Source organism: Rhipicephalus sanguineus, chromosome 3, assembly GCF_013339695.2.
Source record: "Rhipicephalus sanguineus isolate Rsan-2018 chromosome 3, BIME_Rsan_1.4, whole genome shotgun sequence".
In the NCBI taxonomy this organism is placed as follows: Eukaryota; Metazoa; Arthropoda; class Arachnida; order Ixodida; family Ixodidae; genus Rhipicephalus; species Rhipicephalus sanguineus.
In genome coordinates this window covers 33,449,867-33,567,989 of record NC_051178.1, presented here as the reverse complement: position 1 = coordinate 33,567,989, position 118,123 = coordinate 33,449,867, and the positions used below count along the sequence as shown (strand labels likewise).

The 118,123-nt window shown below is 48.0% G+C and overlaps 1 protein-coding gene across 1 annotated transcript; it reads right to left on the bottom strand.

The window, feature by feature from the left end:
* Positions 1–25,161: 25,161 nt before the first annotated feature.
* LOC119385373 (monocarboxylate transporter 13) lies at positions 25,162–102,554 on the bottom strand. The gene is made up of 9 exons (XM_049413969.1): positions 102,316–102,554; positions 93,513–93,656; positions 91,980–92,179; positions 80,211–80,447; positions 64,369–64,532; positions 52,890–53,070; positions 35,254–35,458; positions 35,073–35,198; positions 25,162–25,310 (listed from the first exon to the last, which is right to left on the bottom strand). The coding sequence occupies exons 1-9, from the start codon at positions 102,548–102,550 to the stop codon at positions 25,162–25,164; spliced, it is 1,641 nt and encodes a 546-aa protein (XP_049269926.1). The 5' UTR covers positions 102,551–102,554.
* Positions 102,555–118,123: the final 15,569 nt, after the last annotated feature.

Genomic DNA, 118,123 nt, shown 5'->3' with positions numbered 1-118,123 from the left:
TCTGCTCAAACTGCAAAGGCCTCTGCGACAATCCTTGTTGAAGGATTCATTGAATTACAAGACGCAATACACCAAAAAAGGACAGGCGAAAAGAAAGTGCGTATGTCCTTTCCTTGGAAGATTGCGTCTTGTTATTCCATGAAGCACGCACCAACCAGGCAAACAAGGTTTGCTTGTTGAATGAGCTCGCATGTTCACATGAGTAACTTGTTTAACGGTAACTGTTACTTTGAAGAAGTAGCGTTCTTGTTTTTCAGTGGGTCTCATGAACACTAAATAGACGTGTCTGCCAGTTGGGCACCTTGGTATACGCTCATGATGGTGAAGTGCTACAAAAATTACACCATCTCCCGCTAAAGGGGACCATGAGGCGATGCGAAGCCGGAGCACTTGCACGATCGCGTTCCGTTGGCGTTCGTTGGGCATGCTACCGACCTCGCGTCGTGGAACGCGAAGAGGAACGCTACGCGCGTCGTATCCTCCATCTAGCCTGGCCGTTATTCTCACAGGACGAGCGGGGAACGCGGTCGACAGGCGGGCAAGAGGGGGGCAGCCTAGGAGAGGAGAGAGAAGGGGAGGGGACGCGCATGCGCTCGAGCTCATCGCGGCGTTGCGCAGGAGAGAATTTCGGCATGTCTAGCCCGCGTTTCAGAGGAAGAGTGGAAAGGCAGAGGGGAGAGGGGTAGGGGAGAGGGGAGGGAGAGGGAAAGTGGAAAGAGGGAAAGGGGAGAGGGGAAGGGGAGAGGGTGAGTGGAGAGGAGGTGTGTGGAGAGGATATGCGCATGCGCAGTAAGGGTGGTCACGCCGCACACCACCACCACCGGATTGAGCTCGGCCTTAAGATACTTCGCATCTAAAAACGGATACTTTTGAAGGACCCAGGACCAGGCGCTACTAGCAACCGAAAGTTTCCTTCAGAAACAATGACGTACTATCGCGCTCAGTATGAGCTACATCACGCGAGCGCGTGGCCGAGTGCTCTGCAAGGTTGTACAGTTGCGCCGATATTGGCATATTTTCGAGTTATCGGGAGAGAGTTTGGCTGCTCGTATGAGCGCGTATCGCCCCCACTTCCTTGCTTTCGTCCGCGAAGTTATCATTTCCTAAGCTGATATCACCGCAGGGCAAAACGAGGGCGAGGGAGAACGCAAGTGGAAGCGATGCGCGCCCGCAGGAACAGCCAAACTCTCTCCCAATAAATCGAAATTTTGCCAAGATCGGCGTCACTGTACAACCTTGCAGAGCGCTCGGCCACGCGCTCGCGGGATGTAGCTCATACTGAGCGCGATAGTACATTTATTTTACATATATGAGGGCGTTATTTCTAAATGAAACTTTTAGTTTCTAATACGGTAATGCCGCTTTGTCCTGTGTTCTTCAAAAGCCTCCGTCCTTCCTAGCGCTTCACCATCGTAAACAGACATTTTATTAATGTGAGAAATGTGTTCACTTCTTAGAAGTACTTGTTGCTGGGCTAGTTGGTTCATCGTAATGAGAGAAAAAACTAGACGCCTATTTAGTGTTCACTTCTGATGATAATACCGGCTATGTTTCTCTGTGAAGACGCGTTGTTCGTATTTTACACAGAAATACATAAAGTTTTAGCCGAAGTAGTTGTTCACGTTTTTAACGGGAAGAAAAGGATAAATAATTGACCAGAGAGTCCTTGCACACTTGATGACAAAGTAGCAGTTTGGGCAGCAGCCATTACAAAACGAATAATCTACCACTGGTATGAAAACGTGGATCAAGCACACGTGAGAGGTGTGCTTTGTTCCAGGTTTTATTATTTTACATGTAAACCGCACGAGAACATAAGGCACAACCCCACTGCACAACCCCAATACTTTGATCACAAAGATAACGTAATAAAAAGGGTAATTTACCCGTTCCATGGTAACAGCTAGAACGAAAACCCACACCGCTTTCGCAAGTGAACCTTGCTGCGCTCAGGGCTTGGTCAGCGCGGTGTGCGCTGAACGTTGCTGACAGTCTTTGTGGGTGAAAACCGAATACAGCAAAAGTGATAAGAAACGCACGTGTCAATGCACCCCTCTGAAAAAGCATCGTCCCGATGCTTAAAGAAGAACACGGAGGGGGCGGGGGGTGGCCTACGCATGCAACAACAAATAACAACAAAGCAAGGAAGTACAATAAACAATAAGCACAAGCAAAATAGTACAATAAACAATGAGCACAAGCACGAAATTACAATAATAAAGCAAAAGTACAGTCCTCAGATTGACTAGCGCGCGCAATATGGCTTAAGGCGCACGACATGGACTTCAGGTCGCGCACGGCGCCGCTGAGAGTTCGTAATGCCGTCAGTGACAACCTCGTAGTCGAGTGCGCCGACGCGTCGAAGTATCCTGTACGGTCCGAAGTATCGTCGCAGAAGCTTCTCACTAAGTCCCCCTCGGCGTATTGGCGTCCATACCCATACACGGTCACCGGGTTGGTATTCCATGTGGCGTCGTCGAAGGTTGTAGCGGCGGCTGTCAGTCGTCTGCTGGTTCCTAATCCGTAGGCGGGCGAGCTGTCGTGCTTCTTCGGCGCGCTGTAGGTAGGTGGTCACGTCGATGTTTTCCTCGTCGGTCACATTTGGTAACATGACGTCGAGCGTCGTTGCCGGGCTCCGTCCGTAGACCAACTTGTATGGCGTCATCTGCGTCGTTTCCTGTACGGCCGTGTTGTACGCGAAGGTCACGTACGGAAGGATGGCGTCCCACGTCCTGTGTTCGACGTCGACGTACATGGCCAGCATGTCGGCGATGGTCTTATTTAGACGCTCGGTGAGGCCGTTGGTCTGTGGGTGGTACGCGGTGGTGCGGCGATGGCTTGTGTGGCTGTATTCCAAGATCGCCTGAGTTAGGTCAGCCGTGAACGCCGTACCTCTGTCGGTGATGAGAACCTCTGGGGCGCCGTGTCGAAGGACGATGCTCTCAACGAAGAACTTGGCTACCTCAGCGGCACTGCCTTTGGGCAGGGCTTTTGTTTCGGCGTAGCGGGTGAAGTAGTCGGTAGCCACGACGATCCATTTATTTCCGCAAGTCGACGTTGGGAACGGCCCCAGGAGGTCCATCCCGATCTGCTGGAATGGTCGCCGAGGAGGCTCGATCGGCTGAAGGAAGCCTGCTGGTCTTGTGGGCGGGGTCTTCCGTCGCTGACAGTCTCGGCACGTCCTTACGTAGCGAGTGACGTCGGCGGCAAGGCGCGGCCAGTAGTACTTTCCGTGTACTCGTGCGAGCGTTCGGGAAAGTCCGAGGTGTCCAGCCGTCGGGTCGTCGTGCAGGGCCTGGAAGACTTCTGGTCGCAATTCTGAAGGCACCACGAGAGGGTACTTGGCTCGAAGTGGTGAGAAGTTCTTCTTTTGGAAAACGCCGTTGCGTAAGAAAAACGACGCCAGTGCTCGCTTGAATACTTTCGGAACGACGGCGGTCTTTCCCTCGAGGTATTACACTACACCCTTCTGTTCAGGGTCGGCTCGCTGTCGTTCGGCGAAGTCGTCGGCACTTATGGTTCCCAAGAAGCTGTCATCATTCTGGTCGTCGGGCAGTGGTGGGTCGATGGGGGCACGAGACAAGCAGTCGGCGTCGGAGTGTTTCCTTCCGGACTTGTACACGACGGTAATGTCGAATTCTTGAAGTCTTAGGCTCCATCGTGCGAGACGACCTGAAGGGTCCTTCAAGTTAGCTAGCCAACATAAGGCGTGATGGTCGCTCACAACTTTGAAGGGCCTATCGTAGAGGTAGGGGCGAAACTTTGACGTAGCCCAGATGATGGCGAGGTACTCCATTTCTGTTGTGGAATAGTTGGCCTCTGCCTTAGACAGCGACCGGCTAGCATAACTGATAACCCTTTCCAGTCCGTCCGTCCGCTGCACAAGGACGGCGCCGAGTCCTACGCTGCTTGCATCGGTGTGAATCTCCCTATCGGCGTATTCGTCGAAATGCGCAAGTATCGGAGGCGTCTGCAGGCGTCGTTTCAGTTCATGTAATACTTCGACTTGCGCTGTTTGCCACCTGAATTCGACGTCGGTCTTCGTGAGCTGCGTTAGTGGCTCGGCGATCCGTGAAAAGTCTTTGACAAAGCGTCTGTAATAGGCGCACAAGCCGAGAAATCGGCGCATGGTCTTCTTGTCGGCGGCTGACGGGAAAGCGGCGATGGCAGCTGTTTTCTGCGGGTCTGGGCGCACTCCAGTATTGCTGATCACGTGACCGAAACACAAGAGCTCCTCGTACGCGAAGAGGCACTTTTCTGGCTTCGGGGTGAGCCCGGAGTTCTTGATTGCTTGAAGTGCGGATTCAAGGCGCTGGAGGTGTTCGTGGAAGTTTGAGGAACACACAACGACGTCGACCAAGTAAACAAAGCAAGTTTGCCACTTCAAGACAGCTAATACTGTATCCATGACTCGTTGGAAACTCGCAGGTGGCGAGCAAAGACCGAAGGGCATGACCTTGAACTCAAAGAGGCCGTCCCGTGTAATCAAGGCAGTCTCTTCTCGGTGTCTCTCAGCGACTTCGATTTGCCAGTAGCCGGTCTTGAGGTCCATAGAAGAAAAGTAGTTCACGTTGTGGAGTCGATCTAGGGCGTCGTCTATACGTGGAAGTGGGTAGACGTCCTTTTTCGTGATTTTGTTCTGGCGACGATAATCGACGCAGAAACGTAGGGTCCCATCCTTCTTCCTCACTAACGCCACGGACTCTTGGACGGCTGGATGATGTCGTGGCGTAGCATTTCGCCGACCTGTTTCTTGACGGCCTCGCGTTCTCGCGTCGAAAATCGGTACGGGTTCTGACGGATTGGTCAGGCGCTTTCTTCTGTTATGATACGATGTTTCGCGACTGGGGTCTGTCGAATTCTTGACGATGGTGAGAAGCAGTCCTTGTGCTGCAGGAGTAGGGTGTTGAGCTGGTCTTGCTTGACCTTCGGAAAGCTCGGGTTGACGTCGAAATCTGTTTCTAGACCTCGATTCGTCGAAGCAGATTCGGCAGCATCGAAGAGGGCGAAGGCATGGCTGGCGGCCACACATTCGTGAATGTAGGCGACCGTCGTACCAATGTTGAGGTGCCTATATTCGTGGCTGAAGTTTGTCAGCACTACCTTTGCTTTACCGTCACGCAGCTCGGCTATACCTCGTGCGACGCAGATTTGACGGTTCACGAGTAGGTGCTGATCGCCCTCGATGACGCCTTCAAGATACGCAGGTTTTTCGGTGCCGACGGAAATAATGACGCTGGAACGCGGCGGAATGGTCACCTGCTCTTCTATCACATTCAATGCATGGTTCCCTGGCGTCGCGCGGGGCGGGAGCGCTTTATCTGAGGTTAGTTTTATCGACTCAGAGCTCAGGTCGATGACGGCGCCGTGTTCACTTAGGAAGTCCATTCCAAGTATTACATCCCTGGAGCAGTTTTGTAAGATTACGGAGCTCGCAGGATAAGTCCGGTTATTGATGGTGACTCTCGCCGTGCAGACACCAATCGGCGTTATCAGGTGGCCTCCAGCTGTCTGGATTTCGGGTCCACTCCAAGCGCTCTTTACTTTCTTCAGCTTGGTGGCGAATGGACCACTGACGACGGAATAGTCGGCCCCAGTGTCGACAAGAGCGGTGACGTTGTGGCCGTCGATGAGAACGTCGAAGTCGCTAGTCCGTCGCCTTGCGTTGCGGTTACGTCGCGGCGTAGGATCACGGCGGCATCGATTTGTTGCGGTGCTTCCATGCTGCGTCGTTAGATCTTTTTCGGTCCGCGAGGTTTGCAGGGCTTCGTCCGCTTCGCGTCATGTTCTGGAGGTCTCGTCGCGTTGTCGTCGTTGGCGGCCGCGGAGGACCTTCGGTATTTCGTCGTACAGCAACCGCACCTCCATCGGTTTCTGCCCTTAGTTTCCCGGATACGGGCTAGGCGACCGGCCGCGGTTTGGGCCAGTGTACTGCCGGCGGTGTGGTGACATATAGCGCCCGGGCGGCGGCGAGCGGGAAGGTCATCGTTCTTGCCACTGTGTTCCGGTGAGGTAGTCGTCGATGTCGCGAGGCCGTTCGCCTGGCCGCGGGCGCGGCGCGTTGACGGCGAATCCGCGTAGCCCCATCTGACGGTACTGGCAGCGGCGGTATGTAAGGCCGGCCTCCCCGCAGTGGTAACAGAGCGGGCGGTTGTCAGGGGCGCGCCAAACGTCTGTCTTCCTCGGCATGTATCGCTGGCCGGCTGCCGGGCGATATGACGTTGGTGGTGGCGGCAGTAGTGCCTCGCGGCGGAACTGCTGGGTCGGCGCGGCGTCTTGACGTGGGCGAGGAGGGGGGCGTTACGTCGGGCTGCAGCAGCATAGCTCATTGCTTGCAGCTGCGGCTGCGCTGACTCAGGGACGCCCAGCGACTGCTGGATTTCCTGTCGGACAATGTCTGCGATCGAGGCATCTTGAGGCTGGCACGACGGGAACATTCGACGAAGTTCTTCGCGCACTACGGCCCTTATGCTCTCGCGCAAGTCGTCGGAGCCGATAGCTCGAACCGCTGCGTTGTCTGGGATCAAGCGGCGGTTGTATTGCCGGGAGCACATTTCCAACGTGCTCTCGATTGCTCGATTGTTGTGGCCTCGGAGAGAAATTCCTGGACTGTCTTGGATGGGTTTCGCATTAGCCCAGCGAAGAGCTCTTGCCTTACTCCTCGCATGAGGAAACGGACCTTCTTCTCCTCGGTCATGTTAGGGTCGGTGTGGCGGAAGAGTCTGGCCATTTCTTCCGCGAAGATTGTCACTTTTTCATTCGGGAGCTGGACCCGTGTCTCCAGTAAAGCGGCGGCTCTTTCTTTTTGCACGACGCTTGTGAAAGCTGCGAGGAAGCTGGTCCGGAAGATGTCCCACGTTGTCAGGGTAGACTCCCTGTTCTCGAACCACGTCCTGGCGCTGTCTTCCAAAGCGAAGTACACATTCAAGGCGGTGATGCGGGCTAGTTGGTTTGAATCACTAGTAACCATATTTGTAGCGCAAAAAAACCAGACGTAGACACAAGTAAGGAACACATACACAGGACGGGCGCTAGACATCAACTGATTTATTACTACGGACAACATAAAAAGCCAAAAAACCGTCGGACATGAGCGCTGCGCACCATCACACTCCGAGGTGCTTCCTTATACCTGCGTCACCACGTTTTGCCACCTTACATGCGCAAGATTTCCTTTCAGATATTCAAGCTCTTGTGTCTACGTCTGGTTTTTTTGCACGACAAATATGGTTACTAGTGATTCAAACCAACTAGCCCGCATCACCGCCTTGACTGCTCTACTTTCAAGTACAAAGGGCCCTGTTCTCCCTTCTTTTCTGTGTGCCAATCCGTCGGTGGCCTTGTTCAACCTTCTTGCTATCACCACGTGCCGAGCGAGAGTGTGCACGTTCTGCTTGAACAACAGACTCGTACCACTGGAGGTGCAGGCTGTCTTCGCTCCGTTCCAGGCGTCTGAAAGATATTCCAGGAGAATCACCAAGATGTTGCGCTCCGAACTGTGGCGACAGGTCAGGTTTCTTCAAGTGTGCTTACGCGTGTCCGTTTCTTCGGGTGGTACTGGTGGACGAGAAAGAGACTTTGCGTTTGGTGTTCTTTCTCGCGAAGCTGCTTATGGGACCGAACTTCTCTGGAAGGCGTATCTACCGGTGTTATGTGCGTGGAAAATGTCGCGCCAGAAAGGGAGGACAACCATGGGAAAAGTAGAATACCTTGATGTAGAGCCACTCTCCCAGGATGTGGAATCTGTACTCAAACATGGTCCGAAATTCGCGAGTGAGCCAAACGAATCACCTGTAGAAGTGCTGTCGCTAGTCAGGAAGGTAGCCGTTAGTGCAAATGAGCAAGATAAGGGTAGGTGTATAGCTGAGGGTGTGGATTGTTTGAATTCTAGGCCTGAAGGCAAGAACAGAAAGCGGCTTCCGGTGCGTAGGTGTGTTGATTATTTGCGAGAAAGTAATCTTGCGCTGTTGATAAGCGATAAAGAGGGAGCGTTCGTTGTTACTTCTATGTCAATGTACGGTAAAAAGGCACAAGAAGCGATCACAAAGAACTTCAAAGCTGCAAAAGTTGTTCCAGCTAAAGCTAAGAGACAGGCGCTAGCACTATGCGAAAAGTTGAATTTGTGTCGCCTACGAAAGAGTGTACTTGCGGCTAAGAAAGGGTCACTTGAGATTTTTTTTTTCACGGCAAAGACTCATAAAGATGGTGTTCCCTTTCGCGCAATAATCACAGAGAAGGGCACGTGGCAGGTTGAGATTTCGAAGTACCTCCAGCGAAATCTGTCGGGTCTGAAGGTCACAGATCCCTTTTTGGTAAAGAATTCGGATGAAGTGATAGAATTTTTCCGGAAATTAGAAAGTCCTTCGGAGGAAGTTTTTGCCTTTTCCGTCGATGCCGAGGATCTTTTTTATTCTATTCCTCAGCAAGAAATTCTCAGGGTGGTAAGAGATGCCATCGAGGAGTCGGACCCTTTGAGCTTTCACAGCTCCTCCGGGCTATCGACTGAGAGTTTTTTAGATTTACTATCCTTTTATCTTGCGAACACATATGTATCTTTTAATGACCGGGTTTTTATACAGAGGGAGGGTGTTTGTATTGGATCGAGCATAGCTCCAATTTTAAGTACGTTGTTTTTAGCCGATTGTGACAGACGCATTGCTGCGCACATTGACCAGGCTCCCAGAGCAGTAATTTTTAGATATGTTGACGATTACCTGGTGGTGATAAGGGGGGTAGAACCTGTTGCACGAGAAAAATGTGTCCAAAGTATTCTAAATGTGTTTAGTGCATGTGCAAAAGGCCTCAAGTTTACGCATGAAATGCCGGAAGGGGGTGTATACAATTCCTCGATGTGTGTTTTGAGATGCTTGAGAAGCACGTGTGCTGGAGCTACAAACCACGTTCAAAAAAGGAAATGCTCAGGTATGATTCGGCACATTCGAAACTGATAAAAAGGGGAATTGCTGTCAGCTGCCTTAGGGCGGCCCTCGCAAAGTCATGTGACCACCGTGTTGGTCAAAGTTTGCAGCGCCAAGTGGAACGCCTCGAGAGGGCGGGTTTTTCCAGGGAAATCATCAGTTCTGTGGCAGAAGTCCTCCTAAATGAGGCGAAGACTGAAGGGCAGGCTCGATCCAGGCCCTCTGGCAAGCCAAGTGCGTGGCCTGCAGCCTTGCCATACATTCACCGCTTCTCCCATCGGCTAAAGAAGGTGGCAGCAAAATGCGGTGTGTCGGTGGTTTTCTCTGCTCCAGAGAAGCTGGGCCGTATGTGCCCTGTGGTGAATGGTCGCAAAGAAAAAAGTGCGTGCTCCAAAAAGCACGCGACACCGTTTGTACCTTGCGAGACGGGTGTCGTGTACAAGATACCCCTTACTTGTGGCAGATGCTACATAGGACAAACCGGGCGCTGTCTTAATGACAGATTGCGAGAGCACCGTGCGGCAGTTGATGCGCAGGCAGCGGGGGGACATTTGGCGGACCATTGCCGCCGGTGTGGCTGTGCTCCAGAACTCACCACTACAAGTGTGCTTAAGAAAGGCAAGGACCAGGCAACGCGAGAAATTATAGAAGCGTTTGCTATAAGTGAGAATGACAGAAAATGTGTCAGTGTTGCGTCGATAGCCTTGTCTCGTAAAGAGCTTGAATATCTGAAAGGAAATCTTGCGCATGTAAGGTGGTAAAACGTGGTGACGCAGGTATAAGGAAGCACCTCGGAGTGTGATGGTGCGCATGCGCTCATGTCCGACGGTTTTTTGGCTTTTTATGTTGTCCGTAGTAATAAATCAGTTGATGTCTAGCGCCCGTCCTGTGTTCCTTACTTGTGTCTATGTCTGGTTTTTTTGCGCTACAAATATGGTTACTAGTGAAGTACACATAGCGTAACTTCTCGCTGATGTCCCAGTTGTTGAAGGCCGCAGTCCTCTCGTACGACTCGAGCCAGGTCTCTGGGTCCTCACATGATGATCCCCGAAAGACGGCGGCTCCCTTGACTGCTGCATCACCATCGCGGGCGGTGGCGCAGTGGCTGTCATCGTTGCCGCAGTCGTGGTCCTGGCCTTGGTCTTCCGAGTCTTTTCGGGTAGAGGCCCGTACTTCGGTGGTAGACCTTGTTGCCTACGGCTAGTTCGCTGGTCGTGGTTGTCGTCGATTTGGCCGAACTTGTGGCCGGGAAATGAAAACTCAAACTACAGCAATAGACGCTGTACACTGATAGCCGCAAACTGGCTGTCGGCCGTCGAAAAACTGACTAGCGGTGAAGCGCGTCGGTATTTATACATGTGTCGTCGAATCTTCCAGCGTTATCGCTGGTTGCCGCGCAAACTCTGGAATAAGCTCGAGTGTTCGCTTCTTGCGCGCAATCTTAACAAAACGATCTACAGTAATCGGGAAGCTTCTCGAACAATCAGGCGCGGTTTGCGCTGAGCGTTGCTGACAGTCTTTGTGGGCGAAAACCGAATACAGCAAAAGTGATAAGAAACACAAGTGTCAATATATATATAGACATATACATATACGGTGCATGACGGCGGCGACGGCAAAAATCAGCCGAGACTGTCCATATAATTGCTGTCGCAATAAAAAGTAGAGCGATAACGCTACGCGGGTTATTTCAAACGTGTGTGCAAAAATAGCTTTTACGAATTCGACGCTTAGGCTGATCGTCATGTTGACCATGGCCGATGGCTCTGTTCGCTGTTTAGTTCGTGACCAAATGGGCGTGTTTCCCTTGTCTGCCTCGCATGATTATTTTTCATTCTGTTACAAGCATTTTACTTCGGCGCAACTCCCAAAACTTCTAATGCTTGAGGATGAGTAAAAAATAACGGTCTGAGTCCTTTTTCCCCCTTCGGCGCGGGTTCGCATTTCGAGTTTCGGTGGTAAAAAGACATGTCAATTGCTAAAAAGGCCCATACTGGCTAAGTTGTGTTTACAGTATAGCTTGCAAAAACACGCCCTCCGAGATCTGTATCTTCTCTTCTTTATTTATTCTATTTATTCTTTTCGTTTTTCTGTGAGCGGGTTCCCATAATGTTCCGGATGGTGCGAGAGTATTAGGGAGAAAGGAGAAAAGGAGAGCAGAGCGACGATCTGAGTAAATGAAAGTAATGGAAACGAAAGGAAGAAACGGGCACTCGCGGTTCGGCACCGACCGCGCTCCTGCGTCTCCGGGATGTCCCGTAGACTTGTCTACGGCCGCAGGGGTGCAACACCGTAATCGCTCGACGCCCTAGTTGTAGGAAAACTAAGAGCTACAAGCCATAACAACGCAAGTAGATTAGCCAATGCAGGTGAGGTTACTGCATAATTTTACACAAAACATTTTATTGAAAATAGCACATATCACAAACATGAGCAAAAAGATATAATGACAAACACTTATGCTCTATTAAGAACAGTGCAAGTCAAAATAATTAGAAGTATGCCAGAACTCAATCAACAGATCAAGAGTGCACTGTGCAACATACAGCCGAAAAATGTCCAACAGCAACACAGGAGAATGCAGTTGACGTAACTCACTAAGCAGATGCAATCATCCAGACAAAAATTTAAAAAGGCTTAAATTAAATGCAGCCACCACGAAGGTGGGGGAACGAAATGTTTTTCGTTTCGGTTTTAGTTTCGTTCCACCGCATAAAATTCCGTTCCGTTTCTGTTCCGAAACGAAAAAAGAAATGTTCCGTAACGGTTCGTAACGGTTTTTCTTCTATGCAAAAATTTGAAGTTAGGGTAATCATAGAAAACATTGGATTTGTGATGTAGTTACTTGCCCTCCTTTTTAGAAAGCGGGACAAGGGTAAAACACGTTCTTCAGAGGAGCGGAATTTACTGTACCACGAATTCCTACCAAAACTAGCACAAACGAGTATTAATTTCAAAGTCATAGGATTTATTTTCTGAAAAGACAAATACGAATTTTTTTTAGTGGGCTCAATGCTTTTTGTCAAGAGAGTGAGCACGATCTCAGAAGCAGCACGTCATTGAGTGTACTCTCTGATGTGTGAGACCGCTGTTCTGATAAAAAGATCGCCATGCAGGCCTGCGCGGAACACGCAGCACAGTCACAGCGAAAGCTGGAAGAGCGGACTTTGTAGAGTCAGCTGCAGAGTCTCTTGGGGCAACTAATGCAATTACACATGCAAGGTGCCCAGTACGCCATAAATCATCATAATTTTTCTGAAGTAGCGAAGTTCTCACTGTGCCATTTTTCGTCCTTTTTCGGAAAATCGTGGTACCCGCTACACATCTGTAAGGCATTATGTACAGTACGGTCCACCATTCAAGGGAACACTCGAATGAGCACCCTTCATATTGCTCCCCCCTAACGGCCAGTGCATGGGGAAACTTCGTTCGTGCATGTCACTGTTCTGTCAAAAGGAGTCGCGACTGTCAACCACCAGTAGTCTTATGCCGATCTAAGCCACTATATATGCTTTTGCAAGAGAACGAAATCCGAATATGCCCTGCACACAAGTGTTCCCTTTAACAGTGGACCCGTCTGTACGCTTTGTGTTGTAGCTGATGATGATGAAAAATTATGGCTGAGCACTTTGCAGTGGGTGGGAAGCATTGCTACGGAATGGGTGCGTCCATTCCATTCCAATTATATTAAGGGGAATTAGAACTTGCCGCAATTCCATTCCTTTCAATTCCTCGGAATGAAAAAAAAAAACTTAACCCATTCCCTCTTCGGGATAGGCTGGGCAGTTCAATTCCCATGCTGTAATTCCTCGACGTAGGAAAGGCATATTGATAGTTTTATCAGGTTAAGAATGAACGCCCCATAAAGCTGATGTCAACACATGCATTGAGAACTGCAAAAGTACGCAAGACACGTTACCAAAGTCGATGGATAATAGCTTGGTGACATATTTCGTGCAGTACAACCACCTTACTAATTCCCATAGGGGCAGTTCTCCCGCTACATATAGTATTTGCAGGGTGAAGATGTTTGAACGAATGGTGATGTGTTAATATTGTTTAAGCCTAAATGTGTTAATGCTAAAATAAAATGACGATATAGCTTATTTTTATGCTGGCGAAAGTAGTATTCAAGAAGCCTAAGCAGTTTGGCCACGCTTCTGAAGCGGTCGTGAATATATGGAAAGCTAAGATTTAGTTAATGCGGAAAAAAAACCTCTAGATCTGCTGGTATTAGTTGGAACAGAGCACCGCTCGGGCACTTTGTGCCTACGCATCGAATGCGGAACACTGGGCCGCACTGCTCGTCAGCACTCACGCTTGTCAAGCGCTCCTCGCAAGCTTGGATGGGGTGAGGAGAACTTTCCGTGTTCGCCTCTGCGCAGGTATGCAACGTCTTCCTTGTCGCAAGGGTTATTTACGTGTGTCAGGTACTAAACTGCTCGTTAGAGAAAGATCAGGCTGTGCATAGAGTATTCGCCTCTTTCGTGGGGGTATCAATGGGAACCAACAGACAGGAGTAATTTGTTTCTCCCTTCAGTGTCTGCTGGGATAATGCATTTGTTTGTATGCTAACTTATGCCTCGGTTTGCAGTAGGCCCGTTGCTTATAAATGTACCGTGCTTGTAATCAGCCAAGCCATTTTAAAAAATACTGCTCTATTGTTAAATTCGAGGCCGTGGCTCACTAATGTTTGCAGTTTGAAAAACAGCACGTAGACAAAAACGTGCTCCCTTTTGAAAAACAAAAACAAAAACATAATTCCATTCCTATTTCATTCTGGGGTCGCGAAAACGTGGTATGATTCCGGAGTCATTCCAATTCTGGAGTGACAACTCCGCAACACTGGTGGGAAGCCACTGGGCACGGCGAAAGGCCTACGGACAACATGCCTAAACCGGCAATACTGTTTTTGCAGGTTCATTACCATTACAGTAGTGCATGCTTACGAACGGACAACCGATTTTTGTTAGTATTGCCGTGCCCGGCTACTTGTGTTGCTTGTATGATTGATTGTTGGTCTTTGGCATTGATGCTCTTGACGTCAGGTGATGTCGAGGAAAATCCCGGACCAAGCACAGCACATATGCTAGAGAAAATCCTAGAAAATCAGGCGGCATCAGATGCTAGTATAGGTGCTATGAGGCAGGATATTTCGGACTTGACTTCTAAAAGCGACAAGCTTGCGGGTTACTTAGAGGTCATCGAAGAAATGAGCAAACGTATCAGTAGCCTGGAATCTCTTGTTCGCCAGCAAGCAGACAAATTAACTGAATACCAGAACAGGAGCAGGCGAAATAATTTGTTGGTTTTCGGCATTCCTGAAACGCCTAGTGAATCTGTATCAGATTTGGAGAAAGCCGTTTTTGATAACCTGTTTCACGACACTCTGGGCATCACCGTAAAAGCGGTTGATCGAATACACCGCTTGGGTAGACAAAGACTAAACAGCACGAGACCTGTAATCATGAATTTTTTCGATCATCGCGAAAAGGAAAGTATACTAAGGAACGCTAGCAAATTGAAGGGTAGCTCTATTAGGATAAGTCATGATTACGCTAAAGAAACAGTCATGCGCAGAAAGATGTTGTGGCAAAGTAACGAAACAGAAAGAGCAAACGGAGCGAAAGTAAAAGTGATACACGATAAGCTTAAGGTAAATAGTGACTTCTATGAATGGGATATCGAACGGAACATCCGCTGCCCATGTACACGAAATCAAGATAAAACGCCCCGCAAAGATAATCCGGAGGACTCGGACCTGCGCAGTTCAGCGGTAGCATGATCATCAGTCAGAATGTTTGGAAAGCGAGTTGCACCGTTGCAATCGTAGCTCAGATTGCTTGCGCTAAACGCAAGGAGCATCGTTAACAAAGTAGCAGAGCTCGAATATTTATTACTTTCATATAGCCCGCATGTAGTTATAATAACTGAGACATGATTGAATAAGACTATCGAAGACAGTTGGATTGTACCTGCGGGTTATAAGATCTTCAGGTGGGACAGGGATTGCCGGAGTTGGTGGTGCTGCATTGGTGATCAAAAGTGCGATAGTCGCATGAAAAATAAATTGTACCTTATCAGAAATGGTCTGGTGTAAGGTGAATTATGCTAACGCAGTGTATGTTATTGGAGCCGTGTACGGACCGCCTTACACTCCACCTGAGTTCTTGGAGGACTTGAACATGTTTTTGTGTTGCAATGTAAATGAAAATAGAAGGCTAATAATGGCTGGTGACTTCAACTTGCCTCACATTATTTGGGAAAAACGTTTCACGGGGCCTGTAGAGACTGCTAGTGCTGACATGTTACTTGAAGTCATGCTTTCTCATAACCTGAGCCAAGTAGTAAAAGATTATACGAGGGTTACCATTACGTCGCAGTCATTGTTGGACTTGGTTTTCTTCTCTGGTAAAGTGTGTGATTATGACATAACAGTCGAAGGTGGCATATGTGATCATAGATTGATTTCTATGAATGTGATGTGTGGCCCCAGCGCTCGAACAAGACCCTGTGTGTATGTTCATGTTAAAGCTTATTGCCCCGCAGATGATACATCTATCCTTGATTATCAGGAGCTATCACTTGATTATTTTCAAACCGCCTCAGAGACGGGATCAATCGAAAATTTGTGGAGACGTTTTAAAGAAATAGTACAGCACTGCATAGACAACTTTATACCTACACGCACAAAAAGAACAAAACAACGCAATCCATGGATAAATAGAAGTATCATTCACATGAAACGCAAGATAAAAAGACTGCGCAAAGGAAAGGTGGCAGTAGCTGAAATGAATGTTGTATGTATCAATTTCGCAAAGGCATTTGATAAAGTATCGCACCATAAACTTCTTTCTAAATTCCGCAGTGTACGAATCAGTACGCAGTTGCTTGATTGGATTGGTGCATACTTGTCACACCGTCAGCAAGCTGTAAAATGTAAAAACTGTGTATCGAGCAATTTAGAGGTTTATTCAGGAGTACCACAGGGCTCTGTGCTAGGGCCCCTCTTGTTCCTGATATATATAGACGACGTTGCTTCAGTTGTCGAATCACCTGTTAAAATTAAGCTTTTTGCAGACGAGTGTCTAATTTATTGCCAAGTTACATGCAGAGACGACCAGCTTAAAATCAGCCGCTGTCTTCAATCACTAAGTTCGTGGTGCAGAAAATGGGGGATGGACATTAATTACAAAAAGTCCACTTACACTCACATAACTTAAAAGAAAGCTATGCTTTTGTTTGAATATATGATTGAGGACAGAACTCTGGATATTGTGACTAGCTTCAAGTACTTGAGTGTAACAATTACGGATAAGTTAAATTGGACTCATCATGTAGACAGCATACGATCGTCAGCATATCAAAAATTATGTTTTTGAGGGAAAAATACCGAAAGCGACGAGAGGGGTGAAATTATTGGCATATAACACTCATATACGGCCTATTCTAGAATATGCTACGCAGTTTGGAGTCCGCATCAGAAGGTTTTTAAGACAAAATTGGAGCGTATAGACCCTTTTCGAAAAAGGGCGCCCCTAGCGCCGCGCACGTAAACTACAGGCTGCCGCCATTGTGAGGGCACCGCAGCAGACGACGCAGGCTTCGGCAACGTGCCAGTGCGTGACATTTCAGCACCGCCGAATCGTGAACTGTCAAACGTTTTTCGTAGAGACGGCGTGCTGCAATGGTGCAGACGTGCTGCGTTCCCATGTGCCACCATCGAGGATATCGCGACGAGAACAGCGATAAGGTACGCGATAAAACTTGAAGAACAAACGCACGTGCTCTCTTTCCGTACGTGATGTCAAACGAACGGGCGGAAGGTCGCCGTTTTGTAAACGCGCTACAGAAACGGACGTGCTTATTTCACAGCGCCATGTGGCCTTGCTTTTACGAATGAATAGTCTTCTCCCGAGTGCCTGCATGCGGTGCATTGCGATAGATTGTTTGTACAGAAGTACTGCGAGGGTTCGTCAGGCGAGCCAGAAAAATAAAAATGAAGTTGCGTACCGTTCATTTAGTACATACAAACAGGGGCGTAGGCAGAAATTTTTTCCGGGGGGGGGGGGGGGGCACCACCTTGATCTGAAGTGAGGGCTGGGCAGGCAGATGTGGTCGAGTGTCATTTTGTGCTCTGTGTGCCATGGCAAAAAAACTTTCGGGGGGAGGGGGGCGCACGGGCCCGGTGTGACCCCCCCCCCCCCCCCCTGGCTACGCCACTGCGTACAAATATAGCCAACGCGTGGCGTTCGGAAAATAGTTGCGTGGTGTGGCTTGCGGCAGACAGGATTTTCACCGGTTGCGGCGGTCGCATAGTTCCGCGACAGTGACGTCTTTCCTTTCCTTCGGTGAGAAGTTTGTAGTTTGTAGCTTTCGGCGAGCAGTTTGTAGCTTCGGCGAGCCTTTTTTCCCGGTCCGGGCGCGCACGCGAGTTGGCTGTGGTCACGGTCCCGCAACCGCGGCAGTCGAGCCAAACTGCTCGTCCAACCCGTTGAAGGGTACAAAATGTTGCTCATTGTGCATCCGAAGCACCTCAGAAATACCAACGGAGAGTACTAAGAGCTCGTTCAAGCACGCAAACGGTGAGATTTCAGCGGGTGACACGGACAACTAGCCGCCAACACAAACTTCACAGCACTCACACATTTGACTGCTCGCTTTCCATGCCCTCACGATGGCGCGGGCTATCCCACGCTCCTTTGCGAAGCGAAACTGACGAAAAGCTCACCGTCAGGTGGCGTATTTATGAAAAGGGTCTATTGAGAGAATCTCAGCACGTTTTATGTGTTCAAAATACAGGCGAACAGACTCGGTAACAGACATGCTAAAGGCAGGCGATTTGGAACTGTTAGAAGTAAGAAGACAGAAGTGTCAGTAGAAATTATTGTTTCAGATATTACACGAAAAGGTAAAAATAAATAAAGATACATATATAAAGCAGCAGCTTGAGAAACAGCCTCTGCGAACAACTCATCCCCTCATTGTGCAACCAATGCGAACGCGTACTGATATGTGTTGTTTTTCTTTTTTTCCTGATGCTATAAACTTGTGGGACAGTTTGCCAGAGAAGCTGTACAAACAAATGATGTATCTGATTGTCAGGTATTCTTAGATAGATATTTGTGATAGCAATGATGTTTCTCGTTAGTTGGCCGTTCTTAAATGTATATATGTGAAGCGTTTTCATTGTGCCCGCCCTGCAACAACCCTCAACAGAGGGTTAACAAAATAAATAAATAAATAAATAAATAAATAAATAAATAAATAAATAAATAAATAAATAAATAAATAAATAAATAAATAAATAAATAAATAAATAAAAACATTGTGTGATGACTGATTCTTATTTTTCCTCTTCTGTCACACTACATTACATATGTTAACACGATTCCTTGCCTGACATGACGCCTGTATAGAGTACATTTGTGAAGGAGTTACAAGCACCAGCGTGGCACTGTGGTGGAAGACCCGACCGCCGCGCAGAGGGCGCGGGTTAAAATCGCATCCGATCCTAGAAATTTGTTTCTCATTTAATTTTTTCTTATTTCACGCGATAGCGGTCACGGAAACTGGCGGTGGCGAGCAACTATGGCGCCAAAATCAGCTGTTGAGATCTCATAACAGATTTCGCTGTAAGAAACTTCAGCGCCGGCAATGCCCTCTCCACTTCGACCTGCGTGACAGGCACGCATAAGTCCACTTGCGTTAATATAAGCATCTCTGGTTGCCACTGTTTTCGTTTTTCGCACAATTTCAACCTATCTTTACTTTGGAATTCCTGCCTGAGGCACGCCCTAATACTGTACCCTGAGATATGCTCACACTGCATGAGCTCAGTTGTTCTGGATTGCGAAGTTTTCTCGTGAAACGGAAAACGAAAACGATTGAAAAAAATTCGGTTTCACTCCGGAACGAAATAATAAATAAAGTTTCGGTTACGTTTTCGTTCCGGTTAAAAATATTGGTGTTTTTCGTTTTTAGTTTTCGGTTTTCCTTCCGTTCCGACACACTGGCCACTACTAAACATGTAGCGCACTTCACACGCAAGAGTAAAACGTGTCGAAGAACCCCCGAGGGAAGAAGTCTATATCAAGAGAGATTGAAAGCGTAAGAAAAAAATTAAAGGGAATGAACTCACTGATGAATCTGAATGAAGAGCATGCATGAATGGTTGTGTTTAACACAAAGGACCGTAGCACTGCATGACCGGGAGCACCTTTCCGTAGTTTCCAGAAGGTTTCATTGTATTTCTTTTGTAATTTTTGGCCGTGTTGGGCAAAACCCAGGAGTCTCTGCATTATTGCGCATAAAATGTTTCTAATACTTCAAACAAAAGCAGCTTCCATAACGTCGCGATAAATTTCGCGGTTTTCTTGAAACAGAAAATTTTTCCTGGGTGTTACGCGCATATTGCTTATAAAATTACGACAATTTTTTACAGTGTAGCGTGCATTTTGTTTCGATAACACGGACGTATGTGCTCTAACATGAGTGCTGATGCTACGTTAGACCATAGGTTGCGATTTAAACGTCAGTGCAGTCGGCGTACCTCGTAAGCGTACGATGTGCGCGCAACTCCTCTATTTACAAAAACCCGTCGATTCAACTCGTAACGTTTCGCTCAAGGCCAATAAATGCAGCATAAAACCACATGCTGCCTGCTTCGCACGAAACCGATTCCCACAAGGCATGGGATCTGTTTTCTTTTTTTTATTAGAATTTCATGATTAACTAAGTAGAATGCCTTAATGTCATCAACAAACACCCCAACTGTGATGAGTTTCTTTTTGAACTGCGTTAAAATATGTTCTTTTCGTTGAAGTAATGCCAACTCTGTAGATTTGTTTTGAACAAAACCGAATCGGCACTCGGTGAGCAATTTCATTTTATTGTGATAGTACTTATATGGACATTCCCGCTGGATTTTCGCCGTTGCCGTCAGCGTCGCCGTCCTGTCTATATTATATATATATATATATATATATATATATATATATATATATATATATATATATATATATATATATATATATATATAAACAAAGCACAAAGAAACACAAATCAGAAGAAGAAAATTCTGAAGCGCCCGACTCGGCATTTTAACCAGGGACCCCTCGCTCCACTTTAGCGAACTCTACCATGCGCCATGCGTACGCCCGCATAATAACGGCGAGCCCTTTATGTACACCATTTACCGCTGGCGGTGCGCAGATCTTGGAGGAGCTTGACCGCGTTCTCTATCACAAAACGCTCCTACATTTCCTTTCAATTTGAAAACTGCTCTCCAGATGCGCACGAAAAAGTGGCCCTTTTCTGTACCCACTCGGAGGAAAGAAAGAATGCCGGGCACACCTTGCGTCAGACGCCACCCCGTGGCAATAGTCGCAGCGGGGTCACTCTACGCGCCGCAGTTTAATAGAATAAGAAATATCTATTTAGGAACAGAACTTCAGCGCAAATGAAGACAAACCACGAAGACAAGAAAGACAAGGACTGGCGCTTCCTTGTCTTTCTTGTCTTCGTGGTCTGTCTTCATTTGCGCGGAAGTTCTGTTCCTAAATGCTATGTACCAACTAGGCCCAACAAAAGTTTTACTGAAGAAATATCTAAGAACGTTGGGTTCTCCAAGCAGCTCACTTGCAGCGCACTGCTCAAACACAGAGACGTAACAACTGTGACATTTGTTAGCTTGGTACGCAATTGGGCTGGTTGGTTCATGGTTAACAGTAGAAAACAGCGCTAAAAGGCGGGACGAAGAAAGGACACAAACCACGGCGCTGACTAACAACCAAATGTGTTTTATTCTGCCAATCCGCATATATATACTCCAACACAATCTCAAGGAAATAGAAAAGCAAGAAAATGATGATTAGCCTGCGCAGAGGCCAAACAAAATTCCACAGCATATCCACGGGGTGAATGATGATGAGTGGGGCGAAGCTCTCGTACGGCAGGATCTTGGCGGCGGCGTCGCGCAGCTTCACGCCTAGTACATCATCAATGACGCGAGATTGAGCCGGTTTATACTAAAGGGTCGATGAGAGTCATGGCGACTTGCAGCTCACTTTAATTTTACATGTACGCTGTGAATTTTTATTGTTTAATCACGCACAGGAGAAATCTCACCAGGCACTACCTTGGAGGTAAACAATGGCTGCTAATGGGGAATGAGAGACAGAAGAAGTCGGCTCTTAGCTAACACTTACACTTCTACTTCTACTAACGTTTCCTACTGGAACATGCCAATGGCTGCTAATGGGGAATGAGAGACAGAAGAAGTCGGCTTTTAGTTAACGCGCACGCTGCGAATTTTTTATTGTTCAACAACGCACAGGAGAAATCTCCCACCAGCACCACCTTGGAGGTCAAGATCTGGTACTAACGCTAAGACTGGTTACACACTACATACAGGGGACGAACGGGTGCCGCTATAAGGAGCTTCGCCCCTAAAAATGCTCAATCGGACAAAAAAGTTAACTCCTTCGGAAGGAGGGAGATTGAGGGGAGCCTGACTCCTTCCTCTGCGCTGTTATAGATATGATACGCTTCAGAAATGACTCGCGCGCTTTCATCATGGTACTTTGACAGGAAAATCGAATCTTTAAAAGATGGCTGGGAACCACATTCATTACAGTGAAGAGACAGTTGACTATCTCTGGCTTGTTTACGGACGTTGTTCGCACGTTCGCGCATGCGGTTATTAGTGCACCGCCCCGTTTGACCCATATAATAATGCCCGCAAGAAAGAGGTATCTTATACACAGAAATTGTCAATGCGCGGCATTAAAAACTGTCAAGCGCGGAATTGCAAGGGCTTGCATGAAGCCGGCACTTGAGAGGTCCTGTGACCACCAAGTTGAAGCGAGTTTTTGTTCTCAAGTAGCACACCTGAAACTTGCAGGTTTCCCAAGAACGCTTTCGACCAGCATCGCACAAAGCCTCGTATCTGGTTTTAAAAGCAAGTGCTCATCAGATGTTCAATCAGCGACACACCCGCAGCAAACAGTAGTGGTCATTCCTTATGCGCACAAGGTGGCGCATAATCTTAAGAAAGTTGTCAGCAGAGCAGGCGTTAGGTTGTTGTTTTCTGCCAGAAATAAGCTTGGTAGCCTGTGTCAGCAAGTAAATCGAGAGATCAAGACGAAAAGATGTAACCAGAAGAATCGCTAGAAGTATGTTGAATGTTGTGATAGTGTTGTGTATAAGACACCTCGTTCTTGCGGGCGTTACTATGTGGGTGAAACGTGACGGTGCGCAAATGACCGCATGCGCGAGCATGCGAACAACGTCCGTAAACAACACAGAAATAGTCAACTGTCTTTTTACTGAAATTAATGTGATTGCCAGCCATCTTTTAGAGACTCGATTTTTCTTCGAAAGTGCCATGATGAACGCGCGCGTGTCATTTCTGAGGCGTATCATATCTATAACGGCGGAGAGGCACATCTCAGCCTCTCCTCGACCTCCCTCCTTCCGAAGGAGTTAACTTTTCTGTCCGATTGAGTATTTTTGGCCTCTGCGCAGGCTAATTTTTTTTTGCTTTTATGTTTCCTTGAGATTGTGGTGTAGTATATATATGCGGACTGGCAGAATAAAACACATTTGGTTGTTAGTCAGCGCCGTGGTTTGTGTCCTTTCTTTGTCCCGTCTTTTAGCGCTGTTTTCTACTGTTAAGAAGTTAGTTTGCGCTTGTCCTCCGTACATCTGTGTGTTCTTTTCAAACGTCCTTCTTCATGCTTCAGCGGCAGGCTATAAATTTTGAGCTGCGTGTTGTTCTTCGTGTGACATTCCAATTTATTGCTATCGCATTCATTGTTTCACCCTTGCGGCGAAACTGTGACTTTTTGAATAAAATTTATGATCCTCTTATGTATTAACTTTTCAAAGGCTTTTGAAAAATAATTGGCAAAACAGATATGTCTGTAATTTTCTAATTCATTAGAAACCCTTCTTCTACAACAATACTACTTTTGCAATCTGCATTTTATTTGAAAACATGCAAGTAGCCAAACAAAGTATATCTGAACAAGAAGAGGCACTAAGATATCAGCAACAAATTTCACAAGTCGTATCTGGCTACTCTCTATATCGCTACTACTACTATTATTGAAGCTTACCCATATATGCCCAGTATCCTACACGCGGGACGCTTCTTTATGTGCTTTAAAATCGCTGCTTCTTTAGGTGAAGAATGGAGCCATTTATAGCAAATGAAGCAGGTGTCTGCCGAAACATGTGCTATAGCCTACACACTGCTTGCCCTTAACATTAGCACGCACGGACTAGTACATCTGAGCGAACGTTTACTTTGTACGGGAGAGGCCCTGGAGCGGAGGATAGCCTAAGTTATATGACGCTTTCGTTTTCTTCAAATATTTGCAAAAATCCCGCCATTACATCATTCGTGCTAACAGTAGTTTGGTAGCAGTGACCATACTACTTCCCGTAATTGCAAACACACAACTTGAGCTCAGTGCCACGAGAAAAAAACTCGGTGGAAGAAGTGCTGCAAAACTGTGTTGCACTTACCTGACAGTAAATAAATGTTTTGTACGTTTTGTTGAGGGCACAAATCCCTTATTCGTGAACAAAACTATTTGTTTGCTCAATTTTTCCGAGTATGGGCATATATGGGTTCATAATAGTTAGGACCTCACTTGATGTAACCGGACGGAATAACAGGGATTTCTCAGTTTGTTGTTTTAAATAAACAGGTACATCAGACGATATTGGGTAAATGACTACATTAGTTAGAAAATTATTGAATGCGTCGGCCAATTTAGCACCGGAAGCTCCTGGCCACTGACTTTCAGACTTAATGTGTCACACTGTGCTTGGTCTCGATTCACTAATGCATTCAACCTATTCCAAAACATCTCGCGTCTTTCCGTTTCTATATACAAACCAGATGCGCAGCGCTCTTTTCTTGATAATCGAAGCTTCTTAGTTAATTTCTTTCTGTATTGTTTAAGCGCAACCAGATCCTATGGACGACGAGAAGCTATGCAATTCCGATATAACTGGTCTTTCTTTTTAATCTCGTTGCGCAGCTCTGGCCTCATCCATGGATTACGTATTTTCCTATTTTTAATGCGCACTTTCACAGGAAAGTTTATTGCATACATTTGTTTCAATGCTTCAAAGAATGAATCATATGGTTGTTCAGCGTTACTAGCTCTGTGAATTACGTACCAGTTATTTCTGCTTAGCGTTTCGCGAAAGAAGCTGATTGCGGACTCTGTAAATGACTGATGAGAAATTATCTTAGATACACGCGTGCGCGAGCGTTTCCTTGAACACGGGTAATATGGGTAAATGGTCGCTGATACCACATGACAAAGCGCCTGACTTCATGCGTGATTGTGAGCAGTTTGTAATGAATAGATTCAACACAGACTGGGACTCGTTTGTTATACGCGTTGGTTGATTAATGACTTAATGTGCATATCTTCAGAGATAGGCACATGCTTCACTTTTTTGCAAATCGACATCCCACAACTGCAAGAAAGAAACCGAGGAATGCAGAGATTGCAGGGTACACAAGAATATTTCCGCGTATTATTAGTAACAATACTGTCGCAAGAACCAAACAACGCGAAAATGCAGAAATTGAGAGAGAGTCTATTAAGAAGTATGAAAATACTGGTTTCGCACGCGAAATGATTAAACTGAGAATTACTTCATCTTAATGAAATGCACACAAGGTATCGCAGCCACCATCGGTTCAAATCGCTTGTCCAGGCGGAGCCGCGCAAGCGCTAAGCGATCGTTCACATGCTTAGCATCACTGCGAAAAATGTCTCCCATCAACGTGTGGCCTCGTTTCGTCGCCTTACTGTGCCCTCTTCGACGGAAGTACACGTCCCGTTGGCGAACGAAGGCAGGCTGAAATCACTTGCGCGGAGAATTCTGAATATGTTGGCAATAAGAGTTCATAATAAAGAAATTTTGTCACCGATTTGTTCACAGGTCGAGATGACATCGTCGCATGGAATAGCTTAAAGGTACGGCGAAAATACCCCAAATATAGCAACTATTTTAATGAAATTTACTTGTCAATGCGATCACATGGTTTTAAAGTTTGCCTAACGAAGTATTCATAGCGCACGCTGACACAGGGGTGCGTTACATTTTGGGACGTTCGCAGCTTATCGAATGTATTATAGTCACAAGAGTATCACATGAAGCTCTTTTTTTACACTGCACTCATCCAAAGTTCTTGCATATAGCGAGACAAGAGTCAGGCCGTTGCGGTGTGCGAGAGGCGGCGCCTTGACTTCTTGCTCTGAAGATAGGGCACCGCGATAAGCACTACGCCAGCAGCGTACATGGAAACACCGGCCAGGATGAAGCCCGGTGCATACGAGCCGCTCACGTCGTGTACCCAACCTGCGAAGAGACAAGCTTGCTCCCTCACTGCAGCAACGACAGAAAAGCGTCAGGATTGCGTGACTGCTAGTGGAAATCCGTGGCTTAATGCATCAAAGAAACTATCGTAAGTAGCGCAACTAGACAGCACACACAGCAAGGAACAGACGAGCACAGTCGCACACTAACAACGCGGTGTACGAGATTTCCCTGCCCTGCAGCAAAGTCTGCATCGGCCAGACGGGGCGCTGCCTCAATGACCGACTCGGGGAACACGAAAGAAATCTGATTAATAAGAAGAGAAGTCACCTCGTTGACCATTGCATGGCGTGCTCGCATTGTGAACCATGATTCTGATGTGCAAAAATCCTAGGCAGAAGTAGTCAAAAAACGGCTCGCGAAACATTAGAAGCGTTTTTTATCAGGAAAGCAGGTTAGGAGTGTGTGACATTTTCATTGCGCTGTACAGTGCTGAAATTCAATTTCTTTCATACCTTGTTTGAATTTTCTTTTTATCGCACCTTGCTTGGTTGTTGGTTGTTGTGACGGTGCGCCTGCGCAGCTTGTTCACGTATAAAGGTGTGGATCCGCCCTCAGTAATGTCAGTTAGTGCGCGCCTGTGCTCGTCTGTTAGTGTGCGCTTGTGCTCGTCTGGGAGGTCTGCTGCTGCAGGAGGATGAAGAGCGCCGCTACCGTCCTGTACTATACTTAAGTAGGCCGCCCAAAGGTACAGAGCTGAGTTATTCTTCGACGGAACTGGAAGCTCTCGCAGTGAAATGGGCATCAAGAGAGTTACGACCATACCTGATAGGCCGAAAATTTCAAGTTGTCAGCGACCACCACGCACTTTGTTGGGTTTTATACGCTACAAGGAAGGAAACCAACGTCTTCTTCGTTGGTCGCTGATTTTGCAGGAGTTTGATTTTGACGTTATCCGTAAATCAGGAATCCTGCAGAACGCACCACATTGTATTTCCAGGAACCCTCTCACTGTAGCTGAGACAGACCAAACTCTTGCAGTATCATATCCCTCAGTGCGATTCTGTGATCACATGGGCGAGGAACAGCGCCAGGAAGCCTTTTGCGCTAAAGTCCTGAATGTACATAGGGGTGCGCTGGGCACAAAGAAACAACAGAAACGGGACCAAAAGAAATTTGTTACTCAGTATGGAGTGTTGTATAAAGAGACCAAGGCCTGGCCAGCAGTAGATTTCTCCTCTGCCTTCCTTCCCAGCAGCAAGCTGAGGCACTTCGGGAAATGCATGAAGGCCGATGCGGTGGCCACATGGCTATCAGACGGACATTCGATGCTCTACAAAGCAACCGGCGCAACACGTACACACTAAAAACACTTCATACCACCGTAGATCACACCTTGCGCCTTCTAGGTCGGGTCTCTAATAAACATGGTGAACTAAAGGAGGCTGAACTCCGCTTGGTCCAAGTCTTCGTTATCAGTAACACCACATTTGAAAACCCTATCTACATTTTCTTAAATCAGAATCCGATCAGATTGACACCCTTTAACGCAAAACGTATAAATTCGCTTTGAGGTACCCATACGGACCTCCACTGAAAGACTTATGCGTACTGGCACCTCACCACCCTTCCTGAACTCACAGAAGCCCATCTTGCATCGCAGTATAACAGACTTTCTAACACCGTGACAGGCCGACACATTCTACAAACATTTTCTGTCACTCCAGCATCCATCACCAAGGCTAAGTACACCATTTCACACCACATACACAAGAACCTCTACATTCCCCCGCTTCCCAAAAACATGCACCCTGTCCACTACAAACAGTGCAGGAGGCAGCGCGCAAATGCTATCAAAAACCAAGTCTCCTCCTCAAATGATGTGCTCTACGTTGATGCCGCCGATTACGGGAACAGGAATGATTATGCAAGATCAGTCATCCGATCTGACGGCCAGGTCGCTGCGGCCGCCTCCATTACTGCCTCTTCGTCGGAGGAGGCGGAAGAGGCGGCCATAGCCCTCACAATTCCTCATTCATCTGCTGTCCTAAGTGACTCCAAAACAGGCTTATATAATTTCAGAGCGGTCAGGGTTTCTAAGCCAGCCCTTTACCTGCTTTTGGCCCATCCCCTCGATCAAACTGTAGCACTAATCTGGATTCCCGCGCATTCGGGCGTTGCTGGAAACGAGGCGGATCATGCCGGTGCCCGAGGATATACAAGCATCCGACGTGTCGCCAGTCGCTACGGAGGAGGCACCGTTTACTGCGCGGGATCGGCTTATTTCATTCCATGACATCTGCACAGAATACCGATTAGGGTCTTTAACTTTTCCGCCACTCCTTTGCCAATCCCCGCGCTGGTGTGAAATTCTGTGGCGACAGGTGCAGACTCGCACCTTTCCTTCCCCTTACCTCCTACACCGCATTTATCCCTCCAGTTACCCTTCTCCCTCTCGTAAATTCTACGCCGCTTCTACAGCACACTTAAACCACATCATGTGGCGCTGCCTTAAGAACCCTCTTCTCTCTTTGCTGACACGCTTAATTACTAGTGAGGAGTGGTGGGAAGCTACCTTGCGCAGCTCGAGGCCCGGCATTCATGAGGTCATGCTGGAGTGGGCTGAGAGGGTAGAGGAGGCCTACTTCAAGTGGTTCCTCCCCCCACATCCTCTGCAATTGCTCCCTTCCCTTTAACCAGGGACAAATAAAGTTTTCATTCATTCATTCGATGTCCTAAGGTGCAAGTCTTGTTGGCCGAAGCTCTATGCGGATGTCAGACACTACGTGTGTCACTGTGACCTTTGCCAGAGGATGAAGATGTCGGCACCGGTGTCTTACGGTCTACTACAGCCAATATATTTCCACAGCCCCTTCCACGCAGTTGAGATGGACATAATAGGATCTTTTAGGACTTCAAGAGGTTGCAAATACATCATCGTTGCCATTGATTACCTCACAAATTTCGTTGAGGCAAGACCACTCAGGAACATAGAAGCTGCAACCGTCCAGAAGTTTGTTGAGCGACGGATCATCTTCAAGCACGGATGCCCAGCCGCGATTATCATAGACCGCGGTACTCAAATGATGGCGCGCTCTACTGAAGCCTACTTCAAGCATCGGGGCATCAGACATGCTGCCACCACCGCATATCGCCCCGCAGCAAAAGGCTTCTGCGAAAGGGCCAATAATACAATCAAGCAGATGATTGCCATGACTACCGGCGGGGGAGAAAACTTGCCGATATTCTTCCATATGTTGTAACAACACGGCACAAGCCGTTTGCTGCGGGGTGATATGCGGTGGTCGCAGCATGTCTGATACCCCGATGCTTGAAGTAGGCTTCAGTAGAGCGCGCCTTCATTTGAGTACCGTGGTCTATGTTAATCGTGGCTGGGCATCCGTGCTTCAGGATGATCCGTCGCTCAACAAACTTATGGACGGCTGCAGCTTCTATGTTCCTGAGTGGTTTTGCCTCAGCGAACTTTGTGAGATAATCAATGGCTACGATGATGTATTTGTAACCTCTTCAAGTCTGAAAAAGTCCTATTATGTCCATGCCAACTGTTTGAAGAAGCTGTAATTAGAATGTCTCCTGTAATTTAGAGATCGAACTCGCAGACAACATACGAAGTGACATTGTGCATGTAGAAAAATTAAGACCCTATCTGAGCCCCATTGCTCCGATGGAGCAACCTCATGCTTCAGACTAGTGTACATATGTGCCGCGAAGTGTGAAGAATTGCCAGTGTTTGTGTATGCGTGCGTGAAGGTGGAAAGACAATGCTTTGCGTGACTTTTGTAAATAGTTACAAATAGGACTGTTTGGGTTAATTTAGTTATGTTTCACCCCTCTTTTGTTTTAGTGTTACGTTATGTATTACGTCGGGACGAGTAGTTTCTAAACCCCTGCATGTCACGAGAGATAGCAGAGGACGCTCGGTGTGTGTCTCGAGCCTTCGCGCGAAGAAAACGAAGAAAATCGGCGTCGAGGTCGCGTGCGCTCGGGCAGCTTCGAAGAATAAAAGGTTTGGCAGTCCCTTCCTTGTCTCCACTCTGTTCGGTCGTCCTTCTTACGCCGCCTCGGAACCCATGGAAAGCGGCGGCGACAACGGCACGTCACAACATTATAAACTGCAGAGGCGCGTTTACCCACCACCTCACCTTAAACTCAATAGGCCGCAGTCTGTCCAATGGCGACAGTTACAAACCAGGTCAAATAAGAGTCCAGCCCTACTACACGTTATACATCCAGATATATACAGGACCAATCTATGCGAACATTTTGAGGCACGCACAACCTTAGAACATACCCTATGCGAAAGCCAGCAATTATTACCTAGTAATGAGAATGCGGCCTCCACCGACAGCCTCCGCGCGCGTTGGCAGGCCACGCTGCTCAGATCAGCTTGGACGGTCAGCTGTGGCCAATCCAGTGAGCCGAGGATGCCGCTAGGATACAACACCTTCTAGCCGACACCAAGGCGCGAGCCCAGTCCACAAACACGCCGGATACGCAAATAAAGTTTTCCCATCCATCCAAAATATAGAAACTGCAAACTTCGCAGCCAGCCTGCGCTGAGATCGGACCCACCCACCGCGACTGCCGCCGAAGGTTAGGCCTAGCTTGCCGGCTGAGTCCGCCTACATGCCACCGGCACTTCTGGCCCAAGTATACACAATTCTGACGAGGGTGAATGCCTGTACCGTAAATCTCTGACATCGGTTAACCCGAATGAACTATTTTTAAGAAAGGAGCTGTTTAAGCTTGGGAATATCTACGGTATCGTCAGCACAAAGCTGGGCAGGTATGCGCCACAGAAAGCGGGTATGTGCCAAAAAGCTCCTAGCATAGCATAGCCATGCATTGTATAGTATATCAAAGAGATGGAAAAGAAATAAGGTTGAGGAGGAGTGACGTGAGGATGAGGAGGAACAAAAAGAGGAGGGTAGAGGGTAAAGCATTGTACACCCTCGTATAGTTCAGCAAGGGGATGGGAAAGGTAAGTGAGGGTGAGAAGGGCTGATGATAAGGTGCAGAGAAGTGAAAGGAGGAGATGAGAGAGTAAAACATAGCATAACCATGTAAAGTATAGCATAGCAAGAGGTGGAAAAAAATGCCCCCACCTCCCCGAAGGGAATCGTGAGGAAATGCGAATGCATTTCTTGCGCCGAGAGAGGGTACCGTTGCCGTCAGACATTCGCCTTCACCGACTTCTGCCATCGCCTTGAGAGGCGCCCAGCCAGCGAACGGTCGAGAGTGAGGCGCGAGCGGACGGGAGAGTGGGGTGCAGGGAGGAGAGAGAGCGGACGGCGAGAGAAGAAGCGGCGAAGCACTGCACCTACCCTCTCCTACACTCTCTCGCACCACAAGCTCCGGTTGCTAGGGGCGAGGATAAGCGCGCGCGCCCGCAGCTGTTGCTATGGGAGAGGGCGCCGCGGACAACGCCGGATGCTCACATAGCACGACTAAGAAATGCATTCGCATTTAAAAGTATGTGCCAAGCAGCTGCTAGCACAGTTTAGCCATGCATTGTATGGTATACCACGGGGTTTTAAAAGGGAAGGGACGGTGATGAGAGGTGATGTGAGCGTGAGGAGGAGGGAATGGAGGGGGGCGATGGTTAGGCTTGGCATATAGTATTGCGTAGTATATCATATAGCAAGGGGTGAAAAAGGGAATTGACGTGCCGGTGAGGAGAGAAAGGAAGAGGTGGCGAAGGCAAAAGAAGGGTGAGGAGAAGTGGTGCGATGGTGAGGAGAATGGAAAGGAGGGACGGGCATACCATAGCCATGTATAGTATAGCAAGGGGTGAGAAAGGCAAGTGAGGGTGAGGAGGAAGGAGAGCAGGAGGGGATGGACACCAGCTACGCTGTTTCCTCAGTCTTCGCGCACTGGTGCGTCATCATCATCGTCAGCCTGACTACGCCCACTGCAGGGCAAAGGCCTCTCCCATGTTCCGTCAATCAACCCGGTTCTGTGCTGCAAACTTCCTAATCTGCAAACTTCTTAATCTACTGGAAACCTTTACCTTGCCGTTATACCTGCAAACTTCTGCTCACTAGCGCGTAGCTGCCCCAAATTTTTTTCTTGTGTACGGTGCCTGCACAAGGAGTGAAAATGGATGCGACGCGCTTTCAGCAGCGCACAGTCTCCGAAAACGGCCGCCCGCACTCACCGGCACTTCTCTGACTCGTATGTGAGAACACATACTCGTCAATTGGCACGTCTTAGTGAATGAACAAGATGGCATACTTTTTCAGCGTATTGTATTTGGTTTTCGCCAACAGGCTTTTTTGTTGTAGGTATCGATAGAGCTGCCAATCAGTAGACTGACACGGTAGATGTATTGGCATATCGTCGCTTTCGCGAAAAAACTAAGCAGTATTCGATCAAATACGCGCAAATTCATAACGAGATGACAGTCAACATAAAACATCTGTACAGTCGCTCCCAACACGAGTTGCAACGTGGCGCCCGTGGTCGAAGCGGCGCCAAGATTGCAATGTGGCGCCGACATAAAAAACAATCAGTGACGTGAATACATTTTCGACTACTGGTACTTCCAAAACCAATTTCACGTTTGCAGGTGATACAGCGTAGGCTTGGGGTCCCTTTAATCACGGCCATTATGATTCAGCTCGTATTGAACACCATTGTACATGTCCACCAGTAGATAGAGCGAGAAACGGCTATTAAACTCGGTAGTAACAGCCTGAAAACTGTACGTGCTCCTGGCTCTATTTAAGGTTTTTCGGAGTTCATTTATCAATTCTTAATGGAAGCCGTTATCAGCAGGTTATTCGTTGCCGGCATCAGTTACCGCCCCACATACGGCCTGCATATACGGCCTGTATATAACAGCTGCATCTTACCGGTACTTACCTACGGAGCAGAAACCTGGAGACTTACAAAGAGGGTTCAACTTAAATTGATGACGACGCAGCGAGCGATGGAAAGGGAAATGATAGGTGTAACCTTAAGAGACAGGAAGAGAGCAGAGTGGGTCAGGGGACAAACGGGGGTTAAGGATATCATAGTTGAAATTAAGAAGAAATGGATATGGGCCGGCCACGTAGCACGTCAGCAGGATAACCGGTGGTCATTAAGGGTAACTGACTGGATTCCAAGAGAGGGCAAACGCGTGAGGGGAAGACAGAAAATTAGGTGGGTAGATGAGATTAAGAAGTTTGTAGGTATAACGTGGCAACAGAAAGCACAGGACCGGGTTGATTGGCGGAACATGGGAGAGGCCTTTGCCCTGCAGTGGGCGTAGACAGGCTGATGATGATGATGATACGGCCTGCCTTACACTGACCTTCTCATTCTCGAACGCGACAAGATCGACGTGCTCGTCCGTCTGGCATACAAGAATGCCCTAGGTCTTCCCCCCAACGCGTCAACTGAACGCCTCCTCCGCCTGGTGGTACACAATACCATCGACGAGTTGCTTGAAGCTTACCGTACCGCTCAAGTGCAACGCCCTTGTCGTTCGCCGACTGGTCGCTGGATCCTCTCGTCCATCGGTTACGGTACCTCCTCTCATCCACCGGATTTGGTCTCACTACCGCACGCCGTTCGGGCGGCCTTCTACGTCAAGCCAATACCCAACATGCTCGTGCGTCACCATGACGCCCACCGTCAAGCCCGTGTGGCCATGCTTCGTAAAAAATACGCCAACCACCCAGCCGTTGCTTGCGTGTACGCGGCTCATTACACTCACCCGGCGACGCCCTTGCCGTCGTGTGCATCTCGGCCTCCTTGCCTGTGCCCGCGAGGTCGACAGTCATAGCCGGCACCGTGCGCACAACCTACGCCGTCGAGGCAGAGGAGGCGGCCATTCTCTCGGCTGCTTCGTCTAACGAAGCCAGCGTAGTTCTCAGCGATTCTGAGCCCGCCATCTCGAACTTCGCCCGAGGCCTTGTCTCGCCTATCACCCTGTGGCTCCTTCACCCGCTCTTCTGCGGGACCAACCACGCTACATTGGACTGGTCTGGGTCCCCGCCCACTCGGGTCACCCCGGCAACGATTCGGCTCACCAACACGCTCGAGGATTCGTCAACCGAGCGGTGGGCTCTTTAAGTGGGACGCCTTGGTTCCAGAGCCCTTGATCACCTACCATGATATCGCCCAGTATTATCACCTTGAACGGTACGCCCACCCGCCCCCTAACGACAGTCTTCTCAAGGGGTCCCAGATCGCTCGGCGCCGACTGCAGACCCGCACCTTTCCGTGCCCCTATGTGTGCTCTTACATCCACTCGGGCGTCATCGATTCACGCTGCTGCTTATGTGGAGACATTGCCTCGCTCAACCACATCCTCAGGGCTTGCCCGGAGGATCTTCCGCCCACCGATCTCGTCTCACCACCCAACACCGAGGAGCAATGGGAGGCCCTTCTCTTCAGCACAGACCGAGACGTCCAGACACGGGTCCTGGCACGAGCTGAGGATATTATTGAGAGGCACGGCTGGGCTGCATACATAGTCTGAACCCCCCCTACCACCACACCCCTTGATGTATAATGTTCTCACTCACGCACTCGTTGCCGGCAGCTGTTTGCTTGTGTCTACTAAAGACGCAAGCTTAATTTCGAAAGGCAGACCGCGTAAAGAAGCTAAACGGTATTTCCGTGTTTTGTAGGCAAGAGTCGGCATGTGTAAGCGTTGCATAGTGGTAGAGTAGCCGGTAATGAAGGAAAAAAAAGCGTAGGCGTTGAGTACTCGACTGCAGGTCATAAGGTGGCAAGTTCGAATCCTGGTGGAGGACGCTTTTTTCGTCATTGTTTCTTGTATTTTTTATTGTACTAATGCTCTCTATGTAGCTTTCGTTATTCAGATATTTATGCATGGCAGGTAGACAACACTCTTTTAACGCTGTAGAGCCGCCTTGCGCCCCAGCAGCCTGGGCGCCACTGGGCCCACTGTCAGGCGTAGCACTGGACGCCGCTGTCCAGTGGTGCTGAGTTTCCCAATAGGGTAATTAACTAATCAAATCCTATGTAAGATACGCCCTATCGAGCGCCACATGACGACAAGGTATACGTCTTTGGTATCATTAAGTTGCGGGTAACCACATTTTAGGGGCTTAGCTCCTCTTAGCCTAACCTTGTCCCACGTCAGGCGTAACCGCGGCAGTATCTCCCGAACAGTGTAATAGATGGCTCTGTCCTATAGAGATGCATGCAAACTGCAGTTGGGTGACGATATACTACATGGCGCTGTCCCATAGCGATAGAAAAAAAATTAAAAATGAATAAAAAATAACAAAATAAAAATAAAAAATAAAAATAAAAATACAAAAATAAAACAAATAAAAAATACAAAAAATAAAACATATAAAAATTTAAAAAAAATAGAAAAATAACAAAAAGCAGGAACAACGGAAAAAGGAACAATAATGAAAACGGCCTATCGTTTTGATTACTGCTGGGCGAAACCCCTGAAAATTTCACGGTGTACACATGGTTGCTTCAGGAGCTTCGCCCAGGCTCTTCATTATTCACCCGTGGATATGCTGTAATTTTTTTTAGATTCTTGATTCTTGTTACGTGAAACACCCTGCATAGCATTAACAATATTTTTGTTAAGGTCTTGGTATCATTATAATTATTAATGCCAAATCAAGACGATAAAATGCAAGTCAACTTCATTATGTAAACTGCCGTTTCTGCCAAGTGCACGTTTTTCTCCAAATGCCACCACAATTTCATGTATTGTCTAATTGGGTGCGACGAAAACACAACAAATTCACAATTTTTAGATTGTCGTGCGCGCGAATGCATAAAATTGAGCAAGATGCCTACCGTTCAGCGGCGGACCAATGAGTGCTGCGACGCCCAGGCAGAGCAGGCACAGTCCGTAGGCATTGGTCAGCCGGTCCAGGCCCACCATGTCCACGACGACGACAGAGCTAAGTGTTATAAAGCCTCCTGGGTTGGTGTCAGCGTGTCAGAGATTGCCCGGTTTGCTACGAACAATAATTACCTCCAGCGGCGCCATAAGTTGCTGCGTAGACTTGCAGCTCGGTGTAGGAGCTGCACAGCACGCTGAGCACGGTGGACAAGCCACAGACCATGATGCAGGCGATGAAGATCCACACGCGATACTTTCGCACCCGATCAGACGCAGCGCCGATAGCCACGCGGCCTACCACGTTCGTGAAGCCAATCACTGACAGCAAGTAGCTTGCCTGCATGTACGATGACACAGCTCTTTCAATGCCATTTAATTTTAACATTTAGGTCATGCCCCCGTGCTCGCTTGCCAACTTCATGCGGCTCAGACGCACAGGTGCTCCAAAAGTAAAACGGAGCACGCGAGCTGTGGCAAAACTGGGCAAAACAGCATGCCAGCGCGCTGTATCGCAGATGTGCTGCAAATAGCGAGAGTGCGTCGGCACATCCGGCTGACCCATTCCGATGTTCTGATTCTCGCCTTATCTCCGGCTGGAGCGCAGTCGCGCTGCTACTATAACTGCTCAACAGGGACGCTTTAAATGATTTATGCATTTGTTTTCACCACGTCGTGAAGAAACCTTTGGAGGCGTGCGCTTTCTGCTTCGCCAAGAATGCCACCACTTTCGCCCCTGACCAGCAGTGATGGCATATCAGTGCGGCTTCGCTCGAACCAGCGATACGGCGAGAATAAGAACACCGGGATGGGTAAGCCGCATGTGCCGACACACTCTTGCTGTGTGCAGCGCATCTGCTGATAGAACGCGCTTGCATACAGTTTTGCCCAGGTTGGCCACAGCTCGCGTGCTCCGTTTTACTTTTGGGGCACCTGTGCAGAAATGGCAGTGACTTGTCTCTCCTCCCCATGAGCGCTCGTAGCCCTCAACATGTAGCCTCGAGCCCTCAACATGAGCGCTCGTAGCCCTCAACATTCTTGATTGCCACTTATAAGTGGCAATCAAGAAGTTGTAGCAAAGAAGATAGTAGAAAAAGAAAAAAAAACAAAAATGGCACGATAGCTAGCATTAACCTGCAAGACAGCAGGAAACAAAGAAAGTGGTCAACGTTTGAATACCTATTGTGTGGGAAAAAATATACGCCTAAGCTAATATAGAAGGTCCCTTCCGGGAATTACAGGTTCCACTGCTTATCCACTTCTGCATTCCCCAGGTAGCAGTCGTGCTCGGCATTCGAGAAGCGTTACCGTAAGTACAATTTCGACGGCGGCGCTCTCGAAAACAAACCCGGAAAAGGGGCTTCTACTTGTGTCTTGGCACACTGAGAACACCCCGGACGACATTAACGGCTCGTTGCGAACAATGCCCACTGCATACGTCTACGGTCTTCTCGACGTGATGTATAGGAGTAGCCGGGGTGAGAGAAGAATCTGGTTCCACAACAGGTGTAGTCAATGAACCGGGCGTTTCGGGACCGAACGGTACCATACGTTAACGTCCAGTCTATCTCAAAATTGTGGCAGGAGCCATTTCAGCATCTAGAAAACTCGACAAATGTATGCAGTTGAATTACTACGCTATAGTTAAAGACAGTGATTAATTCCCCTATGCTTTCCTTTGCATAATTGTCTGGTGGATTCATGCGGTTGTGTCTAGCAGAGAAACGAGCCCCTCGAAACAATTCCCCCTTCTTTTCTCCATTCAGTATGATGGCATCGCCCCGGCAGACTTAATGCGTTAGGTTAGTATGCAAGAGTTTATTGGTCAGTTGCCGCCTTGGGCGATGATCACGTGCCACCGAACGAAAATTACAGCCAGTTCCACGCCTACAAAATCTGAATAAACAAAGTGAAGCTGGCAAGCGAGCGCCACCACCTTGCGAACGCAGATTGAGTTTTTCCTTCATCCTCTTCCTTATTTTTTTCTGTCTCTTTCTAGGTCGCCCTCTCTCCCCCACATCATTGTTTCTCCCCCTCACTTCGCTTTCCCACTCTTTGCTATGCTATACAAGTACATAGCTATGCTATGGTTTACCCTTTCACCTCCTCCTTCCTTTCCTCCTCACCTCTCTTTCACATACACTTGCTAAACTGTCCCATACAAGGCTATGCCATGCTTCACCCTCTCCCCTGCGGCTTTCCTTCGTCATCACCTTCACATCACTCCTCCTCACCATCACTTTCCTTTCCCACTCTCTTGGTAAATTATACTATACATGGCTACGTTATGCTGGCGGTGGCTTGGCACATACTCGCTTTCTGTGACGCGCCGAGTATTCTGTCTACGACACCCGCCTTACTCCGAGCTTAAACAGCTCAGCTGTTAAAAGAGTGCTCCTCAATCGCCACCTTGGATGCGAGTGGCGCTGGCTAACATTCTCAGGGATTAGACGCACAGAAATACCCAACGACAGTGGCAGGGAAGAGCCTTCCGTGATAGCTGAATTGGTAGAGCATCGGACGCGCATTTCGATGATTGTGGGCTCGGATTCCGCTGACGGACAGGGTAATTGTTCGTCCACATTAATTCATTTCAATTTATGTAAAAATTGCTACGCTACTCGTACATTTAAAGACCACAATTAGCTCCCCTATGCCTTACTTGGCATGATTGCTTGTTGGATTCATTTGGTTGTGTCTAATGTAAACACACTTGTTTCACTAATGCATGAGGAGGTGCCGCCGTCGGAGACTCAATTGCGACCTCCTGTAAGTGGTATACACGAAACGTATTCTTCGTTATAACAGCTTCCACAACTCAAATGATTTAACACCACTGTGGTTAAAAACGCGTTCTCTAAAAATTTACAGGGCATCTAAGCACATTCTTAGGAGATGAGACCACGAAAACGTTTCTTTTGACTGGATTGTTGTTAGGCAGCTTTCCAACCGCTCCGTCAATGACTCCATTGAGCACATCAAAGTACGGCAGAGTCATGTACGGATATTCCAAATACAACGTTAATTGGCCGAGCACATTCCAGGTGTCTGCCTTTCCCAGCCGTTCTCGCATTTGTTGACATGGATTTAGAGCATGAACGTTTCAATTCACGCTCGTCCCCTCATTCCTCGTCGTCAATGGAATGCTTGCTCAGCAGTCTTCTGCCGATGTCGACGCTGGGCGTACAAGGTCGACATAAGAGTCACTGCAGCTATGCATGCTGCTGCGACGCTACCTCTATAGAAGTCAAAGGCGAGCAATGGCGTCTCTTGGAGCCGGGATTTCTCTTTTTGCGGTGGGGATACACCTCTCCTAATCCGTGTCGGCAAGTTGATGCGGCATTCCTGGTGCCTGGAGCAGATCATCTTCGGTGGGAGATGTCAGGTGCTTTCCGGACACGGATATTGTGGACGCGAGGCAGGCATCCGTTTTCGCCAACCCAGCCAAGTAACGCTTTCCAGTTACGAAGGCCGCCGCGGTGTGGCTCAGCGGTCGCAGTACTCGACTGCTGACCCTGTAGACGCGGGTTCGATCCCGGCCGCGACGGCAGCATTTACATGGAGGCAAAGGCCCATGTACTGTTCGACTTGAGTGCTCGCTAAAGAACCCCAGAAGGTCGAAATTTCTCGGAGCCCTCCACTATGGTGTCTCTAATGGCCTAAATAGCTTTTCGACGTTAAACCCGACAAACCAACGAACCAACCGTTAATCTCATTGCGTGTTTGCGCGGGGAACTACGATGTTCCCCAGTTACCATAGGCGTATCTACCGGGGGGGGGGAGGGTCAAGGGGGGCGCTGGCCCCCCACTCCCAGAAGTCGGGGGGGGGGGGCTGAGCCCCCCCCCCACTTTTGTGAGTGTTCACTGGCGGCAGCGCAGTGGCAAACCAACTATGACGAAGTTTTCGTTCGACACAACTGTAAAAAAAATTAGATTATGAGATTTAGAAGTATCCCCAGCTTCTGCAGTGAAGATCGTCTTCCGTGCCTCACCACGACGGACCGTAGATTCTGTGCAACGCTTTGATACCTTGCGCTCTTGCATTGTGGAGGAGGCTACAGCTGAGCAGGGGCTCTCAGGCGTCAGAGTCTTCCATCCTTTATTTATTCCGTTCTACCTGAAATCAAATTTGCATCACCGCCGACGCAAGCTAGGGCGGGAACCAGCAGCATTTATGAAGATTTCAGTCAATAAATGTTACTGTAGTTCGCAGGAAGTGCATCTGTTTTTTCTTCGAAAACGTACAGCATTGCCTGCCATATCCCCTTGGCGGAAGTGAGTCGATGAGTGCGCAGATGTGCGAGTGTTACTTGGGCAGAGCTGACGCGGAGCGGCGGTGGATAAAGATTCCGCCTGTGTTTCCGAATTAATATTATTCGCCTGTCTGATCGTACCGTAGCTTGCAACAACCTTAGTAGCTTAGATTTGGGCGATAAAAAAAACGCATCCTCAACAAAAAGAGTTTACAGAACGATGTCGTATACGCGCACGAACGGTTCAACACCATTATATAAGCCCTGCAATTATTTATTTTGCGCAAATAAATCCATTCTCGCCGCCTGCTACGACTGTAGCCTGTGCTAAACTATCGTCGCGATGCCCTCTTCTCTTTCGTTCGGAACAAGACGAAATAAATCAAGTTTTGCTCGGCATATGAACACTTAGGATGACTGCCGGTTGGGCATGTTGGTAAAGGTTCATGATGAAACAAGCGCAATAAGCACGAAGACTCAGAAAAGAGACAAGACGGAGCACTTCTTTTCCTTTTTAACACGAAAGTGTTTTATGCCGGGGTCCACCAAGTACATCCGTCACGGATATGACGTTGATAAAATGGACGCCAACGGGTGAGAAAGAAAAAACCAAGAAAAAGACACCCCGCTGGGAATCGAGCCCACGACGTTGCGGCCGCGACGGCAAGCGCCCGATGCCCTACCCATTAAGCTAACCCGGGAGGTGCTAGACACGGCGCGAACGCGCCTTATATCTTTCACACATTCTCTTTCGCGGCGGGCGGAGCGGGGCAGTGCCGCCGTCTGTGAGATGTGAAAAGAAGTAATGCTTCACAATCGACACTTACTAGCGCTTACTCCCAGATTGGACGCTATATCGGAGGCCATGGTTAAAGCGTCTCGATACCAGAGAGGTAGACTGGCCGCGCTGGCGTCGCCGAGGCAGCCTTGACGCAGTTACGTTCTTTGCCTTTGGCTTCGTGTTAGCGTGCGTCGGCTCTTCGGAGTAGTGCAGCTTCCACGTGCACCAACGGGATTTCTCCGCCGCCGACTGCTTCAATTGCGAGAGCAGCGACTAACAAAACTGCCGCAATATGCGTTGCCGGAAGGACGTGATTTCGACGGGCGAATGTCGTGCTTTGGTGGAGCGAGAGCAGCGCCTTCGAGACAGGCCAGCGGGAAGCACGCGTTTGCGGCTCAGGCTACGAACCTCTACCTCCCGTGTTGCTGAAGCGCAGTGTGTGTTATGTATGCATGAGCACAGGCGTCGGCTACCCGTTACTAGAAAGCGCACACCGTGCCGTTTCTCTCTTTGAAGAAGTGCATACCGGGTACCAGTGCTGATTATGAGCTTGTTGATATCAATCTTACGCGGGATTCACGATTCGCTGTGCCTAAATATATGTTCACACCGTCAGCTACCACAACGCTTTAATCATGATCATGGGCGTTAGTCTTCGCGATAGAGACATGCTGTCAACATGGGTGCATCCACGTCAAACGGTGCTATAGCTGCCAAACACGAATAGACATCGTACAAGCTCACATATATCACTACACAATAAGCACTACAATAAACGTGAAGACACGTTTCACTTTCGTGTTACACCGATTCCTATAACGGAGAGATCAGCCATGCTTTTTTTATCACATGAATGCACGTCACCGCAAACCTCTTATTATCAGAAACAGCGTGAATCAGCTAAATACCGCTATGATAACCAATGGCATACAGCAGGTAGGCAAGTGTTAACCACCAAAAAAAAAAAAACAAGAAAAGAAATGATCGAGTCATGTCACGTCCAAGAAGGCAAATTCAGAATCTGTTAGCAGAATAGACGCCTGGCTGACGCACTTATCGCCTCCTTTCTCAATTCGAAACGCTTCAATTATTTCTCTTGTTGTTCGCTTCCCGTGCTTGTCGATTAATTCTGTGTCACAAAATTGTCAATTATTTCTGTTTCTGCGCTCCATCTTGTGTCCTTTCTCAGTCTTCGTGCTTATTGCTTGTTTCATCATGAATATAAAACACTAATGCGCGGTTTAGTGCGTACTCGTAATTCTGACGTCACCAGTTTCGCGGTTTTGTGGCGTCGCGTGACAGGCAAGCTATTTTAGCGCCGACCAACGTTGAATAACCAAGAGCGAAGAAGTAATGGCAAGGAAAGGCAGTATTAGAAATAATTTATTACCTTGATCTTCTACCTAATATAAGTCATTTAGAGATGGGACGTTTTAGCGCCTTTGGTTGCATCGCGTTACGAACAGGCGCTGTGGGCATGACGCAGAAGACTTAAACCGATCATAAACAGCAATTGCCTTATACGAGACAGAAAAAAAAAACGGACAACTTTGTTTTTATGCCAGTCCAGACCTAGTCGATGCAAGTGTGAGGTTCTGACGCTTGCATAGCCATGTTTACTGAGAGGAAGAGTTGTAAGGGCACACTTGCCCTCCTTGCCCCCGCTTTTAGAAATAAAAGGTGAAAGTACGACGCCGAAGGTGCCATTCGTTGATCTTTATAATCTTTTAGTTCCCATTCAATACTTTTTCCGTAAATTCATATCGACGAAGCTTGCTCTTCTTGCTCATGAGGGTAATTACAAAACTAAATGTCACAAAGTGGCACACGGCCTATTTTTAGACTTCTCCAAAGCCGTTCACTTCGTCAACCACAACGTTTTGTTAAGAATGTTGGAATTTTATGGTACTGGATGCCTAGCAAGTTTTTGAACCTCATCGTATTTACAACGTGGAACTAAGAATGTAATATTTGCAGGTGAATTCTCAGATGCAGTACCTCACAGGGAAGCTCTTTGTGACCTTTCCTTTTACACTCGCTATTTAGCATATCCTAAACATTCATAGCAAAGCTAGATTTGTAATCTCTGCAGATGGCGCGACTTTATCTTTTTTTAGAAATTAAGGTTCAGGGCTAGTAACAAGGGTTAACACACCCAAACTGGTATTAATCTGCCTTGACGAACGCATGCTATGTGATAAACACATCACGAGTATGATGAGTAAACTCTGTAAAAGAATTGGTATTTTACGCAAAATAATTTTGTGTGCCCTACATCAGTCGGCGCGCTTCTGCACAAGGCTCGTTTTTACAAAATAAATATTTCGCCTTCCTCGTTCGAGCAATAACCACCAATAAAAATATTACCAAGTGGCGCTGTTTCAAAACCGCATAGTTTATGCAATATGAAATGCGTCGTACATACCTTTTTCAGTTGCCTTTTTATAATAAACCCTGCACCATTTAGGTTAATTCCATGTACACTGATAATGTTCCAGAAAATACAAAGTTGGGCTAGTTGATAATATTACTGAATATATTAACAATAATTATAACATGGCAGAATCACTAGGTGGACTAAAAGCAAACAAAACAAAATGTAGAGGCAAACCTCTAGACTGCCAAGTAAAGTATGTCAGTACTAATTGAGGAAAACCTAGGCTGCAGTTTTTGTTACCTCTGTTACTAAACGCAATTAAATGTAACAACTTATTGATAGAAAAGAAATGTCACCACTTTATCTACGAAATGTACTACTGAGAGCGACACAAGTAACATATGCTCATATGTAATCATTCTTGCAGTCACTTTAAAATGCGTTGCTGGGCTAGCTGGTGCATGGATAAATTCTAGCAAAGCGGCGCATCAAAAGACAAGTAGAAGAGAGGACGATCAAGTGAACTTGTTGCCCGATCTCTCGTGCTAGTCTTTTCCTGCGCTTCTCTCCATGTATTTATCACTTTTTGAAAATTCTTAATAGTTAATGTTTAAACAGTCGTGGCTGCAAATACTGCTCATATTTGCTTTTAAGACGCAAAGGAATACAATCACAAGAAAGGATATGGGACAGAGCGCCCCCCGTGTCCCTTCTTGTGATTGTGCTCCTTCGTGCTTAAATGCAAACATGAACGTACACCAACTCGTCGAACGAAAATTTCTCTAAAAAATACTCCTTACTTGTATGATACGGATGTGCATGCTTGTTCTGAGGCATGACTTGTAAAATGTATTGTCCTTTTTTATCATGTTGCTGCCATCTGCATATATATATATATATATATATGTGTGTGTGTGTGTGTGTGTGTGTGTGTGTGTGTGCGTGTGCGTGGTTGGAGAGCCCCCCCACTTGTGAAGAAGTTGGTACGCCACTGCCAGTTACACCAGAGCAGTTATTTTGCAAACAATGATTCCCAGAATCTGTAAGGAGCTTTATGTTACGATGCCTCAGCTGCAGACAAAACCTCTATTTCTAAAGGATGTGATGACGAAAGCCATCCAAATTTATTTCAGATTGTACCAGTATATAGTGTTTACTACAATAGACACCGTAGAACAACACAGCGCCGGGCGAATTTGCGCAAAAAACACGGACATGAAGGAACATGATATATATATATATATATATATATATATATATATATATATATATATATGGTACGTAGATTATGAAGAGTCTGTCTTCGGTTGCCCTCTCCCACGGATAGACGACACCCTGGATCGACTCTACAACGCGAGGTACTTTTCGTCGATGGACCTCAAGACCGGCTATTGGCAAATCGAAGTCGACGAGAGAGACCGAGAGAAGACTGCCTTTATAACACCAGACGGCCTCTTCGAGTTCAAGGTTATGCCCTTTGGTCTTTGCTAGGCACCTGCGACGTTCCAGCGCGTTATGGACACCGTGCTGGCTGGACGGAAGTGGCAGACTTGCCTTGTGTACTTGGACGACGTCATTGTGTTTGCCTCAAGCTTCGACGAACACCTCCGGCGCCTTGACACTGTACTACAAGCAATCAAGACGTCTGGCCTCACCTTGAAGCCTGAAAAGTGCCGCTTTGCATACGAGGAGCTGCTGTTTTTGGGTCACGTGATCAGCAAGGGTGGTGTTCGCCCAGACCCGCGGAAAACAGCTGCCATCGCTGCCTTCCCGCCCCCACCGACACGAAAGCCGTGCGCCGTTTCCTCGGCTTGTGCGCCTACTACAGGCGCTTTGTCAAGGAATTTTCACGAATCGCCGAACCGCTAACTCACCTCACGAAGACCGACGTGTCATTCAAGTGGGAAACGGCGCAAATCGAAGCATTTGAAGAACTGAAACGACGCCTTCAGATGCCTCCTATACTAGCACATTTCGACGAATACGCCGATACGGAAATCCACACCGACGCAAGCAGCGTAGGACTCGGCGCCGTCCTTGTGCAGAAGACTGACGGGCAGGAAAGGGTCATCAGTTATGCTAGCCGGTCGCTATCAAAGGCAGAAACGAACTATTCCACAACAGAAAAGGAGTGCCTAGCGATCATCTGGGCTGCATCCAAGTTTCGCCCCTACCTCTACGGCAGGCGCTTCAAAGTTGTGAGCGACCACCACGCATTGTGTTGGCTAGCTAACTTGAAGGACCCTTCAGGTCGCCTCGCACGGTGGAGCCTACGACTTCAAGAATTCGACATTACCGTCGTTTACAAGTCCGGAAGGAAACACTCCGACGCTGACTGCCTGTCTCGCGCCCCCGTCGACCCACCGCCGCAGGACGACAAGGAGGACGACTCCTTTTGGGAATCATAAGTGCCGACGACTTCGCCGAACGACAGCGAACGGATCCAGAACTCAGGGGCCTTGTGGAATACCTCGAGGGCAGGACCACCGTTGTTCCGAAGGTATTCACGCGGGGACTGCCGTCATTTTTCTTGCGCAACGGTGTTCTCCTAAAGAAGAACTTCTCACCGCTTCGAGCCGATAGCCTTCTCGTGGTACCCTCGACATTGCGGCCAGAGGTCCTCCAGGCTCTGCACGACGACCCGACGGCTGGACACCTGGGTGTTTCTCGCACACTAGCAAGAATACAGGAGAAGTACTACTGGCCGCGCCTTTCCGCCGACGTCACTCGTTACGTGAAGACCTGCCGGGACTGTCAGCGACGCAAGACACCGCCCACTAGGCCAGCCGGACTTCTGCAGCCTATCGAGCCACCTCGACGGCCGTTCCAGCAAATCGGGATGGACTTACTGGGTCCGTTCCCGACGTCCAATACCGGAAACAAATGGATCGTCGTAGCTACAGACTACCTCACCCGCTACGCCGAAACGAGGGCCCTGCCTAGAGGCAGTGCCGCCGAGGTAGCGAAGTTCTTCGTTGAGAACATCGTCCTGCGTCATGGCGCCCCAGAAGTTCTCATCACCGACAGAGGTACGGCGTTTACTGCTGACCTAACTCAGGCAATACTGAGATACAGCCAAACAAGCCACCGCCGGACCACAGCGTACCACCCACAGACAAATAACCTGACCGAGCGGCTAAACAAGACCATCGCCGACATGTTGGCCATGTATGTCGACGTCGAACACAAGACGTGGGATGCCATCCTTCCGTATGTGACCTTCGCATACAACACGGCCGTCCAAGAAACGACGCAGATGACTCCGTACAAGTTGGTCTACGGAAGGAGCCCGGCGACGACGCTCGACGCCATGCTACCCAACGTCACCGACGAAGAAAACCTCGATGCCGCCGCTTACTTACAACGTGCCGAAGAAGCTCGACAGCTCGCCCGCCTGCGCATCAAGACCCAGCAGCACACCGACAGCCGTCGCTACAATCTTCGACGACGCTTCGCGGAATACCAGCCCGGCGACCGTGTTTGGGTCTGGACGCCGATACGCCGACGTGGGCTTAGCGAAAAACTCCTTCGGCGACACTTCGGGCCATACAAGGTTCTTCGACGCCTCGGCGCTCTTGACTACGAGGTGATCCCGGACGGCATTACGAACTCCCAGCGACGCCGCGCACGACCTGAAGTCGTCCATGTCGTGCGCCTTAAGCCGTTTTTTGCGCGTTAGCGAACCTGGGGACTCTATTTTTCTTCCTTTGTTATTGTAATTTATTTTTGTATGGACTTGTTTTTTTTTCTCTCTTCTATGTTCTTTCACAAGCATCGGGACGATGCTTTTTCAGAGGGGGGCAATGCCACGCCCACTTCTTGTCTTGTTTTGGTGTATTCGGGTTTGACCGGCAGGGACGGTTATCAACGCTCGACGCTGTCCGCGAAGCATTGTTCGAGAAGCTTCACGTCTATAGTAGATCGTTCTGTTAAGATTGCGCCCCGCCCGCGAACGTTCCAGCTTTGTCTAGAGATAACGCCGCCACCAGCGATATTGCTGGAAAGTTCGATACCGCCTGTATAAAAGCCGACGCGATTGACCGCTTGTCAGTTGATCGACGGACGACGCCCTGTTCGCCGCTGTATTTGTACAGCGTGTATTGCTGTAGTTATAGTTCTCATTTTCCGGCCACAAGTTCGGCCAAATAAACAGTTTCATCCTGCAAACGCCGACTGCTGTCTTCATCGACGTCACGACCACGTGACAATATATATACATACATATATATATATATATATATATATATATATATATATATATATATATATATATATATATATATGGTACGTAGATTATGAAGAGTCTGTCTTCGGTTGCCGTAAAATAATTAGGAAAAAGGTATACGCTTCTAAAAAACTGTTTATTTGTCGACGTTTCGATCGGAGACCGATCTTCATCAGATCCTGATGAAGATCGGTCTCCGATCGAAACGTCGACAAATAAACAGTTTTTTAGAGGCGTATACCTTTTTCCTATATATATATATATATATATATATATATATATATATATATATATATATATATATATATATATATATATATATATATATATATATATATATACCGGTAGTTACGGTAGTTACGACCGGTAGTTACGATTGCAGGTTAGCGGTTAGATAGCCAACCTCAAGTTTATGCAAGTTCATCGATGGCCTTTCAACACACTTTTGATCAAAAATTCATGGCCGCTACGCTCCTGTCATTTTCGCACACGAACTCGATACGTCCAGGCGGAAACACTTTGACGCAGCTAACGTAATATTGAAGTCACGATTTGCCAAATACCCGTTAATTAATTAACTTACTATTGATTTCAGGACATTTCTCATATGGGAAACTGGTAAGCCATAAAATTTATGGCATTCCACTTCTTTAGAAACTGCAGAAGTTGCGCGCAATCTCAGGCAATAATCATCCAATTTTGCTATGAATATCGAAACCAAGTCTACCCGGCGCACAGGAAAGGTCACCTGTCACATTAATCCAGAACTATCCTTGACGAGAAGTGTGGAAATTTCAATGAAGGTTTCATGCTCAGGGTGGTCCTAGGCAGCACCTCTGCAGAACCTCATGGTTCAAAGAATGGCTGAAGCATTTATTGCTGCTTAGGTTTTCGCGGCACTGCTGCCACTAGTGCATAACTCCTGACCGAGACCGGCAGTTTCATAGCGCCCTTTTTTCTGCACTGGAATAGCTGCTCGGTATACAAATCACATAACACCACGGGCTGGCACCCAGCGAGCAATGATTTGTCCTCCAGGATTTGAACCTGGGAAAAGGCGAAACAAGCAGGAGAAACGTGACTGTGATGATGTGGATTGTGTGGCCCGTGACGGGGCGAAGAGGGAACGGCAGTTCTGCTCTGCGGTACGCCTTGGAGGAGAAGACGACGAAAAGGAAGCGCGAGCAGGTCGTGCGGCTCGAGGAGTTGGAGCGCGACACGGTTGGAACGGCAGCGGCTGGTCGGCGGTTCGGGTCGCCACATCGCTTAACCAGGCGTCCGGCAGCCTTTCGGACCTCGTGAGCCTGGCGTCCTGCTTCGGGCTGCGTCACTCAACCAGGCGTCCGGCAGCCATTTGGACCTGGTGAGCCTGATTCTCGCTCTGGGCCCGGTGCCGACACGGAGACCGGCAGCCTAGTCTGTTCCTGGCCTGAGGTCCTGGTGCCCGAGTGGTGTCACGAGGTGGCCGTGGCTCATGTTGGCGACGGGCAGTTAACCTGCACTGTAGTGGCCTGGTGATCTACCGGCCCGCAGTGCCACCATCACCACCACCACCACCTCGCCATGGTCAAGGCAGCGACTGTTGACTGCACAAGGAATACCAGTGACGACCGACCTCGCCACAGCGGCAACAGTTCATAACAGCGAATAGGACACTTTGTGTGACGAGGCGCGTAGGAAGTTTAGAATGTAAATAAGGAATGCTGTAGTGTGTTGTGTGTGAATCGTCAGAGTTATCGGTTGTGTTAAAATCTGTGTTGTGCGTACAGAATCACCTGACTGCCGGTTGAATTATTTCGGATCCTGGGCCCACATTACACCATCACAAACTTGGCGAGCCTGCCAGGATCTTCCAGTAACATCTCGAACGCGGAAATCACCAGTCAGGTGTGTGCACGCAGCACAAGACGAGCGACATGGATCTCAATAAGTTAGCGGCTGTAGCAGCTTAGTTAGGCTTGTCTGGCGCGGAACTTCGCGAATGGATTGAGCGAGAGCAAGTTAGGCAGAGAGATGAGCGCGCAGCTGAGAGAGAAGAGGTAAAAGAAGCATCAGAGAGGCAACGGTTAGCGGACGAGAGGCAGCTGCAAATCCTCCAACTTAAGCTCCAGCTTCAGGAAAGTGCTCAAAGTCAGCCATCTGCGGCGGCAGCACTCGCGCCGTCGGCAAACCCATCATGCCTGAAACCGCAGAAGTTGCCACCGCTATTTGACGAGCGACGCGATGACCTGCATGCGTATTTGTAGAGGTTTGAACGCGTAGCTATGGGACAAGAATGGCCAAGAGATAAATGAGGAGTAGCCGTAAGCATGTGCTTAACTAGTGAGGCACTCACTGTCATTGGCCGAATTACTGCTGACGAGGCCCTCGACTACGATAAAGCGAAAAAAGCTCTACTTCAGCGCTTCGGATTCACGGCACAAGGATATAAGGACAAATTTCGGAAAGCCCGGCCTGAAGATGGCGAAACAGGGAAACAGCTAGCAGCAAAGGTCGCAAGCTACTTTGACAACTGAATTGAGATGGCTCACGTGGCCAAAACATTTGAGGGTCTTCGTGATCATGTCATAGCTGAGCAATACTTATGTTGCTGTAATCCAAAGCTGGCCATCTTCCTGAAAGAAAGAGAATGCAAAACCCTTGCATCCCTTTCAGAGTGCACCGACCGCTTTCTCGAAGCCCAGGGCGTTAATAACATTGGTAGAGTTGCAGACGATGCAAAGGATGCAAATAAACCCGGTGCTGTGTCACAGAACAAGCATCAATCGATTTGCTTCATTTGCAACCGCAAAGGGCACAAGGCATATTAGTGTCGAGAAACATTAGCAGATTCCGAGAAATGCAAGTCATGCGGGCGCCTCGGACACAGAACGTCTGATTGCAAGAATCAGGCTACACAACAGGTGTCCTGCGTCATAGTAGAAATTGAGGGAACGCGAGATTCAAGATGTCTCGCTGAGCCCACGAGGAAGACTTGCACTGCAATTGAATGCCGCAGGACGGAAAAGAAGCCGCCAAGGTCAGCAGTTGACTGCATGCCAGTTGTCCAAGGACGAGTACTGGGACAGGTAGCACACGTCCTGAGAGACACGGGCAGCAATACCATGATCGTACGGTGTGATTTGGTTCCCAGTCGATGTCTAACTGGAAACACCGGGAAAATGGTGCTGTTGGATGGCAGCTGCAAGAAACTGGCCGAAGCGCGCATCTGGATACACACACCTTACTTCATAGGAGACGTAACTGCACTATGCATGAACCCTATATATGACCTTGTGTTGGACAACATCCCAGGAGCCAGGGAGCCGCACGAGCCAGATCCTGACTGGGAGTATCCGGACTGGTCAACGAAAGCCAAAGCCTTTAGTGTCACGGAGGACAGCAAGACCAGAAATGAATCAGCAATGATCAGAGGAGGACCAACGCGGCAGACAGCAAAGCGACAGCGGTGCAAGTACGGCGAGAAGTGTTTCAGGATAAACGCACAGCACCTCAAACAGTTTAGTCGCCCCAACGTCAAATTTTACGAAGCTTCCTAGGAGATGAAGATGAGGACAGAGGGTAGCGATGCGGGCTTGTTGGTCTGTCATGGTTCTTTGATGTGAGCGCGAAAAGACAAGGACGAAGGGAAGAAGACACACACACTGGCGCTACTGTAGCGCCAGTGTGTGTGTCTTCTTCCCTTCGTCCTTGTCTTTTCGCGCTCACATCCAAGAACCATGAGGACAGAGACGAGAGTCACAATTAAGACAACGGGAAGCGGGTTCGGAATGACGAGCGAGTGTGCCGATACGGAAATGCATGATTTAATAGGAATGTTCAGCACTTGAGGAACTTCAAGCACCCACCCGCAACCAGTAAGAAGAGACAAATCACATTGTGCCTTGGAGAGAAAAACAAGAACAAGACTTCATCATGTACAGCTTCAATACGGCAAGGCTCGGACATCACGCGGACGCTCGTGCTTCGCGCGCGCGAGTGTTCTAACACGCGTCTAGGCACTACACTTGTCCAGATCAGTGATAACTGTATTACGACCCGTTATTCCTGTATGTAGTTACACATATAGACCCTTGCTGAAATATGGTGAATTTGCATATGTAAACCACTGTCGACTTTTCAGGAACAATCCGCACGTACCAGAACTCACGCATCGCCATCTCCTGTGTTGGTTAGAATAGTTGCAAGCAACTATCTTAAGTGGGGGGAAGTTGTGATGATGTGGAATGTGTAGCCCGTGACGGGGCGAAGGGGGAACGGCAGTTCTGCTCTGCGGTACGCTTTGGAGGAGAAGACGACGAAAAGGAAGCGCGAGCAGGGCGTGCGGCTCGAGGAGTTCGAGCGCGACACGGTTAGAACGGCAGCTGCTGGTCGGCGGTTCGGGTCCCCACATCGCTTAACCAGGCGTCCGGCAGCCTTGCCGACCTGGTGAGCGTGGCTTCCTGCTTCGGGCTGCGTCACTCAACCAGGCGTCCGGCAGCCATGTGGACCTGGTGAGCCTGATTCCCGCTCTGGGCCCGGTGCCGACACGGAGCCCGGCAGCCTAGTCTGTTCCTGGCCTGAGGTCCTGGTGCCCAAGTGGTGTCACGAGGTGGCCACGGCTCATGTTGGCGACGGGCAGTTAACCTGCACTGTAGTGGCCTGGTGATCTAACGGCCTGCAGTGCCACCATCACCACCACCACCACCTCGCCACGGTCAAGGCAGCGTGACTGTTGACTGCACAAGGAATACCGGTGACGACCGACCTCGCCACAGCGGCAACAGTTCATAACGGCGAGTAGGATACTTTGTGTGACGAGGCGCGTAGAAAGTTTAGAATGTAAATAAGGAATGCTGTAGTGTGTTGTGTGTGAATCGTCACAGTTATCGGTTGTGTTAAAGTTTGTGTTGTGTGTACAGAATCATCTGACTGCCGGTTGAATTATTTAGGATCCTGGGCCCACATTACACCACCACAGTGACACACATGATTACAGTGATCCAGTCGTGCGTGCCACTTCTATCCTCTGTGGCTTACCTTTTGGCTGTTTCAAACCCTCAAGAATATGTACCAACTGACCCAAATCGCAACCCTCCAGCAATGGCGTGGTCGAGCGCCTTCACCGACGACTGCACTGATTGCCGCGGTCGATAGACAGCACAGGGATGAGAGGGCTGTACATAGGCTGTACATGAAACTCAAGGAAAATCTCAGAGTTGGCGCAGCCGAAATGCTCTATCAATCCACGTCCCAGGCGAGTGACCCAGAAAAACACTCCGCGGGTACCCTCGCTGCACTTCTTGAGGCTACATTGCTGGGTAGTCATGCTTCCGCATGACGAAAGGGCACAAGCCAGCGTGTGTTTACCTTTCCTACAACAGCCACGCAGGTCGTTCAGCACCCGACTCATCAAGCCACCACTGGTCCCTTCCAAAGACTGCCTTTCGTGTGGTACTGCACTCGAAAAAGCTTCGAGTATTGACTTGCGCGGCACAGAAGAGGCAATGTCTTGCGACTGCACGCAACCACGGCTATCTTTTCTTGAGGAACAACTCTTCCTTTCCTTCATTCTTTCTTCGCTTAACACTGCAGTCGAGGGGAGCTCTCTTTGTAGGAATTCCCTGTCGGAATGCTCGCCTATTTAGCCAGCTTCCCACCTTTCGGCGAGTGATCTTTGCCGACGAACAGTAGCGTAGTGGCTATTTTTCCTGATGAGGCAGGCCCACGCTGCTTGTCCACTGCTGAAGTTCCGTGGACTGACAGGCTTTTGTATCTCTACCCATTCGCTTCTTCAAGACGACGGTGCTCTTTCCCGGCGTCTTGGTGGGCCGATTTTCTTGTCAATGAAAGCCACACTAATCTCGAACTCTTAAGACGCAGTTCTTTCCTCCCTCGGAATAAAATGCCGCACACAGTTTAAAATGCCGGCTCAAAACACTCTAGGTTTCCAAATAAACCCGGAGTCCAGTACTACACCTTGCCTCAAAATCATAATGCTGTTTTGCCTTGGCTTTGCTAAAACATTCCCGTGGCAATATTAACTACACAATTACCCTTTCATAATCGAATACTGAAAGTGTTCTATTCTTCTATTCTGCCTAATAAGTCTTCTATTTTGCCAAATACTGCCGGATGACAATAAGGTGTACGCACGTCTGTCTCACTGACACCCAGCTCGGTAACCGCCCGTGAGGTGAGGAACAGGTAAGGCACACTGTAGCCGATGCCGCAGAAGATGCGCGACAGCGAGAACATGCGGAAGGCTCCGTCTGATAGCAGCCGGAAATTGAGCATCTCTCCCAGCACAGCAGCCATTTGGTAAGAAAACAGCGCCCTGCAGACAGGCAAGAAACACAACAGATCATTCCAATAGCTAAGGGCAAGCAACTAGATCACCCGTTTTCCAGTCACAAATACCTTCGGACATCTTATTTCGTTTGCTGCACTTAGCACACCGATTCTACGTCTACTTATCGGTAGTAAGCAGGCCCATCATCGCCCTAACCATCGTCGTCGACAACTTATTTTATGTCCATAGCAGGACGAACGCTTCTCCCAATGATGTCTAGTTTGTCCTCAGTTTTGCTACCTTGTTTCATGTTATGCCTAAAATTTTCTTAATTTCATCAACGCACCTTAGCCTCAGTTATAATCGGCTACTTCAGCTGTTTCTTATTATTCATTCCGCTGCTCTAACTGATCAACTGATTTTGTTCTTCACGTTACGTGGCTTTCCCACGCCCACTTTCTTCTCTTTACGCTAGATAGGTTTTCGACGAACCCTATTTGTCCCGTGATCGAATCTTCTGTCGTTCAATCTCTTTATGTGAACATTATCATTTCTCTCTCTCTCTCATCGCACACTGAAATCTTAACTTCTTGCCTTGTTTCTTTGTTAATGTGCACGTTTCTGCCCCATGTGTTAATTACCCTGGCCATACGCAATGGGTGTACACCTTCCGTTTCAGGGACAGCGGTAACCCAGCTAGCACAAAAGCGATCTAAAGCTGCTACGGAGTGGATTGGCCAAGACGAAACGAACGTCTTCCAACGAGTTTTAAAAATCCGTTTATCCGACTCTATCGGTCGTATTTCTCCGCTAATGTCCGGCCGGTATGCAATTTCAAAAAGTTCTACAATCCTACTTTAAGAACGTCCAAGAAATATCTTCTTTAGGGGGATATTCAACGACCACCGCAAACCTTGAAAAGTAGGAATGGGATCCTTCTACAATCCGGATTGTAATGTCCATTTTCTTTTTTTATGCCCCCTCTCCTTACTAACCTTGTTTCTCTTTCCCACGTTTCTAGTTTTCTCGATCTCCTCTTCAGAATATGCACTCTCTTTCTGGTATACATTCGGGTCAGGAGAACGAACGGCTGCCGGCAGGTTATTCGCCCTTGAATGATGCGGAAGGCACGACTACAGCGGCAATATTTTTGTGATATCACGAGTGAAATTACAAGAACGGCCATGAAAAACACGCAAATCTCGTGGGACCACTGTTCACAGCAGGGAGAGGATGTGTGGAGAACAACTTGGCTGCCTGGATTTATACATATTGTAAGAAACTCGTGTACAAAGAGAAGACGCATTCTATAAAAGTGGTACGACTCGAGTAACAAGAAAGCATAAACTTGTGTTGAAGATCACTGGCTACAAAGGTTTATCTGAAATGTTCGTGCAAAGCTGCTTGTTCACACGCACTAAATGCGCAAAAGTGACAACCCACAAGAAATCAGTTGCACAAACGGTGCTCCCATAATATATTCCAATTTGGTAGAACAGTATTTCAAAACTGAGTAATGAAACAAAACACAGAACAAAGGCGGCAATTGTGATGCAGGTATCAGTTCCCTATGAACAAGCTTATAAATAGTGACAATGGAAACTTCGTTTCGAACACTGCACAAAATAACAATGGCAAAGGTTAAAATCATCTACTTATTTAAGTGAGAAATGCCTAAATAAAGGCCCAAGTTACACATATAATGGCAGCAAAGCGCATGTACAAACAATTACCAGAAGAAATATTGCACAGCCTAAAATGAGGTACATTGGTGAGCATGGGTATGGCGCCCGCCTCGCTAGCGCCACTTGCGGATGACGTCACGTGAGTACCTCCTAACGAATGACACATAGCATCGTCCACAAATTAGAAGGCGCAACGATTATTCGCCGAAACGGCTCACCCCCGGTGCGACTTGCTGAGGTTGCCAACACACACAGACACTAGCAGAAGTCCACAACTGCTTTAATAACTTTTATTACCTCTTGTTCTCTTTAACATCCCCCAGAAAAAGAGTGGAACTCAAATCTTTTGAATCTAGCTTTATTCCTACGAAAAACAGCAAATAACCCCATCAATAGAGAAGTCACAATTTAGTTGGTGTAGAGCTTGTTTCTAAACATGTAGGCTGAGTACCATCTGCAAATAATTGGAGAAAAGAGAATTTGGTAATATACATTACTATTATGCCCTCATGAATTCGAAACTCATAGAAACGCACCCAAGCTCTCGTTACATGCATATAGTACTGTGCAAGAAACGATGAACTAGTACACTGTCGCAATGAACATTCTGTTTTCCACAAATGTGTTGCAGTGACACGAGAAAGCACATGAGTCATGCATAACTTCTCCGAATTTCGTACGTGGCACGTGCAGCTTCCGCTAATTTATATCTTCAAACCCATCAAGCGACCAATGAAAATCATATGCGCGGTCAGTTTACTAAAATCAGGTGAAGTAATAAAAATAGTTGCGTTCATGTGCGTTCGAACATGAACGGAAACTATAGGCCGCATTTATGTTTGCACAGTTTAATCATGTATTATGCATGAATTACGCACTCACGTACTCCTGAAACATGTCGCACATGCAACCCGTGATGCAACGCAACACATTTTTTCGTTCATATTTTCATAGTTCTCGAATACAGACTGCAATGCAAAGAAAGCAACTTACATTCAAAAATGACAGAAGTCTGTGGTTTATTCGGAATCCGTAAGTCCAAAGAAAAGTAATCGCATATCAAGGTGGCCGCGTCCATCTCTCCGATATAGGCGATGCGCAAAGCGCCGACGACGCCATCTGCCGCCACGGCTCGGAAGCGCTGATGGGTCCCGGCGAGCAGTGTTCCCGCAAGCGTCTAGGCGAGTGCACGGATGGATGTGTTTTCATCGTGATTTAACGACTCTGTCGGGCCTCAGCGATGTCGAAAAAAATCACAGCATATCCACGGAGTGAATGATGATGAGTGGGCGAAGCTGCGGAGGTTCATCGGTAAACCGTGAATCTTCCGTGAATTCTGCCCAGTACATCATCACCGACGTGAGATCGGGCGCGTTTATACTAAAGGTTCGATGAGAGTTATGATGACTTGCAGCTCACTTTAATTTTACACGTACGCTGTGAATTTTCGTTGTTTAATCACGCACAGGAGAAATCGCACACACGCACTACCTTGGAGGTCAAAATTTAGTGCCTATATATAAGGGGTGGTCAGTGAACGGTTGTGCAGCGCGAGCGGTCGGTTTTTTCAATCAATACGCTGCCGCGACGCTGCCTCCCGACGCTGCCTGCGTCGGCGCCGCTGCGCCGCGAGGCAAGATAGGGGGTGGGGGGGCCGTAGGAGAGGAGAAAGAGGGGGAAGCGTAGAAGAGGAGAGTGCGATACATATCACGTACTGTCGCAGCGCATAGTCTTTAGGGAGCCTTCATGTGTGCGCGACCCCTCCGTTTTTAAGACTGGTTACACACTACTACGACGGGGACGAGAGGGTGCCGCTATAAGGAGCTTCGTCCCTAAAATAACTGCTGCGTTGCCGGCTGCGCACACACACAGAAAAAATCGCCAGGAACGCACTTCTACAGGTTTACGGTGCTATTTCATGAGCGAGAGCGACGGTGGCGGAGGATTGCTGCTGTACGACGTAGAAAGTAAGCAATCGCGCTTTGTTTACGACTGTGTTAGAAGGATTACCGTGTTTTTATTTCTCCATTTATGTCGCTACGTCTTCAGTGAACGCTACTACGTTTACACTTGGTCGCCTCGCCTGCATTGTAGACGCTATAATGCACATGAGGTTGTTATTACTGATAAGACGCGATGCCTAGGCTCTCTTGAAAAAAATCACAGCATATCCACGGAGTGAATGATGATGAGTGGGCGAAGCTGTGGAGGTTCATCGGTAAACCGTGAATCTTCCGTGAATTCTGCCCAGTACATCATCACCGACGTGAGACCGGGCGCGTTTATACTAAAGGTTCGATGAGAGTTATGACGGCTTGAAGCTCACTTTAATTTTACATGTACGCTGTGAATTTTCATTGTTTAATCACGCACAGGAGAAATCGCACACACGCACTACCTTGGAGGTCAAAATCCAGTGCCTATATATAAGGGGTGGTCAGTGAACGGTTGTGCAGCGCGAGCGGTCGGTTTTTAGGGGCGATGATGATGAAAACATTCCTTTATTAAAATTTAAAGAAAACGGGGAGGGTCCCTATTCCGGGACTCCTATGGCACAAACTCCTTATAGCGGCACCCGTTCGTCCCGTCGTAGTGTGTAACCAGTCTTAAAAACGGAGGGGGCGTGCACACATGAAGGCTCCCTAAAGACAATGCGCTGCGACAGTACGTGATATGTATCGCCCTCTCCTCTCCTACGCTTCCCCCTCTTTCTCCTCTCCTACGGTTCCCCCCCCCCCCCTATTTTGCCTCGCGGCGCAGCGGCGCCGACGGAGGCAGCGTCGCGAGGCAGCATCGCGGCAGCTTCTTGATTGAAAAAATCACATTATATCCACGGAGTGAATGATGATGAGTGGGCGAAGCTGCGGAGGTTCATCGGTAAACCGTGAATCTTCCGTGAATTCTGCCCAGTACATCATCACCGACGTGAGATCGGGCGCGTTTATACTAAAGGTTCGATGAGTTATGACGACTTGCAGCTCACTTTAATTTTACATGTACGCTGTGAATTTGCATCGTTTAGAAAACCATTGCTTTAGAAAACATCTGGCGTCTTTCGTTAAGCAGCTGGCGTCTTTTCGTTTTGCTTTAGAAACATGTGGCGTTCTTTCGTTTTGCTTTTACAAAACATCTGGCGTCTTTCGTTGGTTTATTTCATCAATCAACGGCGTTTTGAACAATATTTTTATTGTTTAATCACGCACAGGAGAAATCTCACCAGGCACTGCCTCGGAGGTAAACAATGGCTGCTAATGGGAATGAGAGACAGAAGAAGTCGGCTTTTAGCTAACACTTACACTTCTACTTCTACTAACGTTTTATTTATTTATTTATTTATTTATATAAATAAATATAAATAAATATAAATAAATAAAAATAAATAAATAAATAAAATAAAATACTAACGTTTCCTACTGGAACATGCCAATGGCTGCTAATGGGGAATGAGAGACAGAATTCGGCTTTTAGTTAACGCGCACGCTGCCAATTTTTTATTGTTCAACAACGCACAGGAAAAATCTCCCACCGGCACCACCTTGGAGGTCAAAGCGTAAGACTGGTTACGCACTACGACTACTACGACTACGAGGGACGAACGGGTGCCGCCTTAAGGAGCTTCGCCCCTAAAAACCGACCACTCGCGCTGCACAACCGTTCACTGACCACCCCGTATATATAGGCACTGGATTTTGACCTCCAAGGTAGTGCGTGTGTGCGATTTCTCCTGTGAGTGATTAAACAATGAAAATTGACAGCGTACGTGTAAAATAAAAGTGAGCTGCAAGTTGTCATAACTCTCATCGAACCTTTAGTATAAACGCGGCCGCTCTCACGTCGGTGATGATGTACTGGGCAGAATTCACGGAAGATTCACGGTTTACCGATGAACCTCCGCAGCTTCGCCCACTCATCATCATTCACTCCGTGGATATGCTGTGATTTTTTTCAATCAAGACGCTGCCTCGCGACGCTGCCTGCGTCGGCACCGCTGCGCCGCGAGGCAAAATGGGGGGGGGGGGGGGGGAACCGTAGAAGAGGAGAAAGAGGGGGAAGCGTAGGAGATGAGAGGGCGATGCATATCACGTACTGTCGCAGCGCATTGTCTTTAGAAGGAGCCTTCATGTGTGCACGCCCCCTCCGTTTTTAAGACTGGTTACACACTACTACGGGACGAACGGGAGCCGCTATAAGGAGCTTCGCCCCTAAAACGAATGGCGCGAAGCGCAATGCCAGAGAATGCGGGGCAGGTGACGGCTCCTTTACAAAAGCGCCGTGGAATCACACGTGTGCTGCACGAAATCGGCTGCATGCTACCCAGGGGCGTAGCCAGAAATTTTTTTCGGGGGAGGGGGGAGGGGGGGAGTTTAACCATACTTTATGTATGTTCGTGCGTGCGTTTGTATGTGTGCGTGTATATGTACGCAAGCAAAACAGAAAAATTTCGGCGGGGGAGGTTGAATCCCCAACCCCCCCCCCCCCCCGCCCTTGGCTACGCCCCTGATTCTAGCTAATGATGGCAATGGAATATGATCACCGGTGCCTGCGTACGGCTCACAAAGGGGGTGGCTTGATAGGATCCACCGAGAGGATCCCATTGGCACGTCGGTAACGTGATAACGCAGACGCTGCGTGGCGGCACAAGCGGCGCTTCTGCATCCCAACCGCGCTCGCCCGCTCCCTAAAAAAAAAGAAAACGAGAAAGAAAGAGCATAAACAAGAAACAGCTCAATTCGCTTAAGAAAGGTCGAAATAATAAGAGATAGCTTGCTTTTACTTATGACAACAAAATACATTTTTTTCAGCGAAATTACAGGGGGTCGACGGACATGCACCGACGTTCTTATCTGAACACACCCAGCGAATACGTAACCAAGCTGCTATGACAAGCTAGGTGACCACCAGCTCCGCAGTGACTCAGTCCCGCGCCACTAGCGCAAGCTGCCGAGACATTTTTTCACAAGTTTATCGTGCTGGTTTCAAAGTTTTACCAACGCTGACCCTTCGCGTGCATGGCCGCACCCGTGAAATCCATGCGCCGGTGCGACAGCGCTCCCTCAAAATCTACTATATAAACACATGGCACTTAAACGAAGCTGTGTCGAGAAAAAAACGTTGGTTCATGCGTCAACGCATGCAGGCATTAGTGATCAGGACATTATAAAGAAAGCGGTGTACTTACGATGAGCTCCACTTCGTAGGGAAGCTTGTTGACGCTAGTCTGTGGCAAACACTTGGCGCGTATGGTGACATTGTCGTCCAACACAGCTGTGACATCGGACACATGTCCACTATTATAAAGTGCGGCTCCTTTGCGCACACTATCGCCGCAAAAGTAATTATTTGGGAGGCCCAGAAGCGGAAAATCGCACGCACGCACTTCTGTCACGCTTGCAGTGAAAGGAGGCGTCTGCTACGCGACCCGCCAACGGTTTCAACGGCCGCCGCTACGCGGCTTGCCCCCCTATAGGCGCTGCGTATCGCGTATAGAAGAAAGGCAGTTGCGAGAGCACTCCGCACGCAAGACGAAGCGCGCATATCGCCGCAAGGAATCTTACGGGACTAGGCCTAATCGTCAAAGAGCGTAACAGCCGCTCCACAGAAACATATACAGTAAAGCTTCACTCGAACGAACTTCAAGGGACCCCAGGAAAAAGTTAGTTAAAGTGACACTTCGCTGAATTCAAATAGCTATGTCGGAACTTTTTATCAGGAGCTAAAGAAAACATGAGTTCCTGGGATGAATTGTGAACTCTTTTACTTTCGATTGTGATCATTTGAATGTGAATATCTGCCTATTCTCATGGTTCGGCTCCGTGGTTACTACCTGTCCTAAGTAGACGTACTCCTTTACAACTTCCAGTGTCTCTCCACCTATCGCAGAGCGCTGTTCTCTGCCAAGATTGTTCCACATTACTTTAGTTTTATGCATATTAATTTTCAGACCTACTCTTCTACTTTCCGTATCCAGTTCAGTAATCATGAGCTGTAATTCGTCTCCCGCGTTAGTCATCAATGCAATGTCATCAGCGAATCGCAGGTTACTGAGATACTCTCCATTAACTCTTATCCCTAATTCTTCCCAATCTAGGGCCCTGAAAACCTCCTGTAAACACGCGGTGAATAACATTGGAGAGATCGTGTCTCCCTGCCGTACGCCCTTCTTTATTGGGATTCTCTCGCTTTCTTTATGGAGGACTATGGTGGCCGTGGAGCCGCTGTAGATTTCTTCCATTATGTTTATGTAGGCTTCGTCGATGCCCTGATTCCGCAGTGCCTGCATGACTGCTGATGTCTCCACCGAGTCAAATGCCTTCTCGTAATCGACGAAGGCTATGTATAGGGGTTGGTTGTATTCCGCGCATTTCTCTATCACCTGATTGATAGTATGAATATGGTCTATTGTTGAGAAGCCTGTACGAAATCCTGCCTGGTCCCTTGGTTGATTTAACTCTAATGTCGTATTAATTCTGTTAGCAATTACTTTTGTAAATAGCTTGTAGACAACGGACAGTAAGCTTATGGGCCTGTAATTTTTCAGGTCCTTGACATCCCCTTTCTTATGGATCAAGGTAATGTTGGCATTCTTCCAAGATTCTGGTATTCTCCCCGTCGAGAGACACTTCGTATACAGGGTGGCCAGTTTTTCTAACATAATCTCTCCACCGTCTTTCAAGAGTGAAATAACTAGAAGAATAAGGATGGGATGGGGCTCATTCGGCAAGCATTATCAAATCATGAATGGTAGTCTACCACTATCTCTCAAGAGGAAGGTATATAACAGCTGCATCTTACCGGTACTTACCTACGGAGCAGAAACCTGGAGACTTACAAAGAGGGTTCAACTTAAATTGAGGACGACGCAGCGAGCGATGGAAAGGAAAATGATAGGTGTAACCTTAAGAGACAGGAAGAGAGCAGAGTGGGTCAGGGAAAAAACGGGGGTTAAGGACATCATAGTTGAAATCAAGAAGAAGAAATGGATATGGGCCGGGCACGTAGCACGTCGGCAGGATAACCGGTGGTCGTTAAGGGTAACTGACTGGATTCCAAGAGATGGTAAACGCGTGAGGGGGAGACAGAAAATTAGGTGGGTAGATGAGATTAAGAAGTTTGTAGGTATAACGTGGCAGCAGAAAGCACAGGACCGGGTTGATTGGCGGAACATAGGAGAGGCCTTTGCCCTGCAGTGGGCGTAGACAGGCTGATGATGATGATGATGATGATCTGCCTATTTAGCATGTTTTGAAGAACGCAGCAGTCTTTTGCTGCCCTTGTGCACCTAAGACTGCAGTGGTCATGAATTGAGTCACTGTGTCCACCGCTCTCATAAACCTCCTCCGGCAGAACACTCTGCTGGGTAGAGGAGGATTTCACTTTTTCGAAGTGCATCAGTACTCCTTTAGCTGAAATTCTTGGCGCTTCCTCTACAAGGATTATTTCTTCCTCCTCATATTCTTCCTGAGGTAGGACGCTCCCTACAATCTCTTCTTGAGACAGAGTGGCGCATGTCTCAACACGAGAGTCACAGGTCACATAGTCCTCAAAACGCAAAGCGCTGTCTGTACCCAGCTTTACTGCGATAGCATTTACATGGACAGTCTCGACGGGGTTTTGCCATCGCCGTCGCCGTCATGTCCCGTATGAAGTCCAAATTGATAAGATATCCCCCCGCGCATCGTATGTTCTGCGGGTAAAAGCGCGCGAGCGGGGGCGATGAACGCGGCCGAAGCAAAGATCAAATGAGCCGGCCCATTTCCGTCGCTCGGATGGTACATGCGATAACAGCGAGTTTTAGTATAGCGGGAAACGCTTACGTTAGCGTTAGCGTGTGTCTAAACGCTAACGCTAAAACGGAACGCGCTGCGTGTCAACTGGTGGTCTTTTAGTACAGCGGAAGGCATTCCCGCTGACGCTAACTCAAGCACATATGGCGCCATCTAGACATAAAAACACTAAATGGACTGTAGAATCCACAAAAGCCCCACCAAGTCGAGCTGATCCAAAGTCACCACTGTTGCGTCTCCATGTCGCGTTTGCAGAAGTGCTGAGTTCTGACACGTTGGTATTCTAGGCACTATAGTTTCTGTCGACAAGCCGCGTTCGAGAATTCTTCAAGACCCCTATTACCTGGCCTTTTTAAGCTGGGACGCATCACGCGTCACATTCATGCACTGCCGCGAAAGGCATGAAGGGAAGCGATGCCGGACATGTATGTGCTTGACTTGTGGCTGTATCTTGGAAAGAGGTGACTAAAGACAGCGTCGCCATCTCTGCGCTGCTACAGAAAACATGAGCGAACCTTGCAAACAAATCTTGCTAAGCCTTCTGCAGCGCAAATCCACTTTGTATCTGAAAAACGGAGCTATTTTATCGGCGGTGCACGGTTGGCGAAGCCTCATTACTCAAATCGAAATCAAATACGAACATTATTAGGGAATGAATAAGTTTAGTAATGCAGGACGACGGCTACAAAGATTCGAAGTGGACGGCTCTCGCTTCAACAGGCACCGCCATCTTGCCCTACGTACGGGATCTCTTGCGTGCGTTAGCGTTGAACGCTATATTCCAGAAATAGCGTTCGTACGTAAGAGGTCGGGCTACGTTTACGTTCTGCTCATGCGCAGTTAGGAGCACGCAACGCTAACGCTAACGCTAACGCTAAATCCTTGCGTTTGTTGTTATCCGCTATACTAAAACTCGCTAACATCACCCCGCTCGGGAGGCCTGCCATCGAAGCAGACAGGAAAAGTCCCGCCCGTATTTAACAAGCATGAAAAGATGTCAGGGGGGAGGGGGTGTCGCGCGAGCAGCAACTTTGAACTTTGAATCTAAGCACGCGCGGTCGCGATCGTTGGCGCGCGCGCTATCTCGACAGCCATCACAGCGGGCGGCTCGTATACCCTTCCATGTGCTGCGCTCTCAACGCGAAGTAACTATGCGGAGAGCATCTCTCCCTGGAGCGGCCGTATTCTCTTACACCAGCGTTTTGTAGTTACGCGAGATCGGATACAAAACAGTTAGCTGCCAGCCTCACTTCGTATAACACTAGAATTTGTTGCTATCGCATTCATTGCTTCGCCCTTGCGGTGAAACTATGACTTTTTCCGGACAATTTATGATTAACCTCTTCAGCGTTTCTTTTTTAAGTTTTTCTCTCTACAAAGTTGTTTGCCTGATAGCGCCTCTGACTGGCGTTTGCCAGTGTGGTTTAGCCATGGAGAAGAAGAGCGCGAATGCTACTCAACGGCGCAGAAGAGCGGAGAGGCTCAACTCATCGGATCCCGAATTAGTTGCCTGGCAAAATAATTATACATGTGCCACATATGTATACCATGTGTGTGTCATTGGAGCAGCAGTAAGCATGATAATCAAGCTAATCCTAGTTAATCAGGAAAGCTAAGAACAATCAGCTGAATATTTGATAACGCTACGTTATCCTGGCACAGCCGAGCTAAGCCACTGCAACATTTTTTTTTTCTTTTTTAAGGGCACTCCTTGCTTAATCGTCGGGAAGGTAACAACATTCAACATGCTACAGTAGCTTATAAGCATGGCGACCTCACCTTTCAAGCGCTATGACAAACAATGCAGTGAGAGAACATGTCCTAATTGCGAATATGTCGTTTCCAATCCTTAGGTGCTCCTTGTGGTGGCTCACCTAGCAATTATGTTGCGATTGTCGACGAGTGTGACGATCTGCGAGCGGCGCTCTGTTCCCTCGAGCAGCGAGCTGTCGGCCGAGAAGAATGCTGCCGTCGGTTGCCGTTGGTCGTCGGGCAACGAGCCTTCGTAGAACAGGTCGCGCCGGAGCCGAATGCGAGACTGCGTGTTCAATGTTATTGCAGTTAATAGAGAGTTTGAGAATTGGGGCCCCAAGGAGCTTGGGGATCCAAGAAGCTTGGGGACCCAAGAAGCTTGCGAGCCGCCAGGACGCATGCGCAGAACCCAAGCCACTCTTGTGCTCTTGCGCTCGCCTTGACCCGAGATGCAAAAATTGAAAACTAGCGTGGGGCCCCAAGGCGTCTTAGGTCACCTGCGAGAAGACACAGACGTCGCGCGGGCCACGGCGCAGTAAGGCCCGCGTCTCGCATGATTTTATATTTCGTCACGCATGGCGCTCCGTGCGCTTGACCCAACGCAGCTTGCGTTGGCCCAATTCTCAAACTCTGCTGATCATCCGAACGGAAGAGCAGGCTGCCCAACGCATCTTGGGGGTCCAGCGTCTTGGGTCCCCAAGCTGCGTTGGGTATGCTGCACTTGCGTTCGGAGGGTCAGCAGAGTTTGATAATGGGGTAAAACGCAAGCTGCGTTTGGTCAAACGCACGGGGTGCCACATGTGGCGAAATTAAAATTCGTAGCCCGCGCTGCGTCTGCGTCATCTCGCTGGCGACCCAAAACGCCGTGGGGGACCGACGCTAGTATTCCATTTTTGGGTCTTGGGTCAACGCGAGCGCAAGAGCTCAAGAGTGCCTTCGATTCTGCACATGCGCCCTGGTGGCTCGCAAATTTACTGTGTCCCCAATTGTCAAACACTCTATTTATTTACACCTCATGGGATTTCAGTTTCTTCTTTGCTCTAAGCTAATGACAGGAAGGGGGTGGGAGGTGGCCTGGCAAAATATTTATTGTGCGTCGGCTTAACAACGTTCAGGGGTATTGCATAGGGAGCGGTCATGTAGGCTCCCTAGTATTGCATATACGGCAGGCCCACCTGGTATACATAAATGAAAGTATGTCTGACGTATTGCTCTGGTTTCGGAATGCCCCGCGTTTTGATACGCCCGGCATAGTACGCGGAACATTTAAATACGTACTCGTCTTAAGGTGGTAGGCCACCTTCAAAAGTCGAATTTTCTTTCACGAGGTCGATTTTTATTTTTTTATTTTTGGTCACTCCCAAACATACAAAAATATGTTGCAACAAACATTATCCTCCTATCGTCATTAGTTTGCAAGTTACAGCAAGTTTTCCATACCCCATGCACGTATAGCGAAGCCTAAACCACATTGTGTTTTTTCGAAAGTGTTGTTTCTTGTATATTAGTGATATTTAAAATACTTTATAAATTTTATTGAGACTCTTACACAAGAGGATGTCATTAAATATACCTGTGTGTTTCTAATTGTTTTTAAATGTCTAAAAACGGGCACAGGGGGGACTCACATCTCTTGCAAGCTCTGAAATTATTGTTTGCGTTAAATTTTGTATAGTAGTTTACAACGTATAAACCTCTGCAATGAACTAGAATAAAAGAAATTGATGTATTATTTTTAAATTTTCAGCTAGTTTTGCAAACATGTTCAGTCGAAATTGGCTCTTTTTCCCTGTCTTTTTTTTTGTTTGTTTAACATTATTTCCCTGATATTTACTGCATCATATTTATCCTAGTTCATTGCATAGCTCCAACCTTTAGTTACGCACATGCCAAAGCTTTACTTAATTAAGCCACCCATTCGCCACTTGTCACAGCTGGCGTGACTACCATTTTTAAGGCAATTTTTTACAAAGATCACCTCCAAAAAATAAATTGTCAATATTTTGCACTATAAACGGCTGGGTAAGTTAAATAAGACATGCTTGTTTTGAAGAAAAAGTTATTTCAGCGCTGGCTGTTCCTAAAAAAACATTTTTAGTGGCCTACCACCTTAAGCCATTGCTCTTGTGTCCATATGTGACTAAAGATTGCTCCTCTGAGAGCTGAGCTGTAGCGAATTGGCACACACGTCACAACTGCAACAGCTTCTGCGCTCGTTTTCGTATTCTTTATGTGCGATTCTACAACATGCCAACCGATGATTTTTTGTTTGTTTTTTTATGCGAAGCAGCTATGCTCGACCCTACCTCCTCTGTGAGACGCCGTCCATATAGTGTTTATCTAATTGTAGTGGCGAGCTTATATGGCATGCCTACTTGGAAATGAATCGAAGAGCGCCGTGGATGTTGAGATATGTGCCGTGAAACGTGCGATGAGCAAGCGGTGTTGTCCTAGTTGCTTTTGTTACGATATTCTGTTTTACCCACTAAAGTACAAAAGTAAGTAGAACTGCCCCGTGTTTCGTTGCAGACCTAGCAATGAATGCTTCGAAACTAGTGCCGCCCTGAGAATTCGCGTAAAGTGGATACGCTCTGTAACAATATAGCTAGGTGGGCTAGTTGGTATCTCATGATTAAGTAAGACTTCGAGCGCAAATAGACGACGCAGGACCAAAAAAAGAGCAACGCACACCACAAGCGCTCATTCAGACTTGAGCGCTTGTGGTGTGTGTTTCTCTTTTTTGGTCCTGCGTCGTCTATTTGCGCTCAAAGTTTTACTTTGGGTGGTAGCCCAGTAAAAAAAAAATTTTTTTAGGAGCAGCCAGCGTTGAAATAATTTTTTCTTAAAGGGCCCCTCACCAGGTTTGACAATTTTGAGCTAACGAGCGCAATGCATAAACTGAGCGTTCACGATCACGTCTGCCAAAATTTGCAACGCTACGCGCCGCGGAAATGGGTCAAATTTCAAGGTGAACGCTGCTTGCCCTTCCTCTCGCGGGCGCGCGCTTTAGAGAATGAGGGGATGACGTACATGAGAAAATGGCCCTACGTAGATGGTAGTGCTGTGACGCCGCTCCTCTACGTAGACGACTGTGCTCTGACGTCGCCAACAGTAGCACGTGACACTGCGATAATTATTTGACACGACATGTGTAGTATCTGTAATTTGTTGCTTGAACAGATTAATAAAACTTGAGAGAAATAATGAGACACTCAAAGGGAATTTGTGCGTCTTTTTCATTTTCTTTTTCGTGAATTGCAGCGAGATGCGGGGCTAATGTGCCTCCCTTTCCCATGCGTTCGTGCACCCGCGGTTAGCGCATCGAGCAGACGCCAGCCCTGGAAACGAAAGTAATGTTCTGGCGCGTTCGAGCACTCATTATGCTCATTTATTCTACCGCGTCTAAGTAAACGTTAATGCGGCACTGGCTCATGATACCACCACTCTCGTGCCCGTACAAATGTCTCAACTTTCATGCTCGTCCCGCAGAAACAGGCAGTGCACCACAGAGAACGCCGACAAAACGCCCACGGCCGCTACATAAAAACAAAGGTAGCGGCCGTGCGACGCCGCTCGCGTGCTCGGGCTGGCTCGGGCACGTCATGCGCACGTGACCATGCATGCGTATGACGTGTTCATGCGTATGTGTCAAGTGAAGAGGGCAGGGAAGGGATTTGGCTTGCGAAGGCTACACGGGGCGAGTGGCAAGGGTTTGAAACTCGCCTCCTCGCATCACGGTTTCGCGCCGCTACAAATTATTGTTTTTCTCAGCTCGTAATGAACCGATTTGAAAAATTCTTGCGGCATACTGCTCTTCATTCGGCACACAACAACTTCCAGCGTCTAACTAACATTTGCTATGTGGCCTGGTGAGGGGCCCTTTAAAAACAAGCATGTCTTATTTAACTTACCCAGCCATTCATAGTGCAAAATATTGATTATTTATTTTTTGGGAAGTGATCTTAGTCAAAAAATTCGGCAGATCCCACGTACCGTGGCAGTCGATGTTATGCGAAGCATGCGGCGGGAAGGTGACTTTGTTGCATTTTTTTAGTAAGCGAAACGTTACAAAATGACCGTAAAGAGTTTTGTAAATTTTATACGCACACATATATGTTGAAGAGCCGAATATGTGTTATATAACCAGTTGTTTACATTTGGGTAACGCTGCCAACAGCAACGTGGGTATTACCAACACCAGAAGCGGTAAGCTGATATGTAGTGCTTATACTTGCCCCTTATGATAGAGAACGCACGCACTTTTCACGAACCCGTGTGCATGTGGGGAGGAGGTTCTTGACACTTCTTGAACAAGGTCAACATCACCGTGATCAGTGAGCACCAGCAGCTGGTCATGACTTGTTATCGGATCCGGTTGTGATAGCAGTGACGAGGGGTCCATGTGTAGTGAAGTATGACGTATAGTACAGCTGTTGGAAATTGTGAATGCCTCGTTCATTTCGTGGACAAATTGTGTGTTGATATAGGCCGTCGAGGCTGGTAGGCCTGGATAGTGCTACGCAGACAAACATCAGTGGATGGCGCTTGTCGTATTCGTAGACTACCTCGGCGTATGTGGCCTACGTAGCCTAGTCTACAAAGCGGCTGTCAATCAATCTGGCATCATTCTCGGTCAGCATAAGGCCATCGCCAGCCTCGTAAGAAATGAAGAGGACACTGCGTCGTTCTTGTGGACTAAGTGCACTTTACGGTACGATGATGTGAATATCATACGTAACTTTCGTTAATGTATTCCTCCGGGGTCGAGCAATGCTTCAATATAGCTTGCTGAATCATAGGAATGCAAATGCAATGTTTATTAGACTGCTATAAAAGCGGAGCCAACACTGGAACCACGGACGTTAATCTGATACGACGCCTGTATCGTAGGAGTATCATGTAGTGTTTATCGCTTTCTCCAAAATTAGATACCCAGCACCACAACCACAATATACGTTGCACCGCCATTACGCCTGCATAGGCTGTTTTTCCAAAGCAGTTTGTAGACCTGGCGTGGCTCTGTGGTAGAATACCTGATTGCCACGCAGAATACTTGGGTTCGATTCCTGCTGGGATCCTAATTTTCATTCTTTCCATTCGTCGGCGTCAACGCTGTCGATGTCGCTTTTTCTTAACGCTCTCGCATTTAGGTTACCAAGGTCTGTTCTCGCCGTTCCTGGGTAGATATAAACTGTCAATCACCTGCGGCGCATACCCGTACACCGCTGCCCATGGTAAACGGTTATGTGCCACACGTGTCTGGAGGAAAGGGTTTGACGATGTACTCGGCAGCATTTTCACGTTATTCATGTCATGACCCTACAGTCATACTCGTCAAATCCTGTTACCCTCCCATGCCAATATTGGTCTACATAAAGCTACGGGGGCGATCATGAGAACACCCAGACGTAGGCGGCTAGATAGATAGATAGATAGATAGATAGATACGTAGATAGAAACGCTCAAATTGCCAAAGGTTCGCTAAGAAATGCTTCGCATTTAAAATGGGCTTAAAAGTGGCAGTAACGCCAGCCGTGATAAGTAACTAAAGGGTGGCTTAATTCTGTAAAGCTTTGGCATTTGAGTAACTAAAGCTTGGAGCTATGCAATGAACTAGGATAAATATTATGCAGCAAATACCAAGGAAGTAATGTTAAAAAAACATAAAAGACGAGAGAAAAGAGCCAATTTAGACTGAACCTGTTTGCAAAATTAGCTGTGAATTTAAAATATTCTATCAATTTCTTTTTTCTAGTTCATTGCACAGATATAGATGTTGTAAACTATTATACAAAATTTCAGTTCGAAGTACGCACTGAGAAAAAGGTTATGAAAGTTGGCGTCACATGACTTGGATCAAATTCTTATTTTAAGAAAAACGCAAACAAAGATTTCAGAGCTTGCAAGAGGTGTGCGTCTCCCCTGTGCCCGCTTTTAGAGATTTAAAAACAATTAGAAACCCAAAGTTATATTTAATGACATCCTCTTATGTAACAGTCACAATAAAATTTATAAAGTATTTTGAACATCATTAATATAGAGGAAACAAGACTTACTTTCGAAACAAACACAATGTGGTTTCGGCTTTCCTATACGTGCATGGGGTATGGAGAACTTGCTGTAACTTGCAAACTAATGATGATAGCAGGATAATTTTAATTGCGACATATTTTTGAATGTTTGGGCGTGCACAAAAAAATAAAAAAATAAAGATCGACCTCGTGAAAAAAATTCGACTTTTGAAGGTGGCCTACCACCTTAAAGTGGATACACCTTCAGAAGCACTGGCTACAATTCGTAACGAAACAGCTAGAAGTCAATAATCAAATTTTTCTTGACTGTGTAATGATTGGCACTATTTTACCTTTAAAACAGGAGGTTTTAAAGAGGAACAAGTAACCTTTAAAGGCGTGCACCGCGTCCAACTATTCAATAAGTTTGCTTTTTTTTTCTCAAAAACCATACTTTAAGTAGGAGCGTACGAATACGCGAAACTTTGAATATTCGATTAGTTTCGAAAGGCACTTTCCTATTCCGTATATTCGAAGACCACAAAATTACGGAACTACTATTGAAAGCAGCACAAGGAACGACATGCCTGTGCTGAATTCCCCTAGATTTGGTGCACAAGTAGACAAAGCAGTTTCAATGGGCATCCCCCCCCCCCCTCATTGTGCTTTTGCAAAAGTTGTGCAACTATTGAAGAGTAATGGCAAGAGCATGTCGTTATATATGAGACGGAGCACGTTCCTTCAATAGAGTGCGGATATTATACTGAAATAAACCACTGAAACCAGTGGGGAGCCATTGCAAAATTTAGAAGAAATGTTTAAAAATAAGCAAAGCCAGCAATATTCTGGGTTATCCGAAGATGAAGCACCTGCAATGAAGTCGTGCGGTCAGATGTCATTACGCCTCCCAATTGAGAAAGCAAGCCTAAAGGATTAAACTATGATGACGCGATTAACACATCAGCACTAGTGTGTCTATTACAGTAAGCGGCTGTTTTCATTGTCAGGAGAAATTGTGACGTCCATACGTTGACGCTGCTCCGAGGAGAACACTGAGCAGCTGTGCATCCTTGATGACAACATTAAATAACTGTCCCGGCCGCGGCGGCTGCATTTTCGATGCAGGCGAAAATGTTTGAGGCTCATGTACTTAGATTTAGGTGCACGTTAAAGAACCCAGGCGGTCGAAATTTCCGGAGCCCTCCACTACGACGTGTCTCGTAATCATATTGTGGTTTTGGGACGTTAAACCGCGCTGCGCTCGCCCGATTGAAACTGCTTCATGAATTATTTCATAACAAGTTAAATGTTAAATAGTTCTAAGTACATCTCTATTTCAGACACAAGAATAACTCGACTAAAGCACTCATACACCTTAAATGAATATCGCTTTCATACAAATTGTTTTAAATACTCTTTCTTGCCGCTAGCCTTACGACAGTGGAACGACTTACCTTCCACTATTACCAATACCTCCTCCCTAACTACCTTTCTGTCACTACTTGAAAATTACTTACATGATGCACAAACTTAAAACTACAAATATTTCGCACCTTTCTTTAGTGATGTATATTACTGTTAGTATTCATCCTGCTACCCACATTCCCCAACCTTTCACTAGAATGTATGCTTTCTTTTTTTTTTCGCAAAGCTTACGTACCTCTGTGTGACTATGATTGTATAATCGCAATTATATTGATACGATATTATGTGTCAGCATTATACAGTTAGATATCACAGTTGTGTACATATGTTTCACACATGTGAATTTTCGTATTCATCTTTACATTACCATTCACGCACAAAAAAGGGAAAAAAAAAACAGTTATGGTATTTTGCATGATTTCTTCCTCTGTCTTTTGCTTCATATATTTATAGTTCGTGTCCTTCCTGCAATAATTCCGAAAAGGATTGGCAGTGTGTACTAAATAAAATAAAAAAAATTATACCATTTCCCGCTAAAGGGGACCATGAGTCGATGGGAGGCCGGAGCACTTGCACGATCGCGTTCCGCTGGCGTTCTTTGGGCATGCTACCGACCTCGCGTCGTGGAACGCCAAGAGGAAAGCTACGCGCGTCTTGTCTTCCCTCTAGCCTGGCCGTTAATTCTTACAGGGCGAGCGGGGAACGCGGTCGGCAGGCGTGCGAGAGGGGGGCAGCGTAGGAGAGGAGAGAGAGGGGGAGGGGATGCGCATGCGCTGGTGCTCGTCGAGGCGTTGCGCAGGAGAGAATTTCGGCATGTCTAGCCCGCGTTTCAGAGGAAGAGTGGAAAGGGGAGGGGAGAGGGGAAGTGGAGAGGGTAGGAGAGGGGAGCGGAGAGGGGAGGGTATGCGCATGCGCAGTAAGGGTGGTCACGCCGCACACCACCACCACCACCACCACCACCGGATTGAACTCCGCCATAAGATACTTCGCATCTAATAAATATTATTATTAACATTAAATAACTGGATATCTGCTACTGTCAAGCAATAGTGCTGTACAGTGAACAAATTTAGTGTATATTATTTGCCGTACAACAAACTTCCTTTTTCATATCTACAAGGTTAATTTTTTTTTGCAAAAGTCAGTAGTTTTACTATTCGTATTCAGAAATATTTGAAAAATGCTCGACTCTATTCGCAATTACTTTTCATTATTGAAGTTCGCTTCGAAGCTAAGAATTTGATATTTTTCATACCCCTAATTTCAAGTGTTAGTTAATGTCCTCTTAGAAAAACCGGTCCACAAGACATTCACTACCGCTTGCATTTAAACACATCTGAATTAGCAATTGTGCTGCAGATGCTTAAACTATTTGCACTTAGCAATTAACAAAGTAACATGTTAGTAAAGTAAAAGCTCGTCGACTCGACCCCCTTTAATACGGAAAATCGGATAACTCGGACGTGTTCTCTGGATCAGACAAGCATATGTATTGTTTAATGGCATCGAAGGCTCCTTATTTCAGTCATATTTGGCCGCAGCCCGGTTAATGCGGAGGATCCTCGGAGCGCCAAGCGCGAAACGCCGCAAATGTGCGACGCAAAGGAGCGTAAACGGCGTTCGCGAACAACCAAAAGGGGCCGCGGCGGCCCTTCAGAAAGGCTTAGTCGCCATCCACGATCTTACCACCATCCCGTATTAACATCGGAGTTGTTTAAGCCGATCGACCAGAAAGCTATCATGATGATGAACCGGCATGCGCTCTCTTCTTCCTATTCTTCATATTCTGCTACGCCCTCAGAACACGTGCGCCGATTTGTCCGGCGTGAGATGCCATAACTCTGATAGGCGAGAGAACGAGCACAGAGAGAAAAAAAGAGACAAAGGAATGGAGAGAAAGAAAGGGGAAGAAAGACGGAAAAAAAACATGGTTGATCCCTCCGTCATAGGAATCGGTATAACACGAAAGTAAAGCGTGCCCTTACAGAAGTAGCTGAATATTTACTGTACATTGATATAAGAGAGTTTGCACAATGTATATTGATGTCTGGCAGCTAATGGCACCGTTTAACGTGTATGCACCCACTTTGATGATTGGTGGTACACCTCCATCCCGACGACTAACGTCCATGTTAAATGATTAAACAAAACCTTGTGGTAGCTGTAGTAGTTAACGGTGAAAGCGTAATCAGTGAACGAGGTGTGATAGCCAGAAGAGCGTCGCATAATGGACGCAGAACTTGGTCGCTATCCCGTGGCATGTTAAAATGTGATTGAACACCAATGCCGGTCTAGAGGGAAACGCAAAGCGCGTCGTGCCGCACCGGTAGCCCGGCCGCGATTTTTCTCGGGGCAATCGCGTGAGTGGGGAACGCGGTGTTACAGCCAGGTGAGACAGGCGCGCGTCGCAGAGCTATTTTTGGTTTTGATTAGCGTGATGCTATGATCGAGGCCGACGCTCTTACGACGCTTTAAAGGACTTTAACGACGCTTGGGCTTACGTCGCCACCTCGCGGAGTGTTAAGGCATTGACAAAATTGAACTTCTATTGAAAACGCGCCGAATGGGACGGACGTGTAACGCGTTGCAGGTGCTTATCGCGGAGTCTACAGTAATGACTAATTACTTTACTTTACCGCTCCCAGAGGGCAACGCCATCCCGCCGACCGGGAGAGTGGTAAATATAAAAGGCGCCTTTGTAAAGTGCCCAGAGTCTGCGACCGTGGCGCAGTGGATAGCGTGCCCGACATTTGTTGTTTCGGACCGAGCGGTCGTGGGTTCGATGCCCGTTGACGGAACCTTTTTTCTTTGCCATCTGACTGTGTAAATTTTTTCGACGTCATTTCCGTGACGGAGATACGTCAGTGATGTATTGGTGGACCCCGGCATAAAACACTTTCGTGTTATACCGAGAAAGATACCGAGAAAGAAATACCGAGAAAGAAATAGACAAAGATATCGAAAGAAAGAGGCATAAAAAATATTGAAAAGAGAGAGAGCAAGGCAAAACGAAAGAGAGAGAAAAATACAGAAACAAAGCAGGAACCGAGATATAGTGAGAGAGAGAGAAAAGGATGGGAAAAAATAGAAAGAGAGAGCAAGAGAAAGAATTAGAGTGAAAAGAGAAAGACAGAAATAGAAATAAATTGAGACAACGAAAAGATGAAGAAGAGAGCGAAAGAAAAAAAGAGAGAAAAAGAGAGAGGGAGAAAGAAGGAGAAAAATAAAGAGAAAAAAACATGGTTGATCCCTCTGTCATAGGAATCGGTATAACACGAAAGTAAAACGTGTCTTCACAGACGTAGCTGAGCGTTTGTTGCGCATTGTTTCGCCCCGACAAGTTGTAATGTCACGCGAAGAACGGCAAGCAGCTCGAAACTTCCGACGCGTTGCTCAAGCAGAAAGGGCGCACGGAACGAACATACACAAGATGAGCGCGAACAAACAACTGTCACAGCTCGACAGTTAAAGCGCGCTGGTCAAATACAAAGGAGGACGCACGAAACGAACGCACAAGTATACACAGGATGAGCGCGAACTGTCACAGTTGTAGCTTATTCGTTTGTGAGCAGCGCACTCCTTTCGCAAAAGCGGCCGCTGCGGTGAGCGAAATGACCTTCGTGCTCTCTGTAACTTGAACGCAAACTTGCGGTGAGAGCGCAAGACGTACAAGATAAGCGCGCGTGCAGGAGCGACCACGCCCTGTACAGACACACGCTCATCTCAACGCGGGGGGGCGACGACAATTAAAGCGCGCTCTTCTAAACGCTCTTCTAGAGTTACTGTATATGCTACCTTTACAGTAACTCTACGCTCTTCGAGCCCCTCGCGCCATCTCGCTAGTGATAACGAAAACACGCTGATGTACCCTGATCTCTGAGTACCGCCGCTGGTAAGTGGTGTATATAAATGGCACGCCGTTAGTATGGCGAAGAACGTGCCGTTTGTGGCGCAGTCGTTACGCGCTGCGTGCTGGGGACCGAGAGGTCGCGAGTTCGATTCCAGGTGACGGAACTTTTTCTTCTAGTTTTTTTCTTTGCCATGTGTTAGTCTTTATATTTTATAACGTCATATCCGTGACGGAAATGCGTCAGCAGAGCCGTGGTGGACCCCGGCATAAAACACTTTCGTGTTAAAAATCACAGCATATCCACGGAGTGAATGATGATGAGTGGGCGAAGCTGCGGAGGTTTATCGGTAAACCGTGAATCTTCCGTGAATTCTGCCCAGTACATCATCACCGACGTGAGATCGGGCGCGTTTATACTAAAGGTTCGATGAGTTATGACGACTTGCAGCGCACTTTAATTTTACATGTACGCTGTGAATTTTCATTGTTTAGAAAACCATTGCTTTATAAAACATCTGGCGTCTTTCGTTAAGCAGCTGGCGTCTTTTCGTTTTGCTTTAGAAACATCTGGCGTTCTTTCGTTTTGATTTTACAAAACATCTGGCGCCTTTCGTTGGTTTATTTTATCAATCAACGGCGTTTTGAAGAAAATTTTTATTGTTTAATCACGCACAGGAGAAATCTCACCAGGCACTACCTTGGAGGTAAACAATGGCTGCTAATTGGAATGAGAGACAGAAGAAGTCGGCTTTTAGCTAACGCTGCGAATTTTTTATTGTTCAACAACGCACAGGAAAAATCTCCCACCGGCACCACCTTGCAGGTCAAAGCGTAAGACTGGTTACATACTACGCTACGAGGGACGAACGGGTGCCGCTTAAGGAGCTTCGCCCCTAACAAGGAAGGAGCTCCGCACTTCTTTCAGGCTTGGCACCACTACTGCGAAGCTGCTTTAATTTCTGGAGACCTTCAGCGGCTCCGGCAAACTTGTTTTGTTCTCGATTTTACTCAGCGCACGCGCACTGCGTGGGCTCTATCTACGACCGTGTCGATAGCAATAGGGGTCACAGAGTTTCATACTTTAACACTTTGAGGGGAATCTGGCGCTAGTGTCTATGCGGCGCTCCGTGAACGGCGCTTCAACCACCGTGTGAATGATGAGAGGCTTCGGATTTGCTTCTGCTGGATTTCGTTCTTGAGATTCGGGACGCTCAATTACCGAGCTTTAAACAAAAGGATATGAAGTTATTTTCAATTAAAATTTACTTCAATTTTCGTATGCAAGACTTATCGCAGAAAGCTTACGTGACCGCGTGATTGAAGTGCAGCCTGGACAATTTCAACCATCAGGGTACGCGTTGCTCTGCAATTGTGTTCCAGATTTGGCATCGCCAAATAATGAAATATTTGGTGATATTTAATGAACACTGAAAACAAGTACGCTCGTTTTTCCCTCGAAAGTACGCATCCATATTCATGGAAATAACAATACTTCATTAAGTGAGAAACTCTTAACTTATCATCTGCTGCAACTCCGGTGCGTCTGTTCCAGTGGTCCGCCCCCAACGCATCTCTCGTTCCGTTGTTAACCAGAATAACAGGAACGTGATGATGCGTCTACGACACTGCGCCGTCGGTTTTTAGTCAACTTGAACGAGTTTTGACAAGACGCGCTTATCAAAAAACGTGAACTCTATGCCTTTTCCTGCGCTGGCATGGGACGCTACATCTATGCGCAGCGGTGAGTGCACAACGCTTTGCTAAAACTGTCATGTACAACATGTAAAGCCGCAATGTCGCAGCAAACGAAGAGACCTAGCGGTATTCAGTCTCTTTCAACAACAAAGGCGCCGTTTGAGTCCTTTGCATCGCCCCCCACTACCCATAATAATAATATGTTGGGTTTAATGTCCCAAAACCACGATATGATTATGAGAGACGCCGTAATGGATGGCTCCGGAAATTTCGACCACCTGGGGTTCTTTGACATGCACCTAAATCTAAGTACACGGGCCTCAAGCATTTTCGCCTCCATCGAAAATGCAGCCGCCGTGGCCGGCCCCCCACTACCCATGATGCGCGAAGAACGAAACTGAAACTGTAGAAAAAATACCCGTAGACAGTGCGCTAGCTAACGCAATCGAATCCGAAGCCTCTACTTCACATCGTTCTCATGGTGGTTGAATGATCGCAGCGCCAAATTCCCCTCTAGGTTGTTGCACGAAGCTCTATGACAGGGGTCAAACCTGCCGCAAGTTGTTTCGTTTTCGCCGCACGCCTTCAGAACTGCGTAGTAACCATCCATGAATGTTCATTGGCGAGCCATGTTTATTCGGCAGCCGATGCTGTTCTCAGCAGTTTCGTTACGACTCTCGACGTAGGCCGCGCGCGTGACTTCAGAACTGTGTGGACGCTATGATCATGGCTTTAGTGACCACAGTTTCTTCAACAGCGGATGTGGCATTCGGTAGCTTCCTTCGGACTTCGGGCAATGCGCGTGCAATGCCGCGAAACGCAGACAAGGTGGAAGCTGCCGAAGATGGAGCTTTCCAGCCGCGGTCCCCATGCTGACATAAAACTCGGTTGCTACATTGTGATGGACGAACAATGTGTTGCCGGACATTTCTTCGGCGAAAAAATAATTTTCACGTGCGCGTGGTGGTGTTGGTGGTGGCGGTACGTAATAAGGGATGGGTTCAGAGCACATTCCGGGCTTAAGACACGGGGTCTTGAGCCGCAGTCACATTGTGAACGAAGTCGCGAATGACGAAAATTGCGGCTTTTGCACTGCTCTCACGCAAAATAAGTGCTGAATATACGCATGAAAATGCATTGATGTAATAGACACTTGTTTATTGGTTTCTTGATACTTTCGATAATTCGGCATTCGGTTAACTCGGAGATTTTTCTCGGTCCCGTGAAATCAGACTCGACACTTTCGTTACCGCGGCTATTCCCATCGTTATTATGGTAACGATGACTTCCGATTCAAATTTCGGCGCTCTCTGAGTGCTTCTGGACAGCTAACGCAATCCCAAGGGTAAAAAAGTATGTATTTATCAAATTCGCTTGTGAATTTTTTTTCGCCGCGGGAGATATTTAAAGTTTGTTCACAGCCCGGGAGGTGAGTGCTAATGGTTTCGATTGTGGTGTCTACGTCGCTCGCGGGTGCTCCACTAAAACGGCGAATTGCTACAGATTGCGATGAATCTGAGCGTCAATCTCAATAGAAAACACACTCTTGCGAAATAGCTACATCGGGCAGACGTGCAACTTGTATGAACGTGAGCGCTCTTGAGTATATTAACACTTGAAAATAACCGAGTACTTTAATCATTCAGCTTACAGTAAAGCATGCAGTTGTGTTTGCTTGACCGAACTAGAATCTTCATGGACTACAAAGGCACAAATATACGTTCGTATACAGCAGGGGCCTTCTACATAAAAGAGATTGAGCATCGGTGCCGGCTAACTGTTAAACTGTGAAATGCAAATGACAATCGTTTTACGTGGACCATACACACAGAGGTGGCGTCTTTCATTTCAGAGCGCTTTCGTTCTTGTAATTTTCTTTGTTGGTCAGCACTCGCCATTATGCGTTTCCGTCATTTTCTGGGGCTCATTCCAAGTTTCCTTTGAATTTTAGCTTGCGCAAATTTCAAAATATTTCTGGGAGCTTTGCCGCAAGGAGCAGGGGCATGTCGATATTAAAGTATTTTAGCTTCCCTTTCTTTTTTTGCAAGATCAATATATAGGAACCAGCCAACTTCATCTCATAGCGCCTTGGATAACAAACCCGTATTTTATTTTTAGGCATGGTTTAAATTTTTCATTTGAGCCACTGTTCCATTTACAAACACGTAGTGTGACCTTTTTGAACAAATGTCCGCTGTTGTCCTAGCATCACATTTCACAAATGTGTCCAGCTCTCATTAACGGCAAGTTGTTAAAATATTTTAATCTTGCAGTTCATTCAGAAGACGACTATCGACTAAAGCCATTGTAAAACTACTGGGAGCAGTGGACAAAGCACACACCACGGACGTTACGCCAGCAGTTACTTCACTAGAAGAATGAGCGCACACGGAAAGGCTTTAATGAAACGCACAAGGTCCATTCAACTAAAACGACTCGAAGCCGAAAGACATCCGGTGCGCTCATCGTCATCGAAGACAGTTATGGCGATTATGATAATAATAATGATGGCGATTAGTGAAATGACGACTCACCCACCGACTCACCCACCGTTCGTGTTGACGACTACGCCGACCTTCACGTGTCCATTTGATGACGCATATAAGGCTTTCGCCTTGATAAATGAAACGTCGTCCGGTACCGAGTTGGCCACGTAAGGGGCGTGAGGCGAAGTGCCATATTTGGCTGAACATAATAATAATTCTTGAGGTTTAATGTCCCAGAACCACAACACGATTATGAGAGACGCCGTAGTGGAGGGCTCCGGAAATTTCGACCACCTGGGGTTCTTTAACGTGCACCCAAATCTAAGCACACGGGCCTCAGGCATTTTTGCCTCCATCGAAAATGCGGCCGCCATGTCCGGGATTCGATCCCGCGACCTTCGGGTGAGCAGTCGAGCACCATAATCACTAGGCCACCGTGGGCGGGTTATTTGGCCGAACATAAAAGACGCATGGGCCAACGTGGCAAATAGACACACCTGGAAGGTGTCCGGACCTCCTTGGTCAGGCACCATTGTCAGCTGCACGGCATCGGTTGGTGAGCCCCTTCCAGGGGGCGACGGCACGCTGGAAGATACGTCGTACACGGCCAGCGGGCGCACCCCACGGCTGGGCCCAGCGTACAGTTCCGACGGCTCATAAGTGCTGGTTAGGCTGTCACTGTCCGAGGAACTTGGACCCCCGACGGGCCGCATCAGCGAGCCTGCTACGACGCCCTGCATCCATATTGTGTCCTGTTTATTCCGTCCTCGAAAACCACGTGCGATGTTGAAAAAATACGGGGTGGTTTTTTTTTAGCCAATACACATTTTTTTAAAAGATCGTATGACAGTAAGGCACGTACAGTTTTGGTACATGAACGCCACGTTGAGGCGGAAATACTTTGTCGCAGTTAAAATGACACTCTTGCGACTAATTAACAAATACCCGTTCATCAACTTATTAATTATTCTCTTGGGGGCAGGTGTTTATATTACGAAGCTGTAGTGCGTGCCACTTGATAGCATGCCTATTTTTTTAGAAATCATAAAAGTTGCACGACGTTCGAGATACTCGTCATCGAATTTCAAGGGCGAAATCGAAACTGATCGCGCGAGGCGTGCACGAAGCGCGACCGTTCTGCTACGTCAGACCGGAACTACCCGTCACAAGGGAGTGACGAAATTTGAATGACGGCGCGTCACGGCCGCATGTTTTCGTGAAAAGCTGCAAGTCATCTCACTTGTGTCCGCGCATCGCTTACTTTTGCGCTTAGTGTTTGGTCCTTCTCCGTATCCTTCGTACCACAAGATAACCGCAATATCAATCTTTTATCTCTCTGCCAAGCATAAATCTCAGGGACAGCCACTGCGGCGCTTCTTGCAGACAGGCGAAGTATTTTTTCGCGCATATATATAGTTTATGAAAGAAACAGATAAGCACTACCAAGCGCAACAAACATTGAGTTGTCTACTTGTGTATTTCAGAATGCTTGTCAATTTTTTCTGAACCGATTCTGCTCCGGCGCGCCTTCATTCTAATTTCGTCACCTTCCTGTCACGTGTCGTTCCGCTGTTCTGCCACGCTTGGCGCGCGCCCGGCGCGGTAAGTTTCGATTTCACTCTTGAAATTCGATTATGAATATCTCGAACTACGTGCAACTTTCGTGACCCCTAAAAAATGGGTGTGCCATAAATTATTATGCACTACAACTTCCTAATATAAACAACTGTACTCAAGTCAATAATTAAAAGGTTAACGAGTTTTTGTTAATTAGTCGCGTCAACGTCAGTATTTCCGCCTCGACATAGAGTTCATCGGCGTAAATGACAGGTGCCTGACTGTCATAGAATTTTTTTTTATCTGTATTGTCTAAAAAATGACACTGTAATATAATAATATCTAGGGGCTAACGTCCCAAAACCACGAAATGATTATGAGACACGCCGTAGTGGAGGGCTCCGGAAATTTCGACCACCGGGGGTTCTTTAACGTGCACCTAAATCTAAGCACACGGGCCTCAAGCATTTTCGCCTCCATGGAAAATGCAGCAGCCGCGGCCGGGATTCGATCCTGCGACCTTCGAGTCAGCAGTCGAGCGCCATAACCATAGACCACCGTGGCACGCTAAAAAAAGACACTGTATATACAGTGAGCACTAACAGACAATAATGCCAAGGAACGTATAGGGGATGTTATTAGTAGTAAATGTAAGGTAAATATGAAGAAAGAAAAGTGGACGAAAAGATAACTTGCCGCGGGCAGGGACCGAACCTGCGACCTTCGAATAATGCGTCCGATGCTCTACCAACAGAGCTACCGCGGCGGCCATCCCCCCCGTCCACCTTATAGGGTATATATGTACATTTAAACGTGGGAGCGTCAGTCAGCGCCTCCAGTAGCCATGGCGGCGAGTGTGGAACACTCTTTTTCTGCCTGTTGGCGTCACGTAGCACGTGAACTTACTACGAGCTGGCAGCTGACCAATAATCCCTCGCATACTACCTGAAAGCATCAAGTCTGCCAGAGCGAGACCCTCGCTATGAATGAAGGAAAGAAGTGTTAATTTTAAAGGCTCGTTTTTCTTTGGTATACACAATATTAATGAGCACTAACAGATAATAATGCCAAGGAACGCTTCATTCATTCCTTTTGGTTGTGATTCCCGAACTGACGAGGGCTCCATCTTCGGGTTTCCTCCCAAACGTTCTGGATCGTCCTGCCTTCGCGCTCCGGCGATGTTTCCAATGATAAGGTCGCACAGGGAGTTATTCATGCACAGGGCAGTAACTCTCCCGCTAAAGTAAGGGGTCTCAACCTCAATCTCGGCTTCAGGAAGCATTCAAATCGAATTATCATTCAGGCGAACCATGTTGGTATTTCCTGTGAACTCACTGTCTCGGGCCAATTCTTTTCGCACGATAACAGTGGTGCATCCACTATCACTTAGTACCGTGACTTCCTTTCCACCAACTTTCCTTTTAAGTGTAGGCATTCCTTTCGTTACGCCTATTGGCCGTGTTTCCACCACAGCACCAATGAAATGAACCTTCCCGCTCTTCAGCTCGGTCAATTCATCATTGATGGCTTCTGCTTCCTCTTTTGGCGGGGCATACACACAAGCTGCCTGGTGTACTTTACTCGCTTCGTTCCGACATGCGTTTGCTTTGTGCCCAGTTTGTCGACATTTAAAGCATTTCATCACACTGGGACTTGAAAAGTTGGTCCGACAACTGTTAGCGCGTTGACCCACTCGGTTACACAGAAAGCATCGCGGAACACTCTCCGGTGCAGGCTTCTTTTCTTCTGGTGCCGATTGCTTTGAATCATCGGGACCCTCCTTTTTCACTTTGACCAAATTCGTGCAACCTTGCGCTTCCAAGAATTGATCGGCCCATTCAAGCATATCCTTGAGCGATTTAGCTCTCCTCTCATTCAGATGTAGCGACAGGCTCGGTTGGCAACTGGTCAGCAATTGCTCTCTGATAAGAAGCTCTCTAAGCTCACTGTACTCCTGTGCCGTCTCTGAAAGTTCGATCCATTTCTCAAAATAATGGCCGAGTCGCGCGGCATACTGCGTAGCCATCTCGCCATCAGCTGGCTTTCCAGTACGGAACTAATCTCGGAAGCCTTCCACCGTGAATCTAAACAGCTTAAGCCAAGCAGTTTTCACCCTTGCGTAATTAGCTGCATCGGTAGGCGTCAGCCTACCGTACACACTGAGTGCTTCGCCACTCAAACAAGTGCTCAAAGCGGTAGCCCATTGCTGCTCCGGCCAATTCTGGCTTTTAGCAATCGTCTCAAACCTGTGCAGGTACGCATCAAGCTCTTCTCATCAAATGCCACAAGCAGTTTGCTCGGGTTCAAAGAGAAGCTATGATCTTCCCTTTCACTGCTGTCGACTCTAGCCTGGACGGGAGTTTCTATGCGCTGTTGCAAACGGAGCCGTTCGAGTTCCATGTCGTGCTGCCGTTGCCTTTCTCTCTCAGCGATCTGCGCTTCTCTTTTTTCTTTCTCCCTTTCAGCTGCTAGCCTTTCTCTCTCCAGCTCTAGTTTCAATTGTTGCTCTGTTTCTTCCTTCATCTGTCGCTCTTTAGCTTCTCGCTCTTCCTTCTCCCTAGCAGCTGCTAGCGTCTCTCTCTCTCTAGCTCTGCTGCTCTCTCTTCCTTGATCCTCTACACCGCCAACCTCTCTTTTTCAAGCACTGCTGCTTTTTCTTCCTTGGCCCTTTCTCTTTCTTCTTTTTCTTTCTGGCTCACCCACTTTCGTAAATCGGCCCCAGAAAGACCCATGTTCTCACCAAGGACAACTATCTTCTCAAGGTCCATGATGCCCGTCAATCAAAATCTAGCTGCGCGCACAAAACCTCTGCCTAACTTCGAATTCCAAAACACTCTCTGCACATAGGTTAGCGAGAACGCGGTGCAACATTCGAAAATCGTTTCCAAGCACTATCAACGTCTCAAGGCTCCTTCTCCCTACTTTGAACACACCTTGCACCAAAAAGGTCCTGTCGCGGATGCCAGAATAATTGTCACTAATCGCGTTAATGGGGATGGCAATCGCCGGGCGGATTCCAAGGGCGGACGTATCGGCCCCCCAAACGCACCACGAAAGCGCGGACAATTTAGGGTTGGTCCTTTTAGTGCGCAAGCGAACGCCGGTTGTGGTCCAAAGACCGAGTCAGAGCCGAGAGTCGATAAGACAAACGAAATATATTCTCAGTTAAGGCAGTACAAACATCACAAACACAAGCACACTGGGCTGGTACCAATTACAACTTCACAATATAACTCAGATGGTGTTCACGCAACGGGAACTAAACAAACAGATCACGCGCTACAAATGCAATCTCATGCATTACAACTATTCAAGAACAGTTAAAGTCCTGAATATTCAACGGCGTATCCAGTCCACAATTCTTGGACGGTACTTGAATGCATCTCTTCTAGGAAACACTCAGGCCAACTCCAGCGGTGATCGCGTAGTTCCCTCTGTCGACGTAACTTTTCACGGCTCACACGGCGTCGTCATCCGATTCTTCCAGATCGACGATCGACTGACCGCACACCATCACAAATACGCCTAGCTTCATTGGCTGACGGAGCCACACTCAGCATAACTTCACCATCTCCGGGCCGACTAATCACTCCCTCACTGACTGCTCGCTGATCGTCGTGGCACGCTTTTATCTCCTGTTCCCCGGGTTCTAGAAGTGACGGGAGCGTTCTTCGGCGTGCAGTACAGCCAAGGCTAAGGAGCGTTCGAGTTTTTAAAGAGGATAGTCTTTCTTGGGATACTTAAACGGAGAAATTTTGGTCTGTCTTTCTGTCTGTCCTTCTGTTTGTCGGCACGTCACTCGATTCAGCCACTCGACCAAAGTTGAACCACTTGCCCAAGGGTCAGCCATCGTGAATGGCTGACTAGGTCCATACTTGTGTACATTGTCGATCAAAAAGCAAACATTACGCATATCTGAGGCGCAACATCACTAGGTAAGTATTAGGTGGTGTGTTCCTTGAATAGAAAATGCATACATACGTAATTCTAAAGACCCTAGTTTCTTAAGCTGCGCTGAAAATGCGACTGCGCTGAAACTTGCCTTCCTCCGTGCCCTCTGCACGAGCTCATTGTTGTGTTTCGGTTTCGGTTCTGTATTGCACTGTACAAATGCCATGGGGCGCCGCTCTGGCATTCCTGTTTTACCTAGGCGACGTGTAAATAAAAGTTTGTGTGGAGAGTACTCGTTGAGTGCGGACGTTTCTTCTGCTTCAGCGCTTCGCGCCAAACCGCGTGTTCGGGCTGGCTGGCGTGCCCGCCGGTCGTGTTGGTCACCACCGGTCTTCGCCTGCTGCTGCGCCGGGACTACCAGCCCGCAACACAGCACTCATGTTTCCCGACGTATTGCCAGATGGCGTCCATATCTCACGCAGCGCCTCTTCTATCGTCTTTAGACGACATTTGCAGCGAAGCACGCAGACACGCGGCCAATTTTTTCTCGCCGGTTCTACTCGCGGCGGCGTCGCTCGGCGATGCGTCATCCTTTCCCTCTAGAAAGATGCAGGCTTTGCCGGGCGTTTGATCTGAGACTGCTAGTGGGCAAGGAGGAGGCGGCGCGTCGGCGTCTTTAGATACTTGTTTTTTCGTTGTTCGCGCTTCTTGGGCGAGCGGCTGGCGTCGTGCTATCCCACTGCCGTTTGAAAGTGGCCGCGTGCGCGCTTTATTGCCGCGCTCGTGTGTGACAGGGACATAAGCTGCGTACCTGCACATGTCTCCTCTGGAGGCGTGCGGAACCACATTGAAGCCCTGCGAGAACTCATCAGGTCATTGTTCAGGGAAGAGCTCAGTAAGTGGCAAGCACCTCAGACTACAACTGCACTATCAGTCGTCCACGTTGTGCACCACGAACTGAGGCAGGTCATACGAGAGCCGGAGCGTCAGCCGCAGCCTATTCGACTCATCCCAACGTACTCCGAGGTACTCAGCCAACCCGCGGTACACAGTAATGCAGCACTTGCGATGACGGCTCCTTACCTGCCGACAGCACGCAGCGCACCTCGTCCGCCGGAACAAACGGCCACCTGCCTGCCTCCAGCACTTAGCGTAGCTCGCTATGTGGAGCAAAGGCCCCAGAAAAGTGACGTCTAGCGTGACCACGAGCGCAGGCATTTGTACTTCCATTGCGGAGAAGTGGGTAACCTGTATATATAGGTTCTCTCCTTACCGACAGTCTGGATTAAGGGGTTTTCCCATGTATGCACCATGCCCTCGAAACGGTGAACGACCAGCAGAGATTGAAGAGTACTTATCTACGCGCCAGAGCCCACTCGCTCCACGCCAACATCAGCCAAGGTCACCGTCGCCTATGCGCTACGTACCTATGAAAGAATGGCTAGTGTTTGCAACTGAAGTATGAAGAGCTCCGAAGGAGGCCAGCCATATCAGCTGCTTTTATTCATCGTGTTTGTGCAGTGGCAAATAAATAGCTGGAGAACTTAACGTAGAAGTATTCGATTGTATTTCAGCATTTTGATTATTCAATGGAATAATTGGAAATTGTGATCAAATAAATCAAATGATTGTAATTGGTTACTTTTTGTCATGTGTAGAACTCTTGTAAAAGCAGCCCATGTCTTGCCAATGCACGTGTCCTTTTTAGGAGCTGACAGTGTAATCTTCTAAAAAGAATTGTGGGCAAAAGTACCTGTGGATTCCTGGTTGTTTTCAGAGTACTAAAGAATTTGTTCCATCAATGCTCTTTTCTTTATCTACCTGTGCTGATGATCTCCAGGAAATGCCAAGTTGGCCTTTCATATTTGCTAAAGGTATGCTATTCTCTCCTCTAAACATGAGTAAATTTTGAACCCAAATTTTCAACTTTCAGGTGATGGTTTCCTCACAGCGAAGTCCTTTACAGTTTGCATTGACAACGTTCCTTTCACGCATGCATCCAGTCCGAGAGAGGCGTTCAAGATGTTATTCCTGGCACGCTTCGCATTCAACGTTGCCTACCCAAAGAGACAAGTCTTACCTTGAAGTTCACCCAGAGGTGGGAATGACACTAAATCTTTGACTCAATACATTGGCCAATAACTCTAGTTTTCCGGTAACATTTTTCTAAATGTATGTTATACTGGTCACATAAATTGCCTTCATTTATTGAGATGGCTTCATTTTGGTAATAGAAAAAGAAAGCATTTTGGAACAAAATTACTAATATTGAACCGTAGTTTGTTCAATGAGATGCTACCTATTTTATGGTACACTGGTTGCGAGTAACCACAATTAAACGAACTGTCATTACTTGAACATTAAAACGTTCAAATTCATATTTTAGTGTCAGAAAGGTTACGAGTTTCATTGCACACTTCTGTGGCAATATTTTATTTAAAGTGAGGGTAATTTAAGTAGAGATGGATGTATGCAGAAACGTATGCTCTTAATGAAAAGCAAGTTACACCGTATCTAACAATATTTACGTAGTTCTGCACTGCTAAACAGAAGCCTCTTCTATTTAGGTCAATTGCCCCTGTCAATCCCGGAAAGGGCACAAAGACTGAGCGGACAAGTGGGAAACAGCACAACCTGAACCCGAAAGTGGCGTCATTGAGCAGCTCCCTCAAGGACTATGACTTTTGAACATCTGTGCCTGCCAACCCGCCCAATTTCCCCGGGAGATTCCTGAATCTGGACCCCTTGTGATATTGTGGGCATAGGCCACAAATATTAGAAATAAGACGTGCGCCAGTTTTCTTTTTAGTTTTGTTGCGTACCAACTGCCTCGCCCCCACTGATCTTCAAATATCGTATTTGAAGACGCAGGTTGGCAACTGCGTGAACTTCTCTTCCATGTCAATAAGCTTGTTTGCATCTCAGTCGATAATGCACTGAATTAACGAATTTCCGAGAGAGGATGCGTGTTATAGAGGGGATAATGCAGATGCAAGAAGATAGTGGTCCTTTCTGTTTGTGAGATTTTCTGTTCTTGCACCACATACATTTTAATTTTGCATAACCTGCAAAATTACGGAATACTTGAGACCTGACGTTACAATGACGAGAAAGAAACACAATTTCAAGAATTCTTGTTACTTAGAACAGGAAACCCATTTTAATTACAGAAACTTTCTGTTCTAAAAACTAAAAAAACTTATCAGATCACAGAAGATTTCTGTAGTAGGATTGATAGGCAGGCGAGTTGGAACTTATCCATCTTTGCGCGGCGCACGAAATTGACAAGGCACACAAGAGAAGAGGACGGGACAAGCGCTGATCTTCAACTGTACTGAACTGTACTGTAGATTTCTGTACTGAAAGCACAGAAGTGTAGTAAAATTACAGGAATTCAATCTTAGTGAGAACAGAAAAAGCCAGGTAAAGTTGCAGAAATTTTCTGTTACTGACAACAGAAAAAAATCACGGAAAATTACACAATTTTTCTGTTACTGAAAACGAAAAAAAAATATGTAGAATTACAGAAATTTTCCGGACCGAAGTCTATGCAAAAAAAAAACATATTTTCTGTTAGCAGGAACATAAGAGTAATGTAAAATTACAGAAAACATAAAAACAGAAAAGAGAAGAAAACAAATTTTCTGGCAGGCCAGCTGCCAGAAAATTTGTTTTTTTCAGGAAAAATTTTTTTACAGTGCAGAATGTCTGGGAACATGCAAGATTATTTTAGGATCATCTTTAGACTTGAGTGTGGAAACAAGGTCAATCTAAATAGGTCGCGAAAGTCGGAACGAAAAGTGGTCGGCAACCTATTGCGACAAACATCAACACCCGCGTGACGATTAAAGCGCTACTAGGTGAGGGGGGGACAAATAATGAAAACAAAAAATTAATTAAACGTTTATTTTCATTAGTTTTAATTTTATTTGTCACGAATTAAACTAGTAGATTACTTTAATCAAACTTTAGTCTCGGGTATGTGGTTGAGTGGAAAATTTTTTTCGTTTATTTTCAGAAACAGCGGGCACATGCAGGCAGTCGTAACATGGGCCAACGGTTTTGCGCATTTTCAGATGCAAATGGCGTCACTCGTTTTTGCGCAGTAGGTTTGTGCCTGTCGTCCATAGGTGATTTCCTCGCATAAGCGTTGTTTTCTAGTCGTGGTACTTGGCAGAAGGTAATATAGCCCATCGCGGCCATCGGGAACCGTTTCAGTGACTGTGTTTTGCCAGCGCACGGCCGGCGTACTGTCGCCCTTCGGGACGATGAGTCCGCCACGCTACGCGAAGAAACGCTGCGCTGTCTACGGATGCAAGAGCAATACGTGTGCAAGGTTTGTGTGCACGTTGAATTGTTATGCTACTTCTGATTTCTGTGTTATATATTTTGGGGTAATTTCCTGTTCAACTGCAATATTTCGCCAATAAAATGCACCTTATTTATCAAATCTGTCTTTTTCGTCTTCCCGTTATCTTGCAGGCTTCCATTACGGAGCCGTCATAGTGATAAGAAAAAGAACGTGCAGCTATAAAAAAAAGTAAGAAGCGGCGCCCTGTCAAAAAATTTCATAATTTCGCGCCCATCGCGTTAAAACGTGACGTCATTTCCGCTTCCGGTTGTGACGTCATCTTTTTTCTTTTTTTTAATTCTGTTTGTCCCCTCCTCACATAGATGGCGACTGTTGCAACAACTAGCCACCGGCTTGACACGTGGGCTTCTACGGAAGTTACGCTACCAGTTTACATATACCTTGGCGGAAATGCGAACAGCTGAGTTTATTCTCGAACTAACGGGGCCACCAGCGATAAAGCTCGAATGTTCTATGCCGCAGTATAAATGCCGACGCGCCTTGCCGCGGTTCAGTTCATCGACGGCTGACGCTCACTTTGCCGCTATCAGTGCACAGTGTGCATCGCTATAGTTTGACTATCTGTTTCCCAGCCACAAGTTCGGCCAAATATAGAGTTTCATCTTGGACACGCCTACTGCTGCCTTCGTCGACGTCATGACCCCGTGACAATATCGTCGTTCCGGGAATTTTAACCCCACATATTAGTATTAAACAGTGCACCGGCCGGGGGCGACGTTATATTGTCAACTTCCTTACAAAATCCGCTCTTCACGCTCAATATAAGACGAAGCCCAATATCGGTGACGCTGATTCTGGGGCTATTTTTACGCGTATCAACACCGGAGCACATATTTCTGCAATGAATGCACGTCATCGCCGCCTCCCGCATAAACTGCTCACGCCTGCTGCTACCCGCACACTCCACGTCCCGCTCATCTTCTCTGTCCTTTCTTCGTGTTTGAAGCATTGTGCCATGAATAAAATGTTTGGCAAACGCAGGCACCAACTCGCCCAGGAACAAGGTCTTCTGAACTGATGGAGGAACTTTGGTCAGCACAAATATCGCCCGCGTTTCTATTGCTGGCCATTCTGTCTTTCTAGCGTAGCCTACCTCCCTCCACACTTGGGCTCTCGCAGTCACGTCCGTCTGACTCCTCAAGCTGCTACACACGTCACTACGTCGACTTCACGCGATGTAACCGATGGTCGATACCTCGTGTGTGTTTTACCCGAGTCCAATTTTACACGCTTCTTTTCCACACAATAAATGTCTACGGAAATATTTGTCACCCTAAAATATAACTGAAGTAAGTACGTCTGCGTAGCAGGCTCTATCCCATATTTAATAGTGTCACGAACGAGCGCTTAAACCGAATTCGAAAGCACGTCACATCATGGCGCCAACAGCCTGGGCCACAACACCACACGCCAGGGACGGTCGCTTCTCCAAAGCGCAAGCCCCACACGTCCTCCGAAGAAGACGTCCGCCGAGAAAACGTAGCTCCCGCGCAGTATCGGGAGAATTCTAGAAATCGACGCAGCTACCACGGGCGCGTCCGCCGCCACTGACGAAAGTGCGAACGGAACTCGCTCTTTCCCAAGCCTCCACTGCGCTGTGATCAGATGGGTCATGTCGAAGATTCGCGAAACCGGGTGCAACCAAATATAAGCGCGCGGCGACGGTAGTTCGAAGTCGTGAAGGAAGATGTTATGATGTGTAAGTGAGAGTGGAGTCTGGTCGGCAAGAGAAGACGTGTTGTGTTATGATGTAGTGCCGTCAGTCGGTCTTGGAAGAAGTGCTGAGCGATGACGCCGTGCGAGCAGTGAAGAAAAGTTTTGAAGACAGTGTCGCCGAAAGAGGATATGTCATCACTGACAGCCGAAGAGAACGGCTGGTCAGCGCTGCAGTCTGCGTGGAGACACTCGTCGAGATACGAAAGGACTTTAGCTCTTCTCCAAAATTCTCGAGTACTTGTGTGTCAGCGTAATTAATTGTAACCTCGTTGTTGTTAAAACCCATCTCAGTTGTATTGTGACTTAACCAGCCAAGTGTGCATATGTGAGATGTTTGTACTGCATTAACTGAGAATGTACTTTTTTGTGTTATCAACTCTTGGCTCTGATTCGGTCCGACCGGCTTTCCCTGGCATGCTAAAATGAACTATTAAATTGTCCGTGCTTTCGTGAAGCGTTTCGGGGAGCCGATACGTCAGCCCTTGGAACGACGGCGTTGTAACACATAGTGAAACTGCAGGGCATTCTAAAGTATCTAATATGGTACCCTTCTTAATCTCTACGCCGCTCGAAACAAGTATATTACAGTTGATATTAAGTATGGCTGGCAGTGGCACAGAAATACCATCCTGCTGTTTGGCAGACCATGTAGTAATGTGACAGCCACAGCGCCAACGTTCGCGATACTTTTTCACGAGATAACGGCAACAACAGTTTGAAGACAACGTACTTGTAAACTGAGGCCCGAGCAGATGATGAGCGTTCCTTTCCAACCATAAAAGCGCAACAGTGCCTGAATAAGCGGCGCCATGACGAAGGTACCGACGCCCGATCCGCACACGGTGATACCAGTGGCCAGTGAGCGGCGGCGGTCGAAGTATGACGTCACACACACGATGGCCGGCAGGAGCGTGAACCCAAATCCAGTGCCTGTCGTGTTGGCAGAGAAGTGATTCTTACTAGAGGACCAGCCTTATTTATATTTATTTAAGCCGGGAATCATTGCCATGGCTGAATCTTACACGCTATTAAATATTTTAATAGGCATGACGAATTCACATCATCTACCAGGAAAGTGGCTATTCTAATCGGACAAACCACTGAGCATCATATTGTGCATTGAGCTATATCATTTACAATAGCAACACCACTGGCTGCTTCAGAGAAAGCGGACATCAACAGAGATGGACACAGAATAATTCACAAATTAGCCAAATTAGGCATTATGTGATATTAAGGCAAAAGCCTTACATGCCTCATCGAACACGAAAATTGACTGTCGGCGTCGACGGCGTCGGCGTCCCGCATCGGAAGCGTAAACACGAGTGATGCAAACAATCATCACGTCATAACATCTGACGTCATCGTGACGTCACAGAACGCCATATTTGTGACGACAAGGTGACGTCACTATGACGTCGTGACGTTACACGACGTGACGTCGGCTGATGACGTTGTCAGGCGTCCCTTTGCACTGCCTCAGTGATCGCCCTACCGATCACGGAGGCAGTGCAAAACCAGGTGAGGCGCAGAAAGCTTTCGGAGGGGGGCGGGGAAGGATCAATACATCGATTGAAGAAAAAAGACTGTTTTTGCCTTCGAGTCTTCTTCGAGCATAAGGGACCGTCTGAGTTTGTCTCGCGGTCGTGAGCAGCCCCCGGAGCGCCTCAGAGATGACACGGAAACACCGGGCGACACATCTTTACTACTCAAACGCACGGCCGCGACAGCCGACTGTTCCACGAGCGCGAGCGCGCCCAGCTCCACCGTGCTCTTTATTTATTGTCGTCTTCGTCGCAGCCGCCAGAGTCGCCAGCGCCCCCACAGACGATGTATTGCTCACTGCTTCATTGCTGATGACTGCCATCTGCTTATGTTCATGACTGTCACATTAATCCGTACCATATTGACGGCCAATATTTTCCGCACACGGCAACAAAATTTGCGGCGCGAGAAACATCCAACAGTAAAAGCTCTTGTCGCGCAAATGTGCAAATGTTACAACACTTCACCTACAATCTCGGTAAGTGAGGCGGTATCTAACTGCATCAGGAAAGCTACAACTAGTGCCTATTGGTGCGCCATTGGTACGTGTAACATTGCGCGTAAAAGGCACGGACACGCAACACACTCAGCGCTCTGTGTGCTTCTGCGTCTCTTTTCTCCTGGCCGTATCATACGCACAACGTTACACGTACCCAAGAGCATGTGACAAGAGCAACAGGTACAAAACTAGCACCATCACGTACAATACTTGTGATACCTGTGATGAATCCGAGGGAGAAGTAGAGGAACTTGATGCCTGTCGCGTAGATGCTAATGAAAAGCCCGAACGACGACATGAGTGAACCGAGGATGGCAATGGGCCGGCAGCCGTACCGGATAGTCAACCCACTGGCCACCGGACCTGCATTGTTAGGCATGTACCCTATATGAATCACGCGAAAACTTGTGCGTCTCCGGATCAGAAAAAAAAAAGAAGAACCCATTCGCCCAACCAGGGTCGAAGAAACTGAGTTTACACAAACGCGAAAGACTCGACGTCACCTTGAGAAAGTTTCATCTTAGATCGCCGCTCTTAAGCACTCGCTTTGCCTGTTTCGCGGCTTCGGTGGCATTGTTGTCTTCGTCTGATGTGGCGAAGCACCTCTTGTCACCGGGGTACACGAACGACAGTGAACGCGGAGTGCGGCGGAATATGAAAGACATTGATAGAGATGAGAGCGAGGAGACAAAACGGAGGAAAGTACAGCGGTAGCATGAGGAGGAAAGCGAAGGAGGAGTGCAGCAAAAATGCACGTCTCATCATCAGCCTGATTGCGCCCACTGCAGGGCAAAGGCCTGTTCCATGTTCCTCCAATCAAGCCGGTCCTGTGCTTGCTGCGGCCACGTTATACCCGTAAACTTCTTAATCTCCTCTACCCGCCCAACTTTGTCTACCCATCTTAAAGCAGCGCGCGCACGCGCGCACACACACACACACACACACACACACACACACACACACACACACACACACACACACACACACACACACACACACACACACACACACACACACACACGTGTGTGTGTGTGTGTGTGTGTGTGTGAAAGTCGCAGCGAAAAACATAACATTTATTCTGAGCTTTCGGCCGGGGACCAGCCTTTATCCAAGGTGACAAGGTCCGTGAACTGTCCAGCCAAAAACTGTTTCCACTGCCCTTAAACCTTGGTTTAAGGACTGTGTTTGGCCTGTCACAAGTTCCCAGTAGTGGTCGGCTCCGATTAGAAGCTCTACTGACGTTTCGTTAACGCGATTGGCTGGCAAGTCGAAACCAGCAATTATAAGGCCGTGGTTTGACATTTCTTTCAGTTCGCTGCCTTGAAGTACTGGAACCGGTTGATTGCAAATCTTCTCAATAACAAGTGCATCTATGCCGTATCTTGAGTCCTCATTTGTGCCTTGGAGGTGCAGCGTCACCTTTCGAAAGATTCGCTTGTTCTTATGGACGCCGAAGGATCCCACTGACAAATTTTCGTGGCCTGTCATTTTGCACTTGAGTCCTTTCGCAAGTCGGCTTGTCACGAATGTTCTCTGACTTCCGCCGTCAAAACGAATGCGCGCGACAGCACTTGTCCGACCGGAAGACACATGTCGGTTTGAAGGTAAATCAGTCGTTGTCCCGCGACCGCTGGCATCTGTAGGGGTGTGGCCGCACTCTCAGAATTGGAACCCACGACGCTTGGCTGGCACATGGTCGTCGCGTGTCGTCGATGGCATTTAAGGCAGCTGACCTTTCTGTGGCAATCCTTCGCCAGAAGAGATTTCATTGTACATCTGAAGCAGCGCCCATTTTGCTGAAGCTTGGTCTTCTTGTCTGTGATAGTAAGCGCGGCTTTGCAATGTTCGGTAGCATGTTCGTCGCTGTTACAAAAGAAACAGACAGTTCGCTGAAGTCTGTGCTATTTGTTTCGACATGCTCGATTTGAACGGCTTCTGGTATGATCTGCTTGCTTCAGTTTGTTTAGCTCGCTTGTTTCGGTCCGTTTCAACGCTCCAGGACTCGCAGCGTTCTCGTGCTTTCACTTCTCTGTTGATGAAGTCAAGCAGAGATCGTAGGCTGCTCTGCGATGCGGAAGACGTCTGCTCACCTACTGCGTCGTTTCCGCTAGACGACGCGTGTTCGTTGATTTGTTCACCACGCCGGTAGTACTCGAGTACCAGCTCTCGTGGTAGACTTCGGAGGATGATCGGTTGCAGAACGGTTGAGAACGACTCCTCTGTAATCTTCAATGCCCGGAGACCACGAATATTAGCGTCATCTGCTGTTCACCGAACGGGTTGTGAGTCGATGAGGTGCTTGACGTGGTCTTTGACAATGATGTCTTCCTTAGCGAATCGAGCAATGAGGATGGCCTGTGCATCTTGATAACACCTCGAACTTGCATGCAGGCAGTCCGGCGATAGCAGCAGCGGCGGGGCCTGTCAGCGCTGATCGCAAATAGGCAAACTTGTCTACATCCATCAAAGTCGGGTTCTCGTGGACTACGGATTGAAACTGTTCCCAAAATGGAGGCCAGTTGCGAGGCGTTCCGTTAAACTTCAGAAGTTCCAGGCGAGGAAGCCTTATGCTGTGTCTAGAAGTCGGTGTATCCTCCGCAGTAGAGTTTAGGTTTGGCGGTGCAGCTTTTGCCGTTGGCTGCAACTGAAGAATCCGGTACTTCAGTTTGGACGAGTAATAGCCTTGTCTATGTACTCGGCAGCACGAAGGAATTCTTGCTCATTGTCAGTGCCCGTTAAATGCGGCTCTATCTCGCGATCAATAGATTTCAGCTCGCCGGTGATACCGTCAAATCGGTCTGCGAGTACCTGAAGATCATGCAAGCTTGCTCCGTCATTTGAAACAGCCGCCTCGATTTCAATTACTAGCTTCGTTAAAAGGGTGCGATGAGCTTTGCGCTTGCCATTAAGCGAGTCCATGACGGCGGTCGGTTGAATCGTGGCAGCCTGGACGATTGGCCGGTCGAGACGGTAATCAGACGCTTGTCTGCCCTCGGTTGCTGTGGATGCCGTCGTTCGATGGCTCCCGGCGGGTTTCGGCACCACTTTGAAGAGACAAACGCCTCGGTGATGAGCTTAAAGGCTTTAATGCGGTAGAAAACTCATGCTTGACCTGCTGGTCAAACGGGCAAAGCAGAATGTGTCTCGAGGCATTGAGCCGCGCGTGAATGTGGCAACTTCTTCTTCGGAAGTTGCACCAGTGTCCAGGTATATGTTAACAACTTCAGCTACGACAAGAGTTAAGTAATCGTTGCCGTTAGTTGTCGGGATCGAGATGCGCCACTCGCGTCAACGTGGGCGCATCCACGTCAAATGGTGCTATTGCTGCAAACACCAATAGACATTGCGCCAAGCTCACGTATATCAATGCACAATAAGCAATCAACTACTTCTGTGAAGATAGTTTCACTTTCGTGTTACACCAATTCCTATGACGGAGGGATCAGCCATGTTTTTTTTTAAACTAACGCGACTCCGCAAAGACGAAGTAGACGCAATACACGCGCTTTCGTAACCTCGCCTGAAGAAGAAGAACAAAACTTTATTTTGAGGGAATGGGTAGAAAAGGGGGTACTCAGGAGCCTGTTGGTTGGGGCCCCAAGTCCAGGGCCCCAATGGCTTGCGCCGCTCGCCTAACTTGACTCAGAAGCGCTAATTGCACCTCTGGGTCCGAGCTGGCAAGTTGTGCCTCCCACTGCTCCGAACGTCCTACAATGTTGCTGCCTAAAAATAAGTTTAAATTCGCTGGCTTTCGGTCACACTCCCAAGAGGTATGGTATAAAGTTGGCAAACCGCCGCACCACGGACAAGTGTTACGGTACAACGTGGGATGTATTTTACTGAGCCGCGATAAATTTGAAAATACTCCCGTCTGCACCTTGCGGAGATCCGTAGAGTCTTCCCCTTCAAGCGATTTATGGGGGGCACTATATTTTTGCCGTGTGCTCCGCTGGTAAGCGAGAATGTCTTTTGGGGCCATTAAATGGGGTTCGAATGCGGGGGGCTGATGCTCCGCTCGGTTCGTCAAATCTCGAGCTAAAGCGTCCGCTCTCTCATTCCCTTCTAGGCCAGCGTGTGCGGGGCACCAGATTAGCCGGTGTCTCTTGATTAAGTTAGGTCCAATCAGTTTAATTATGTTTGCGGGTAAGCGTCCGTTCATATAAAGTCGGCACGCCTCTTGGGAGTCTGAGATTATGATTGATTGTTCTTCCTCTCTATGTTCTTGCTCTCTAATGGCCAAGGCTACGGCAAAGGACTCCGCCTGAGTTTGAATGTCAGATTCACGCAACGATCCGTTTTATGTATTTGTACCTGGAGAATCAAAACTCTAGAACTTCTGTCTGACAACATGTCAAGTTGACTTATCGGAGCACGTACTTTGGAAAATTTAATGCCAAATACGCCGCATCTCCACTGCGTTTCGGCGGTCGCATGATAGGCCTTTGGTTCGGGCGTTCCATTACAAATCGAGATGCCACTCATCTATATAAACTACGCAAGGAAGAACTCAAACAGGCTGTGCAGTGTGCGGAACTACAGCAAGAAAGGGAAAATACGCCGGGCCGATGCGAGTGTACACAGCACCCACCACCTAAATCTCTCAATAGTCTCCTTCGCGCGTAACAATATCAATGGTAAGGAGCAGTGGTAGGCAGCCATGTGCACCTTTGTGCCCGAGCTCGCTGGATTGGACCAATAGAGTAGCAGAGACCTACGCTGGTTAGGCTCCTCCGCTCCTTCCCCAACCTCCACCTTTCGGAATAAATAATGTTTCTCTCATCCTCCGCAGGCAGGGTGTCGGAACGAAATGTTCTTCGTTTCGGTTTTAGTTTTGTACCACCCCAAAAAGCTCCATTCCGTTTCTGTTCCGGAAGGAAAAAAATATGTTCCGTAACGGTTCTTTTTGGCTTTTATTTGTACGAAAAATTTTGAAATTAAAGTAATTATAAAAAAATCATAGCTTCACCGCAAGGGCGAAGGAATGAATGCGATAGCAACAAATTGTAATGTTATACGAAGTGTAGGGCTGGCTGCTATCTCTTTCAGATTCAGTCGCGCGTAACTCTACAAAACGAGAGTGTAAGGGAATACGGCCGCTCCAGGAAGAGAAGCCGATTTCACAGTCTCTTCGAATTTAGAGCGTGGCACGAAGAAGAGCCATCCGCTGATGCCTGCCGAGATAGCGCGCGCCAGCGATCGCGACCGCACCCTTTTGTTCAAAGTTCACAGTTGCTGCTCGAACGACACCCCCCTACGCGCGTCCCTTCGTTCTCCTTCAAGACGGGCGCGAAGTTTTCCCTCTGCTTGAACAGCATTTGACGGCAGGCATCGCACGCCCGATTAAGTTGTCGCATGCCCCCTCCGAGCGACGGAGATTGGCCGGCTCGTTTGATCTCTTCTTCAGCCGCGTTCGTCGCCACCGCTAGCGCGCTTATTCTCGCGGGTAGAACACACGATGAGCGGGGGGAGGTTATTGATGTGGGCTTTGTACGGAACAAGACAGCGACAGCAACGGTGACGACAAGGCGCATCGAGAGTTTCCATATAATTGCTATCGCAATAAAACATAGGATTTGTGGTAGAGTTACTTTGCCTTCTCTTAAAGGGGCCCGCAATATTTTTGCAAGTAACTATCGAATGCGTTCACCAAAGAAGTTTATTGCCTCACGAATCGATCGCCACAAAATTTTTACGAGCTTGCTCCTTATTCTTGGGGCGTATCCATCGCCGTAGTAGCCGCTAGTTCTCATTGCTCCCGCTAGCTTGGCTTAACACAGGTAAAGTATAACAAATTTCAGCGCACAATCGCGCGAAAGAGAAGTCTTCTTCCTCTTGTTCTTCGAGCGCCTTGATGATGATATTAACGCAGGCAAAACCACATATAACATAGCCAACTGTACCATGGGGCGCTCGCTCCATTCCGGCGCGTGCTCTAGTTTGATAGGAGACCGCTAGAGGGCCACAACTGCGCCCTTCCTCTCTCTTTCGACAGTCGTCAGTCAGTGCGCTTCGATACTAATAACATGAACGAAGGTGGCAAGGCGGCGGAGCGGAGGGCTCGCAAGGCAGCAGCAGCACGGGTTCGCCGCCAAGACCCTGCGGTGAGAGCTCGCGAGGCCGCAGATAGACGTCAGCGTAGTGCGGACCCCGAGATACAAGCCCGCGAAGCTGAAGCAGCGCGGAAGCGGCGGCAAGAGAACGTTGAAGAGGTACGGGCGCGGGATGCAGCCCCCAAGCGCCGAAAGCGGTCGCTACCTGAAGTTGGTGGCGCGGCGCCGACGCGCGCGAATTCAAGCGCGATTTCCTCGACCACACGTTCGGCCATAGCAACAAGGTATGCGACCGCTTGTGGTTCGACAACAACCTAACCACATTCGCTGCTATAACAACGTGTCACGTCTTTATATGACAGTAGAGGAATTGTACGGATCATTCACAGTTTACCCGATTATATCCGAGCAAGCTCCTGTAATATCATTCACTTCGTGGATATGGTGGGGATTCTTTTTAGAATCCGTCAAGTACGAGCGGAGTTAGAGGTTTGTCGCACGCTGTAAATGCTCTCTCTCTTCTATCGTTCCAACGAACGCGCTGCAAGCTAAGCAGGGAGGGATGGCACGGGGGCAAGAAGTTACGTCACGCGCGCGTTATGACCTAGAACACTTTTTTTTTCTTTGAACGCGCGGCTAACCTTCAGTGAGATCGTGAGCGAGCGAGCGGGCACGTGGTGGCCTCTCGCGGCGGGCGCAGGGACTATGCAGCGCACGATGCTGAAATCTGCCAATGGACGTGAATTTGGGTATATGGCGCGGTCATACGAGTATATCGCATCGTTTGTAGAGAGAAGATCGAGGGAGCGATTTTTAGCTGACTTTGAGAATGAATTGTAATTTCGAGGCCGCGTGCTGCGCTATAATGTTTAAATCGCGTGTTCTCAGGAGCCTCGACTACCGATCGGCAAAATTTTCTGATCATGCTGAAAAAATGTTGCAAGGCCCCTCTAAATACATGGGACAGAGGTAAAACACGTTCTTCCCACGTGCTTAAGAGAAGCGCAGCTAACTGTACCACGAATACCTACCAACTAGCGCAAACCAGTACCCTTCTAAGTTATGGTGTTTAATTTTCTCAAAAGTGAATTACAATTACGAATTTTCCGAGCAGGCTCAATGCTTTGTGTCAAGGGAGTGAGCATGATCTCAGAAACAGCCGTCATCGAGTGTACTCTCCTATATGCGATATGCGAGACCACTGTTCTGATAAAACAAACTTCAGCGCCGAAAATGCCCCCCTCCACGCTGGCCTGTGTAACAGGCACACGAAAGTCCGCTTGCGTTAGTATAAACAGTTCTGGTTGCCACACTTTTCTTTTTTCACAAAATTTTAACATATGCTTACTTTCGAATTCCTGCCTGAGATAAGTGTTAATTCTGTACCCTGAAATATGCATCATTGCTCACGTTGCATGACCTCGGTTGTTCCAGATCACCAAGTTATCCCGTGAACCGAAAAACGATAAAAATATTTCGGTTTCACTCCGGAACGAAATAATAGATAACGCTTCGGTTACGTTTTCGTTCCGGTCAAAAATATCGGTGTTTTTTTTTGTTTTTGGTTTTCGTTCCGTTCCGACACACTGTCCGCAGGACAACGACGTTCCCCGGCACGAAACAGGAGAGGGAAACAAAAGCGCGTGATAGCACACTTCATTGGGAAGAAACAGCGCACCAAGCAGCGCACGGTTATTCTTAGTCGTCTCATGCATGTCTCACTTCACATTTCGCTGTTATAACCGTGCTTCTCAGTTTCACGATTTTTTAGCGATGTTTCATGCCAAACACACTAACAGAGGTCGATTAAAGTGAAGGCGATTAGTAGGATACGCTCACGCGTAATTTATATAACTGCAAGAGGAGATCTTGCGTGGAATTGTTTACGGTTAATTAGCGTAAATACTACTTCGAGAATATAGCATACCCTCCTAGAGACAAGCGTATGATCAAGTCCGTTATGACATTTTACACCGAAAGGAAGCTTGTAAAGTACTCCTTGAACTGCGATTGAGTCACTGCATGAGTAAGTATAAACAGACTGAAGTGAGGAAAATACACTCCTTCTGCAGCGATAGTTAGGAGCACGGCTCAGTATTTGTTTCGCGGTGGAATCGTGGCAGGAAATGCCTCTGCACTACGTGTGGTAAACAGAACTTGACCTTGCTTCAACGAAATGTGGTAAATTTCGTAGTATGGGCATCGGCAGGGGGGTGCAACAGGAGCCCTTGCCTACTTAACACCCCCCCCCCCCTCCCCGCCACGATGAAACAAGGGTTTGCACCCGTACCAAGACAAAATTCCCCCGATGCCCATGTTTCATGGGTATGACGACCTCCATTACGAAGTGACCTCATATTTTGGATTGTGTAGTGCGCACGAGAGCTGTTTACAAAAGCATTTCCAATAGGCTTCGTCGATCCCCCGTTGCTTTTTAAACTAGGCAGGCAGAATGACCAACTTGCTGTGTACTCCTCAGCGGTTTTGTTTATTTCTACATCCGTCAACAAGGCTGAATGCAGCTGCAAGTGCGCACGCTTCCACTGCTAATGGGACTTGCTCTCCAAATAGCCCACATTTATTCTCAGGCACGCATACTAGAAAACAATATTACATGGTTTCGTTGCAAAAGGTGGCATGACATGAATACAACAGAGCGAAAAAACAAGAATAACATTAAATCGTCGTCGTTGTTTGTCTTCTTTCTTTTTGTGTAATTATTCTGAGTTTCGAGGAAATGTGCCCCAGTTAAGGTCATTTCATAAAAGTGTCAGCTGCGAAAGAGCAATAATTCGCATGTTTCTTCTGTGTGTACGCAAATAGTGCTACCTTTCACAATGAGTCTTAGTGAAATTGCAAACTTTCAGTCGTGTTAATGAATAGCGCTTGCAGAGCTCAGCCACATCTACTCTGTAAAAGACCTTTCCGATCTCCTTGGGAACGCGGTACTGAGACGGTGATAAAGCCCTCACTGGATATCAGGTAGCAGCCGAAGGTGATGGAGGAGATCCACGAGGTGGCCGCATAACCCTCGCCGAAATACACGAGGAACTCGTCGAAAAAGATGCCAGACGAGTAGACAATGCCGTCAATGACCAGGTGGCATATGAATCCCGCAAGCACTGCCACCCAGCCCCAGCCGCCGTCGGGAGGCGCTGGAGCAGCCTCCACGATCAGTGTCCGCTGTAAAATGCTCGTTGTGTCCATCGTGCGCTGCAAGAAGATGACGAGCGACAGGTTACGCTAAAAATCAAGCCCCTCCCCCCACCCCCTGCAGAAGCAAGGGCGGCTTCTTTATTTAAAAGAAATGTCACAGCTTCGCCCTAAGGGCGATCCACTCAACGCAACTGTAACAAATTGGATGCTAGACGAAGGCAAGCAGCTAACTCATTTAGCATCCGATCTGGCGTAACTCAACAAACTAGTTCGCACACTCAAAGAAAAATGACACCCTCCTCGGTTACCTCTTCCTGAACCCCTATTTTTTTCTAAAATTTTTGCGAATGGGTGCTCTTGTTGGCGCTGCACCCCTACTGCACCCTTTTTATATTTAATGGGTGCAGAGAGGGTGCTTGTGCACATGAAACACCATTCTGAGAATAAGGATGTGCTGGCGTTTCACCTTTACACGCAAGAAAAAGGCCGCGCGAGTTTATATCCAAACTGTTTATACGAAAGTTGCCGTTTTACAGGTCCGAAAGTCAGTCTAGGCTGTGTATTGTCCTTGTGCTCAATGTTAAGAGCATGGCTTTCAAGATGATGATGTTGGCTATGATAGTGTTTTGTGGCGCAAGGACTCGTTGCGGCCAGAGAGCGCCACGACCAATTGCAATGTAAATCATTCCCAGGATTTGGGGACATCTGTGCGTGGCGCGATCTCTCGGCGGTAACGACGGCCTCCTGCCGTAACTGAATGGGAGATATGCAAAAAAAAACTCATATCTCTTGAAAAAAGCAAGATATCAAAAACGACTCGAGGTTCTATATAGTAGAGACCTACTGGAACATTTTGGTAAAATTGCAGTATCGCACTACAAAGCCTGCGGCTTCCCAGGGCAATTGAACACCGCCCATTAGAAATACATGGGGCCCCATTGTAAAATTTTAAACACTCTGGGAAGCCACGCGGTTTGTAGCGCCACACTGTAATTTTAACAGAATGTTCAAGTAAGTCTCTGCTATATAGAACCGGGAGTCGTTTTTGATATCTGTATTTTTTCGTCAGATATGATTTTTTTCGCCTATTTCCCATTCAGTTACGGCAGGCCACCGCCGTCCCCGACGACAGATAGCGCTACGTGCATATGTCCCCAAATCCTGGTCATGTGCTATGGTGTGACCAACTAAAATTAGTACGTGTAAAGTAGTGGTACAGGGGCCTAAAACACGGTGCACTAAATGTGCGTAAAACAGATATAAATAAGATTATCACAAGGACATGTGCAATAAATATAAAACATGTCCTTAAAACATGTACAATAGGTCATGGATAAAGCACTACTGCCTCAGAAGCGACCTTGTCAGCAACGGTTTTAAGGGAAGTGCATTAAAGTCCGCTTTGTGTTCTTTGAGCCTCGTTGATCGTTTCCTGCCTGTTTAACCGATGTAAGTAGCGTCCCAATCGGCGAAACAGGCAGGAAACCATCAACGAGGCTCAAAGAACACAAAGAACACGTCGCAAAATCCACCCATACCACGGGTTCCAAGACAGAGCTCGTCGAACACTGCTGGACAACACTGCTGGACAACTTCAACAGTACGACGACGCTGGCTCGGGAACAAAGGTGAGGGCAAAGAAAACTCCTGGAATCCTGGTTCATCCGTCGCGACAAATCGGCTTGCAATAACAACCGCGGCCCCCTACCGGACATATTCAGGGACATATGCGACTAACAGTAGACTGGGCGACCTCCGCTCAATTGGTGCCAGTGCATACTGAGGATGCCACCCGCATAGGTGGCGAAACGTCTACGTAATTTTGTTATATTTTTGTTGCGTTAAGTCGGAGTAAATATTTTAGAACCCCATTTGAGAACCACTGATCTAGATTCTTCGAGAACAGTTATAACCGTTGTATGGTCAGAAATTGGTTGAATTGCCTTAAAAATTTACAGATTAAGTGGAATTCGCTCACCTTAAGGTTTTAAAAAAGTACTTTTTTTCTTTCACTTTCTTAATCTGGACACATTAGTAAAACGCGGAGCAAAGTGAGTGTCTCCCCCACCTGCTGCATGGTGGAGGTTCACTGCCATTGAAGAAATGATTGTGGGTGCCGTTTTTATGTCCTGCTCTCTAGAGAATAGGACTTCCTTTTGTCTCGATTTGGTAATGGATGGCCAGTGCCCTATGTTCGGCTTCACAAGATGGAGCGTGTTGCTTGTTTCATTGTATCACAAACGCTGTCACTACATTCGCAGTGTATTACGTATATAAGGCTTTAAATCTGTAGACGATTTTACGCAGCTAGTTTGTGCAATTGAAATCAGATGTTGCCACCGGCACGGTGGCCTTTGAGTCCCTGGAGAGTGGCCTTTGGCAGCGCTGCTCATTATGTCTCCATCCGCGCGGCGTGGTCTGCTCGGCGTCCCCATTCACCTCGTGCGCCACCGATGGTGACGCTACGAACGGCACTCCGGCGACGCATTCTGGGGTATTCGGCTTATGTCGTCTGCTAGGCTCTGGCTAAAACAGCTGCATATTCATTATAGTTTGCTCGCGTAGAACGGCGCCCGATTACTAGCTGTATTTTCTTCTAGTGTTACTTCTACAGATGGTCGCCAGCATTAGTGGAAGTCGAGAAAAGCTTAAATTTATTGTACCCTCATATACCCACATCCATCGCGATCGGGGTCACGCCCCCGAGTTGGCAGTGTAACTCATTGGGCTAGGTGGTAGAGGTGTGCACGGGCTCCGGGTAGCCCGAAAGCCCGAGCCCGACCCGGCCCGCGGGCCGGGCTCGGGCGGGCCGACGTACTTTCACCTCGGGCCCGGGCCGGGCTCGGGCTACTTGGAGTTTTATCGGGCCGGGCTCGGGCCCGGCGCAAATCCCGACTCAAGCCCGAAATATACAGAATGAGCGGGAATTGTTTTCCAGCACGCATACAGCGCCTTTCCCGCGACCGCCCTTTACCGCTTTTCCTTTCCATTCGCTACTTTAAACACAAGGGGAGCAGGTAAAGCACTGCCTCTGTTGCACTCCGACAAACAGAGAAGTAACACCACCTGAACTAGTGACGGCGCCACGCGACTGTTCGCGCTAGATTTAAGGCCAAATCCCATATGAGTGAAAATGCACGCGACAGCGGCCCGACGTAGATCGCCTTCGTGCAAGCTGACGCTTGCATGGGTATACCATACACGTGGATGCTTTGGCGAGCGAACTCCATTGTTGCTGGCATGAGGCCGTCTACTCGTATAGCAAAAGTGCCGCGCTGTCGCAGGTATGCAATGCAAATAAAATATTTGTTGCATGTTGGTACGTAAAACGTTTACCGTTGTCTCGCAGTATTTTTATATGCACGTGCATAATTATTGCGTTATTTGTTGGTGTACAGCTGATGTGCTTAGTGCGCAGCGAATCTTCAAAAAGCCAGGCCGGGCCGGGCGGGCTCACAGCCCTTTGCCGTCGGGCTCGGGCGGGCCTTCGACAAAGTCAGCGGGCCCGGGCCGGGCTCGGGCTCGGAAATACGGCCCGTGCACAGCTCTACTAGGTGGTGTTGAAGTATCTCAGCTGAAAGCTCGAACGTTTCGCCAAGCGAGCTAACGTACGTCGCTTTTGAAGCGAAGCGCGACAAAATTTAGGGCTTATTCTCTTGGGTTGAGCACTTGAGTTGGACTAAAATTCGCACTTCGCTCACCAGTGTAGTAATGTGGACATGAGAATACAGAACGTTTGCCGACAAAATAAAATTGATAAGTTCACCGACAAATGGGTTATTGCCAACAGCTAGCGTATATTGGACGAGTTGGCAATGCATATTAAAACTTGTTACACGTACTATCGGCGCCGAATGAAACGCTAGCAGTGGTTCACGTGGTGCAGTTTGCAGCCTCAAAATTACATTACAGTAAAACCTCGGTGATACGAATCTCGCTGAGTGACCAAAAATATTCGTATCATCCGAAATTCGTATCACCAGAAAACATGGAAAATTAGTATGCGACAAAAGAAAGTTGGCATACGTCTTGATGCAGTGTTTCTCAGGGCCGCAGCGACGTCATGAAGAGCTCGGAATGATTGCCAGTAAAGTTTTTAGACGTCAGCGATCATACTTGTACTCCTAAATGCACGATGCATGCGCGCGTGTGTAATAATGAACCAGACGTGTTGTGCCCCGTGACCACTAGTAGCCCCTTCCTACTACGCTTTTCTGCATGTCACCAGATTACTGCCGCGAAAGTGACTGAAGAAGCGCTTTGCACACGATAGATAGAGGCCAAGCTCCTTCGCCATGACCGTCCACTTCGTCTCTTGGGCTTTTCGTCCACCTTTAATGGGACTTCACGACGGACCCGCAGCCCAAGTTTCAGTCTTGTTTCATAGAACGTCTGATTGCGGGGATATGGCTTGCATCGACGTGGCAGGCACGTGTTAACACAGTACAAAGACGCTGCTGCCTCGAGCACAGGAGCACGCGTCAACCCGTCGGGAAAAAAAAGCCCGACGTCAACGTCATCTGTCATCTAAACGCGAAGGCGCCTAAAGGCCTCCAAGATTCGCGCACACTATCTCGGAGGCAACGACGCACCGTTGATGGTCGCGTAGCGCGCACGCATGCCCGCGCGTGACTGCCGCGCGCGTCTTCCGCGACAGCGCGGGCAGCACCTGTTCATACCTGTGCGCTAGCGTACGTTCGTATCAAACGTCGCGGGGTGCAAATCGGTTCGCAACAACCGTACTCCAATATACTGAATAAGAGGCTGGGTCCGAGCTAGTTGGTACACGGACATTATGAAACCGTTAAGCGCACAAAGACGGGAACAAGAAGACGACACACAGAGCGCTCATAATGTTTCATAATGTCAGTGTACCAACTAGCTCGGAAGCGCTCTGTGTGTCGTCTTCTTGTTCCCGTCTTTGTGCGCTTAACGGTTTCATAATGTACTCCAATACATCGCAGGCTAATGAGTCTTGGCCGGGACCACAGAAAAATTCGTATCACCCCGAAATTCGTACGAGCCGTGATCGTATCACCGAGGTCTTACTGTATATGCACTCATGCCGTTTACCGCTCGTGGACCGCACCCATGCTTGCTATCGCGCAACGCTGCCTAACCGGATGTGCGCGCCTGTCATTGGTGTTGACCATAGGTCGGCAAACACACTCATGAATCGACTCACTCAGACTCAAATTGAGCCGTGAGTCTGAGTCTAAGTGAGTCCAGGTTAGTAATGTTTTGGTGAGCTTGAGTCCGAGCGAGTCCGGTTGAGAAAAAGTTTAGTGAGTCTGAGTCCGAGTGACTCCGGTAGAGGGAAGTTTTCATGAGTCTGAGTGAGCCCTAAGCGCAAAATATATTTCTTGAGTGAGTCTGAGTGATCTCCACAATTCTTCGCCGACCTATGGTTCTATCTACACAACTTCAGCATTACCATCAGCCTTATGTCGGCTCACCTTTATACTTCCGCCGACTCGCACATACTTCAAAGACTAGCGTTCGTACGCTAGCTCAATATTTATTAATCAGAGGCGTGCGTTACGACAGAATGTTCTTGATAAAATATGTCGTATGAGTCACCACTTTCAATAAAAATGTTCTAACTGGATTGCAACCACTGATAATTAATAAGTGAAGGTTCGAGATGAAAAGGCCCCAAGTAGAGCACCAAATATGCAAGATATTGGTGTTAAAGAGCATCAACACCGTGGTCATGAAAGCCAATCATACGCTAACGGACTCATCAGTCGACTCACTCAGACCGACTCAGACTGAGATAGCGTCGTGAGTCTGAGTCTGAATGAGTCCGAGCGAGTAATATTTTGGTGAGCTTGAGTCCGTGTGAGTCCAGCGGAGAAACATTTAGGTGAGTCTGAGTCCGAGTGAGTCCAGTTGAGGAAAATTTTGGTGAGTCTGAGTCCAATCGAGCTCTAAGAGCAAACTATATTTCATGAGTGAGTCTGAGTGAGCTCCACATTTTTTGCCGACCGATGATGATGACTCGGCGGCGCGCTGCATAGCGTTCCTACTGCTTGGGCCACGCACTCCGCTGTTCGCATTTCATTTGACGCTGACAGTACAATTTGGTAAAAAGTGGGAAAAATCGCCGAAAGTGGCCAAGATGAGGAGAAAGAGCGCTCTTTCCCACCCCCTTTCTCGCACCTTTGGCCGATTATTGCTATTCTTTACCTCGCTGTAACAAGTGTGAATACTATTTCGTACAATGATCGCACAGCGCTCTATTAGGACTCGACCGTTGAGGGTAATTTAAACTGTTTTACTCCAGATACATCTTATTACGACTTTCCGATACGAAAGCTTTATTTACGTTAGTAATATTACACTAATTCTGTTCAGCGTACTTTCAGACAACCGTGAACGAGTCAGAAAACGTCGATTAATCAACATAGGGATTAAAATATGCTGCATAAAAGATTGCGAGAAAACCTGTCAATATTTCATAGCAGCGTCATGTGTCCATTTTTTCCGCGTGCTCCCAACCTGCTAATTATCTTGCCTAAATTTTAAATATTTACAATGCGTTGCACAGCAGCTGCTGAAAACTTGGATCTAATCAAAGGTTGTTGCCTGTAGCGATTACTTCACCTATTTGAATGACATCACACGTCGTTCGTCATATGGTTAAAACTCCGAACAATGGAAATAAACCGAAGGAGCAGGTTTGGCCATAGGCGTGCGAACGGGGGGGGGGGGGGGCAGGGGGGCGGCCGCCACCCCCAAATAACCTAAGAGGGGGGGCGCAAAATCTGCCCCATACATTGATCCCCCTAGTCACATAAGAGGGGGGGGGGGGCGAAATCTGCCTCGTACATACACTTAGAGGGGGAGGGGGGGCGCTGCGATGAACCTTCGCCCAGCCCCTGATGGAGAACCCTGCGCACGCCTATATATGGGTTTGGCAACCGAACAAGAGCAGCACGCTGCGTAAAAACATTGCGCTACAACGCAGACACGGAAGCCGAAGCCTAGACGCCGCAGTCAGTCAACGAAACGGGCCGGCAAGCCATTATGAGTGCGTCAAGGTCATAGAACAGCCATGACAAGAAGTCTTCGCCATACATGCAGGTGTAAAAATAGGTGGCTAGCCAACGACACCAGGAGCAATGGACACTGAGCGTGCTCCTGGCGGCAACTCCGCACGATTTCGCGGAGGCTTTGCTTGAACATTCAGTGCACATTGTTTTATGAACTTTCCCAATGATTCTTCAATAACTCGAGCAGGACAGACCTGCCGACAGCGCCGAGCAGCCTTCACGTAGCCAGCGCACGCGCGCAGACCGGCACCCGAGTCCCCGCGATTCTTCATTCTTCTGGGCGGCAGCCATGTTTGTGAAGTCGGTGGTCGTTCGACGGCGTTGTGTTGCATGGATAGCGGCGCGAGAAAGCGCATCGGCAACGACGTTGGCCTTTCCACTCACGTGACGAATGTCGCTCGTGTATTCAGTGATGAAGGTGAGCTGTCTGATTTCGCCCAGTGCGTAGGAAGTGCTGGTGGGCGTTAAAGCGGACGTTAGCGGTTTATGATCCGTATGGACGTGAAAGTCGCGTCCCTCGAGGAAATGTCGAAAGTGCTTCACTGCCAAGTAGATGGCGAGTAGCCCTTGGTCGAAAGTGCTGTAGCGGTGCTCGGGAGGGGCAAGCGTCGTGGAAAAGAAGGCGATGGGCTGCCAAGCGCCAGCAGCGAAGTGTTGCAAGACTGTGCCGACAGCCAGATGCGTCTACCATGACGGACGTTGGGGTGTCGCATTTAGGGTGGGCGAGGAGTAGCGCCGACAATGGCTTCTTTAATGGAGAGTTTTAGTGCCGGGGCCCCCAAGCGGCCCGCGTACGCACGCTCTTGCGTTCCTTTGTACTCCCAACCGCATCCACGGAGAATACAAAGGAACGCAAAGGCTTACGTACCCAAGCCGCTTTGGGACCGCGGCACTAAAACTCCCTAATGTCTCTAAATGCGCGCTCAGGCGTATCGCTCCAGGCTACGGGAGTACTCGGTGTCATGAGGCCCGTGTGAAGGTCGTTGAGAGGCTGCAGTATATCCGCACAGCGAGGAATGAAACGACGATAAAGTTGGCGAGGTCAAGAAATTCACGCAGCTGCCTGGTGGTGGATGGCTGAGGAAACTCACGAATGGCGGTTACACGTGGACCGGTTAGTTTACGAATGCCGTGTGCGTTGACGCGATGGCCGAGGAAGTCCAGCTGCGTGACCCCGAACTCGCTCTTATGGCGCGTTCATACTTGGCCTCGAAGCGGGCGAAATCGGCAAAACTCCTTTCGCCGCGGCCGGAAAACCACGCGGCCAACCGGACGCGAAAAACTGGTCCGAGACCCATTTTCCGCCACGCGAAAGCGGATCGCCTTTCCGCTTCACGGGAAGCCGTACTTTGGCTGCGCTAGCTTATATCACGTGATGTAAACAAGCGGCCACAAATTCAGCATGGCGGCCAAAGCGTCAGCGGTGGCTCGCATCGGCAGATTTGCAATCTACCCGTGCAGCACGACGAGACTCACAGCCTCGACAAGGATGCGTTCCTTGAGGACCTGCTTTGTATTACGATTGACGTGGACACTGGAGGTAGAAGAAGGTGTAGCAGCAGCGAGTCGGCGTGCCCCAACGTGTCTCGCTTTTGCACAGCCGGGTGATTCCGTCACCGCTGCTGGCGTGTCGGCTTATGTAGTTCCTGCTGGTGTATCTCCCGAAACAACGTTTTGAAAAGGTGAAAGCTATTTCTTTTCCGTGTTTTACATGAATAACTTGAATTCGGTACGAAATTAAATGCTCAGGAAATGGGAAAAATAGAATGATTTCTCGAAGTGGCGAAGGCGGCGACGGCATGCAGGAGGGGCAGAACAAATGTGCGCATCTTCGACGTGCGCGAACAGACGGGCTATAGGTGGCGCGCGAGGCTATCCAAGATGGCGGACCGAGAGAGTATGAAAGATTCGATTGCGCTCCTGTGTCGTAGCACGTTGGGCTTTTTTTTTTTTTCATCCTTCTCGTAGTACGTCGATTATATTCTTATTTTTCAGAGTTTATGCAATTCGACTGCGACATGCTGCGGCCTTTTATGAAGCTGCTATTGGTAGGAAACAATATGGGACATCTTGAAACTTACGAAATAATGGATCCGGTGTCTAGTCGAAGGCGAAGAAGTTTTGAACGTTGCAGCCATCTAATTTACTGTGGCGTCAAGAAATGCAGTGTTCACGCTGTTACGATTGAAGAACAGTTCACAGACATCCCATGTTAGAGGGAAGCCTCACGAATTGAAGTTTATTTTCGACGGAAGCAGTATTATCAATTACGCACGTGAGATTTTTCTTGTATGCTGCAGCCGCAGTGGCCGCACATGTGTCCAGAGCGTGCGTACCTTCACGCCTCGAGTAAATATAAATGCTTAGCGCACACAACCAGAAGTACATACGTGTTTGTTATTTTACGACGAATGACGCGCTTTACCTTAATTATCTAAAGGCTTTTTACGACGCAAAGCGTATCTAGAATGAACTCTATGGCTTGCAACGTCCTACGTTTAAGCCACAAAATTACGCTGATGGTGTTTTGAAGTTAGACTTGCTTCGAAAAGGGTCAATGCAAGCATATCTTCTACAGAGCTAGCGATTGGCGCGCAGCTGCGAACTTTAAGTTCTAATGCAATGAGCCTGGCGAGTTGAAGAATCCGCGCTTCAGCGCGTCGTCGATATCTTTTTTTTTTATGTTTCGCCTGCCACTGATACAAAAACTAATGTAGGCGGGGGGTAGCACGAAATGGTGGCCTGGCCTATCAGACATCGCAGTTCACTGAATTGCGCAAATACGAATTGGAACGCAGTATCGTACAATCTACCTTAGGAAACAGCGCATGCATAATGTGTTGAACATCTGTATCTACACAATTTTATTGGATTTGTAATAGAGAATCAACACGTACTCTCAAAATTCCGACACATTCCTGCTGAATTCATAAGATGCAATCCACTCCACTTCTCAACAGTGCATAAGATGCAGTGTTGAGAAGTGGAGCTCATTCATACATCACAGCTCGGTTGATGCACTGAATCACAAAACACACAACGTTGCTTTCAATAATCTTTTGACGTGACATAGATAAAACCTGTCAACAAAACAGAGACGAGGCGAAATGCAAGTGTCCCACGTAGCGTGCGATCTCAGTGCACGTTGAAGAACCCCATATGATATAACTTTTCTGGAGGCCTCCACTACGGCGTGCCTCATGATCATATCTGGGTTTCGGCACGTAATACCGCAGAAATTATTGATATTAACAAAACTCAAACGTGTCCGCACATCGCGAGCCACACGACAACACTACGCCTATACTCTGAAGAACTGCTCTTACCGGCCACTACGCGGCACCACCGTACGTGTGCATTGCGAATAGCATTTTCATTTCCTCTTCGCTTCTCAGGTGTTTAGGGCCGTTAACAACGAGGCCGTACTGGCTCAGTCTGTCGACGTTGATGGAGCTTGTGAGCTTCAGTAGTGGTACTGAAGATGAGCGCATGTCGTCGAGATAGGCAAAGCAGCTGACCAAGCCACGTAAGACCTGGTCAACGAAGCGTTGAAAGGTCTGTGCCGCCTTACGAAGACCGAATGGCATGCGCAAGCAAATACGGGAGGGCCCTTCGTGACGATGTGATGTGTCACGCTGTGGGCGACCGAGGACTGAAAGGAGAGCGTGGTCGGAAGACGTCCGGAAACTCTGTAACGACGCTTGACCAAGGGTCGGGAACGGCTGTGTGCATCTGGAGAACCGGAGCGGTGAAGCGCGACAGGAAACGCCTTGGATGGCTAATGCTTGTCTCGGAATCCGGGATGTGGCTGTGCGGCTTGTCGACGACGACCTTGCAGTGTCATAGGAAGTTGGCTCCGATTATTGGTTGGCGCTCGTCCGCAATGACTAAGAGCCAGCGAGAGGTACGTCTGAGGCCGATGACAAGAGCCACCGACTTTTGGCCGTAAGTCCGGATGGTCGATCCACTGACCGCGGCGAGAGGAGCGGAGTCGGGAGGACGGTGTCGTTCAGCCAACGTAGGAGGAAGGGCGCAGATTTCAGCGCCAGTATCGATAAGGTAGTGGACCTATACGATCGGTAATGTGGAATAGGTGACTGTGCCTGGGGTCGGCAACAGCGGTCGCCGTCACTGTTCGGCCCAGTCGTTTCCCACGTATGAACAAGGCTGGCGGCAGTTGTTTGCCCGTGTACCCTAGCGACGGTGGTACCAGTAAAGGCTATCGGGAGTGGTGGAACGGCGGCCAGAGCGATTGGGACTGAGGCGGCGAGTTCATGATGAAGGACGCGGCTGGTTTGTTCGGAAGGTGGCGACTTCAGCTGTAAGTTGCTCTACTTTTCGGGTGAGCTCCTCGTTAGCAGCGAGGAGACGCGCATAGCTGTCGCCACTAGCTGCGTTGTCGGGCGAAGGATCTGCAGAGTGACGAAGTGTGGATACGGAGGGAAAACCGACATACATAATTTGGTCGGCCAACTGAGCCAGAGATTTCAGAGTGGATGATGAAGACGCGGTCAGAATCATGCGCACCTGCGTTGGAAGGCGCTGTAGAAAAATTTCTCGAAGTGCGTTGTTCGGTAACGTAGCGAGATCGGGTGCCAAAGTCTGCATGCGACGCAATAAGTCAGTAGGTATGCTATTGCCGAGCTCCTCTAATGTAAGAAGCTGCTGCAATCAATGTCGTTCGGTGTCGGTAGTGCGCTTGATGAGCGTCTCCTTAAGATAATCATAGGGGTGATCGGCTGGAGGACAGAGTAGAACATCGCGAACGACCGTAGCAGTATGAGGCGAAAGTGCTGCAACGACTTCGTTTATATGGTCAACTGCGAAGTGAGCCGATGACGATGGAACAATGACTCTACGGTGATAAACCAAAGTTCAGAGTCCGACGACCAAAACTAGCTTGAGAGCGGAAACCTCGGGCTCGCGGGGTTGTGGCGATGATGACGGTACCTGATGAGTGGTCATGACTTCCTGGCTTCGGGAAGGACTGCGAAGACTGCGGTGCTCAAGTTTCTGGCAGCTGTAGGCCAAGCGAAGCGGCTGAGGCAAGCGCAATTCAGGAAGTGAGAGCGATCAGGCGAAGTATGGATCACCAATTTGTGGAAACAGGCAGCCAGGCATCGATGCTGTGAGACCACAAATTATATATTTCGTCAGAAGCCATTTAGGCAGACGCGAGTCAAGAACAGGCGCAGCAATCTGGTGCTTGGCGCGTCGCCGTCGTCTTCTCCTGGTCGAATTCTTGTGGCACGTACTAACGCGCTACAATACTTTCAAAAACGATTCCCGCTTTCCTCTCCTGTGCACGACCGGTCTTCTCCGTGAAGTGACGTAATCTTGCCGATGGGCAACTTTACGTAGCGCTGACCTCGTCCATTGGTCCTCTGCACTATGAAACTGCGCCTTGGCCCTGCGGTGATGTGGTTTTGGCCGCGCGCCTGTCGCGTATTTGTTTACTTCGTCGGTGCCTCATACCGCGCCGGCTACGAGCAACTCGCACGACCAACACGTGGAGGATGCCTTGCTCGGTCATTGGCTGCGCGCCCATGACGCAATCGTTGACGTCGGGTTAGTTGCCGATCGGAGAATAGTCACGACGACGGGCTATGCCTACTAGAGCACTGCACGGGCTCGGGCCTACCCGGAAACCCGGGCCCGGCCCGGCCCGGCCCGTGGGCCGGGCCGGGTAAAGTAGTTCTCACGGCGGGCCCGGGCCGGGCTCGGGCTTGAAGCTCCGGGCTTAGGGCCGGGCCCGGGTTTGAGGCGGCGGGCTCTGGTCTGGCCGGGCTTGGACTTTGCTGGGTTCATAAATGGACATTACAGTGTAGCACTGAATCGGTTTAGAGTGATAAAGTGAACTCTAAGAACTCGAATGTCATTCATTTCACCCATCATAAGTTCATTATCAGACGAGAAAATCAAGGTCAAAATTACATTTTTTAAAATTTCGCGCCGAAATCTCCGAGCGTGACGTCACGGATTTCAAACTGTAATTTTCGTATTTGGGGACATCGGCTCTAAAAAATTTTCTTAAACTTGGTATGTTAAGTCTATGGCCCCCTCAGATGTCAATGTACTTCATTTTTAGTAATTAGGAACTACGTACGCCCCATTAGACGCCGTCAGAATCTAAGGTGTCACGGTGTCTGCTGCGCGAATTTAAAGGGGGCGTCGCCACCCGCATTTACATTTTTGCGCGTTTTCTCACTTACCAAGAGTCTTGTCCCGGCGAGCGTGGTGATCTAGGAATCGCAGAAGAGTAATTTACTGATAATAGAGAAATTGTTTTTCTTTCTAGTGCCCCGTCAAGTTTGTTCCACATACGTTGTGCATACATACATATATGTTTCACATTTTCTCTCGAAAAAAACGCCTTTTTATGTGGGGGCAAGCTTTTTAGAGAAATTTTATTAGAGACCGGGGCGTAGCCAGAAATATTTTTCGGGGGGAGGGGGGGGGTTCAGCCATACTTTATGTACGTTCGTGTGTTCGTTTGTATGTGTGCGTGTAATATACATATGCAAAATTGAAAAATTTCGGGGGGCGTTCGTTTCGTTGGCTACGCCCCTGATTAGAGACAAGTACTGAACTTCTTTCGCTCCTTGCATATGGGGCTACTTGATTTATCTTACGCGGCAGAGCTAAAGGTAGATATACCAGGCGCTTATATAGTTAACATGTCCTTATTCTGTGCTTTATTTGCATTCGTTACCATTTTATATCCCAAATGTTATTCAGTAATCGCAGTAATAAATGTAGTATATTAAATATATACCTGTAACTTATCGCAAGAGCGATCACAGAGCTCCAAAGCGGGGAAGCGTTTTTGAAGTTTCCAGCCTTCCACTAAAACGAAAGGACTGCACAGAGTCTCGTTACATAGAATTCCTATACAGATTTCATACAGAATTCCTATACAGAATTCCTATACAGATATGTCATTTAAAAGAACAGCTTTCCCATATATCACAAATGTGTTGTTTCTGAAGGGTATTTGGCGGCAGGATTCCAACAACATATCGATACCTATCTTCAGCACGACTAAAATCGGGACGCTGATTTTGAAATATAGAGTTTTGTTTCACGGTTAGGTATCAACACTTGGTGGCCGCAGGGGATGCCTCACGACAAAAAAGCTTTAGACCTGTCACGCCTGTGCAGCTTAAAAACATACTTATAAAGAAAATGAAAAAAAAAAAACGGGACAAAGACGGTCATGTGCGGTTATGGTGTATCCAGACGACGGACCGACCCGCGGGCGGCTGAGTCACGTGACAGTAAGAACGCGAGTGGCCCGTCCGCTTGCGCCATACACACGCGCAGTTCGGACTGACTGCAGTTCCAACCGCAAACGATGCTGCTCGCGCGTCTCGAAAGACAAACCTCACGTTCGAAGAGCCGCCGGCGCACTCGGCTACCGAAAAAAAGAAGAAAAAAACCTGTCTCGTTGACACCCCACCCCTCCGAGCACGCGGCCCGCAGGCGAGGATGGGGACGGACGGTTCGTGAAAATGTTTTCGGCATTGTTGGCCTTCCCGATCCGCGGCCCAGCTACGGACTCCCCCAACCAGAAGTGGAGGGTCATGTGACGGCGAGGCCGCGGGCCAAAAGAGTGGTTTGGCCCGTCGTCTGGATCCACCACCGTCGGGCCGCGTGTTTGGGTCGCCTGCGCTATACAGGTATAGTGTGAGAGCTACATGACACTGCCGCAACACCGTTCGAATGTGCAGGAATAGCATAGGTTCAAACAGCATAAGGCGTGAGGTAAAATATCTTCGCTTGACGAAATATCAGGCTTGAAAAAAGACAATTACGAATTCCGTGCCGGGTGATGTCCCTTTACCTTGAACCATAGGCATCGAATAAGTAAGGGTCGAAAAGCTTATTCGCGCCTTTATTACCAAACTGTAACGAACCCCAAAAATAGATCGAAATCGCTTCGTCCACCTCCTGCCAGTCCTACCCGCGTAGTGCAGTGGTCGCCTTCTACCAGAACAACATCGTTAGGAAGGCACACATCATTATGATACGAAAAAAAAAAAAAAGAGCGCGGAGCAAGCCGTGCATAACATACACTGCTGAAAACTGCAAGCAGAAGCCCTCAAAGATAGTGTCGCGACGTTCGGGAAGGATAGAAATGAAGCGATAAGCTGCACATTCTGCAGAGGTCCACAAAGACATCCTAAATTTGCTCCAGTGCTGGAAGTTAAGAACAACGACTGCTGACACCTTCACAACTGCGGCTAGCGTGTGCAGTGCGAGAAACTTTAGCGCGGCAGGATATGTGATGCAACGGTGGAGGGCGTGCTTAAAGCCGGTATCTCTAGATAATTTGATTTTTTGCACAATAACACGTGAAGAAATAAACTATAAATATGCCACAGAAGACTTATGGACTGTATATAGTAGCCGTGGTGATATATGAAATATATATGATATATGAAAAGAATGCTACCACAAACACTTTTTTCGTCCTTTCGGCTGCCTATGCGTATTTCTAAAAGTACACGTGGTGCACACGGTTCGTTATAATTTTTATCTAGGTTAGTGTACATACAGCAAGGCTGTA

Coding starts and splice junctions, on each gene's coding strand:
- LOC119385373 (XM_049413969.1), bottom strand. CDS start 102,550: ATGGACACAACGAGCATTTTACAGCGGACACTGATCGTGGAGGCTGCT. Junction 92,180..93,512: donor CTCCCTCGGATTCATCACAG/GTATCACAAGTA, acceptor CCAACACGACAG/GCACTGGATTTGGGTTCACG. Junction 53,071..64,368: donor AATCGCAACATAATTGCTAG/GTGAGCCACCAC, acceptor GCCTGTCTGCAG/GGCGCTGTTTTCTTACCAAA.